Source organism: Lagenorhynchus albirostris, chromosome 20 (genome assembly GCF_949774975.1).
Source record: "Lagenorhynchus albirostris chromosome 20, mLagAlb1.1, whole genome shotgun sequence".
Classification (NCBI taxonomy): Eukaryota; Metazoa; Chordata; class Mammalia; order Artiodactyla; family Delphinidae; genus Lagenorhynchus; species Lagenorhynchus albirostris.
The window spans coordinates 40,085,873-40,226,508 of NC_083114.1; the positions used below are offsets into that span (position 1 = coordinate 40,085,873).

Genomic DNA, 140,636 nt, shown 5'->3' on the forward strand with positions numbered 1-140,636 from the left:
ATAAGCCTATAAAGTACAGTGACTCTGGAAAGCCCATCTGGAAATATTATCTCCTTCATATCTGCTGTAAATACAAGGGTACACCTACAGCCACAAGTGTGGAACACTGACAGCCACATAAGGAAACACAGCACAATAATACCCAGTATTGGGTCCCATGAAATGGGCTATCTTAAGAAGGGGCTAAAATATCCCAAACTTCAGTACAGGGCTATGGAGGGATCTTAGGTGAGGTCTGGATACAGTGTCTAACACAGCAAGTACACAGTTGATGGTTAATAAGTGCATGAATGAGTATGAGGGGTGCAATTTATCTGTTTTAAAGAGGAAGAAATTTCTTTGTATTTTTCTTAAAAATCCTTCTGTTTGTATAGTGTCTACCGACAATTAAAATGTATTTTACTATGTTCCTTTCACTACCCAAGGAATTTGATGGCATGTTTCTGTAGGTAAATGAGCATGAAAGAATCATTTCACGTCAGCTTCGTCCCGGGAAAGAACACAGGACGAGGAGTCAAGATTCGCAGGGTTTTATTCTCCGTGTTACTGTGACCAAGTTTCTTTATCTTTCAGGAAATAAGATCATTGAGGATACAATGCATCATTTGGGCTCTTAAGTCTTAAGATCCCATTTTATGGCTTTGAAAGGTGTACCACATTTATTTACCTCTTGCTCACTCTGCTGGATGATTGGCTTTCTGCTTTGCTCTTACAATGATTTTTTCTCTTTTTGTAGTTAAAAACTTTTTTTCTCTTTTTGTAGTTAAAAATCCCCAAGTTTATATTGAATTATAATTAGACTCAAGAGAAACCCTTTGACCCAGTGGTTCCCTTCCTTCAGAGGCACCTTGGAATCCCATGGGGGCTTGATGTTATAGGCTAAGGATATATTCAGGCTTTTACTGTGTTCAGTGTTCCTGTCCTGGAGGATGGCATTTGGCCACAGTTCCTTCAAATCCAAGTACTCAGAAGCCATGGTTCTTTGTGTTTTTAACCTGGGGACCATTGCCTTAAGCCATCATGGACACGTTAAGGAATGTATCAAAGCATTGGACTGGCTCAGGATATGGGCACCCCTACTTTCTCCTGACTTGATCGTTCAAATAAGTCTACTTGGAATTTGCCTTCAAGGTCCTGCTAAGTTCTAAGACTGTTGTGTGACAGCGTTGCTGTCCTACCCTTCTACGTTCATTGTTAGTTTACTTCAAAGTCTTCCTATAACTCTTGCGGTTTTTGTGACTCTTGTAACTGACACTCCTGAAAAAGGAGCCCACAGGAGTACTTATTATCTAGGACATTGTGGTCATGAAATCCATATTCACATTGATTTTATTGCAAAACTCAGATGGCTTAACAAGTCTACGTGTTAATTTGCTTAGTATTCAGACTTTTAAAATGTTTTAGCTTCCCAGATTCTCCCACTTCAAATCAGAAGTCCCTGCCCTCGTAATACTTGGTCTGTGGCACTTGTCTGCATCTCTGCAAACCTCAACCACCCCTGGTCTCCATAGCATGGCCCCCCCTGCAGTCAGTGACAGTCGATAGGGGTTTTACTTCACCTCTTAGCAAACAAAGAATGAGGCAATGTGAGATCATGATGTCAAAACTCTCCTTTTCCCTGAAGCTCCTTTATTAGAATGTTTGCGTTAAAAAGAAAAAAAAAACCTAATTAAAAAATGTTTATGTATCACGTGGAGCAGAGTTGCCTAAATGAGCAAAAATACTTAAAAATTCTAGCCTCTACTTTCATTGGTCAGAGGAATTCAGAGGCTGCCCTGGAGAAAAGTGTGAGGCCAGAAGGTTTATGTCCTGCATCCCCAGCCTCCCGTCAAGAAGGGAAGCCTGCCAGCTCTATACCGTCAGGCTGTCCTGTGTATCTTTGTCAATTGTCAATGAAATCATTATATTCAGGCTGTTTGTGGGTCAAACAGCTGGAATATCGGCAATTTCATAGGGTTTGACCTATTTTGCTTGTTGTTTAATTAATTAATTAGGCTGCGACCGGTCTTTGCAGCACGCGGGATGTTTAGTTGCGGGCATGTGGTATCTTTTAATTGCCGCACGTGGGATCTAGTTCCCTGACCAAGGATGGAACCCGGGCCCCCTGCATTGGGAGCGCGGAGTCTTAACCGCTGGACCACCAGGGAAGTCCTTGGTTCGACCTATTTTGAACAAAACCCTTGGTCAGTATTCTATTTCAAATGAGGATATAAGTTCTTTTGCTCATTGTTAAGGTAATTTGTGTCAATGAGCTGTTGTAGAAGGCTGCAGTTTAATTTTTATTTTTAGTGGGAAGAGAGTCTTACGGGAGAGAAGTGAAAAAAAACCTGGTGATTCCATTTTGGTGGTCCTTCTTTGCTACCGTACCAGTCATACAAATTACTGAGATTTCAAGTTGCTACCGCGCCTTGGGCGTGAACTGTGAAGGTTTGGTACTCTTTTACTCCCTCAAGAGGCTGTGTGAATATTGATTTCAGTTCAACCGGGGAGCCCTGATCAGGAAAAAGAATATTGAGTTCAGGCCTAAATCGCCTCTCTGGGCAGCAGGGGGAGCACTTGCCCTTCCTATCTCATCACGGCTAAAGCAAGCACTCCAGCGCATCTAGGGAAACCCGTTTGTGAGTCACCATTACCACCCTTCCTACTCGGTTCAATTGGCACTTTGCAAACAGCAGCATTACTTCTCGGTGAGCAACAGTTGGCCAGTCATCTCGAAAAGCATTTGGCAAGCTAGACAATTTTAAAAGTAAAAAGCAAAATATATCCTTTATCTTATTTTTATTTTTTTGCCATAAGCGTGGATGACCCACAGGAAAAGCAGATTCTTTTCCGTCTTTTAGATTATTACACCAGCCTAAACAATCCAGGTGTTCTTTAAATTAGCCGCTTTTGTGTTTGGTTGTGTGCCAAAGAGTCAAAGGCCCTCTCAGCTGTAGGAAAGTTTTAATAGTCTGTCCCTTTTCCTGGCAGAGATGTTGGCATAGATGGGCCAGACCTTTCCTGCTGTAATTTCAACTCATTTTCCCCTGCTGTAATACCTATAGATGGGGTTGGCACTTTTTTTTTTTTTTGCAAAGGCTAAATGGTAATTATTTTAGGATTTGTGGGCCAGAGAGACTCTGCTGTAACTACTCAGTTCTCTTGTAGCTGTTGCCCAAAGCTGCAGACAGCATGTAAGCGAGTGGGCGTGGCTGTGTTCTAATGAAACTTTATTTATAATTTGACCAACCTGTAGACATCTAAAATATTAAAAAGCCAGTTAATATCTTACTTACATATCTGTTATTTTATGTTTCTTATAAACTCAAACTCTTTTATAGTTAATAAGAAAATAGTCAAATCGGAATGTCTATCTTGTTCCATTCCTATTTGGAGTTGAAGCCTGGTCCCCCTTATGACATTCCTGACAAGCGTCATTGCCCTCTGCTTGCAAAGCTCAGGCTTTTCTGTTTGTAAGCAAAGTAGTGGCCCCAAAGAGCTGAGAGGATGATAGAAGTCCATGGAAGTTTTTAAGTAGATAACACAGCAGTTTAGAAACCAGTGCTGCTGGAATTGTGACCTTTTAATCTTTTCATTCATCACATTTAATCCATATGTTAAAAGAAAGATGCCACAGTATAAAGCAACAGGCACTGACTGGCCTGAAATATCCCAGGAAAATCTGGTTTAAGATTTTTCTGGGTGTTGATCCAAGAACATTTTTCTTTCTGCCTTTTGATCTGTTAAAAGATACACAAGCTACTTGGATGCCTTGAAGACATAGATGCCAGTATGGAAATACTTTCTGACAAGTTGTCTTGCAAAGGGAACCAGCACTTAGAGCATGGATAATTGTAGAGGCGGGAACTGGAACTTTTTTTTCTGCTGCCTGGCCTCAAACTCATTTTTGTACTTGTTCTGTAAATGGATTTTGTCTCTTACGAGCCTGAGTGGGTTTAGGGGAGATCGAGGTAACACAATTGCTGCCTGCAGCTTTAATTCCTCTCTGGTTCCTCCTAACTTCCCCTCCTCCACTCCGCTTCTTGATAAACACGCTCCTGTCCCTGCCCTCAAAGAAACATTTAGCTGGAGCTGACCACAGAGGACAGGAAATGAGAAGTGACCAAGAGAAGGAGAACCTCTGGAGGTGCTTTTATATGGAGATGACTTTATGTAAATCTGTAAATGTCAGAGGTTACTTGGAGGCACCGAAACAAAGCTGGTGCTGGGGAGAGCAGGAAGCAAATATCTGCGAGCCCCAAGCCTCCCCTGCTCTGGGACTCAAACAAGCACAGGGGTGCCTTCCAGACATCATTTGGATCCTTTAAGCGTAGCAGAGACCGCATAGAAAGTTTTATTTCTAAAGGGTTATGGGAGAAGGCTCTGAATTCTCCCCCTTACACATTCCTGGTGGGGGGGAAGTGAGGCAGATCTGATTCCAAGCACTACCAGGAAGATCCTGGAAGAGTGTATTTCTGTATCAAAGCCTTGAACTCCCAGCCCCAGACTCCACTGTTCGCCCACTTCAGGTGTCTGTGTGTCCCTCTCACCAGCTTCCCAGTGTCTGGGCCCCTAGAAGGGGCTCAGGCTGTGGTTTTAACCCTGTGCCTGCTGTACAAGTAGTTAGTGGACCTGAACTTGTCACAGCTGGGCTTTTTTCTTCCTTCTGCTTCCTGTGATGGGGGAGGGAACCGACTCTGGACACCTGCTATTTGAAGGCAGCACTAGTGTGGTCTGACACAGAACCTGGTCCTGGTCACTCTGACCTCTGGTTGGCCCAGGGACAGTGTGGCTGGAGTGGAAGAGAGGAGACTTGAGTGCTATCACATCCTCCCTTGGGCCATATTGGCCTCAGGGGCATCCACACGGGAGGTGGGGGCAGAGGCGGAAGATAGATGATGCCTTGTCTCCTGTAGAGAGGCCTCTTCCAGAACCTTCCAACCACCTAGCATTGTCGAGGGAAGAAGAAAGGACAGGGTAAGAAATGGAATCACTCATGTCCCTACAAAAAGGTCTCTTACCAGTGGTCCAGCCCCTTGTATATACAGGAAAGATGAAAGATGCTGTCTCCTTCCCCAGAGCTGCCCATCCATAGGTGCGTTACCTCTCCCAACTCTTAGCACTGTAGCAAATGTTGTTCATAAACTTTTAAGTGACTATTGTCTTTGTGTGTATGTTAGACCTTCCTTTGAGAACCAAAAGTTAAATAAATTTAGATTTTCCATGGCTTCCCCAAACACTTGGATTAATGTTTTCTTGGAAAGCCCTTATTTGGCCTGCCAGCTGATTATAATTTTTGGAGGACACTAATGACAACCCAGGCGTGACGTCTACAAAGCCCCACATTAAGGCAGCTTGCATCGCAAACCTGCCATTCAGGTCATGACTGCCACCCTCTGGAAAAACAGGCTGGGGCTTCATGGGGGAAGTCCATGTGGTAATGCCCGGATGCTTGGGAAGGGTGTGAGGCCAGCTGTAGGACTTGACTTGGTGGAACTGGGCAGAAGGGTCAGGGATGGCTTTATGAAGTTTTTGTTGAGTGTAAGAGAAAATTTCAAGAGGGTAGAAAGACCTTTACTGAAGAGACATGCCTTCTTTTTTGTCTCTCAGCTCAAATTAATTTCCTTATCATGACACCAGCAAAGGTAATAATTATCATGACTACCTACCATGATTATGGGTGCCAGGAATTGCAGTGGGGCAGAGACTGTTTCGTATTTTGTTTGTTTGTGGTACGCGGGCCTCTCACTGTTGTGGCCTCTCTCGTTGCGGAGCACAGGCTCCGGACGCACAGGCTCAGCGGCCATGGCTCATGGGCCCAGCCGCTCCGCGGCACGTGGGATCTTCCTGGACCGGGGCATGAACCCGTGTCCCCTGCATCGGCAGGCGGACTCTCAACCACTGCGCCACCAGGGAAGCCCTGTTTTGTATATTTTAATTTCCTTCTCTGAAGTTCTGACTTCGTGAACTTCCTTGTTTTGTCTTCCTCATAGTGACTGACTCCATAGTAGACATATACTAGGAACATCATCAATACTTCTTGATTGGTCCTTAATGCCAACTCATATGTGAATTTCTTGAAAACAGAGATAATATCAGTAACAATAATAAAAGCAACCAGGCCAAGCTGGGTTAGTGTAGTGTGGAATAGGGCATAATTTCACAGAGTTATTGTTGTTTTCCTTAAAACTTCAGACATTGTTTAGTTCTCTGAATAAAGAAATGGCCCTTGAAGATAATTTAGGAAGAATTGTTTAAGTGGATACTCATATGTAAGTAGTGGCATACTTTTCGTGCTGTGTTCACTAATGCAGTAGTCAATGTTGGACGGGGCATTTTGCATCCTCTCCAATGAGTCTGGTTAGTGGTGAACTTTTCAGGTCTTGTGCTAATGCAATGAGGCCAGGAATAATTCGGGACAAAGTGATTGATCTCCTTAGTTTCCAGACTTTATTCTGTTTTCCGCTCTTAACCAGAAGCAAGAAACACCTCCTTTCAAGGCCCCACTTAGTCAGTGCTCCCGCAAGCTTCGCCCGCTTTGTGAAAGACAGTGCTAATGGGGTTTAATGGTGTCATTTTTCCTGCTGTATTTTTCACCCAGTTCAATCTAAGTTAAATCTATTGAGACGGCTTATAGGTAAGACTTTCAGTCTAGGGGCTATATCGAATGGATTGTATACGTCTGTAATCTGGCATCTTAAGGTGTGGTCCATAAATCAGCAACCTCAGCATCATCTGGGAGCTTGTTAAACATGCAGAATCTTGGGCTTTCAACCCAGGCCCACTGGAAACCCAGAATCTGCATTTGTAACAAGATCCCCATGTTATATGTATGAACATTAAGGTTTGAGAAGCACTGATATATATATATTATATACATCATTGTTATATATGTATGTTTTATATATATATATGTTATATATGTATGTGTGTATATATATAACTTTGGATTAGATGTTGACCCCCAAACTACTGCTTCCTAGAGTGCTGGAAATGATAAATGGAAATCTTCACAATATGTTCTTGCAATGAGACTCTGGATAAAATATTTCCAACTGATGACTCTTGAACATATTCTGTGTAACTATGGCCCATCTTCTCTTCATCCTTCTTTTCTTGTTTTCAGAAAGTATGGGGAGAGATACTTTTGATCGAAAGTAGGAGGTGAATATAAGGTCAGACTAAGGGGTGAGGTCCTCTGGTTTTGGAACTTGCTAAGCTCCTCTCTGGTGTTGAGTGGTAGAGTTTTAGGCGAGTTAAGAGAACACCTCTGTGCACAGAGGATTGGATGCTTCAAGGTGTGGGTAATGGTCATAAAACTTTGTCCCTCCCTAGTCCTGGGTGTATATTGCTGACTCCTGTATATTACTTTAGTACCATGCCCATTCAGATTTCTCATCCCTGGACTCTCACCTTAGACAAAAACCATCAGCAGGAGTTCATCAAAACATGTTGCCTGTGTTTCGGTTTTACATAACTCTTTAGCAAGCATTTTTGACTTTGTGTGACACCGTAGAAAGAACACTGGGTATGAATGATGGTTCCATCATTTTTAGCTATATGACCAATTAATTCACTCCATTTGAGCCCCAGTTTCCTCAACTCTAAAATAAAGATAATAATACCTTGCTGGGTTGTGATAAGTGTAAAATGAGATTATGGGTGCAAAGCTCAGTCAAGAAGAGTTGTTATTGTTAAAACTTCTTTGAGTATATGTGTGTATGTAGGTTACATACGTGAGTGTTGTGTATGCATACTTTACCAATTAGTTGTTTTCATTAGATGACTCAGTTTTTTAGATGACTCCTAATTTAAATTTCAAAGAGAAGTTTTGGTGAGTAGGACAGTCCGTGTACTGGTATGACTAACACATACATACACACACACACAAATACAAACACACAAAGTTCTTTAGGAAAACTCCTAAGTATGGTTAGGTCATCAGATCATGAAGTATGTCAGAGGCATTTTCTTCTTTTCCTTTATGCCTGACCTCACTGCAAATATATTTTAGAAACCCTCTAATCCTCTTCAGAAATATGGTGACATGTAGCTGTTGTAATAGAATAAATGAGATGGGGAATGAGTCACACACGGGAATGATCTCAGGCATCTAGTAAGTCGGAGAACCAATGTTGTTACGGTACACAAATAACCAACAAAACACTTCAAGGTATATATGTGTCCGTCTATATCTATCTATCTGTCTATCTATTATCTATGAATCTATCTACCAAAAACCTTACAAGTATTTATTGATTAAAGACCATATGAGAGTATAGTATTTAATGTACAGTATTGTGAAAAAACATGCCTAGAATGAATGGACAATATTCAAGGGTCTTGATGACTTAAAGACTTAAACATTATAACTGCCTGATAATCATGATCATCTTAATCTGTATAGGCCTTATAGTTTCTTGGTGAAGGAGAACTTTGCTAACCTACACTGAAAACAGATCACCTTTCAGGGAAACTCTTGATCTGTTCGATACTTATTGTAAGCATAAGTATTTATAGAGAAGTTGTTAATGTCCCTGGAATGAGGAATGTAAACAGAGAGTCAAAAGGAATAGAAACCCTAAAGGTAAGAAGGAGAAGAATTTACTTGGGCATCCCAACATGCTCTAGTGAAGAGCAGGGGATACCCTCTTCTCTGGGTTGGACTTATACTGCTTGGTCCCCATTTGTGAAGAGACACAGAGGGGAGCTGTGAACATACATGAGCAATGGCTTTACTTACTCTCTGCCATCTCTGAGGAGGGAAGACCTTGGCTTTTTTCCTTGGAAGCTTTGGTGCTTCACCTATGGTTATTGGACCAGCACTTTTGCAGAGATCCATTTCAATGTTAAAATGACTAAAAATCTTGGTGGAAAGTTGAGTGGAATGCTAATGGACTAGCTTTAAATCAGCTATTGTCACTGAGCAAATAATAGACTCTTCTATTTTAAATATCAATACTTTGTTTTGCTTATCCACCACTGCATGAAAAACTATCCCAACACTTACTGGGGTAAGTGGCAACAGCCATTTTATCTGTTCATAATTCCGTGGGTCAGAATTTCAGACTTAGAATAATGGAATGGCTTATCTCTGCTCCATGATATCTGGGCCCTCAGCTGGGTTGGCTTGAATGGCTGGGAACTAGCCGGAAAGGCTTGATCTGAGTTATACGTCTGGAGCTTCAGTTATGGCTGTTCGTTTGGTTCCTCAGTTTTCCTTCATTTGTCCTCTCAGGAGGCTAGCTTAGACCTATTCACAGCTTGGTAGTCTCAGGGTAAATGGACTTCTTCCGTGGTAGCTGGCTTCCTAGAGGGAGCAGTCCAGTAGGGTAAGCTTGATGTGTAATCATTAGCAAACCTCTGCTTTGTCATGCTTGCTGACGTTCCATTGACCAAATCAAGTCACATGACCCAGGACAAAGTAAATATGGGAGAAACTATAGAAAGGCATGAGTCCTAGAGGGTATGGATTCATTGGGGCCACCAATATCTACTGAATACTCAGAAAATAATACCATTATTTAGTATCCATTTTCTAGGGTGAAAGACTAGATAGGTGTATATGTAACTATAGTACAAGATTGCTTATTGTCCATAAAAGGTAATTTTGGAATTCTGTTATTTTTTTCCCAGAGAAGTGGTATGGTATATCATATAACACAATATAAGCTTAAGAAAACTCCATGCTACAAGTAGTTTCTGTTAAATAATTTATTTAAGACTATCTGTAAAGAAATCAAAAAAATTCAAACTCTAATACCTATCTTGGGCTTACTTTTTTCTTGCAGTTATTGGCATTTTGACAGATAGGTTCCAGCATAAGAGCTAATACCTTAAATTATATTGGCTTTTCAATAATTTGTGCATTTGCTATGAATTTTAAAAATTATGTGATGTTTTCTTCAGTTCTGATGTTTCCATATGTCAGAGGTGCTATATTGTAGGAAGGAATGAGATTTGAGTCCTAGGAGGGTTTGGCTAACCTTTCTAGACTTTACCTCCTTCATCTCTTAAACAAGTGCATTCAATCAGTTGCTTGCTATGTTTTCTTCTAATGCTACTATTTTTTGATTTGAACTTATGCATGATGCCTAGTTAACTATTAGAGAAATATAAAATGTGCATTTGGGAAATACTAAAACAATCTGATATGTCATTAAGGAAAAATTTACTTAGGTGTTTCTGATATTAAATATTTTAGTCACTTGGCTTAGAGATGTTTTCTCTAAGGAGCCTCTTATTTGCATATGTTAATATTTTACTTTGCTGTGAAAAAATTCTAAGAGGTAAAAGAAATGAAGAGGCTAAAGTAACATGACAATTTTTTTGTCATAGAAACTCATTATAGGAGCTTAACGCTTTGGGAAAATATTTGACTAGGCACCTGAAAGATATCTCACTAAACTTAGGTGGAAGTAAGTTTGCAAAATTTCGTGAAATGTTTTTTAGTATTTATCTTTTTTTTTTTTTTTTGCGGTACGCGGGCCTCTCACTGTTGTGGCCTCTCCCGTTGCGGAGCACAGGCTCTGGACGCGCAGGCTCAGTGTCCATGGCTCACGGGCCCAGCCGCTCCGCGGCACGTGGGATCTTCCCGGACCGGGACACGAACCCATGTCCCCTGCATCGGCAGGCAGACTCTCAACCACTGCGCCACCAGGGAAGCCCCTATCTTTCTTTTAAGTTTTTATTCAGCTGTCCTTCCTGGATGCAGCTCTCTACAATTCTGTAAAATGAAACTCTGTTCACAAGCAGTTGGGAGTGACATGAAGGAGGTCTTATTTTTCCATTAGTTAATTCTTATGGGATTAATAAGAATTAATTAATTCTTATGGGAGTATTAAAAAATTAATAATATGGGGAACATGCAAACAAATACAAAAGCACTCACCTGAAGCTGCTAAAGCAGTAAGTTCTCAACGTTAGTTGTACGTTGTAATTACCTGGGAATCTTTAAAACATACGGATCCCTAGGTTCTAACCTTCAAAAACCTTGATTTAATTGATCTATAATGTAGCCTAGGCATCAGAATTTTTTAATCTCCCCAGATGATCCTGAGGTGCGGCCAAGTTTGAGAACCCCTGTGCTAAAGGAACTTTCTCGGATCCCTTTCGCTTACCTACCTTTTCCCACTGTAACTTGTAATTCAAGTCCTTGCTCTCCTCTCAGCTTTATGACCCTTCCACCTACATACAATTGCTACATTCCTTAATAATGAATTTTTATGAAGTTTAGTTTCCAACTTCACACATCATTAACAGGGTAGGTGTATAAGAGTATTAATGGAAAAATGAACTTTTAGTAAAGGCATGCATTTGACTGGATTGAAAAATATTAAATGGATCTATCCATTCAACCATGTTATTATGGTACTATTGGAAAATATGTTGACATAAATATTCCAAAATAATACTTGATACCTCTCTGCATTAGCGAAGTATTTCTTTAATTGGATTTGGGGTAATGGAATAGCTATTATTTACTTAAAGTGTTTCTGTAATGGAAACAATAGAATTTGTTACCAACTCCTTTATGTGGGTCGGGTGTGTGGGGGTCAAAACCAAATACAAATGAAAACTTCTTTAGTTGGCAACTCGCCTGAACCTACAGGCACTAATCAGGTTGTAGTGGGTATTTTGAAATATTTTTGGACTTATTTAGATGTGGGAGAGAGGTTATTCTATATAGCCTAGAGCCTAAACTCATGCAGTTGTCTCTTTATTCAGGAAAATGGTTTAATTTCTCTCTACTTGTCTGAAAAATGTATATGTTGAAATCTTAACCCCTAAAGGTGATGGTTGTAGGAGGTGAGGTCTTTGGGAGGGGCTTAGGTCACGGGGGTGGAGCCTTTATGAATGGGATTAATGCTCTTACAAAAGAGACCCCACAGAGTTCCCAAGCCCCTTGCATCATGCAAAGATACAGGCTATGTACCAGGAAGCAGGTCTTCACCAGAATGCAACTGTACTGGTGCCTTGGTCTTGGACATCCCAGCCTTCAGAACTGTGAGGAATAAATTTCTGTTGTTTTTATAAACCACTCAGTCTGTGGTATTCTATTGTAGCAGCCTGAACGGACTAAGACAAGAGCAATTCTTTATCAATAGGGTGACCAACCACTCCAGTTTGCCTGGGACTGAGGGGTTTCCTGTGCAAGCTGGGATGAGTTGATCACCTTAATTGGTACAGAGAAAATTAATACTTTAAGAATATTTTATTATAATTTTTTAACATCTTTATTGGTGTATAATTGCTTTACAATGGTGTGTCAGATTCTGCTTAGCTCCTTGAATGAAAAATTATTATGTTTTGATTTATGATTACCAATCCTATATAAATTATGATAGTAAATGGAAGGTTAGTGATTATTTTCTGGGTCTAGTATTATAACTTTCCCTTCAACTTGTTGTTTTTGAATATTCTTCAAAAGATTTTGCTAGTAGTGCTCAAATTTCACCTTGAGAAAATATGTATATTTTATGTCTAATTTCTAGATTTTAAGAAAGAGATAATAATGTCTAAAATAGCAGAATGAATTGATGCTAAAGTAGAGAAAAATATTAATTTTAAGATCTGCTTTGAGACTGAAGTACCCTGTTAACATAAAGATGTTCTCCTAGTAGAATGAAATAGAAAAAGAGAACTAATAACGTTCTAATATGTATCTCTTCTTGCCCCTCAAATCATCAAAAGTTTGCACAGAGAAGTACTGCACAAAGAAAACTCATTGAAGATGTTATAAATTGGTTATTTTTGAAATTCTTGGAAGTGATCACACAGTAAAGATAAATATATAATTTTACCCCAGAGAATTAATGTATTTCACTTAAACCAGTAATACATTTTTGCAATGATGTGATTAACATGGGTTCCTTTTGCCTAATTTCAGATTGTTAGGGGTTGGTTTTCTATTCTTTATGCACTGAGAATCAGAAACACTAATTATTCCCTTAAAGGGAAGGCTGATCCAGTTTTAACACATGGCCAGTTCAGAAAATATCAAAAGCAATCCTTTCCAAGAGAGTATTCAAACATAGAGGGAAAAAATATCTGAGGCATTGCCAATGTGTTAGATGACCATGGAACTAAATGACACCACTTTTAGGTTAACAACTGGAAATAGAGTCAAGAGTCCCATATCTAGACCCAGATGTGATAATCCAGTGACTGTTTGGGTCAATGCCTTTATTGTTCTGGGCCTCAGTTTATTAGTAAAGTGGGAGAGTTTGACTAGCCTGTGCCTATGGGCCATTAACTTGTTAATATCCTGTCATTCCATGTACAACATTCTGATGATGTCTTAGTGAATATGTGGATTTCTGTCTTCCTTTCCTCCAGCATTACTTCTCTGTACCAGCCTTGGAACAACGGCTTGCATGGCTACAATCTGAGAAAAAGACATCTTCTTCAGAGGACAGAGGTGCATAGTCTCTGTGTTTTAGTCCCTACTATACCTCAACATAATACGATGGATCCTAATGTTTGCAATTCAGATCTTAGATGACTTGCTCCCCCTCCTAGGGTCTTAGTATCTATCTGTAAGGAGGATCTTTCTTTTCCTGAATTTCGTTTTCTAGCTTTAACTTTCTTTTAGGCCCTGAAGGTTATTTATTTATTTATTTATCTATCTATCTATCTGTGAGATAGAATAGCTTTTGGTCATCTCGAATTCTCAGTGAGGCCTTTCTGGGTGTCCCTTTCTCTATCTCCACCCCGCCTTTCCTGCAGGCAGAAGTCTGGAGATCTGGAGAACTTTACGAACCACATCTTGTCCCTAGGTTGCATGGCTGCAGGTGACAATTCCGCCCAGTGTTTGGTTGCTGCAAACACATTCAAAGCATTAACTTCCCTCTGGCTCTTTTGTGGACCATGAATGCTCTGAGAATCCGTCAAGATGAGACCTTGAGGTCTTGTCTTGCCTTACGATATAAAATAAAAGACATGATTCAGCTCATGTGGAGTTTTACTGGCTACAAAACAGATGCAAAATAATGGGAATCTGACGATTGTATTAGGAAAGTAGAGCTTTAAGCTCATGAACTCATGCTCTGATTGAAAAAGTGCAGCCGTATATCAAGATCATTTTGGAACATCTGGTGAGATTGTTACAGAGAAAAAAAAAAGATTCTAAGTTTGATAACTCCAAGGGTACCTCTTAGAATTCACCCATTTGTGTCTGGGCAAGGACTTTCCATTGGGGGAGAATAGTTTTTACAATAGGCAGGAACTTTTATTGGCCTCACGCGTACTTTTAGATCTCATTCACTTGAGAAAGAATTATTCTTCCATTGATGCTCTCCTGTATGATGACCTTGATCTTTGGAGCTGCAGATGAAAAAAAAAAAGAGGAACAAACAGGTCACTGCCACGCTCTCCCCACCGTCTGAACTGTACTCCTTTTCAGTTCCCTGTTCTCAGTACCCAAAGGCTCTCTGTGCCTTCCAAAATGATCACTAAGCCATATGGTGGGCTCTGCTGGAGTGAAAAGGGATCTTACCAGGAAGATTTTTCCTCCTACCCTCCAGGAAATGACGGTGTCTGAACAGTGTCACCTTCTAGCAGTCAGGACCTTCATCCTAGGTGTTCCTGATACAGAATCTAGTCTCTGACCACAAGTGCTGGAGGGGGCCTTTCTGCTTATATGGGCTTTGAACACTTGCACTACAGATCCTATGAGCTTATAGAGCACTAAATGCCGTTCTGGGGACCTCACTTTAAGATCTAGAAAGCACACTTTGTTATAAAGCAGAAACTAACACACCATTGTAAAGCAATTATACCCCAATAAAGATGTTAAAAAAAAAAAAAGATCTAGAAAGCATGCTTCATGAAGGATGGGTGAGAAGCCAGGAATGTTTATCATGGTCTCAGTTTTCAAAGATGTGATTTATTTGAATAAGTGCTTTGTTGATACATCAATAAACCGATTCTAGACCAAAGGGAAGACTTGAAACCATTAATAGAGGTCCAGGGAGAACTTTGTTAAAGTCACACCTCTCCAATAGTAGATTGGACCACCCCCTCCAGTAATGGGTTCCCCACCCCTGGACATGGCCAAACAGAGGCTGAAGGACCATCTGTTGGGATCTTGCAGAGGGATGGCAATGAGACCAGCTGTTCTGTGATGGTTGCTTGGACTCTGAGTCCCTGAACCTCTGATGCCTTAGGACATTTTTATCATAAACAAATCAGAAAGTACCACCTGTCCCAAAATGTGGTTTCTTAGAACTTTTCTGTGAGATGTTCAAGGTAATCTGAGAAAATAGGGTTCCCAGGTCAAAGGTATTTGGGAACACGGGGTTAAACAAAGTAGAATTTTTGCTGTGGTTTCTTTCTCTTTCTTTTTCCTTTCCTTCCCTGCAGCAGTATTTGTTCCATCTTTAATAAGGAAATACAGCCTGATTTTTCACGAAGAGGATAATAGTACACAGTATTCCCAGCCGTATCAGGCCATGGAACACATCTTCTATAATACACAGTTAAAATCTCATGGGACACTAGTGTTCAACAGAATATAGTTTGGGGAATTATGTAAAATCGTTTCCTCTTAATTTTCTAGGGGTTTGGTCAACAGATCCCATAACTTGATAGAGATATAATAATATTAATGATCATTTTTATCTACTTTACTGCTTGCAAAGAGCTTTTATATATATCCTTTAGGACAATGTTGAGAGCTCACTTTGTTCTGTCTGATGTAATTTGTTAATTCAATATTCCTGGCAATTTGGGAAGAAAATGAAAATTGAATACAGAACATTCAGGAGTACACGAGGGGTTATGAGTACTGCAGAATGGATAAATGTGCTGATTTCTTTTAAAAAAGTAGATTCAAACAATGCAAGAATTTTTTTTACCTTTCACACTCGACTTAGATTCTTCCATTGTCCTATAAAGGTGATAAAGGCTCGTTTTAGTATTAGCAACAATCATAAAAACTTCTCAGGCTTCCCTGGTGGCGCAGTGGTTGAGAGTCTGCCTGCCGATGCAGGGGATGCGGGTTCGTGCACCGGTCCGGGAGGATCCCACGTGCCGCGGAGCGGCTGGGCCCATGAGCCATGGCCGCTGAGCCTGCGCGTCCAGAGCCTGTGCTCCGCAACGGGAGAGGCCACAACAGTGAGAGGCCCGCGTACTGAAAAAAAAAAAACAATCAGATGCTCCCCAGAGCAGGGAGACCACTGCCAGCCCCGGGTCCTATGGCCCCTCCCTGGCTTGTCACTCCATCACTGGCCTTCCTTCCTCCTTCAAAGACACCAAGCTCGTTCCCTCCCTTGATGTGCTGTTCCCTCTGTCTGGAATGCTCCTTCCCTCTGGTCTGTTTCTTCTCATTTTCCAGTCTCAGATCAAATGCCACCTCCTGGAAAGACCAGACCTGACCATGGTAAAGACTATTGCCCAGACCCTTATCAACAACCATACTTTCCTTTCTTCTCAGTGCTTACCGCTGTTTAAAATCCTCTTCCTGCTGTATTGGTTTATTCAGTCCCTCCTATTTACTGCCTGTCTCTTCCACTGCTCTGTGAACTCTGGGTGAGCCCGATCTTGCCTGTCTTCTCCATTGAGGCACCCCTGGTGCTGAGAACAAGAACAGGCCCAGAGTAAGTGCTTAATAAAGATTCATTGAGCAAACAAATGAATCCAAACGATCTTATTGCTCTCATTGGTTGAATTTTTAAGTAATGTAAATATGTCTTAAAATTAAAGATATACTAGTAAACCATTGCCCTTTTATATACTCTGTTCCGTTTATGTTTTTATTTGGAAAAGGAATCCTGTTGCTCTTTTAAAAGTTGCCTGTCCCACAGCATCCCCTTTGGTGTGTTTTAAGATAAAGGGAATAGAAGGCAGGACAGGGAGAAGAAGCGACCCTGCTGCCTCTCCTCCAGCTACACCAAGGATTCTAGAGGAAAAAGACCTTCTGGGCTGACCACAGGCACATACCTGGCCTGGAAGAAGCTTCTTCCCCACTTTATCCATCTCCAAACTCCAGAATCTCTCCACCATCTCCAAGGTGTTATCTGGCATTCTGTTGCAAGGAAAGGAAGACTCAGGTTCCAGGGGGACTTTAAATGCACATACCTGGGAGGCCTGGTACAGTGGAACAGGTGAGTGTCCGTCTAGGAAAAGCCATGGTATCAGCTCCCGCATGAATGGAGAGAGAATGTCAAAGCGCCGTTGGATGGATGGAGGTGAAGCCATCCACACCGAATCCAAGCTGGGACAGGGGAGAAGAGCTAGATTTGGGGGTGGGGGGTGGGGACAGGGAGAACCTGCTTCCACCACTGACCTGCAGGTGTTGACCAAGTTTCCTTAAAGCATCTACTCTCGGGTCCCCATCTACAGAATGGCCATAATTTAAACTGCCCTCCTTGGTTTAAAGAACACAGTAAGTAGTTGGCACGGACCAGCCGGAGAAAGAGGATCTCACCGCCCAGGGTCAGAAGTAGCACCGACGAATGGGGTCAGAAGGACCAAGACAGCTGATGGTTGGCAGGGCAAATTTTATTGCGCTACAGTTGCAGATTATATAGACTGGAAAAGGGAAGGTTGCCAGACGGTGGTTTACATCATGTAGAGACTGTCTCGGCTCAAGGTTAACTTCCCTGGGAGGAAACCCAGAGTCATCAAAAAGAACCTGCACGTGCAGGGGGGAGACAGCTTTGCTCGTCTCAGTTTCCATTCTTTCTGATCCCTGGGCCCTGTTGGTTTATCTCCCATGGAATGGAACAAGGAGGGGAACAAGTAGGGACGGTCTCTTCGAGCAGCGGCGGCGGCATGCCTGGCATGTCCACAGCCTGCTCTCAAGGCTGACCTCCTCCCACAAGTAGTAACTAGATGTCAGCTCCTCTCTTATCAAGCATTGGAAGCCCCACACTACTGCCATTGGCCACCTCGCTGGCCTTATGCGCCACAATGTGTAGGAAAAAGGCAAGAGCCAGGCGGTGTGTATTCTTGCTCCAGATGCCCAGAAAACTCAGTTTGCCCTTTTGTAAACTGGAGAAGGGGCCAGTGTGGCAGGCACGAGGAAATCTGGGGGGATGGTGGGTATGTGTGGTGATAATTCTGCAGGGTACACATTTGTCAACACTTACCAAACTGCATGCTTTAAATATGTGCAGTTTATTGTATGTCGATTATCCATCAATGAAGCTTTATTTTCATGGAAATAGTGATGCTTATGTATCCCTGTCTGGCACATTGAACAAGCCCAGATGTGGTCACAGATGAGGATATTTGAGAAGGAAGTACAAATACCCACATCAGCAGCTGGGCCCTCAGAGACACGAGACCCACGGGCTGGAGGTGCAGCTGGCAATGGGCGCTCTGGAGCCAGACCACCCGGTCTGTGGGCAGTCTCCTCTTCCATGAGTTGGGTAATCAAGGCCCTCTCACCCACCAGGCATGGCCACGGGGTCAGCCCTTGAAACGCACAGACGAGGAATGAATGGTGGCCTGAGGAAGAGGTCGGGGTTGAGTCTCTTTCAACATCAAGAGTGTTTTGCATTCAAGGACCTCAGAGTGGATCCCACCTTGATACACAAAACCACACAATATGGGCTTCTAGAAATAGTGAAGGAACTGGATGAAAAAAGAAGTCTCCTGAGAGGAATTCTGGTAACACCCCCTCCAGGACAAGGGAGCCAGACTTCTGGGTTTTAGCAGCTATAGGACTTCCCAGAGTAAACAGCAATTCCCACAGGGCGGATGTCCTGCATCTTCTTACCCGAGTGTAGGTCCTGGGTGTTTCCAGCTTGCTTCTGCTCAAGGCCCTCCCTTGAGCCTCTTGATAATCCATCCTGTGAGTGACTCCTTCTCAGAGCCACCCACATAAAACTAACCTCAAAAGGGAGCTCATGCAGGTGCCTATAAGAGACAAGAGGTTAAAACGTGCATCCAGGAGGAGAAAGGGGGCAGACCACCTAGGTGGGCCCACATCCCTTCCCCTCATGTCTCCCCACATTTCCCCATAGACAATAATCCTTTCGTCGCTCACCCCAAGACTCTCCATCACATTCCAGTCCCTATGGTTCCTCCTCTCATGTCAGCCCTCCTCGTTGAGGCGGTCTCCAAGCTGTCTCCGCAGGGAGTTGGCTTCCTGATGGAGGAAGGGGACAACTCAAAGTATCACAAAGGATCCTAATGCTCTCCTCTGAGAGAGTGCAATTCAACTTGTGCTTATTCTTAAGCTTTCGAAAGTTCGATTCTCTCTGATCCTCTCATTAACTGGCTTCTGTATTCAATGACTAACCTGAACATTCCACTTTACAGAGTGCTTTCAAGTCCATGACCTCCTTCCACCTTTGTACTCAGTATACCACTCCTCACTTAAAGAGGTGCAGGGATTTGGACTCAGAGCCGAGATGCAATAGACCTTGATTTAAACTCCGGAGCCCAAACACCCAATCCAGTGTTCTTGTTAGTATACCATATAGACTATGGTTTGATTCTTAGCCATGCGTAATAAGAAGGATAGAGCGCAGCTAGAGAGGAAACAAAGAATGTTTACTTCAAAATCTGCCAGCCTGGGATAGAATAGACTTAACTGGTGATTTGCTGATTTCACTAGTTTAGCTATTGATAGAGGAGGTAACTATCAGCTAATCTCGTCACACACCCAACATAGCTTAGGGGCTTGGGCTTAGGTGGATGTCAGACAGATTTGAATTGGGTCTCTTGTCTACCACTTACTAGAAAGCTTCTAGAAGCTTCTAGAATCCTCAAGTACTTCATCTGTAAGATGAAGTTCTAAAGCACTTAGCACAGAATTTGGCACACAATAAGCACTCAATTAATATTAACTATCACCATTTACATTGTTCTGGAATTAAGGTTTGCACAAAATATCTGTCTTCTTTATCGTGCAACTAATCTAGCAATGATGTGAGCACTTTACAGTGTTTCCTCCAGGCAACACTGAACAGTAGAAAGAGCTCCGGACCAGAAAAGGGAGAGTTGGGTTGTGTTTCCAGCTCAGCCCTCTCTGCAGGGTGGTCCTGCTGGCTTCTCCTGTTACTAAACGGAGAATTGGAATAAAAGATCTGTGCAGGCCCGTGTGCTCCGGCCTGGGAGAGGAAGCGGCTGTGGGCACCGCCTGGCTGTTGACCTTTCCTCATTACTGGGCTTGCCAACCTCCTTCACCCTCATTCCTGCCACTGGCAGAAAAATCCTCGTCTCCTATCACAGATTACTCATTCTCTACAAATCCCTTTTTGTTTGGAGAACAGATTCCTCAGCTGGTTGAGCCTCTCCCACACCCCTTGGCACCTGGAAACAGGCTTTGGCGAGTTTGATCCTGTTGGAGAACTTCACCTGCTCATGGTTCTACTTGAGGCAGATCAGCTCCTCCTTCAGGGACTCCACCTGGGCCTCCAGGTCAGACTTGCACAGGGTCAGCTCATCCAGGATCCTGCTCAGACTGTTCAGATCTGCCTCCACCAGCTGCCTCAAGGACACCTCTGTCTCATACCTGTGATACAGGAGCATCAGAGGCAGGCCTGGTTTAGTTTGTCAGACAACTGGGAGTCGGGGCTTGTGGTTTTTACAGCCATCTCGTTCATATAGGTTTTCAACGTGCTACCGAAGCTCCTGGAGGAAAAGGCACTGGTAAATGAAGAGCCAGTGGATTTAATGGGATAAAAGCACATAAACCGTGAGATTTCCAAAATTAAAACACTTCCTCCATTCTCCTGATTGGACTCTGTGCCTAGCGGAGCATCAGGGGAACATGACTTCTACACTGGATGGGATTCGGAGATGTCCTCTGGAAAGGAAAAGCAGGCAGAGTCTGACTCTGGAGAAGGGTTCTCTGAGCTCTGGTTAGCAATGGCTCTGTCGATCTTAGGGAAACCGTCTAGGGAAAACTTTGTCAATGTTTGTTGGTACAGAGGACAGGCTAAGGGGAAGGAGAGGAAAGAGGGAAGACAACAGCCCCCTTACCCATTCACTTGGTCCTAAAGTCATCTGAGGCCAGCTTGGCGTTGTCAGTCTGCACCACCAGCCTGGCGTTGTCAGACCGCTGCACAGGATCTAGAAGATCCAAAACATTCTAGAATAAGCTTGGTTATTTTTAGCCAATCCCTACTAATTCACTTACTTGGAAGGAACAGAATGAGAAATCACAGTGGATCTTATATAAGATTATTAAATGCTGTCCATGTGCAATAGTTGCTCAATAAATATTTAAGAAATCAAACTTGGGGGAAAAAAAGAACACTGACATATGCAAGAAAAGTGTCAATAGATACACAATTTTTCCTTTTCTTTCCTAATAAGCAATACTGAGAAGCTGATAATAATAATAACTAACATTTCTCTTTAAAAACCTACTGTATGTCTGGCATGGTAGCAGGAGCTGAAGATACAAAAATGAGTAAGCACTAGATCCTGCCCACAAAAAACTTCCAATTCAGTGGAGAAGATAAATATGTCAGCTAGCAATTGGAGGGGGCAGAGTCATGGATGGAGCCACGCCCTCCCATCCATCCTGGATGGGTTGGTCCTATGTTCTTCTAGGTGGCTTCCACTCTTTCTGATTTCAGCCAACTCTTCTATGCCCTCACTGGACACTGTGCACCATGAGAAGCCCAGAAGCCTCTAGGTCAAGACGATGAAAAGATAATTAGATACCCAGAAGAGGACAGCAACAAGAGGTCAGAGCAGTCAAAAGCCCAGGTAAGAGAGAGAGAAATTGGTCCAATTCCTACAAAAATTTCACTTTCTCAGCTTCCTTCTTGGGCTCAGTCTCTTCTCTCACCTCAGGATAATAGTTCCAGAGTCTTGGCAAATGCACGGAAGCATTCGGAGGCAGCTTTTTTTTTTTTGCGGTACGCGGGCCTCTCACTGTTGTGGCCTCTCCCGTTGCGGAGCACAGGCTCCGGACGCGCAGACTCGGCAGCCGTGGCTCATGGGCCCAGCCGCTCCGCGGCATATGGGATCCTCCCGGACCGGGGCATGAACCGGTGTCCCCTGCATCGGCAGGCGGACTCTCAACCACTGCGCCACCAGGGAAGCCCCGGAGGCGGCTTTTAATTACAGTTTATTTATGCAAAGTTCTGCTACCTCCACACAGACTAACACTATGCAGATACTCAGATCTAACAGTCCTGGAACCAGAATAAGACCAGCCCTCAAGAAAACAGAATGGAAAAGCAAGACTTTAACCCATGTGTTTCAATCACACCGAGAGCTTATATTGATTCTTAATCATATCTCGAATTCCCTCCCTACAACTTCCTGCTGGAGGTAGTGGGGTGCCCACCCCCTCACCTTCTGCTGGAGCTCCTCGATGGTCCGGAAGTGGGACTGGTAGTCGGGGCACACAAGGGGATCTTGTTGCTGGCTCTGCTCCCGGATGCGGCTCTCCAGCTCCGCGCTGTCCCGCTTCGGCTGCCGCACCTTCTCCAGGTAGCTGGACAGCCGGTCGTTCGGGAACCGCATGGTCTCCTTCTCGTTGCCATTGAAGGAGCCCTCACAGAAGCAGCCGCTGTTGCCCACGTTGACGGGGATGTTGCAGGACCCGGGCAGAGTGGAGCCGTGGCAGCTGGGGGGCACACAGGGCCGGGAGAAGCAACTGGAGCTGCAGCTCAGGCTGGGCAGGGAGCAGCTGTAAGGCATGGTGATGGAGGGAGTGAGGTGACCGGCTGAAGACAGAGTCCAAGTTGTCCAAGCCACAGAGCTGTGGGTCTTCTTCCTCCTGGGAGCATTTATAGCCCCTCTGCAGAGGGTGTGGATGTGGAAGACAGCCCTTTTTTCTTACTCATTGGGTTGTCAAAAGCCTTTCCCCTTGGCTTGTTACGTTTCCTCAGAAGAGTCCGTCATCTCACAAAAGACTTTAGTTGGGCTTCTTGCTAAGTCAGAACTCCTCTTCCATGCTGTGCATCAGTGAAGTAAGAGCTTTATGGTGTGGTTTCAAAGGGCTGGACTCGTGAAAGCCCTGGCCTTCATTTGTGGGGTGTGGTAGGTCCAGGAACGCTATGGCTTCTTCGCTTCCTGGCTTGACAGCCCTGATTCTTCTTGCTGATATGGAAAAGTATAGCCCTTGCCCATGTATCACTCCCTTGGTCAAATTCCAAATTCATGGTTCTCAGAAAGAGGAATAGATCCCCTCTAGGATCATTAAAATAGCCTGGTTCCCAGTGGCCCTGTTACCTGATATGACAGGCATCATCATATCCATAATAATGTCAATCAACGAAACAGCAGATAGTCACCAGGATCATGGTTTGTATAGGGCACCGTGAGGAATATGGAAGGTAGGATCAGGGCTGTGGTCAGAAGGAGCTCACACTTGTTGAGCACCTGTACAAGCCCAAGTTGGTACTAGACACTCTTCACAAACACGATCTTATTCACATCTCACCATGACCTTTCGAGGTACATGATAATATTCCCATTTTACAGACAGGCAAACAGAGGCATAGAGAGTAGGGGTTAATGTGTTGTGAATCCAGGATTTCAACACAGATCTCTGTTCTTTCCATCATACCATGCTGCTTAAATTAATGAACTAACTCCTTCCCTAACTTCTTCTGACAAGTCATCTCTCCCTCCTGTCTTAGCTTTCATTTCACTTTGAGCATAACATTGCATGACTTATATGCATATCTCTCTGTGTATTTGAGTTCCCAGAAGCAAAGACATGGTCTAGTTCATCTTTGAATCCTCTGCTCTAGGCACATGGTACACAGTAGGGACCCAATGGACATTTGTTGGGTGGATGAAGGAATGAGCATTGTATAATAATATAAGGCAAGAGATGATAAGGGAGAAGTTGAAAAAATGGGGAGAGAGAGCACAGCCAGAACTGGAAGTTCACAGGGATAGATTTGTGCCGGGACAGGGAGGCTTCTAAGAAGCAGAGAGGAGAAAAGCAGATACTGCAGGTGGAAGAATCATGTGCACACAGAACGGTGCAGGAAAGCCCAAGGCATGGTCAAGTACGACTAGGTAACTGGGAGGGGAGAGAGTGAAGGGAAGTGGTGGAAAATAGAGCTGGATGGGGAGGTTGTGACCATATGGCAGAGGTCTTCAATGACAAAGCTAAGGAGCTTAGACTTCCCTGGAGGGCAACATTTTAGCAAACATTTATCTGTTTTAGCAAAATGAAGATAAGGCTGGAAGCAGAGGAGCGGCAAGGTTATTGTAATAGTCTGGGTCCGCAGTAATAAAGAATTGAGTTTAGGTATCTGTAGGGGAAATGTAAAAGAAGAAACTGGTGTAAGAACCATTTTCAAAGAAACATTTTTTTTTTAATCAGCAATCTGAGAGAGGGTCAAGAATGAAACCAAAATTTGGCAAGCATAAGAATTCAGGAGAAAACTTTACCATTCACAGAAACACAGAGAGCAGGAGAAAGCACTGTTTTGCACATCAAGGATGAGTTAGCTCACTTCCTTTAACAAACATTTACTGAGTCCGTCCTATATGCCAGACACAGAGCTAGGCACTGGGGATGCAACAATGAGCAAGAGAGGCAAACCTACAACCTAGTGGAGAATGCACACCAGCCAGGTGGATGATACATCTGTCATGGGGGGAAGCCCCAGCTGCTGTAAGAACGTGCAGCCGGAGATCTAACCAGACTTAGCAGAGGTCAAGGAAGGCTTTCTTGAGGAATTGATGATGTTGCTGAGAGCTGAAACTAAGTGAAGAGGAAGGAGATTGTTCTGGGTAGAGTTGGGGCAAACATGAGGGCCAGAAGTGAGCGAGCACATTGCATTTGGCCATATTTCCCATTTTTCACAAACAGCTTAAACAGAAAATGATATTTTTGTGGCTCACTGGGGAAAAGTGACTGGGCTGCCTTGGCCAACTATTCTGAGGACTCAGAGCATCAGTACCATGACTCCCTCTAGCCCATTCACCTCAATAAGTTGGGAAGTTCTGCATTAGAGGAATTGGAAAAAGCTTAGTAAGGATGGTATGAGCCAGGGAGTGACAGATTATCATAGAGGAGAAGCAGACAACCTCAGCCAGCACCAGCATCCCTCCAAAGTGGTTCTTGCCCAGGGCCCAGCCCCACACATCAGACTGCCTGCAACTATTGCAGCTGGGTCTTACAGCCAGCTGCGCTGGTGACAAGCCCCCACACTAGTGTGCCTACAGCAATAGTGACCCAGCCACAGACACACACAGATTACACAGCCCTGGAGCACCTGCCTCTGGTAACCAACTGGGACCCCACTGCTGGGCCCCACAAAACACCTTCTACACAAAGCCACTCCTTCAAGACAGGGAGACATAGATGGTCTACCTCATGTGTAGAAACAAACACAGAGAGTTAAGTAAAATGAGGAGATAAAGAGTATGTTCCAAGTGAAAGAAAGGAATATGTCCCTTAGAAAAATAAACAAATGAAATGGCGATAATCAATCTTCCTGATAAGGAGTTCAAAGTAATGGCCATAAAGACATTCAGCAAACTCAGAAGAATGGAGGAACACGGTGATAACATCAACAAAGGGATCAAAAATATGAAAAAGAACCAATCAGAGCTGGAGAATACAATAACAGAAATGAAAAATACACTAGAGGGAACCCTAACCCTGTCAGTCCAGTTGTAAAGACTCCATGCTTCCACTGCAGGGGACAAGGGTTTAATCTCTGGTCAGGGAACTAAGATCCCACATGCCATGCAGTGCAACCAAAAAATAAATAAATAAAAAGAAAGAAAGAAAAGAAAAGAAAAAGAAAAAATCAATAAGGAAATATTGGCATTAAATGATACATAAGATCAGATAGACTTAATAGCTATATACAGGACTTTCCACCCCAAAATAGCAGATTCATATTCTTTTCAAGTGCACATGGAGCATTTTCCAGGATAGATTACATGTTAGGCAACAAAACCAGTCTCAGTAAATTTAAGGAGATTGAAATCATATCAAGCACCTTTTCTGACCATAATGATATGAGACTACAAATCAACTACAAGAGCAACACTGGAAAAAAACACAAATACATGGGGTCTAAACACCATGCTACTAAACAACCAATGTGTTATTGAAGAAATCATAAAGTACCTTGAGAAAAATGAAAATGGAAACACAACAATCCAAACTCTATGGGACACAGCAAATGCAGTTCTAAGAGGGAAGTGTATAGCAATACAGACCTGCCACAGGAAATAGGAAAAATCTCAAATAAACAACCTAACTTTATACCTAAAGGAACTAGAAAAAGAACAAAGTCCAGAGGTAGTAGAAGGAAGAGAATAATAAAGATCAGAGTGAAAATAAGTGAAATAGAGGCTAAAGAAACAATAGAAGATATCAGTGAAACTAAAAGCTGGTTCTTTGAAAAGATAAAGAATTCTATAAACCTTTAACCAAACACATAAAGAAAAAGGAGAGGGCCCAAAAAAATCAGAAATGAAAGAGGAAAAGTTACAACCAACACCAAACACCAAATTATCATAAGAGTTTACAATGAAAAATTATACACCAACAAATTGGGCAACCTAGAAGAAATGGATAAATTCCTACAAATGTAAAATCTCCTAAGACTGAATCAGGAAGAAAAAGAAAATCTGAATAGACCAATTACTAGTCATGAAATCGAATCAGAAAAAAAAAAAAAACACCCAACAAACAGAAGTCCAAGACCAAATGTCTTCACAGGTCAATTCTACCAAGCATTTAAAGAAACTTAGTACCTGCTTCTGCAACTATTCCAAAATATTGAAGAGGAAGGAATGCTTCTAAACTCATTCTACTAGGCCAGAATTACCCTGATACCAAAACCAGACAAAGGGACTACAAAAAAATTTAATCACAGGCCAATAACCTTGATGATCATAGATGCAAAAATCCTCAACAAAATATTAGCAGACCAAATTTAACAATACATTAAAATGACCACGCACCATAATTAAGTGGGATTTATCCCAGGGATGCAGGGATGTTTCAATATCCACAAATCAACCAATGTGTTACACCACATTAACAAAAGGGAGAATAAAAATCATATATCATCTCCATAGATGCAGAAATAACTTTTGACAAAATTCAACATCTATTTATGATACAAACTCTCAACAAAGCGGGCACAGAGGGAAAATATCTCAACAGAATAAAGTCCATATATGACAAACCCACAGTTAACCTCATACTCAATGGTGAAAAGCTGAAAACATTTCCCCTAAGATCAGAAAAAAGACAAGGATGCCTACTCTTGCCACTTTTATTCAACATATTATTGGAAGTCTTAGTCACAGCAATCAGACAAGACAAAAAGAAAAGAAAACAAATTCAACTTGGAAAGAAAGAAAGAAAACTGTCATGGTTTGCATTAGACATGATACTATATATAGAAAACCCTATAGATGACACCAAAAAAATTTAGAATAAATGAATTCAGTAAAGTTGCAGAATACAAAATTAATACACAGAGATCAGCTTGGTGCTTTGTGACTGCCTGGAGGTGTAGGATGGGGAGGGTGGGAGGGAGGGAGATGCAAGAGGGAGAAGATATGGGCACGTATGTGTATGTATAGCTGATTCACTTTGTTATAAAGCAGAAACTAACACACCATTGTAAAGCAGTTATACTTCAATAAAGATGTTTTTAAAAAATCTATAATGTTTCTATACACTAATAATGATCAATTGGAAAGAGAAATTAAGAAAACAATCCCATTTACAGTTACATCAAAAAAAATAAAATATGTAGCAATAAATCTAATCAAAGTGGTGAAAGACCTGCACTCTGAAAACTATAAGACATTGATGAAAGAAACTGAAGATGACACAAATAAATGGAAAGATATACTGTGTTCATAGACTAGAAGAATTAATATTATTAAAATGTCCATACTGAAAGTGAGGAGATGAAAAAAGATATTCCATGCAAATGGAAATCAAAAGAAAGCTGAAGTAGCAATTCTCATATCAGACAAAACAGACTTCACTCTTCACTCTTCACTTTGACTTCACTCAAAATAGACAAATCAACAGAATTAAAAATGAAAAAGAAGTAACAACTGACACTGCAGAAATACAAAGGATCATGAGAGATTACTACAAGCAACTATATGCCAATAAAATGGACAACCTGAAGGAAATGGACAAATTCAAGGAAAGCACAACCTTCCAAGACTGAACCAGGAAGAAATAGAAAATATAAACAGACCAATCACAAACACTGAAATTGAAACTGTGATTAAAAATCTTCCAAAAAACAAAAGCCCAGGACCAGATGGATTCACAGGCAAATTCTATCAAACATTTAGAGAAGAGCTAACACCTATCCTTCTCAAACTCTTCCAAAATATAGCAGAGAGAGGAACACTCCCAAACTCATTCAATGAGGCCACCATCACCCTGATACCAAAACCAAAGATGTCAGAAAAAAAGGAAACTAGAGGCCAATATCACTGATAAACATAGATGCAAAATTCCTCAACAAAATACTAGCAAACAGAATCCAACAGCACATTAAAAGGATCATACAGCATGATCAAGTGGGGTTTATCACAGGACTGAAAGGATTCTTCAATATATGCAAATCAATCAATATGATAAACCATATTAACAAATTGAAGGACAAAAACCATATGATAATCTCAATAAATGCAGAAAAAGCTTTGACAAAATTAAACACCCATTTATGATAAAAAAACTCTCCAGAAAGTAGACATAGAGGGAGCTTACCTCAACATAATAAAGGCCATATATGACAAACCCACAGCCAACATCATTCTCAATGGTGAAAAACTGCAGCCATTTCCTCTAAGATCAGGAACAAGACAAGGATGTCCACTCTCGCCACTATTATTCAACATAGTTTTGGAAGTTTTAGCCACAGCAATCAGAGAAGAAAAAGAAATAAAAGGAATCCAAATCAGAAAAGAAGAAGTAAAGCTGTCACTCTTTGCAGATGACATGATACTATACATAGAGAATCCTAAAGATGCTACAGAAAACTACTAGAGCTAATCAATCAATTTGGTAGAGCAGCAGGATCCAAAATTAATGCACAGAAATCTCTTGCAATCCTATACACTAATGATGAAAAATCTGAAAGAGAAATTAAGGAAACACTCCCATTTACCACTGCACCAAAAAGAATAAAATACCTAGGAATAAACCTACCTAAGGAGACAAAAGACCTGTATGCAGAAAACTATAAGACACTGATGAAAGAAATTAAAGATTATACAAACTGACGGAGAGATATACCATGTTCTTGGATTGGAGGAATCAACATTGTGAAAATGACCATACTACTCAAAGCAATCAACAGATTCAATGCAATCCTTATAAAACTACCAATGGAATTTTTCACAGAACTAGAACAAAAAAAATGCACAATTTGTATGGAAACACAAAAGACCCTAAATAGCCAAAGCAATCTTGAGAAAGAAAAACGGAGCTAGAGGAATCAGGCTTCTGGACTTCAGACTATACTACCAAGCTACAGTAATCAAGACAGTATGGTACTGGCACAAAAATAGAAATATAGATCAATGGAACAAGATAGAAAGCCCAGAGATAAACCCATGCACCTATGGTCACCATATTTTTGATAAAAGAGGTAAGAATATACACTGGAGAAAAGACAGTCTCTTCAATAAGTGGTGCTGGGAAAACTGGACAGCTACATGTAAAAGAATGGAATTAGAACACTCCCTAACACCATACACAAAAATAAACTCAAAATGGATTAAAGACCTAAATGTAAGGCCAGACACTATCAAACTCTTAGAGGAAAACATAGGCAGAACACTCTATGACATAAATCACAGCAAGATCCTTTTTGATCCACCTCCTAGAGAAATGGAAATAAAACCAAAAATAAACAAATGGGACCTAATGAAACTTAAAAGCTTTTGCACAGCAAAGGAAACCATAAACAAGATGAAAAGACAACCCTCAGAATGGGAGAAAATATTTGCAAATGAAGCAACTGACAAATGATTAATCTCCAAAATTTACAAGCAGCTCATGCAGCTCAATACCAAAACAACTCACAACCCAATCCAAAAATGGACAGAAGACCTAAATAGACATTTCTCCAAAGAAGATATACAGATTGTCAACAAATACATGAAAGGATGCTTAACATCACTAATTATTAGAGAAATGCAAATCAAAACTACAATGAGGTATCACCTCACACCAGTCAGAATGGCCATCCTCAAAAAGTTTACAAACAATAAATGCTGGAGAGGGTGTAGAGAAAAGGGAACCCTCTTGCACTGTTGGTGAGAATATAAGTTGATATAGCCACTATGGAGAACAGTACAGAGGTTCCTCAAAAAACTAAAAATATAACTACCATATGACCCAGCAATCCTGCTACTGGGTATATACCCTGAGAAAACCATAATTCAAAAAGAGTCATGTACCACAATGTTCATTGCAGTACTATTTACAATAGCCAGGACATGGAAACAAACTAAGTGTCCATCGACAGATGAATGGATAAAGAAGATGTGACACATATATACAATGGAATATTACTCAACCATAAAAGAGATGAAATTGAGTTATTTGTAGTGAGGTGGATGGACCTAGAGTCTGTCATACAGAGTGAAGTAAGTCAGAAAGAGAAAAACAAATACCATATGCTAACACATATATATGGAATCTGAAAAAAAAAATGTTCTGAAGAACCTAAGGGCAGGACAGGAATAAAGACGCAGACGTAGAAAATAGACTTGAGGACACAGGGAGGGGGAAGGGTAAGCTGGGACGAAGTGAGGGAGTGGCATGGACTTATATATACTACCAAATGTAAAATAGATAGCTAGTGGGAAGCAGCCGCATAGCACAGGGAGACCAGCTTGGTGCTTTGTGACCACCGAGAGGGGTAGGATAGGGAGGGTTGGAGGGAGACACAAGAGGGAGGAGATATGGGGATATATGTATTTGTATAGCTGATTCACTTTGGTATAAAGTAGAAACTAACACACTTTGTAAAGCAATTATACTCTAATAAAGATGTTAAAGAAACAAACAAACAAAAAACACTTCTATATGACTGCAACTCATAATTGACTGGAAAACCAAGTCCTAAAGAGATTTCCCAAAAATTAGCTGGAATCTGTGTGTAGAAGACAACTTTGAGGCATGTCATTGTATCATTCTGCTCCGATTTTTTAAATATTCTCCATACTTTATAGTGATATCTTATGTATAACTATAGAGAGAACATGGTTCAAATCCCATAATTGCTAATAACCAACTATGATTTCAAGCATGTTTCTAAGGCTCAGTTTACTCATCTGTAAAATGGATTTAATTTGCAGCATTGTTAGTAAGATTAATTAAGATAAGCTCCTAGTATTTTGCTTAACCCATAGTTGAGTTCAGTAGATGTGAGCTATATTAGTTTCCCATTCCTGCTGTCACAAATGACCTCAAATTTAGTGGCGTAAAACAAAAATGTATTATTGTAAATTTCTATAAGTCAGAAGTCTGACAGAGTTCTAAAATCAAGGATTTACTCTCACTGGGTTAAAATCAAGGTATGGAGTTGCATTTCTATGCACTAGCAATGAACAATCTGAAAAAGAAATTAGAAGGAAAATTATATTTACAACAGCATCAAAAGGAATAAAAAACTTAGGAATAAACATAACCAAGGAGGCAAAAGACTTGTACACTGAAAAACTGCAAAACATTGCCAGAAGAAACTAAGGAAGACGTATGTAAATGGAAAGACATCCCATGTTTACGGATTGGAAGATTTAATGTTGTTATGGTAACAATATTGCTCAAAGCAATCTACAGATTCAATGCAATCTCTATAAAAATCTCAGTGATGGGGGCTTCCCTGGTGGCACAGTGGTTGAGAGTCCGCCTGCTGATGCAGGGGACACGGGTTCGTGCCCCGGTCTGGGAAGATCCCACATGCTGCGGAGCGGCTGGGCCCGTGAGCCATGGCCGCTGAGCCTGCGCGTCCGGAGCCTGTGCTCCGCAACAGGAGAGGCCACAACAGTGAGAGGCCTGCGTACCGCAAAAAAAAAAAAAAGAAAAAAAAAAAAAAATCTCAGTGATGTTTTTCTGCAAAATGGCTCATAGACCTAAACATCAGAGCTAAAATGATAAAACTCTCAGAAGAAAACATAGGAGAAAATCTTTGTGACATTGGATTTGGCACTGATTTCTTGGTGATGACACCAAAAGCACAGATAACAAAAGGAAAAGAGTGAAAAGGCAACCCACAGAATGGGAGAATATTCTAAATCATATACCTAATAAGGGATTCATATCCAGAATTTATAAAGAACTCCTACAACTTAAAGAATAAAAACCAGAAAATGAGTATTGGGGAGAGATTGCAATCCTTGAACATTGCTTGTGGGAATGTTAAGTGGTTCAGCCACAGTGGAAAACAGTATGGAGGTTACTCAAAAAATTAAACACAGAATTACCGTATGATTCAGTAACTCCACATCTAGGTACATAAACACACACGCACGCACATAAACTGAAAGCAGGGATTTGAACAGAAGATGTATGTACACCCATGTTGACAGCAGCATGTCACAATAACCAAAAGGTGGAGACGACCCGAAATACCCATCAATGATGAATGAACAAACAAAATGCATTCTATACATACAATGGAATATTATTAAATCTTTAAAAGAACTAAATTCTGATACATGCTCCAACATGGATGAACCTGGAAAACGTTATACAATGAAAAAAGCCAGACCCTAAAGGACAAATAATATACAATTCCATTTCTTTATACAAGGTACCCAGAATAGTCAAATTCATATAGACAGAAAATAGAATAGAGGTCACCAGGGGCTCAGGGCAGCGGGGGTTGGGGAGTTATTGTTTAATGAGTCCAGTTTCCGTTTGAGATGATGAAAAAGTTCTAGAGATGGGTAGAGGCGATAGTTGCACCACAATATGAATATACTTCATGCTACTGAATTGTACACTAAAAATGGTAAATTTATGTTATATATATTTTACTCAAATTTTTAAAAATAGGGTGTTGGCAAGACTGTGCTCCTTTCTGGAAACTCTTCATTAGAGTTAAAGAAAGATACCCATTCTTTTTTTTTTTTTTTTTTTTTTTTTTTGCGGTACGCGGGCCTCTCACTGCTGTGGGCTCTCCCGCCACAGAGCACAGGCTCCGGACGCCCAGGCCCAGCGGCCATGGCTCACAGGCCCAGCCGCTCCGCGGCATGTGGGATCTTCCCGGACCGGGGCACGAACCCACGTCCCCTGCATCGGCAGGCGGACTCCCAACCACTGCGCCACCAGGGAAGCCCAAGATCCCCATTCTTGATGAACACTGATATCACTTTCAGCACTCTGAGATTTCCTGCAGCACCAGCCTGAGTGTTCACAGTGCCAGGGACTAGGCTTATAATAGCCCTACTTGGGGACTAGTTTCATCCCTTTTAAGAAATTATAAATAACTTGCAGCCAGGACCGTGTCTTTCATTATGTGCCTCTCCCCTCCCCACCATCCAGGATCTGCACAGAGCAGGTATCCAACAGACACTGGTTGGATTGAATAGAGGAAGGCGGAAGTATTAAAGGAAAAGTTGGTGGGTTCTCTGAGCCCCAGATGCGGGGAGGGGAAGTGAGCAGCTGTAGCCCAGGCTGATAACGATCCCCAGGAAGGGTATCAGAAGGAAGGAGGAAGTCCTGGACACAGTACGCAAGCCAGATGGGTCCTTTGCTGCACGGTCCTGAGGCTGCCTGAACGAGCAGTAACCCAGATAATACAGTGCTGGACCTAAAACTTCCTGCTGGGAAAAGGTGAGCTTTCCAGAGCCTCTTTCCAGCCCCCAGCTCATGCCTCCTCACTTTAGATTTGGATAAAATCAGCTCTAGGAGATGTCCTGGTCAAGAGGGGTGAGGAAGAAGATCCAGGAATGGCCAAAGGGAGATGGAGCAACCCAGCAGTTGCCCTACCCTCTCTCCTGCCAGCCTGCCTCACCTGTGGGGTCAGGATGCCAGGCCAGCCATCTGCCTGCCAGGCTCTCATATCCAAGAGTGAGGCTGTTATAGGGCTCTGCTTTCAAGTGTCCCTTTCATAAAGTGCTCAAGTGATGGTCATGGTGAGACAAATGAATACCAGTGAGAAAGGCATCTGCTTTGCCAAGGAAATCAAGTTTATTAGGAGGTTACAAGGGAAGGCTGCTGGCACGTGGGAGGGTTCTCTGGGCTAGCTAAGAAGAAACGGTCTCCAACGAAGGAAAGGGTAGGCAGGGAATTATCTGGAGTAGGTTGGGTGAGTTTCTTGACCACCTCCCTGGGGCAGCTCCAGCCATGCAATTGTGTTTTCTGGCCCATTTGGTGGAATGAACCAGGGCCAGGTCAAAGCTCTGGAACACTGGGCCCTGCCTCCTTCCTCCTCTGGCAACCACTGGACTCTAGCATGTATAGGAGTTGCAGGGCCCGCAGTGGGGGCGGGGGACACAGGGCGAGAAGCGGGCAGCAGGAGCGCAGGGGGTGCAGGCACTGGAGTCACAGGGCATGATGGTCTTACCACATGCATTGGTCGTGGCGCAGGGGTTGCAGGGCAGCCTGGAGAAAAAGAATGATATGGAAAGCGAATTGAGGGCGGCTTGTAATATACACCAGAAAGACCCCAAGTGTGGACTGCTCTCTGGGACTTGGCCTGACCTGTAACAGAGAAGGTCACAGGCTCACGTGCTGCAAAGCTCACCCTCAATGCTAACGGTCTCCCTGTCATATCATGTCCAAAGTGCTGGACAGAGGCTCAGAAACTCCAGTCTCAGCTCCCAGCAACGTCCATTCCTAGCTGGTGACCTTAGGTAAGTCACTTACCTTCTCCAGGCCCCAGTCCCTTCACCTATAGAATGAGGAGAATACTGATCCTGCCTGCCTGATGGTAACAGGGCAGATAAGGTAGCATGTGGAAATGTAACTTCTACACATTACGGTATTGTTAAGATGTAAGAAATATCACTGATCACATATCAGTGTCATCAGAGTAGAATGCAAAGAGTTGACTGTGCAATTTCAGTTTGTACATCACACAGTTCCTGCCACTTTATGTTTTAATGATAGCCACATTGTTTTCTGAGTTCCGTTTGAGCATGTCTGGTGTGAAGGCATAATTTCCTCTCCAGGGTATGCAATCTTTGCCTGGAGTCCAACTGAGAAGTACGCCTATATGTGCATAGCTTCGCCAAACACCGGCAGCTGAGTACTCACTTGCAGTCCTCGCTCTCCAGCAGCTCCCGGTACGTGTTGATCTCACACTCCAGCCGGGCCCGGACATCCAGCAGCACCCGGTACTCCTGGTTCTGCCGCTCCAGGTCCCTCCTGATCTCCGCCAGCTGGGACTCCACGTTGCTGATCAGGCACTGGACCTGGGCCAGCTGGGCGCTGTAGCGGGCCTCCACCTCCGTCAGGGTGTTCTCCAGAGAGTCTCTCTGTCGTGCGGAAGGTAAGGAAGGTCACAGAGCTGCTCCTGAAAGGGCTTCTCCACAGGATGCAAAGAAGTCACAAGCTCCAAGAGTTAAGGAGAGGATGGCCCAAAGGCCAGCCCGGTGCCTCTGACTCCCCGACCTCCCCTTCTCACCAGGAGTCTGAACGATACCCACCAGGTTGTGCTGGGTCTGCAGCTCCACCTCCAGAGCATGGACCGTGCGTCTCTGCTCAGTGATCTCCGCCTGGTAGGACTGCAGCTGCTCCAAGCTGGACACCACCTGCCCGTTCAGCTCCTCGGTCTGAAACACCAAAGGGGAGAAGGCAGGATCAGACCCTGTCTGAGGGGCCGAGGGGCCTGAGCGGCCACGTGCTGAGAGGCCCACCTGCCTGGTGAACCATTCCTGCACGTCCCTGCGGTTGCTCTCCACCAGGGCCTCGTAGTGAGACCTGGTCTCGTTGAGCACATTGTTCAGGTCCACGGTGGGGACGGCATCCACCTCCACATTAAGGCGGTCTCCAAGCTGTCTCCGCAGGGAGTTGGCTTCCTGTGGATGTAGAAAATGCAAGAGTGACTATCCTCAATAAAAAGTGGACCCAAAGGAATGGCACTGCTTGTCAAAGTCCTGTTTGTCTATTTCCTCGGAAAAGACTTTTAGTGGAGCGGCTATGACAACAGAAGGCAAAGTGGTCTGCGTTCCATGTGTTCAGCTCCTTCCCACCATGACTGTGTCATGGCACTTGGATTCAAAAAAATTCCCGGGCTTCCCTGGTGGCGCAGTGGTTGAGAGTCCGCCTGCTGATGCAGGGGACACGGGTTCGTGCCCCGGTCCGGGAAGATCCCACATGCTGCGCCCGTGAGCCATGGCCGCTGAGCCTGCGCATGCGGAGCCTGTGCTCCGCAACGGGAGAGGCCACAACAGTGAGAGGCCCGCGTACCGCAAAAAAAAAAAAAAATTCCCAAGGATTTGCTTGGGGGCCACTCAAGGATGGATGAATGCCCAACTTTCCCAGTTTGCAGACTGTCTGCAGATGACCTCATAAGAAAAAGAATTGGCTGTATAATTTCAGATTGTATATCACAGCGTTTTTGCCATCAGGTAAGATCTTGGCATGGCCCCTCCCAGGAGAGAGAAGGAACCCCAGATCATTCGTCATCAAGACTTTGAAAAAGTGGAGACTCCAGTTCACCAGGATTGATATTTTGGCTTTGAGGGGAAAGAGAAATGGCTTTGCATGGCATGATCAGAGCAATGCTGGGACTCCTCCCACAACTCAGTAACCAATCACAAGCCCATGGAGGTGCCCTAGGAAACTCAAGTGAGGTACCAGTTCTGAGTGAAAGACAGCTTATCTGGGAACATGGGTAGGTTTCACCTCTCAATGTTTTCTTTTATCCTGAAGTTTTGGTGTTTTTGAAGGAAATTTAAAAGATTCTTATTCCTGATTCTGCCACCCCAAATCACTAAAGCCACCCTCAGCCTGAAGCTGAGTCAGGTTTCTTCATTTCTCATTTCTGGTCTCACCTCCTCGTGGTTGCTCTTGAGGCAGAGCAGCTCCTCCTTCAAGGACTCCACCTGGACCTCCAGGTCGGACTTGCACAGGGTCAGCTCATCCAGGATCCTACGCAGGTCATTCATGTCCGACTCCACCAGCTGCCGCAAGCCCAGCTCCATCTCATACCTGCACAAGGACAGGGTCAGAGCAGTACCTGGTAGACCTTGAAGACTGACAAGAATGATCTTGGATAAACCCGTTCACCTCTTCTTCCCTCTTTCGGCAATGAGTAGACCCAAGAGGCAGAGGGTTCTGGAGGCTGAGTCAAGACCCAATATTGATTCAAAAATTGATTTGAGTCCTCATCCACTTTTGTGGCTTCTTTCTTGGTTCCCCCCAATCCTCTGCAGAATCCTTCGCAACTGATGGATTGAACTGCTGTTCGGTAAGCTATGGAAACCCCTTTTCTTTCACTAGAGATTGAACAAAAGAAGCGGACCCGTGTAAATTCTGAACAACTCACTTAGTCCTGAAGCCATCTGCGGCCAGCTTGGCATTGTCAATCTGCACTACCAGCCTAGTGTTCTCTGCCTTGGTGCAAAGGATCTGGGGAACGAGAGGTTGCTAAGTGAGGATTGAAAATAAATATGAAACCATCGACTTCTTTAAAAATGCTTAAAAAGCCATTTTGAAGATAAAAGGAGGAAGAAAGAATCACGATGGCATAGATGCAAGAAACACAGTTCTCTCCCACAGATTGAGAATACTAGCAAACTTGCCCTGCTTAGAGATGACAACAAGGCCCCTCACCTTCTGCTGGAGCTCCTCGATGGTCCGGAAGTGGGACTGGTAGTCGGGGCACACAAGGGGATCTTGTTGCTGGCTCTGCTCCCGGATGCGGCTCTCCAGCTCCGCGCTGTCCCGCTCCAGCTGGTGCACCTTCTCCAGGTAGCTGGCCAGCCGGCCGTTCAGGAACTGCATGGTCTCCTTCCCGTTGCCGTTGAAGGAGCCCTCACAGAAGCAGCCGCTGTTGCCCACGTTGACGGGGATGTTGCAGGACCCGGGCAGGGTGGAGCCGTGGCAGCTGGGGGGCACACAGGGCCGGGAGAAGCAACTGGAGCTGCAGCTCAGGCTGGGCAGGGAGCAGCTGTAAGGCATGGTGATGGAGGGAGTGAGGTGACCGGCTGAAGACAGAGTCCAAGTTCTCCAAGGAGCTTTGGAGTCTCCTGCGTCTGGGGAGCATTTATACCCCATCCCCAGAGGGTGTGGACACAGTATGTAATGTCTTTTTTCTTTTTACTTCTTCACTGCTTTTCAAATGTCCTTCCCTTCAATCTGTTATTGGTCTTCCTCAGAAGAGTCCCTTGTCCCATAAATGTTTTTACTTGGCTTCTTGTTAAGTCAGGACTCCTCTTCAGGCTAGGCACCCCTGAAATCAGAGTCCTGCGGTAGACCTTCAAAGAGACCACACGGTCTAGCCCAAGTATCTGCCCTTGTTAATTGGGAGTTAGTCCATCTAATGACATTCTTTTGTGTCACGTGATCTGGTAAAACCATAATCAGACTCATCTCCTGACACACGTGGCATTTCCAGGGAGGGACCAAGATTGAATCAAGGAACAAGTTGCATTAAGGGGCAGCAGTAGACTTTCCGTCTGCTTTGAGAGAAGAATCCTTCAATGATTTAGCACCCGAAGCCTTGAAGACTTGAGCTGGATAAGGATTGACTTGGGCCATGGCCAAGAAGGATGGACAGCTGTTTGTATAATGTTACCTGCCTATCACTTAAAAGGACTGTAATGGGAAAAGAATGTAAAAAAAGAGTGGCTATATGTGTATGTATAACATACATGTGTATGTATACGGATGAGAGTCACTTTGATATAGAGCAGAAACTAACACAACACTGTATATCAACTATACTCCAATAAAAACTAATTTTTCTAATAAATAAAAAGCTTTTAAAAGGACTGGAGAGGAATTTTAAAGATAGAGGCTTTGATAATTAGTTTGAGAACAAGGAAGATTCTGAAAGAAGAGATCATTTAGAAAGAAGGCTGAAAAAATGCAAGCTGAGAGATCCAGACAAATGCATTGAAACTATCTAAGGAAAGTATCAGGAGGCAGGTGTGAGAAAGGAGTAAGGCAGTGCTTGCCAAGCTTTTCCAATGAGGTAGCCATAGCATTAGAACAAAGTGAGCGGTAACTGGAAAAGTCAGGAGATAGCCCAAAGGAGCTTCCTCAAGCATGAAAACATCGTGTTGGCTTTAACATAAAATGTTTTAAAATTCCCGGTTAGACTTTCTAACCTTTCGCCCAATCCTCCAAGTATAATCGACACACCAGGAAGATGCCCCGTATCCTCTCCTAGGCTCCCACCATCAGCCTTACTGTGTTACATGCAATCTGGTTTAAGAACCAAAGGTTGAAAAATACCAAGGGGTGGGGTGGGGTGGTGGTCATGTCATTGAATCCAAGGACCTGAGCGCCCTGGAGAGAAAATGAGGAGACACGGCTTAGGCAGGGGATTTTGCAAGGCAAGCTTGGAGTCGTTTAGGGTTGATTTGGGAGGTGGAGGAAGGCAGCAGAAGGTCTGAGGAAGGGGTGACCAAAGTTCTGAACATACAGAAGTTGCATAATTATAGGCACCACCAGGTACCACCTGCACCCTGGGGAGCCGCACCCCAAACGCCGCTGCAGCTTTGGCTGCCTGCCATAGACAGTTTTATTGACAACTTATTGGAGTCCTTCTCCCCATTAAGCTTTCATGATAGTATTCACGTGGTGCTCTGTTTAAGTCTTGGATGAAAGGTCCTTCATCCACCCTCTCCAACACCATTATCACTGCTTATTATAACGCCATTCAAACCAAAAGCTCCAGGCTTATAATAAAATCAAAGTCTCTTTGTTTTCCTCCAAGGCAATTAAAGGGGGAGAAATAGGTGGGCAGGCATCACTGAGACTTCCCGGAGAAAGGACGCGAGGCTAGGAGCTCCTGTCTCACTCATCCGGGCTTGGGACAAATGGAAAAGACCCTGGGAATCAGACTGATGGGCATTCGCTCCTAGGGAACAGCACAGGTCTCCTGCTTCCCAGCTCTTGTCGGCCTGCTCCAAAGCACTGGCTTTCCAGCAAGTCGCGGTTTCCGCAGTCCTTCCTCCCCGCCCAGGGAGCACAGACTAAATACCAGCAACGTCCTCCAAGCTCTTCGGTCTTATCTACTGATTGGCCAGTGTAGCAACATGGAGGCTTTAAGCAAAGGAGAATGTTTAGGTTCTAAGTATGAGAAGATTCAAGGATTGGGTCGACAAAAAAGCAAAAAGAGACTTTGCATACAATGCAGAGAGAGCAGAGAAATGGGGAGAGATGGAAACAGGGAGAGGTGTGTTTAATAAGAGAGATAATACGAAGAAGAGGCAAGGAAGAAGCCTGGACGGGATCCTCAGGAGCTCGCCAGGCCGTGCTGATCAGACGAAGCTAGCCCACCTTCAAGTGAGGGAAGCTGCAGGTGGAAAGCTGAGACGTAGCCAGGACACACTGAATAGATGCACAGAAGAGCGGTTCCCCCTGCGGAGTGTTCTGCAGGATGCAAATGAAGACTCAGAAAAGATCTACAGACGTGGGACCACAGCTTCTGAGCCTCAGACAGAAATGGCATTGTTCCAAGATGTCCGGACCAGAGCATTACCTCCACAATCCAGTCTGAGATGTGTTCGTGGCTGAGAAATGCACTGCTGTCTACACCCAGGATGCAAAACGTTACAAAGAGGCACTGCTACCTGTTCCTGAATGATAAGAGTGTGGGGAGGAGAGAGGAAGAAAGGAACAGGGGTAGTCTGGCCAGCACGGCTTCAGGTCACGGCCAATCGGCAACCACACAGAAGACGCAGCAAAGAACAGGTTACACTTGTCACCTGCCGGCTTCTCTGGAGATAACCTTTTTTCCCTGCAGAAGGTGAATGGCCCAAGAATTCAGGGGCAAGACAGCAGATGAAATGGCTGGTAAGTAAACATAATGCTACCATCCCTTGTAAATCTAGCTTCTTTCTTGCAATGTTTTCAGACGATCAATAGGCTTGAGTCAATTTGCTTCTTGAATTAGTGGGGAAGATGGGACCATGGGGTTATAAGGTCTCCATGTCCCCGCACATATTAGGAGTAGACTTCATGCACTCTCTTATTTCTTAATTGAAATACTTGCAAATTTGATTCATTCAGAGAGAAACTGAGCAGACAAGGGACTATCAAATCCACTTTTTTATTTAGTTCAGTTTTTTCAGAATACATCTAATGAGCAACTTCTCCATGCTGGGCATGGGACAAAATTGAAACAGAAGAATCACAGTTCCCTTAGTAGATTATATGTTTATGAATAACTCAGGCTAACATGGGTCTCCAAAATATATGAGAAATAACAAGAAGATAAGGAAGTGAGATATTTAAAAGGTGTGAGATGGTTGTTTGGAAATATGTTTGTATTTAATGTAATTAGAAAACTGTATATATGACATTAAGGACAGCAATCATTTGTTGAATTTCTACCAAGCGCCTGGCATAGTTCCAGGACAGCAGGATGGGGGATGGGGGCGGGGGGGAGGGGATGCTGGTGGGGGAGAGGAAGATGACATGCTCTCAGTCTTGCTGAGCAGACAGCCTTGTGGACCAACTCTAACGCAAAGTAATATAATTGAGCCCTTCACCTCCCCTCTGAAGAAAAATAATTCCTTCCTTCCCCCCCTCCCACTTTTCCCACACCCATCCCTGCCCCAAACTCCAGTCAGGCCATTTCAACCCAGTTCATGATTCTCAGCCAGGGGGTGAGGGATGAGGCCATTTCAGATTATCTCCCTGTCCCCCAAAGGAGATTTATTCGTGATTCCACTCTCTAGGTGACTCAGAGGTAGGATTCAAACATCTGATCTCATTAGAGTCCTAATCCCTCTAAGAATCTTTTCTTCAACCAAACCTGGTAATGAGCTACTTTGATACTGGTTCTTGCTGCTTTGGAGTCCACAGGGTGGTGGCCCTGCAGCATCCCCGTAGGATCTGTGGTTGTCAAGGTGAGTTTCAAAGCAGGTGAAAGAGGCTTCCAGGATTGGGGTGTGGGGCGGCAGAAAGAAAAGAGGCAATGCTAAGTCAAGCCAGTGAAAGAGTTTCCTCTTTCTAGAAAAGGGAATGAGACTAGTGGAGAGAAACGGAGGTGACACGTGACCCTGCTGGTGAGTAGACACAGTCCTCCACCCTCAGGATCAGAGAGAGCTAATGGGGGTAGAGGGATCTTGGTGGAGGGCCTTGGAGCCAATGTGAATGACCAAGGCACATGTTTAGGATGTCCAAAAACCAGGAGTGGGAGAAGGGGTCAGGGAGATAAGGGAGATTTGGGTACAAAAACTAGGCTAAAGGGGGTGCCTCTGCTGAGGAAGGCCAGGAGATAACCAAAGGCCAGAAGCTCAGCCTGCTATGTGGTTGGGTGGGGAGGACATTGCAGGGTGGGAGGAAACACCAGAAAGATTATCCTCGAGGAGATTCCCGGGCCCTGCAAAATCCGTCTCAACTACCTCACGCCAGCCTTGGAGAGCGGGTCTGAACAGGAAGTGTTATCCAGCAAAGTCCTTAGCAATTTGGTGCAGGTAAAGGGCAACGGGCCGGGAATGAGAAGACTTGGGCTTGAGTGAGGCCAGCTGTAAGACTGGGGGGGCGGAGTTCATTTCACCTCCCTAACCTTGAACTTCTTCCGCTGCAAAATGGGGATTGTGAAGTCTGTTCTGTCTCTCTCAGGGTTTGGGGGTGAGGGGCTCAAACTGGATAACACACATGAAAGGGCTTTGTAAATGGTGAAATGATGAACACACGTAAGGGGTTCTAACTGTTTGTCTTCTTCTCTTCCTCAATGGACAAAGTGGTCATAGTAATGACAGAGGGTGGACTGGCCTTCTTTGGTGATTCCCCACCATTAAAATTGCCAGGGTCCATTGACATATATACACTACCAAATGTAAAATAGCTAGCTAGTGGGAAGCAGCCGCACAGCACAGGGAGATCAGCTCAGTGCTTTGTGACCACCTAGAGGGGTGGGATAGGGAGGGTGGGAGGGAGGCTCAACAGGGAGGGGATATGGGGATATACGTGTGCATATAGCTGATTCACTTTGTTGTACAGCAGAAACTAAGACAACATTGTAAAGCAATTATACTCCAATAAAGATGTTAAAAAAATAAAATATAATATTATTGAGATTTTTTTTTTTAATTGCCAGGGTCCTCATGCTATTTTCAGATACCATAGAACGTTCATTCTTTGCACCGCCCTTTATGGCATAAATTCTCAGACATGAAAGAATTCTCTGGCATAAACACTCTCTTATTTCATGCAAGGAAAAAGAATCAAAACGTTGGGGTGATGATGGTTCTGTCGTCCTACTGACACAGTCTGAGACTTGGCCTCTGTAAAGCACAGTGGTTGAAAGAACAGCTGCTAGAGGCAGACTACCTGGATCTGAACCCTGGCTTCCCCGTCTAGTAGCTGTGTGAACTGGGCACGTTACTTAACTTTTCTGAGCCTCGATTCCTCATCTGCAAAATGGAGATAACAATAACCTTGGCTTCATCAGATTGCTGTAAAGATGAAATGAGTATATGTATATAAACGTATCCCTAACTTAGATCACGCCTGGCTCATAGTCAGAGCCCGGTGAACGTGAGCGTCCGTGACAATGATGATGAAGCTACGTGGTGCTGATGGTGGCGATGATGACGGTGATGGTGATGGTGATGATGATGAACAGGATAGTTGTGGTGGCGGTGACGGCAGTGATGATGGTAATGATGGTACCTCCCCAAGCATAATCATCCCCTTTACTCAGCATTTCTTCCCAGGAACCCAAACCACTTCACACATACACGCACGCACACGCAAGCAATGTCTCATCAAAGCTAATGTTTTAATTATAGATGACGGTCAGGGCATTGGCTATGAACTTAAGAAACAATCATCTTGGGGCCCCACTGACTCATTTCATGTCACGAGAAGAATCCCTGCATCACCGAATGACTCATCTTCTCTCCCTCTCCTTACATGGGAAGAACATGGTGGTGCAAGAATAAATGGCTTTATTTTGTTAGACAGCTTTGAACTTGTTGGATGAAAGGAGCTGTTTAAGTACAAAGGAAGAGGTGACGGTGTTTGGGCCAGGTGCTAAATTAAGACTGATCAAGATTGCTCTTTCTTACTGGGACCTACTCTTGGGTAAGTACCGTAGGGACGCATCACCTGTACCCAGACACCTTTACGCTTGGGAAAAAGAGCAGAGGCACAGTGGAAGGGAAGGGAGGAAAGGGTAGGCAGCCTCTGACCTTCCAGAGCTTCCTATGATGGAAGAGCTTCCTCTTAAGCAAATCAGTCCTGTCTACACAGACGGTGGCCAACAGGTAGGATTCTGGGCTTGAGAGCAGTTGGAGGTACAGCAACCGAGGCCTGGCTTAAGCTCTCTCCACCCCTGGGACTTGGGACTGTTGTCACTCCCGCATCAGGACGGGCTGGACTCAACAACCATCAGCTGGACTTTGTAAATTTCTCAGCAGCTACTCTGATTCAGAGTAGCTACTCTGATCAGCTACTCTGATTCAGAGAGTTCACGGAATAGAGAAAGAAGACAAGAACGAGCTGCTGGAGTCAGCGTGTTAGCTCCACTTATAGTTTCACTGATTAATAAGACCTAGAAAGAAGGGAGTCATCGAATTTGGAGGCTAGAAGACCCCTACAACCATCTTATCCAGCTCCATCAGCTGCCTGAGCGACCTTCTCAACGTCCCCACCAGGTGGTTCTAAAGGCCCTCCTTGAATGCCTCCAGTGATGGGGAACTCACTGCTTGGTCAGCTCTAATGCTGGGTTCTGAAGACCTGCTCTTCTCATCCGTGGCTGCCTAAATATGGAGCTTCTCGTTCACGTGGCTGTTGGCTGCAAGTTCCAAGCTGGGCGGCTGCTGAAGGACTTGCCAGTGGAGCCTGTGGGGTAGCTTTGGGTGGGTGAGTTTGATTGACCTTTTCTAGACTGAGGGTGTCACCGGCTCAGCAATTTAACATGTTCAGCACTATCTCAATGGGATAAAGAGTTCCTCACCCATGAGATCAGGAGAGTGAGGCCCATCCCTTCTGCAGTGGGTCTGGCCAGTCGGGATCTTACTTCACAAATTAACCCCCCTTACACGGTGATTCTTCAACTTGAGTGTGCATGGAATCACCTGGAAGCCTCGATGAAACAGACTGAAGTCTGGGGTGGGGCCCAAGAATCTGCATTTCCAGCATGTTCCCAGGGGATGTTGGTACTACTGGATGGAGGACCACACTTTTAGAACAACCACCCTAAACCTTCTCATGTTTAATGTTTTGCCCCTTCAAAGCTTTCAAAGTATGGGCTTCGGATCTACTTCAGAGAAACTGGGGTTCAAGCGTTGATTCAGCAAACAGCTGAAAATAGTAACAGCCGCTCCCTCTCTGCAGGGTTTTTGTGGGACCCTGTGTCACCGTGTCTATAAAGCCCCGACACGGGGCCTTGCGATGGCTTCATCCAGATTAAAGGGGGACTTTATTTAGTCTGAACGAGTCTGTATTTTAAAAGCTCTGTGAATCTGGCTTAAATAGGCTTGGTCAGGTCCAGAGCTGGGTATCCCTCATCTGTGCCATCTTGCTGCAGTTCCACTTTTAACCGCGGTCCTCACTGGCTTTGCCATCTTCCAGAACCACTCTGGTGAGTGAGCCACAGCCCCTGCTTCTACAGGAACGGTTGCATCACGGTCTGGATGGAGAAACAGACCAGCAGGCACTGGACTCCTTATGCTGCAGAAGTAAAGTTTATTAGCAAAATAAAAGCGAGGTTACCCTCCCCATCTCAGAGATATCAGGAGGCAGCGGAAGAGAGAAAATGGAGCAGTCAGGACATCCTGGAGAGAGGAAGCACAAATCCAGGGGCCAGGGCTGAGCTACCGGGCTGGAAAGCCCGTCAACAGAGAAGCACTGCCTGGCTTCAGTCTCCCCCAGGCTGGCTGGGGAAGAAAGGCCTCCGATGGCAGGACTGGGGGTTGAAGCCAAGCGACTACAGACATCTCCCATTTTCTGGCATCTCTGGCTGAGGAGTAATTCAGCATCAAGGCGATGAGCAAGGCCCACAGGAGGCCCGAGAAGGCCTGAAAAGGCAGGGAGAGCAGTGGGTACAGGCTGCAGGGGCCGCACAGGTGCTGGAGGCTAGGGTCGCGCACATGGTGCAGGGGAGTCTGCAGAAGAAAAAAAGGTGCTTAAATATTGGCATGAGAAGTGTATGAAAATCCAAAATAAATAGGCACTTTAGAATTGGAAGAGAAAAGGGGGCTTAGACGGTAGAGGTCCCTCTAGGCCTAGAGAGGGGAGTGACTTGCCCAGAATTCACAGTGAGGCTGCGGCCAGAGCTCAGAGCGCCTGTGTGCAAAGCCGGTGGCCGGCCACTCTCTTCATTTAAACACAGCCCCTGGTCCTGTCCCTTATTTCTCACAGGGGTGTACTATCTGTCCTACCTTTGTCACAGCGTTACTGAGGAACTAAAATGAGAGAATAGATACCACCGCCCCATGCAATATTTTTAAAAGCTCCTGGAATATTCCAGAGAGAATTTAGCAAAACCTAAATGCACAGAGCCCTCAGTATTTTAGCCCCTGTGGGAGTGACTAGCACCTGGGAGCATAACATGGGCCACACAATGGACGGCATGAGCTGCAGAGGCCCTGCACACCCTCCTCCACGTCCAGGCAGCCCACCAGGCTTACTGGGTAGCAAGTTTGTCCCCAGAGGTGGGGTCTGCAATGCCTCGCCTCCTTTTGAGTCATTCCTAATAAGATGTCTCTGCTTTTACACACGATATTGACACAAACAACATCAGGCTACATACTTACAGTCCTCAGTCTCCAGAAGGTTCCAACATGTGGCGATCTCACCCTCCAGCCAGGCCTTGACGTCCAGTAGCACCTGGTACTCCTGGCTCTGCCGCTCCAGGTCAGTCCGGATCTCCGACAGCTGAGCCTCCACATCGCTGATGAGGCACTGCATCTGGGCCAGCTCAGTGCCGAAGCGGGCCCCGGATCCACACAGCCAGTTCTGCAGACCAAAGAAAGAGGGAAAGAGGTTAACAGTCATCGACCCTGTCCTCAGTCTCTTCAGAAAGACTATGACACCCCAAGCCATTGCCAGGCCCCAAGAACAATCCAGTCCTCAGCTGTGACAACTAGCAACGCTCTGTGACTCTTCCTCGTAGACCTTAGGAGACGTTTGCAGAACCTCCCTCGCCACATGAATGTTCTTGCGTCCCCATCTACGAGAGTGTTCTTGCAAAGGTGAGGAATCAGGTTAAAGCTGGGTCCCTGGTCTGTATCTAAGTGACGCATATACCGAACCTGGGAATTGCCCATGGGAAGCGGGAGCCCAGCTGAGTCTTCCATGCCCACAAAGGAACTCACCAGCATGAGCTGAGCCTGCAGCTCTACCTCCAGGGCCTCGTACGGGCACCGCATCTCCTCCAGCACCCCGCCCAGGTCCACAGCGGGCACCACGTCCAGCTCAGTCCGGAGCTGGTCCCCCAGCTGACACTTCAGAGCGTGGACTCCCTGTGGACATAGGAGGATGTCCCATACATGGGACCCCCACTGCCCTCTACTCAAAGCCTCACCTCACACTTCCCATCCCCTCCAGCGATTTCCCTGCCCTCCTCTGAGGATGAGGTGCTGCCTGCGTCAGCATAGCAGCTTCCAGAGCCTTTCAATGGGCGAGGTCCCACGGAAAGCCAGAGCTCCCCTTCAAGGCTTAACAGCGAGGCACGAGCTTCCATCCAAGCAGGAGGAAGAGCCTCACTGCTTCCTCCAAAGGAGCCTGAGTTCACCCCCAGGACGTCTCCACGTGTCACACAAAGGGCCCCGCACCTGCTCGTGGTTCTTCTTGAGGCAGAGCAGCTCCTCCTTCAGGGACTCCAGCTGGGCCCCCAGGTCGGCCTTGGCGAGTGTGAGGTCGTCCAGCGCCCTGTGCAGCCCACAGACGTCGGCCCCCTCCCCAGCTGGCAGAGCAAGTGCTCCGTCTGGTACCTTCACCAGGGCAGGCACAGGAGTTGGGGTTAGAGAGCAGAGGGGCCCCAGGACACAACCTACAGCATGCCTTGCTGGCCTTCCCTCTGCCCTCCAGTTGTGAGTTGGCGTTTCCTGTGTCGTGCACTCACAGAAACAGCAGGGTGATCCCCACTCGTTCAATACTAAGCACCTAAGACAACCAGGCAGAGTGACTGGTACCGAGGATACCAGGATGGACTGTGGTCAACGCTGCCCTCGTGGGCAGATGGCCAAAGGGGAGGCTACAGAGCAGCCAGGTGTGCCCACTGTAAACCGTCCTCTTCCACACCCCCAGCTGAGATGGACCCTGGATTCTCTCCCAGATTAGAAGCCAAACTGGCAGAATGAGAGAAAGGAAACGGCTTCCTTAACTCTGGAGGAGTGAGGCGTCCACAGTGCCCAGAAAAGAGACAATAAAATGTAATGTCCTGGGCTTCCCTGGTGGCGCAGTGGTTGAGAGTCCACCTGCCGATGCAGGGGACACGGGTTCGTGCCCCGGTCCGGGAAGATCCCACGTGCCGCGGAGCGGCTGGGCCCGTGAGCCATGGCCGCTGAGCCTGCGCATCCGGGGGCCTGTGCTCCGCAACGGGAGAGGCCACAACAGTGACAGGCCCGCGTACCGCAAAAAACAACAACAAGAACAACAAATATATATATATATATAATGTCCTTCCCTGCTCCTACATTGGACCTTCTAGGGAGTATAAACCCTTTGACCTTCACATGCCTCCACTGTAGGCTGCGGACTACGATTTCTGTCATGAATAATTAGTGCTCACAAATTGGTCGAGCTGCAGTGTGGAAACACATCCTCTACCAAGGCAGCGGAGTTTCGCATGAAATGACCTCGGGGTAGGAAATGCGGGGCCAAGTTCTGGTTCTACCGCTCGACGCCGTGCAACTTCTGGCAAGTGCCATTAGGGCTCTGAGCCTCTGCGCCCTCACGAAGGAGATGCCATCACTGCCCTGCCCACTTCACCCGGTTCTTCTTACATAGAATCAAGTGGAGGATGCGTTCCAAATCAGATTGTAAATTATAAAAGTTAAACAACTGCAGGTCGCCAGGGGTGTTTTCTCAAGACCTTGGGCTTAATGCCCTCTGTTTACTCCTGCTGTAACTGTGGGTTTGGGATCTTGGTCGATTATATCTCCTATACCAAGTGCCTCACGAGAGAGAAGTCCAGGTAGACATCTGGCCCCTCCCCCAAGTGTGGTACCCCAACCCACTTGGTCCTATTGTCATCAGCAGTCAGCTTGGCATTGTCTATTTGCACGACCAGCTTGCTGTTCTCAGATTTGACGCATAGTATCTGGGAAAAGAAAGTGCACTCAGGGATTTGCTCGTTCCCAGAGCCATCTATGGCCTCAGTCAAAGGAAGCACCATTGGCTGGGTTCAAACTACAACATCCTCTTGGACAACACGAACTCCCAAACATGTGAGCTATGCTGGTGTGGTACAGGAGGGGCACATGCAAGAGGATGCGTGGCAAAAGGTGAAGGTATAGACCCAAAAGAAGCAAGAGATGGAAGGTAGTTGCAAACTGAACATATAGCAAAGACTTAATTTTATTTTGCTAGATATGATGCTTAACCTGGTATAAACAAGATGTGGAATCTAAGCCACAGAACAATGGGCTGGTTATTACACTTGCAGATAAGGTGGGATCCATTCTTAATAAGTCCCTTTCACTCGTTGGTCAACCTCCTCAAAGGTCTTCCCTGAATCTAGCCATAGCTCCATGGCCCTTAGTCTTTTTTTTTTTTTTTTTTTTTTGCAGTACGCGGGCCTCTCACTGTTGTGATCTCTCCCGTTGCGGAGCACAGGCTCCAGATGCGCAGGCTCAGCGTCCATGGCTCACGGGCCCAGCCGCTTCATGGCATGTGGGATCCTCCCGGACCGGGGCACGAACCTGCGTCCCCTGCATCGGCAGGTGGACTCTCAACAACTGCGCCACCAGGGAAACCCAATTTAATTTTGTTTTTTGCCTTAGTCTTTTTTTTTTTTTAAACATCTTTTTTGGAGTCATGGCCCTTATTCTGATATTCTTTGTCTTTCTGTCTCCAAAACTAAGATGAAGTCTCTTAAGAAGTATTGCATTATAACCAAAGGGGACAGCAGATATACATAAGAAACCAATATTACTGAATGGATATATACTGGCTCATAAAGGACATTAGAACATACTCCCCGGACCCCTTTTGCTGCACCAGAACTTAGGTTGCACTGTTTTTTGCAACTACAATTTAGGAATTGTAAGCACTGAAACTCAGAAAGCGTAAACTCAGAATCCTGGGGAATCAAATCCTACATCTCATCCCTTTCACATTCACATTCACCTTCACTCAAGAGATTCTCTTCCCACAAGTTTGGGGTTAGCAGATACAAACTATTATATATAGACTGGATAAACAAAACATGGTCCTACCGTATAGCACAGGAAACTGTATTCAGTATCCTGGGATAAACCATAATGGAAAAGAATATAAAAAAGAATTTGCATACATATGTATAAGTGATTCACTTTGCTGTTCGGCAGAAATTAACGCAACACTGTAAGTCAACTATACTTCAATTAAAAATAATTTTATCTGTGGCTGATTCCACTGCCAATCCAGCCCCTGAACATTTAGTGCAGGGTCAGTCATCTTTTTCTGTACAGGGCTGGATAGTAAATCTTTCAGGCTTTGCAGACCATGAATCTCTGTCATGACTACTCGACTCTGCCGTTGTAGGACAAAAGCGGTCACAGACAATACGTCAGTGAGTGAGCGTGGCTGTGTACCAATACAACTTTAGTTACAAAGTCAAGCAGGAGGCTGAATTTGGCCTAGGGACTGTTGCTCGCCAACCTCTGATCGAGAGCATCGCAAACCTCACTTTCTGCTGCAGCTCCTCGATAGTGCAGAAGTGGCTCTGATAGTCCAGACACGCGGTGGCCTCATGGCATTCGCTTGACTCTTGGATCTGGGTCTCCAGCTCCACGTTGTCCCGCTCCAGGTGGCGCACTTTCTCCAGGTAGCTGGCCGGCCGGTCATTCGGGAACTGCATGGTCTCCTTCTCATGGCTGTTAAGGGAGCCTTCACCATAGGTCCTGCAGATTCCGATGTTGCCAGGAATGTGGCAGGTCCCCAGCAAGGGGCAGGTGGCATTGCAGCTGTGGGCAGACAGAGGCTGGGTCAGCCCAGAGGGGTTGTTCCCACTGGGATTCAGTTGGCGTGTGCTAGAGTGGCTGAGAGACATAGGGGGGCATTGTTGACCTCTGCCCCAGGCTAGTCTCTAATGTCAATGAAGGAGACACAGATGTTTCTTGCTCCAGGAGTGTTGGTGCAGCCCAGGCAGTGGGATGAGCTGATGTAGGAGGAAGTTATGGTGAGCTGAGGATGCACAGGACGTTCAGAGCCGCCGGGAAGGCCAAGCCACTGAGTCTGACAACCCTCTTCCCTCCCGGCCCTTTTAAACCCCATCCCAGGTGGGTGTGTGGTCTCCATGCTTTGACCTCCCTGCTTGATTCTCTACCTCCTGTTGCACCATCTTCCTGCTACTCAGCTGTTGAGTTTACCATTAGGAGTTCCTTATCTCATTAAAGGAATGTTGAAGAATCTGAGGTGCCTCTTGGCTCTCTGATATCAGGTTGGCTGTGGGTGGGAAGTCAGAAGCTTTTTATTATTTTAAAAGAACAGAAGTCCTTTCAGCCATCAGATGTTTGTGCTTTGACTGGGGTTGGCCTCCTTTTTGATGTGTCCACACAGAAGGCATGACTATTCCTGTTGGTCGTTGGAGGAGCAAGAGAGACAAACTTCTATGACTACAGTGGCATTGACCTGGGTGAAAACTCAACCAGCCTTCCCTACCCAGGGAAGAAATTGATTCTTAGTAGATGTTATGGACTTCTTGATTAACAAGAAGTTCTGTATTTCTTCTTTCTTCAGTTGTTTGCCTTTTGGTCTCATTTTAAGGGGCAAAAAGACTATGAAGTCCATTCATTCAACACATCTCCTGGCACATCCTATATGCCAGGCTCATACCTGACACACAGTTGGTTACGTTCCTGTCCATCAGGAAGCACAATAACTTGGGTAGCCATGGGTGTCTTAAATAGTGTCTAAGAAACTCATCAGTATGAGGGTGACTCTGAAGACCATGCCTGATCCAGACCAAAACCAGTGAGCTCAAGAAGCCAATAACAAAACTGAACAATAATCTTTTGGAATATCATAGAAGAACTTGACCATGAAACTCAAAAGATTTGTATTATCAGAGTCACTGCAACCCCTCTTCCTGCCTTACTTCCTCGATTCTAAAGTCTGTTATGATAGGAGCACCTATCATGTGTGTTAGGAGCACCTATCATGTGTGTTAGGAGCACCTATCATGTGTGTTAGGGGACTTATCAACCATATTGTCTATATCCTTCCTACACCGTATAAAGTGGGTATTCTTATCTTAATTTTACAAAAATAAATAAGGTTTTGAGGACCAGAGATGTGAAGTCATTTTTCTTGGCTCAAGCCAATTATAAAGTGTCAAAGCCGTTCTCAGTATCTGTTTCCTTCCACTCCAAAGCCTATTCTTATTCAACTTGACTTCCACCAAATCCCCTACCCTAGCCCCCAACAGGAGAACAACTGTGTCACTGCCAGAATTAAGAAGAATTAAAAGGCTCAGAAACTGGGCAAGAAGTTGAAATTAAGAGATAAACAAGGGGCTTCTCTGGTGGCGCAGTGGTTGAGAGTCCGCCTGCCAAAGCAGGGGACACGGGTTCATGCCCCGGTCTGGGAAGATCCCACATGCCGCGGAGCGGCTGGGCCCATGAGCCATGGCCACTGAGCCTACGCGTCCAGAGCCTGTGCTCCGCAACGGGAGAGGCCACAACAGTGAGAGGCCTGCGTACCGCAAAAAAAAAAAAAAAAAAAAAAAAAAAAAAAAAAATACAGTACTGGCCAGATGAAACACATTTCAGGCTGGATGTTGTCCTCAGGCTGCCTGTCCTGTCTCTGGGCTATTTGGCCTCCATCCAATGTTCAGTGTGTTGTTGCTGGGTTTTTTGGGTTTTTTTGCGGTACGCGGGCCTCTCACTGTTGTGGCCTCTCCCGTTGTGGAGCACAGGCTCCGGACGCGCAGGCTCAGCGGCCATGGCTCACGGGCCCAGCCGCTCCGCGGCATGTGGGATCTTCCCGGACCAGGGCACGAACCCGTGTCCCCTGCACCGGCAGGCAGACTCTCAACCACTGCGCCACCAGGGAAGCCCCTGTATTTTTTTAAATTTGTTGAAAAGGTTTAAAAATCAGGAGAACTTAAAACATTTGTTTTGAAAGAACCTAAACATTTAAAAGAAATGCAGCTTCCCAGCTTCCCTTGAATAATGAGAAGATCCAGCAGTACTGAATCTTCATCATATGTGGTAGAAATGGCCCTGAGGAGGCAGCACCACCTTCATTGGACAAGCCATAGCTCCCTGGTTATCCACTGTCCCACAGTAACACCCATGTCACTCACGTATGTTCATGGCCTAGTTCTTGAAAAATATTTGACTTTGCAACCCTTGCCCTGGAGGGCAAGATTCTAAATGGCAGAGAAGCAAGGCTGAATGTCTACCTACAATCATCAGCCCACCAGGTACCCAAGGCCCAGAGGTATCCTGCATCCAGGCAGCCACCAAGCCCTGCCAATTCTGCCTGTACCACGGCTGGGGGCGGATACCTCCACTGCCCAAATTCAGACCCTCCCCATTGTTTATTACCTAGACCACATCCAAGGCCTCCTGAATGGCTCCCGTGCCCAGCCCTTCCTCCCTCTCTCTACTCAGCCCTTCCTGTTGCCATCTGTGCCATCTTCCTGAAGAGCAGCTTTGAGCTCTCATTGACTTGGTCAAGAAACGTTTACTGAGCATCTACTATGCACCAGATGCAGGGGATAAAAATACTTTTTCTCTGAGTTCCAGTTGTTTACCATCTAGCGAGGAGCTAGGCAGTTAAGCAAATTCTATCATTTCCTCCTCAAAAAAAAGTTAAGGCCTCCCAACTGCCTATAAAATAAAGCCCTCCCTCCCCAGCATGGCCTTTGTGGTTCACCGTTGAATGGGGCCCAGCTGATCTTTCCTGTCCTCCTTTCCACCACAGCTCAACACATGAAGCTACATAATCCTTCCAAGTGCCCCAAACATCCACCCTTCCCCAGTATGATCTCCAGTGGCATGTCTGTCTCCCCGGAGATGGAAAAGGCTTGAGAACAGATGCTTTGTCATCATCTGTCTCAGTATCCCCTGGCACACGCTGAGCACTTAGAAGGAGTCTGCCAACTTGGAATGGAGCAGAATGGTCCCAATGGGCCAGGTGTGGGATGGCAGCATGAAGACCTGCCTGACGTCTTTGGATCATCCCGCTTCCTAATCCCTTATTAATCATGACAGGGCTGTACCTTATGGGTAGATCCAGTTGCTTCCTATAACCTCCTCCAAACCTCTCACACCCCAGGTACTTGCAGTCCTCGCTCTCCAGCAGCCCCCGGTACGTGTTGATCTCAAACTCCAGCCGGGCCTGGACATCCAGCAGCACCCGGTACGCCTGGCTCTGCCGCTCCAGGTCACAGTGGATGTCGGCCAGCTGGACCTCCAAGTTGGTGATCAGGCATTGCATCTGGGCCCGCTGGGAGCTGTAGCGGGCCTCCGTCTCTGCCAGGGTAGATTCCAGAGAGTCTCTCTAAGGCAAAAGGAAAGACAAAATAGCTGTGAGGAGAGGACCTATTTTCCATGACCTTAGAAAGAACCGAGAAACGGCCACTGCGGAAGACAGTGTGGAGGTTTCTCAAAAAACTAAAACTAGAAATACCATATGACTCAGCAATTCCACTCCTGAGTATATATATGAAGAAAACAAAAACATCCAGAAGGATATATGCACCCCAGTGTTTATAGCAGCATTATTTACAATAGCCAAGACATGGAAGCTACCTAAGCGTCCATCAACAGATGAGTGTATAAAAAAGATGTGGAGTTTATGTACACAATGGAATATTACTCAGCTATAAAAGAGAATGAAAAAAAAAGAGAATGAAATAATGCCATTTGCAGCAACATGGATGGACTTGGAGGGCATTATGCTAAGTGATATAAGTCAGAGAAAGACAAATACCGTATGATATCACTTATATGTGGATTCTAAAAATACAACAAACTAGTGAATAAAACAAAAAAGAAGCAGACTCACAGATATAGAGAGCAAACTAGTGGTTACCAGTGGGGAGAGGGAAAAGGTGAGGGGCGATATAAGGGTAGGGGAAAAAAGGGTTATTAGAGAATTATGTGAAATCACGCATGTGAAACTTCTGAAAATTGTAAAGCGCTATAGAATTTAAAGACTCTTCCATTCAATTTTTGAAAAAAAGAAAGAAAGAAAGAGCCGAGAAGAGCCAAGTCTCTCCTTGGGTTTGGGAATGACCCCTCCCTACCTGAGTCACTGAGGAAACTGAAGCCCAGAAAGGTCAAGTGACTTGTTCAAGGTTAAACAGCTGGGAAGTGACAGGCCAGGGTTTGAACCTACGTTCACGTGACGCTAAATCCCTTATTCCTTCTTCAACCTTACTCAGGCTTCAGGCCTTGGACCTGAGGTTCTCCAGGCTCCCCCGCTACAAGCATCACTGAGATCAGTGGTCTTCAACCCTGGCTGCACTTTAGAGTCATGTGGGAGACGCTAAAAAAACACCCATGCCCAGGCCCCACCTCCAGAGACTGCTATAATTCATCTGGGGAAGAACCTGGGCATGGAGAGTTTTAAATCTGCACAGGTGGGGTTGAGAAGCATGGGTTTGGAAGGGCAGGCTAAGCAGAGGACAAGCCTTCTTGGGAAGTGTTTGACAGGGGCCACCTAACCCACATCAGATTTGAAACATGGCCCTTTTATCTCTGAGCTGGGTCTTGGGAGAAACCTCCCTGCAGGAGAGGTCAGCTGGGCAAGCAGTTGTGGTGGTTAAATCTGGACCTCCTCCCCCTCGCCGTCCCCCTCCTCCCGCCTCTTCCTCTTCCCCCTCCTCCTTCCTGGACGCCTGCCCCTACATTCGGTGCTGCCTGAGCTCCAGAGCTGGGAGACAGGCGCCCACAGGCGCATTCACCAGGCTGTGTTGGGCCTGCAGCTCGATCTCCAGCGTGTTGACCGTTCGTCTCAGATCATTGATGTCTGACTGGTAGCTCTGAAGCTGCTCAGAGCTTGTGGCTACCTGCTGGTTAAGTGCTGCCATCTGCAATGGGGGAGACAGGAGAAGGCTGGGGGTGCCTCTCAGGGATCCTGGGGAGGCCAGCCCCCTGCGAGAGGCCCGCCTGCCTGGTGAACCATTCCTCCATGTCCCTGTGATTAGTTCTCCACCACATCTGACAGTTCTGACACCACATCTGTTCCAGAACCCTGTTCAGGTCCGCGGGGGTTGCGGCGTCCACGTCAACGTTAAGGCGGTCCCCAAGCTGGCATCGGAGGGCATCGACTTCCTGAAAAGGCACAAGAACACCAGGCAAGTGTGAAGTCGTGAGATCCTAGATCACCTCCCCAAGGAGATGTGAGAAGATGGAGCAAAGGATGCTAAAGATCTCTGCCTTAGAGGGGCCCTGTGAGGACTGCAGCCACTCTGCAGCATCCCGAGGGTCTTTCAGCTCCACCTGGACACCCCGTGATGGGAGAGGCTTCCTACAGCTTTGGCAGAAGCCAGGAGCAACATCGGGGTTTGTTTGGTCCATTTGGACTAAAATGGGACAACTGTGCCCTGTCTCCCCGGCCCCCCTCCCAGCCTGCGTTCGTCCGGGAAGGAGCACTGCAGGAGCCTGGCTTTACTTGGTTCAAGGCCCAAGTGAGAGCAGGCGCCTCCCAGGCTCCGCTGCCACTGCTGCCAAGAAGAGAAAGTTGCTGCTGAGGCTGCCGATACCAGCGATAACTCCTCATTAGTGGCCTCCTGGGGCAGTTCCCAGTTCTCTGATCCAGATGGGGTGAGTCAGGTGCCTTCGGGCGCTCATTGAGTATGTGGTAACATTGTTACTTTACACTTCAGCCTAAGGAAACCCAGCCAGGATTCAGAGGCACTTGTGCTTTCAAATCCCAAGTTGAGAGGTTGAGTGTCAACCCAGGGATTGAGGTAAAAAACACCAGCGCTCAGGTGGGCTTTACAGCATACAGGTGCCCAGGGTGGAGGGGTTCCCCTCCAAGGACCTACAGGAGATGAGGAAAAATCAGAAAGCAGAGGGTCGACCTGTGGCTTTTGGATTAAGTGTATTATATGCAAACAGAAGAGAGGAAGGGGAACAAGGATGGGGAGAGAAGAAAAGAAGAAAACCACTGCAGTTCACCTCTCCCTTAGACGTGATGGGGGCCACCCCCCGCAGTCCAGCCTAGCAGAGACGGACGGGCCATTCCATGTTGGTTCTAGAAAACAGCCCCCTCCAGCCCTAGTGGGCCACTCTACCCCTGTTATGCAGCTCTCATGAGAAAAACAAGTCACCACAAGCCCTTGGCAGTCACACCAGTCCAGGAAATACAGAAGGGAAGGTCGTTAGCATTTCCAAGCACCAACCAAAGGACAGGTGTTTAAGACCTGTGACTTCATTGAATTCTCACAGCAGCCTTGTTGATAGAGTTAGCCCCATTTTACAGATGAGAACATAAAGGAAACGTTACAGAAGGGTTCAATAAATTGGGCAAAGTCACGTGTACAATCTGTGGCCGGCCTGGGAATTTCAGCCCATGACTACCCAACCCCAAATCCCACGTTCTTCTCACTGGGCCCCCCAGGACCACCTCAGCTGGACTTCAGGCCTCACCTCCTCGTGGTTCTTCTTGAGACACATCAGCTCCTCCTTCAGGGACTCCACCTGCATCTCCAGGTCGGCCTTGCACAGGGTCAGCTCATCCAGCACCCTGCACAGGCTACTGGTGTCGGCCTCCACCAGCTGCCACATGGCCAGCCCCATCTTGTACCTGTGTCAGGACAGGGTCAGCGACTGAGGGGTGAAACTGAGTGCCAACCCCAGGGAAGACCTTGAGCCACTGGCGCTTTTCCTACTGTCTATGAAACTGACAGAAAGCTGCCCCCAGACATGTGCCGGGAGACAGGGCGCCTCCGTCCCCTGGCCGAACTCACTTGGTCCTGAAGACATCGGCAGCCACCCTGGCATGGTCGACGTGCACGATCATCCTGGCATTCTCTGCCTCGGTGTACAGAACCTGGGGGCCACAGCACACAGAGGGGGTCAGTCCAGGACAAGAAGAAGGAAAAAGAACCCAAGTGAGGAGAACCAGTAGTCCTGCAGCCATCCCTGCCGAAGCCTCTGGAACTCTGAGGGATATTCAGTGAACTGCAAGTCCTCAGAAAACGTGAGGTTTATTTTTCAAGCACCTGGGTCTTCATAAATCTGAATGCCCCATTTTGAATGCAACGAGCAACGTGGGAGGAAAAACTCTGTTAGACATGACAGTTAGAAGGGTCCTTAACGAGCACTCAAGTTTACCGGAAACTCACCACGTACCAAGGGCTGGGCTAAGCACTTTACCTGTATTAACCCATGGAAACGTTTTTTACATAAGGACCCTTATTATCCCCATTTTCCAGATGAGGAAACTGAGGCCCAGGGAAGGGACCTCCTAGAGTCACGCAATGAATCCATGACAGAACTGAGACTAGATCCCAGGCCTCTTTCCACGTGAAGGGCTCCGGCTGAGCACTCGAATTAGGAAATAATCCTGCGCCCTAGGGAAGTTTCTTTTCCCTGAACGTAGCTTAAGAAACGAGTGAGATTCAGATCTGGAAGGCCAGCTCTTTGGGTCTCCTTCCCAGGGAGTCTGTTCACCGCTTGCCCTCACCTTCCGCTGGAGCTCCTCGATGGTCTTGAAATAAGACTGCTAGTCAGGACCCAAGGCAGGCGCTCGAGACCGGGAGGCGTCTCGAGTGCGGCTCTCCAGCTGTGCGTTGTCTCGTTCCAGCTGGCGCACCCTCTCCAGGTAGCTGGCCAGGTGGTTGTTCAGGAACAGCATGGTCTCCTTCTCATCGCCATTGAAGGAACCCTCAAAGTATCGGCTGTAGGAACCCGTGGAGCCGGAGCTTCTGCTGGTCGGGCGGCAGCTGCCGGGCTGGCAGGAGCTGGCTAGTGCGCTTTTGAGAGGCACGTGGCTGGCCGGTAGGGGGTGGGCGCACAGACAGAGGGCACGCACATCCCGGGCTGGCAGACGTGACCCAGGCACAGCTCCAGCCGGCAGCTCATGCTGCTGGAGCAGACGGAGGGTGACTGGGGGCAGCTCTTGACGGAGGCTGGGGAGCAGTTAGACGTCATGTCGGAGAGGCTGCAGCTGCGTGAAGTGTCCGTGTCTGCCAACCCCATTCTGCTCGGGCCTTTCTATGTACCCTTGGAGTCAGGGGACTTATGCTAGAAGATCACCAGTCCCAGAGGAAGCTGCTCATTCATTCGTAATTTGGTTTCCAAGAAGGAGTTCCTTTCCTCATGAAAGAGGCCAAGCTTGTCATTTGGCTAAGGCAGGACTCTGGGCTCCCGTCATTGATGACCGGGCGAGCGCCTCAGGATACATCTTCAAAGGACCAGCTCCAGGCCCGGGCCCTCATTTCTAGGGTGGGGCTGCCAGGCCTGGCTCTGTGCTGCCAGTGGCATTGCCCCCTGCGGCCCCACCTGCTCTGTCCCTGAGAGAGGCCACAGTTCTGTGGGGCAGCGACCCCTCCTTTTAAGGAGATCATTCCCTGTGGGAAGAGGAGGCCCGGCCCCTTACGGAGGAAATGTGTGGGTGACGGAAGCTGCACCGATACTGGCAGTGGGGTGAATCCAGGGAGGAAAGAAAAAGAGCCTCTGAGTCTCATGAATGTGCATCATCTTCCTCCCAGGGGAAGGAAATAATATTAGGGAGGAGAGAACAAACTCAGCACAGCCTAAGAATCAGGGGCCTCCTTTCAACTGGATGCTACTGAGAAAGAGAGAGGTAAGGACCCCAGTCTTGGGAAAGGAAGTCAATGCCATGAATATCTCTGTGAGCAGATGCTCTATCTCGACCATCTCTGGATCCTCCCCTTCGTTTCTCACTGCTCCACGTACAGAGAGTTCGATTATTGTTGTTGAACAAGCTGGAACTGGCTCTGACCTCGCTTTCTGCAATGGGGGGGCTCACTCTGGGACCCCAGAGACAGGAGCAGAGTGAATCAGCTCCCTTGAGAAGTGACACTGCAGCTCTGGGATGAGCAAAGCCAGGAGACCAGGAGCAAGTGTCTCTGATTCTAGAAGCCACTGGGCACTTCTTAAGAAAGCAGCAGGTGAGACCAGTGGTTTTTAATCCTGCCTGTAATACTTGTGGGCTCACACACTTCGTGTTTACTATGGGTGTGTTATATAGCCACTTTTTATTTACACATCTTCTCAATATAATATTGAAGTATAAGTACTTTTCTTCTTTTTCATATATTTCTAGAAGAGTTGGTGAAGGGGCATGGAAGGAAAAATGCCGCCCAGTCCTATTCCCTGAAATGTGTTGCTTAAGAAAAGTCAAAATAGAGATGCTACCTTCTAACTAGCTGTGTGACCTTGGGAAAGTCACTCTACCTCTCTGGGCTTCAGTTCCCTCCTGCAAATTGAAAGCGTTAGATTAAATCTTCTCTCAGTTTGATTTCCTGCAATAACCATAAATTCCAGTTCTTTTGTCTGTATTAACTGTTTAGAGAGGACAGAAGGACGGGTGATGCAAACACCAACCACATGGAGTGAGACTCATCAGACCAGCCTTCAGAATCAGCACCAGCACTTTTTGAACGTGTACAAGTACCAGGTACTGTGCTGGATGCTTGGCATTAAATTGCCCATTTAATCCTTACCCTAAAAATATATAATTACACCTTGGAGATATTGCAGGTTCAGTTCCAGACTGTGGCAATCAAGCAAATATTGCACTAAAGCGAGTCACACAAATTTTTAGGTTTCCCAGTACATATAAAAGTTATGTCTACACTGTGCTGTAGTCTACTAAGTATTCAGTAGCATTATGTCTTTTAAAAATGTACAGAATTTAAAATGTTCATTGCAGCTCTATTTACAATAGCCAGGACATGGAAGCAACCTAAGTGTCCATCAACAGATGAATGGATAAAGAAGATGTGGCACATATATACAATGGAATATTACTCAGCCATAAAAAGGGATGAAACTGAGTTATTTGTAGTGAGGTGGATGGACCTAGAGACTGTCATACAGAGTCAGAAAGAGAAAAACAAATATGGTATGCTAACACATATATATGGAATCTAAAAAAAAAAAGAAAAAAATGGTCAGAAGAACCTAGGGGCAAGACGGGAATAAAGATGCAGACCTACTAGAGAATGGACTTGAGGATACGGTGAGGGGGAAGGGTAAGCTGGGGCAAAGTGAGAGAGTGGCATGGACATATATACAGTACCAAACGTAAAATAGCTAGCTAGTGGGAAGCAGCCGCATAGCACAGGGAGATCAACTCGGAGCTTTGTGACCACCTAGAGGGGTGGGATAGGGAGGGTGGGAGGGAGGGAGACGCAAGAGGGAAGAGATATGGGAACATATGTATATGTATAACTGATTCACTTTGTTATACAGCAGAAACTAACACACCATTGTAAAGCAATTATACTCCAATGAAGATGTTAAAAAAATAAGTAAATAAAATTTTTTTAAACATGTACAGAATTTAATTAAAAAATACTTTCTTGCTAAAAAATGCTAATCATCATCTGAGACTTCAGAAAGTCGTAGCAGTAACATCAAAGATCACTGATCACAGATCACCGTCACGAATATAATAATCATGAGAACGTTTGTGAGAATTACCAAAATGTGACACAGAGATACGCAGTGAGCAAATGCTATTGGAAAAATGGCGTCAATAGACTTGTTCAATGTAGGGTTGCCACAAACCTTCAATTTGTAAAACACGCGGTGTCTGTGAAGCACAATAAAGAAAAGCACGAGAAAATGAGGTCTGCCTACACTCATTATTGTAATAACGTGTAGTGGTGGTTCTCACAGCGTGGCCTCCTGACCAACAGCGTCAACATCACTCAGGAACACGTTAGAAAAGCGGTTTCTCAGGTCCATCCCAGACCAGCTGAATCAGGGACTCTGAGGGTGGGACCTAGCCATCCGTGTTTAACAAGTCCTCCAGGTGGGTTTGAGAACCACTGGGTGATAGGAGCATATATATCTTTTTTCTAAGTGTAATTTCCATTTCATTGTTTTTTCAGAGGACAGGATCTCTTCAGCCTTTAAGGAATTAGCTCTGCGGGTCTAAATCAGAAGGAAGCCAGAAATGAAAGTGGGGCAAGGAAAAGGTGGATGCCCATCCTCAGAGCAATCCTGGCGTCCTGCTGGAATGGAGCTAATGATAGTTACCAGTTTTCAGATGCTAAGCGTGTGCTCGGCAAAGCACCAGGGACCTTACAGCATGGCAAGTGTCCTGTTCTCTATTTCACTGATGAGGAAACTGAGACTCCCAAAGGGACTACCGCCTGTTAAAGCTCCCATAAGCAGTAAACGCTGGGGCTAGGATTTGAACCCAGCTCAGGCTGACCACATGCGGAGCCCATGTTCATTACACTAAGGCCACGACCCCCTTTAGCTGGCCTCCTTCCACCACTGAGGTAGGACAGGAGAGAGGCAGTGAGTGGACATCCTTCCTGTCCCATCCCAAGGCTTCCCTCAGACAAGGGTCAATCCCACCCCTGGCACCTGACACACTGCCTGGCCCAGGGAGGCACTTAGTAAAAGTTTGCTGAGTGAACTGAATGATCCTGAGAGAGACCATCATCTTCTTTAGGACCAAGGGGTTCCAAGAAGATGGGAGCTGAGGTGGTGCCGGGCACCAGGAGTGAGGGTGCTGGGAGAAACCAAAACTCCAGGCCTTCCTTTACGGGGGGTGGGAAAGGGGAGGATTCTAAAACTGAATCAAGGTGAACTCTACTGGGTGCTCTTAAGGGTTGGGGGTCTCAGGACTACCTGGTCAGCATCTTTCACCATCTGTTCTCCACCTGGAGCACTGTCACACTCTCTTGACGTCGCTGAAGCTCCTTAGCTGTGCTCTTGGCATCTCATGACGAGCATATGGCCATCTAGGGACAACCTGTCTTCCTTTCTATCTCAGAGTTTTCCCTTCATCCTTCTCCATTTCCCATTGGGATTGGTGGGGCTTTTGTCATTTGCCTGGTCTGTCGAGGAGGGACATTCTGGGCACAAGTGAGTCTTTGGTCCGAGATGCTGGGAGCTCCCACTTCCATGCGGAAATGCCTTGGGACCCAAAGGCACCATGCACCTCATCAGAGGTCAAGAGCACATGAGAACATGATGGGTCTCTTAAGAACAAGACTGTCTGGACTGTGGGTGGAAGTCACAGTGGCGGGCTCACTCTCCCATCTCCTCCTTTGGATGGGCTGTGGGTTTTAAGGGGGTTTGCTGAACTGGAAGGGCTGTGTGAAGAGGTTGAAGATATCACGCTTCTAAAAGCATGGGACTTTTATGGAGTCCCCTGGGTGTGGGATTCCGTACTGTTTCTCTTACAAGGACCACAGGCATGAGGCTAATGAAGTGGCCTAAAATGCTTCACATTATACCGATCTCAGCATTCATCATCCTCTCCTGGGGCCCCAGAGCGACCATATATACTAAGAGGGTAGTAGTAGGGGTCTGGTCACCTGTCACCTGTCACAACACTGGAATCTTGGAGAACGGTCTTAATCAGGAAAGCTGAGCTAAATGCTACACTGTAGACCTCTAACCACCCCAACTAGGGGCACAGGGACCCTGTCATCCTCAGGGTCATACATGGTCCAACCTCCCCCATTCATCTGCCCAAGAGTCACCCCTCCTCACCCAGCAGAGACGCAAACCAACAATATCAGAACAGAGCTGGTTAGGCATGGAGAACCAGAGCAAACGCTCTTTATTGTTCCTCCAACAGGAGCCTTCTGCTGCATTTCAGACCCCACCAAAACAGCACCCAGAAGGAAAACCTGGCCCAGGAGGCAGCCTGAGAACAGAGACCCTGACCTCCATTGAAATGATGAGCAGCTGAGGGCTTCAGGGTTGGCCAGCCTTAGTGACAGGCTTTGAGAAAGGTGAAGGTGTGGAAGCCTTCTCAGGGCCAGGCCTAGGCCTGGGCTCTGCACAAAGACAGGGGATTGGGCTTTAGGATTACGGTTGATTTGAGGCCAAGTCCGAGCCCTGGAGATAATGGCCTTGGCTTACTGGACTAGCCACTCTCAGAACCGGCCCCGCAGGCAGGGCACACAAATGGGGCGGGGGCTACAGGTGGTGCGGGCTGCACCAGGCCCACAGGAAGCCACAGGAAGACAGGGGACGCATGACTTGGAGGGCGAGTGCTCAGGGGCACACGGGTTACAGGGGAGCCTAGGAGAAAAAAAAGGCCAGAAGACTATAATTTTCCAGTTGCTGTTTTCAATAACCCGGAGCACCTTAAAAATCCCCCTCGTCCTGGAGTTCGGGGTTTGGGGGCATGGGCCACCCGTTCTCCTTGCTGGGCCCTGCAATAAGCCTTTCTCTGCTCCAGACGCCAATGCGTTGGTTTGTTTCGCCTCCCTGTGCGTCGGGCACACGCACTTGAGTTCAGTGACGGTTGTCAAAGAAAGAAGTAATTATGATATATCATGTCGTTCGGCTGTGAAAAATACAATGAAGTCATAATGATGAAAACTCTAAATATTGATTTAACTAAACGTGAAATACATATGAATAATCAATTACATTCAAGAATTAATTTAATAAATTTTTTTTGTTAATGAATGAAGAAGAAAAGAAAAAATACGCTAGTCCTGCCCCCTCATTTTACCAACGGGGAAACACAGGCCCAGAGGGAAAAGGGACTTGCCAGGGTTGCACGATAAATGTATAACAAGACCTGAACTAAAACCCAAGGCTCCTGATTCCAAATGCTGGGCTCTTCCCAGGCACCATGCTGTATCCCCAGAACTTTGTAGATCGTATTCAGAAGATGAGAGAGCGTGCAGGGATCCTCACTCGGAGTCCTCGCTCTCCAGCAGCCCCCGGTGTGTGTTGATCTCACACTCCAGCCAGGCCCGGACATCCAGCAGCACCCGGTACTCGTGGCTCTGCCGCTCCAGGTCACAGCGGATCTCCACCAGCTGGGCCTCCACGTTGGTGATCAGGCGCTGCATCTGGGCCAGCTGGGCGCTGTAGCGGGCCTCCATCTCTGCCAGGGTGGGTTCTAAAGCATCTCTCTGGGAGGGCAAGGACTGTATAGGGAGGAAAAAGGTTAGATGTCAGAGGAGGAGCGAGGAGGTCACGCCTGATCCATCTGAGTCTCAGTGAGGCCTCAGAATCCAGGAACGGGAGCTCAGAGAGTCACTCTGAGCGTGGATGAACCACAGCCAGATAGCTCATCTGAGATGAGCCAATTAGCCCCTGTAGCCTCCTGATCTATGAAGAGGAGCTCCCCTATTAATGAAATCTCTGAGTCACTGATAATTGTCCAGAATGAATCTGCTCACACGAATACAGGAGCTGCTGCTACCAGGACATGCTGGTGCTACAGGTCTCCTGTCCTTTACCCCTGGGACATTGGTGAATGGGGGCTGGGCCCTTATTCCCTCTTCTCTGCACAGAAAATCCCTGACACTCAAGAACTTGACCTTCTGGAACCTGCCATGTGGTCAGCAATAGAGGCTGGACTGCTAAGCTTGGTCCAGCAGCAGCCCCAAGCCAGCATCGGGCTCACCATGCTGTGCTGGGCCTGCAGCTGGATCTCCAGGGCATTGACCATGCATTTGAGCTCAGTGATCTCTGCCCAGCAGGACTGCAGCTGCTCCAAGCTGGACACCATCTGCTGGTTCAGCTCCTCGGTCTGAAACATACACACACAGGGACACTGGGGACTCAGCTTGAGAGATCGACAGAGGCCACTTAGGATCATGGGCCAGGTCCAGATCACCCAGTCTACCCCATTCATTTCACCCTTGGGGAAACTGTTGCTTTCAGGACAGCAACCTGCCCAAGGTGCACAGGGAGGTCAAAACAGAGCTGGGACCCAAACTCAGGCTTCCTGACTCACAGCCTCAAGGTCACTCTTGTGACCCATTCTATGTCTCTGTCACACTGACTGTTTCAATGTACCCACCTGGCTGTTGAACCAGTCGTCAGCATCCCAGTGGTTCTTCTCCACCAGGGCCTCGCACTGGCACCTCATCTCATCCAGAGCACAGTTCAGGTCCACAGGGGGCAGCGTCCACCTCGGCATTGAGTCTATCACCAAGCTGGCAGCACCGCGAATTCACTTCCTGTGGCACAGACCAGGGTCAGCACTAACTTTCCCAGAGGACTGACTCACTCATCCCCCTCCCCCATGCTCACGTGACCCCATGTTTACCTGCCCCCCATGCCCACCCCCTCATGGTTCTTCTTGAGGCTAAGCAGCTCCTCCTTTAGGGACTCCATCTGGGCCTCCAGGTCAGCCTTGCACAGGGTCAGATCAACCAGGATCCTACACAGGCCATTCATGTCTGACTCCACCAGCTGCCGTATGGACACCTCCATCTCGTACCTGGCAGGCGCATAACAGGGCGCCTAAAGCTGCTTTTCCTTTTTATATCTAAGTCAGATCCCACCCCAGACTGGCCTGGTGCTGTGTGTCCTGCCTTGTGCCTCAGGGACTCGATAACCAAAAGTCTGAGCACCACCCATGTCCAGCTCTACCAGCCCCCAACCAATGAGCGAGTGGGACAACTCACTTGGTCCTAAGTCATCTGCAGCCAGCTTGGCGTTGTCCATCTGCACCACCAGCCTGGCATTCTCTGCCTTGGTGCACAGGGTCAGGGGAAATAAAGAAGTGACTTCAGTGAGAGAAAGGGCATTCTTCTGGCAGGAGCTCCCCAAAGCTGGTGCAGGCTGCCTCTGAAGGAAGAGGGTCACCCATCCCTGGGCTCTTGGCACTGAGACTCCGTGGAGCCTTACGGGCATGCTGTAGGGATCAGAGCAGGTGACCCCTAAGGTCCCTACCAATGCAGAGCATCTCTCACCTGGGTTAGAGAGAGAGAAATGCTGCAGGAAAGGCCTGGCACGGCGGTTTCCTCCTGTCTTCCTATCTCCCAGGACTACAGGGGGTTCACGGCAGGTTATTACCAAGAGCATACTCTGTCATTCCCTGGACACAAATGGTCCCTCTCAGGAGTCAGCTAGGACTTTCTGGGAATGCGGGCTGGGCAAGAAGGAAACTTCTGACAGGCTCTCCCTTCCCTGAGTTAGTTATAGGAGACCTGGTCTGCACCAAACACATCAACCCTGATCCCCTCCCCTTAAAAAAAAAAAAAAAAAAAAAAATTAAAACTCAGAGAGGTGGCTTGTGGTACTGAAGTTCTCACGACCGGTTAATTCATAGAGCCTGTATTCAAGCTCTGGCTCCGCTAACGGCCCCCTGGGTCACCTTGAATAACCAGCCCGAGCCTCAGTGTTCTTATCTGTAAAATGGCCTCATGATACCTCCCTCATAAGATTATTGAGAGGAGCAAATAGGCCACCCATGTGACCAGGCTTTGTGACCTCTGAAGTGTCCCGTGGGAGCAGGGTTGCCAGGCCAGTGCTGCTAGCACCAGGCTCCTACTCTGAACCCCTCACCTTCTGCTGGAGCTCCTCGATGGTCCGGAAGCGGGACTGGTAGTCGGGGCACACAAGGGGATCTTGTTGCTGGCTCCGCTCCCGGATGCGGCTCTCCAGCTCCGCGCTGTCCCGCTTCGGCTGCCGCACCTTCTCCAGGTAGCTGGCCAGCCGGTCGTTCGGGAACCGCATGGTCTCCTTCCCGTTGCCGGTAAGGATGCCCTCCCGGACCCAGCCCCCTCCCCCTCCATGCTGTAGCTGCTGGCAAAGCCTCCGGAGGGGAGACAGCTGGCAGCCCTGCAGCCGCTCCTGCCCAGCCCAGCTGAGCGGGCAGAGAGACTCCAGGCCCCCCCGGGACGGGCCGGGGAGCTTGCAGGAGCTGCTGGAGTACATCGTGGACACGCGAACCGAGTCCCCACCGGCCCCTCCCGGGACCTTGAGAGGCCCCGACAAGAAGCTGGCCTTGAGGCATTTGGAAGCCATGGCTTCGGCGGCACAAGGGATCAATCTCCGAGACCAGATGCCCCCAGTGCAGAGAGGCAGCTCCTCACCCCGAGTTTATATCTCTGCCCCGGTGGGTGTTGGCCTTTACAAAGTGTTTTCTCCTCATCAAAGTTAATACCACTTTCTATCAGAGCCCCTCATTAACCTGTTACTTAGCTTCCCGTGAACATCTCCCGGCCTCGTAAAAACGGAGCCCCGTTGGACCGGTGGCTACGTCGAGACTCATCTGCGCCCCCCTGTGTCTCCGGGAGGACCAAGTCCCCATCTGTGCTTCAAAGGGGCCTGTGGTCAGCACCCAGCCCTCAGCCGCCTGGCTAAGAAGTGTGGGAGTCCAGCCACCATCTTTTTTTTTTTTTTAAATCAAGGGTGATATTATTATTATTATTATTATTATTATTATTTATGGCTGTGTTGGGTCTTCGTTTCTGTGCGAGGGCTTTCTCTAGTTGTGGCAAGCGGGGGCCACTCTTCATCGCGGTGCACGGGCTTCTCACTATCGCAGCCTCTCTTGTTGCGGAGCACAGGCTCCAGACGCGCAGGCTCAGTAGCTGTGGCTCACGGGCCCAGTTGCTCCGCGGCATGTGGGATCCTCCCAGACCAGGGCGCAAACCCGTGTCCCCTGCATTGGCAGGCAGACTCCCAACCACTGTGCCACCAGGGAAGCCCCCAGCCACCGTCTTGACTTTCTCCAGCATAGTCTCCTTTGATGAGCCCAAGGGAGTAGAGGAGGCCTCGGGCTGGCTCCTGGGAGATCGACGAGCAAGCCTGGTTGTTGCAGGAAGCTGGGGGCCTCGCACCTAGGGAGACACAGAAGACTCTAGAATGGCCAGGGAAATAGGGCCATGGTGACCAACTATCCCGGTTTCCCCATATTCTGGTTTCAGTGATAAAGCCCCATATACCGGGGAACCCCTCAGTCCTGGGCAAAATGGGACAGCTGGTCACCCCAGATACAGCAGAGCCTCGAGGGACACATCCCCGCTCCCTTTCTTGCCAGGAAATCTCCTCTAATGAAACTTCAAAGCTTTTGCACAGCAAAGGAAACCATAAAGAAGACGCAAAGACAACCCTCAGAATAGGAGAAAATATTTGCCAACGAAGCAACTGACAAAGGATTAATCTCCAAAATATACAGGCAGCTCGTGCAGCTCAATATCAAAAAAACTAACAACCCAATCCAAAATGGGCAGAAGACCTAAAGAGACATTTCTCCAAAGAAGATATACAGATGGCCAACAAACACATGAAAGGATGCTCAACATCACTATTCATTAGAGAAATGCAAATCAAAACTACAGGAGGTACCACCCCACACCGGTCAGAATGGCCATTATCAAAATATCTAGAAACAATAAATGTTGGAGAGGGTGTGGAGAAAAGGGAACCCTCTTGCACTGTTGGTGGGAATGTAAGTTGATACAGCCACTGTGGAGAACAGTATGGAGGTTCCTTTAAAAACTAAAAATAGAGCTACCATATGACCCAGCAATCCCACTACTGGGCATATACCCTGAGAAAACCATAATTCAAAAAGAGTCATGTACCACAATGCTCATTGCCGCTCTATTTACAATAGCCAGGACATGGAAGCAACCTAAGTGTCCATCGACAGATGAATGGATAAAGAAGATGTGGCACATATATACAATGGAATATTACTCAGCCACAAAAAGAAACGAAATTGAGTTATTTGTAGTGAGGTGGATGGACCTAGAGTCTGTCATACAGAGTAAAGTAAATTAGAAAGAGAAAAACAAATACCATATGCTGACATATATATATGGAATCTAAGAAAATAAAAATGGTTCTGATGAACCCACAGGCAGGACAGGAATAAAGACAGAGACGTAGAGAATGGACTTGAGGACACGGGGGGGAAGGGTAAGCTGGGTCGAAGAGAGAGAGTGACATTGACATATATACACTACCAAATGTGAAATGGTTAGCTAGTGGGAAGCAGCTGTATAGCACAGGGAGATCAGCTCAGTGCTTTGCGACCACCTAGAGGGGTGGGATAGGGATGGTGGGAGGGAGATGCAAGAGGGAGGGGATACGGGGATATACGTGTGCATATAGCTGATTCACTTTGTTATACAACAGAAACTAACACAAGATTGTAAAGCAATTATACTCCAATAAAGATGTTAAAAAAAAAAAAGAGCAGGGGTTCCTTAACCAACACAGATGCTCTGAACAACTGGATAAAAAGGTAGAGAAAGCTGCATAAATAAAGCACCTACCACACACAGGCTGTTTGAATGCATGTGCTGAGACTGTGAATGCACTCGGCAAGCTGTAGAACGCACATAAACAGGGAACACACCGCGTGGTTCGAGGAGCTGACAGCCTGATTGTCAGGTCACAAGCCTGCACCACCGTCTGCTGTTTCCACGCAGGAGCCAGGCAGCTGGAACAGTGGCCAGAACAGAGGCTCAGCCCACTGCCCAGCCCCTGCCTATTTCTATGGAGGGGCACCCTGGGGTGTGGTGCGCTCTGCGCATGCCCGGCCTCCCACCTCTCTTCTGAACCTCTGCCAGAGCCGGAGCTGCAGACCTCAGACCCCAGAGCAGGAGTGCGGAGCACAGAGAGCGGCAGGGCAGGGCTGAGACCACGTGGACTGGCCCTGCTGCCCGGCCTCTTGCCCCAAAGCCAAGCAGGTCTGAGGTTGAGCCCTTTGGGCTCAGCTCTGAGGGTGCTGCTGGAGGGCAGTATTGGCCCCACCAGCGTCCTGCTGTGTAACCAAGCAAAGAGCTTGGGCCCGCCTGCTGGGCTTTCCCATTCCCCACTCTCCGCCCTGGGACTCTTCATTTAATACCAGCGCTCATAGCTACCACTTCCGGGCACTGTGCACGCATTGGAGCCTCCCCCACCCCCATTTTACAGATGCACCAGCTGGACCAGAGAGGTCACGTGATGTGGTTAGGGTGCACAGCCAGGCTCAGCACCAGCTGCTCCAGCCCGCCCGAGCGCTTCTTCCCCTGAGGTCCAAGATGTGTTTGCTGCACCTCTGGCTTGTCAAGCAGGTTGAAGATTCATGTTTAGCACCAACTACCTGGTGACATAGACAGAACCAGGTCTTTCCCATGGGTCTTGGACTCAAGTAAGAGCCCAGAGGTAGAGAAAAGAGGGAAGGGGGTCGGGGAGAGACAGAGACAGAGAATCTGTGCGCTGGGAAGAGTGCCCAAGTTAGAGTCAGAAGAGCTGAGCAATGGCCTCATCCTCATCACTCACCGCTGTGTGGCCTGGGGCAAGTCACTGCCCTCTCTGGGCCTATATTCTCAACTGAAGAATGAGGTAGGGGGACAAAGGAGGCATGGGGCCCTCAGACTTCTCACAGGCCATGCTTCTCTGATCAGAGGGGCGTCCAGGCTGAGCCATGCCCAGATGAGCATGGCTCAGCCAGTGGAATCTGAGGCACTCTGAACTCTGCTCCACAGTGAGGTCTGGCTGTCCCCTCCCCCTTCCCCACTTCACTGTCCCTGCCGCCCTTCACTTCAGCCCTGTGTCCAGTGTTAGGGATGTGGGTTCACCCAACCTTCCCACCTGCATCTCCCAGCTCACACAACTCCCCTCCCTGGAGTGGTTGGCCCAGGCTGGCTGCTTGGAGTTTGCCTCTCTGGGTGGCATCCCCTCTCCTAAACTGTCCCCAGTGTCAGGCCTGGAGGTGGCCAGCGAGGTGACAGGAGCTAGACAAGGGAGGAGACACTGAAGGGAAGAGAGAACCACCAGACCAGGCAGGGCTACCGAGGAGGACGGCTTGGGAGCCTTTGCCTCTCCTGGGGCCGCCCCAGGTGGTCCCCATGGGCAGAGTCAAGCCTGTAGGCTATTGGCCAGCAGCCATCGGATTAGGTCAGCGTCTGTTCTCATGGTCCAGGCCCTAGGGTATCCCTGTTATGAAATAGTTTGAATCATTCTGTCACATCTTACCACTCAGAACCAGAGGAGACAGACCTGAAACCAAAATCCACACCTTCGCAGCAAGCCCAGATCAAACACCCCCAGTAACTAACCACAGAAGATCGACAGAGGCAAGTTTGCTTTACCAAGAGAACACACTTTATTGGGTAAATTTCCAGGGAAACCTAGTTTTACAAAGCATAGAAGCAGTAAAGGTCAGAAATACAGTCCAAGAAGTATTTTAGGTAGAAAAATCTGTTGAGCAGGGAGTGCCTCTAGGGAAGGGAGGGGGGATCTTTTAGAGCCGGGACCCAGAGGGGTGTCCTCCTTCCTGTGGGCCAGGGCCTGCCCCTTGGGCTGGGCAGCTGGTTACAGCGGCTGCACTTGCTTCCTGCTGGAAATGACTTTCCCATCTCTGATCTCCTCCGTGATGGTGCAGATCTGCGTGCTGATCTGGGGAGCCGGGGCGCAGGGCACACTTGGGATGTAAGGAACTATAACGGCAGGCTTGCATTCCGTGGCACAAGGGCGGGCAGGCAGCTTGAGGAAATGAGATCATACAAGGGTGTTTGGCATTGGCCATTGGACTGACATTTGCGTTAAACGTAAACAGGGGTCAAGTGAGACAGGTGGGTGACAATGACAAAGGGCTCAGACAGTGCCTCTGAAATCCCCAAGGGCTGCAGGGATGAAGACCAGAAACTCCCAGCCAAAAACAATGGTTGGAGAAGTACCATGAATGGGGCTGACTTGTCCCCCTGCAAAAGCCCAAAGCCCAGGGCTGGAAGGAATCTCTCTGAAGGTGCTTTGATTAATCCCCCTTCATCTGTGCAATAACCACCCTAGGACTGATGCCCTCCACCGCGGCACTGAGGGTTGGGTCCAAGTGAGCCCTTTCCACAAGCCGGGACCTCCGGAACCCACTCACCTGCACTCTTTCTCCCTCCAGCAGGCAGCGGTAGGTGGCGATCTCCGACTCCAGGCGGGCCTTGACGTCCAGGAGGACCTTGTACTCCTGACTCTGCCGCCCCAGGTCACAGCGGATCTCAGACAACTGAGCCTCCACGTTGCCGATCAGGCACTGCATCTGAGCCAGCTGGGAGCTGTAGCAGCCCTCGGTCTCCACCCGGGTGGATTCCAGGGAATTCCGCTGCAGTGGGAAAGAGGAAGCACTCCCAATGTGAGGGAATCCCACCCAGAGACCCACAGCCCTGCGTATCTGGGTACCACTTGCGATCACACCCCGTGATAACCGAGGCTGGTGGATCAGGGTACCTGCCACGAGCTTGGCCAGCCACTCAGGCAGGGGCCACTCACCATGTTGTGCTGGGCCTGCAGCTCGATTTCCAGGGCATTGACGGTGCGTCCCAGCTCAATGATCTCTTTCTGGCAGCACTGCAGCTGCTCCGAGCCGGACACCACTTGCTGGTTCAGCTTGTCAGTCTGAAAAGCATGAGAGGACCCAGAGCATGGTCAGAGCAAGTGAAGCTACTGTCAAGGGTGACCCCTCCCCAGGAGCTTGTCCTGGGCTGGCCCAAACCCACCTGGGTGTTGAACCAGGCCTCCAAGTCTCTGCGGTTATTTTCCACCAGGGTCTCATACTGGCATCTGATCTCATCCAGGATCTTGTTGAGATCCACTGGCGGGGCAGCATCCACCTCCACATTCAGCCTGTCCCCAAGTTGGCATCGAAGTTTGTTGATTTCCTGCAGAAAGGAGGCAAGATGGCATAAGGCTGTGAAAAGGATGCTGGATGAGGGTTCGACTGACCTGGGTAAAAACCCTCCTCCTTCAGTTGCCAGCTGTGTGACATTAAGCAGGATACTTAACCTCTCTGAGCTTCAGCCTCCGCGTGCACCTCTACCTGCCTCCTCAGAGGATTTGGGAGAGTAAAGTGAGACAATGCAAACACCAGGCAAATAGAATCATTATCAGGCACTACCTTCCAAATGGAGATTTAGTGTCATGGGCAGGAGTCTGGGATCTGTGTGACATTAGGCAAGTGACTTAACCTCTCTGTGCCTCAGTTTTCTCATCTGTAAAATGGAGCTTGTAATAGTATATGACTCCTGGGATTATCGTGAGAATGGCATGAAGTGAGAATGAAATGCAAAGTGCTTCGTATAGTTCCTGGCACACAGTGGGCCATCAGTAAATGTCAGCTGGGGTTACTGTGGAGGTGGTTGTCATAGTTTTACACCCAAGGGTCAGCAGTGGCTCCCTGCTGGATGGAAAACATCGAGGGGGTGCGTGGCATCAACCTCACCTCCTCGTGGTTCTTCTTGAGACACATCAGCTCCTCCTTCAGGGACTCCACCTGCATCTCCAGGTCGGCCTTGCACAGAGCCAGTTCGTCCAGCGTACAGCACAGTCCCTTGGTGTCAGCCTCCACCAGCTGCCGCATGCCCAGCTCCGTCTCGTACCTGCACGCAGAGAGCCCTGCTGAGTCTACAGCAAAGCAGCCATGCACAGGCAGGGCCCACTGCCCTGCTGACCAGCTGCAGTGGCTGATTTGGGGTCAGCAGCACTGCGGTCCTTTCCCTTCACCCGAAAGGGATCCAGGAGCGATGTCACATTTCCCACGTACGGCTCCATCTGGCCTCACTCCCACTCACCAGCTCTCAGAGGCGGGGGACAGAGGCAAGGGAGCAGCACAGAAACATTCCTAGATCAGGCCACTCACTTGGTTCGGAAGTCGTCAGCAGCCAGCTTGGCATTGTCAATTTGCAGGAACATCCTGGCATTGTCAGCCTTGCTCAGCAGGATCTGGGGAACAGGGGGTGTCCCATGAGCTGGGGAAGGCCCAGCAGTGCGGGGACAGGTGGGGAGGGGACAGCCCAACTTTCGGATGCCATGCTTCTAAGTACCACCAGCACCTTTGGCATTTCCAGCCCTGAACATCCTGAGCCCAGGTGTAGAAGGAGCATCATTCCTGGGAGGGGCATCAAAGGGATGTCAGTGGCCCTCAGTCCTGACATCCGCAGCCCCAAAGTGGCCCAGTGGGTGAGTGGAGAGAACCAGGCCGACCTGGATTCAGGTTCTGCATCCAACAGCAACAGGCTATGGGATCTCGGGCAAGTTGCTGCACCTCCCTAAGATTCAACTTCCGCATCTGTTAGCTGGGTCCAGTAATATCCATCTCTTTAAGATGAGGGATAAACAAGCGAAAGGATAGGAAGCTGTCAGGCACAGCGCTTGTGTCCAGTAGGGGCTCGGTGCATGTGACTGCCCTATCTATAGCTAAGACAGCGGAGGGAGGGGAGGAATGGCTGGATTGGAGGGGAGGTTACAAGCAGCAGAGAGGTCTGGGTCCCCCAAGAAACCAAGACCCTAGAGAGAAAAGCTGGCCCTGATAGGAGAGAGAATCCCCTAAGAGCTACAGTCCCATCTGTAGTGGGACGAGACAGACCCCTCCCAGGGTTTGGGCTGCTGGGCTGGAGAAGGGCCAGGTCCCAGTTACCTTCTGCTGGAGCTCCTCAATGGTCTTGAAGAAGCACTGGTAGTCTGGTCTGATGTACGGCGTCTGGGACTTGTACCACTCCCGGATGCGGCTCTCCAGCTCCGCGTTGTCCCGCTCCAGCTGGCGCACCTTCTCCAGGTAGCTGGCCAGCCGGCCGTTCAGGAGATGCATGGTCTCCTTCTCGTTGCCGTTGAAGGAGCCCTCGCAGAACCAACCCCCGCTCCCAGTAAAGTCGGAGCAGGGGAACCCAGAGGACGGGCAGGAACGAGGCAAGCAACTCCCAAGGCCGGAGAGGCCCAGCCTGACGGAGGAGGCTGACCCCCCAACACCAGGAAGGCAAGAGACTCTGCAGGATCCCACAGGGCGGACACAGGACACCTGAGAGACACCACCTGTGGTGCCACAGAGGCCTTTGATGGATCCAGAGGAGAAGATCGGAGAGCAGAGCTGGGTGGCCATGGCGCTAGCAGAGGAGGTTGCAGCTTAGCAAGGAGCTCAGGTTCTGACTCTCATGGCCTCTCTGGGGCATTTATATACACTTTCCGTGGGGTGTTGCCATGTTACTCTTGGGAAAGCCTGTTCCCATTCCAGGAAGTTAGTCTCATTAAAATGTGATTTTTTGCTACCCATCCAAATTCCTTGCCTTATAAAAAAAAAAAAAATTAGTTTGCTAAGTCAGGACTCTAAGCTGTTGTCATTTCCTAGCAGAATACGAATTTTATTGCCTCCTCAAAGTTCTTGCACCAGATCCCATGAATCAGAAGTGGCCTCACAAATGACATGTGGTACCTGCCCTGTCTGCACGCTTTTCCCGAGGAGCCAGGTATTTGTCACCGCTGTCCACTACCCCAACCCCCCTCGTAGCTGCTCACCTCTGCCTGGGCCCCTGGGATGGTGAGAAGGGAGCAAAGGGAACTAAAATTCATGGAGCAGTCATCATGTGCCAGGCTTGTAGTTATTTCATTCACACCTCACAACAGTCCTGAGAGGTGCTCAATATTATTTCCCTTTCACCAGTGTGGAGAGTGAAGCTGAGAATGGTAGAAAGAAAAAGAAAGAAAGAAACAAAGAAAGAAACAAAGAAAGAAAGAAACAAAGAAAGAAAGAGGGAGGGAGGGAGGGAGAGAGGGAGGAAGGAAGGAAGGAAGGAAGGAAGGAAGGAAGGAAGGAAAGAAGGAAGCAAGGAAGAGAGAGAGAAAGAAAGAAGGGAGGGGGGCAGGTAGAAAAAGAAAGAAAGAGGGAGGGAAAGCTTGCTTGAGATGAACAGGCAGTGAGTACAGATCTTGGATCTGAAACCAGGACTCTCAGACCCCAAATCCCATGCCCTTGTCCCACTGCTTCTGCCATACAACCAAGGTCAAGTGCAGGCACCCAGAATTTCGAGACAGAATTTCGAGAACCTAGGAGACCTAGGTTCAAACCCTGGCTCTGTGATGAGGTACCCTGTGATGCTGAGCACATCACTCCCTCCCAGGCATCCTCAGGGTCCTCACTGGGACAGGACAGATCATCAGCCTGCCCCGCCTGCTTCACACAGATGCGAGGAGAGTCAAACCAGGCCAGAAGTAAAAGTGTTTTAAAACCCATCGGGTGCCGTAGAAAACTTGGTTGGGCTAAGAGGACTTAGCCTTTGATGATGGTTTACGGCTGTGGCTGGCAAAGGGTCGTGGCTGCTTTGGAGGGAAGTTTCCTTTGTGACCCCCAATTTCCTGAACCTAAGGGGGTAAAACCAGGACCCTGGACACCCCACGGGTGCCTAAACAGGTTACAGAAACAGTCAATGCAGCAGACCCTTTGGACAGGGAAGGGAGGAACAGATGACACACTGCCAGAGAGTTAAGCAAGCCAGGAGGAGAGCCTGAGAATTAAGGACCAAAGGTAAATTCCGTCTTCCACCCTCAAAGTGGGATTTCCCAAGGCTTGAGCAACCTGCTCACTCTTCGCCCACACAGACACACACAGCAAGGCTGGCATTTACAGAAGCATTTATGTGCTTCTGAAGTTGTAATTTACCAACCTCTTAAAACGCATTATAGGGCTTCCCCGCTGGCGCAGTGGTTGAGAATCCGCCTGCCAATGCAGCGGACACGGGTTCGAGCCCTGGTCCGGGAAGATCCCACATGCTGCAGAGCAACTAAGCTCGTGTGCCACAACTACCGAGCCCGTGCTCTAGAGCCCATGAGCCACAACTACTGAGCCCACGTGCCGCAACTACTGAAGCCCGCGTGCCTAGAGCCCATGCTCCACAATGAGAGAAGCCACTGCAATGAGAAGCCGGCGCACCGCAATGAAGAGTAGCCCCGGCTCGCCGCAACTAGAGAAAAGCCCGTGCGCAGCAACAAAGACCCAACACAGCCAAAAATAAATAAATAAATAAAATTAAAAAACACACACACACACACATTATAAGCTTCTCTCTGAAATTACTCAGGAGGGTTGGCTGTGGTGCACACACCTTGCCCAGTTCAGTGGACACCTCAACAGGAGGCCCGAGAGCCACCTGATGGGCTCCCCGGGGTGCACAAGCCATGCGGCCCCTCTTAGGAGGGACAGCCGGGGCATCAGGCCTCCAGAGCTCCACTACCTCAGCAATGGTTCCTTATGGCTGCCCATCCGCCCTGCTTTCCCTGCAGGCCTAGGATGGGGCTGTCTTGAGGCTTCTCAACCTCGGCCCTGTGGACATCGCAGACTATGTCATTCCCTGCGCGGCGGCTCCCTGTGCATCGTGAAGTGTCAGCAGCATCTCTGAACTTTACCGCCAGATGCCAGTAGCAACCTCCTGCCCCAGGCGTGACAACCAAAAATGTCTCCAGAAGCTGCCACGTGTCCCCTGGGTGGCAAAACTGCCCCCAGTTGAGACCCACTGGGCCATCAGGACAGGGAGATCTCCTGTAAGCGCCTCCTTTGTTTTCTAGGACAACTAGTGCAGAGTCTGGCTGTCACTGTAGGGCCCGTTCAGGCAAGTCCTTAATGCACCCATGATCCAACTCACTTCCTTTGTGACACAGCGTGCTCGCCCTGAGGGTACCACCTCCTAGGCCCCTGACACGGCTTTTCTCTCTTTGGGGTCTCTGGCTGCTGGAATCTGAAGTTAACGTTCTCATTTTCTTTTTTTCTTTTTTTTTTAATCCCTCCGCTGTGCAATCTGTATCTGAAGCTGATTCTAAGTTTCTCTCAGGGCAATTGAGTGAGCAGCTCTCTGCTGCTTCGGCTGTGTCCTGTCACTCAGTACGTACCTCCAGAGGGCCACTGTGGGCCAGAGTCCAGACAGGTGTCTCCAAGTCTGTGAAGAGAGGCACGTACCTCTTCTGGAGCGAGTGACAAGCTGGCCAGAGAAGGTCTTTCGGTCGCCCTTGGTCCCCTGCCTTTCTCCGTGGTGTAGACTGCAAGGCCACCTGGAGGGAAGTGTGGTAGGGGGGCCTCATGGAAGGAATTCCTCTGCTCTCTTTCACCTCAGAAGCCTGGACCACCACGGGATGAACTGAGGCCCGAGAGGAACAAACGCTCTTCCTGTATCAGAGGAGAGAACCCAGGTTTCATAGGGCTGCTCACCTCCCGAGGCAGCTCAGCCCACCCCCACCCATGGTAGCCCTGGAGAAAATCCACCTGCTCAGCGTTAAGTACGTCAGGGGTACCCAGGCATCAGGTTTTATTTCAAAATAGGGTCCTATTCTGAGACCATCCTTTCTAACATGAATCAAAAATACACTGGGCTAAGAGTCAGGGGACCTGGACTCCAGGCCGACCTCTGCCTCACTCTGTTTGAGCCTCAACTACTCTGGGCCCCAGAGCCCCATTCTGAACAGGAAGGGCCTGGACAGGGTGAGCTCAAGGCCCTTGCATCTCAGACATAGGATTTAAGGCCCAAATGTTTCCCATGGAGCCGGCCAGGAGTCACCTGGACGTGTCTGTGACTCACCCACCATCAGCCACTGTCCCTTCTCTGTCACTGACCACAGGACAAAGTGGAGTTATGGAGGTTCAGCCTGTGACACGGTTGGGTTTTCTCTTCTTTGCGGTCCCCATGGAACTCAGTCTCCCTTTGCCTCTAGGTCTACTGTATGGCTGTTAGCATAACGCCATCTTGGGCCCTTCCCGTTCCTCCTGTCCTTCTGCTGACCCTACCCAGGACTGTACTGGGCAGTAAATCACTTCTCTATCATCAAGGACTTTGTAGTTAATAGATATTGTCTAATAATCATTAGGACCGGGTGGCCTCTGTGATCTGTTAGTCCCCAAACAATGATGAAAACCTTCCATGACATATTCCCGGCATCCATGAGACTAGTTACCCATTCATAAATCTTGACTCAGGAATGCACGTTCCGTCTCCAAGCTCCTATCCCCATACCCTAAGTTAACTATAAAGTTGTCCCAATGGCGCCTCGGTGGTGCGGAGTACAGCTGCAGGTGCTTCCAGATCGCTGTCAGCCCCATCCCACCCTGTGAGTAATAAACTGATCCCACGGATTAGGTGGAGCTGTCCGCCTCGCTTTTGGTCTCAAGATGCCTTCTCGGTTCGGTGGGCACTTATCCTTCCCGCTATCCTCTGACATCCTCCAACACCTGCACACCAGGAAAACGCAACCTCTCGGCTTCCTCCTAGCCTCCCTCCATAGGCAGAGGCCACATGAGTCCACCTCCCAAGGCTGGTCCCTAGAAGGGTCCATTTGGAGGTGCAGTGTCACCAGGACATTAGTCAGTCATCCCAGCATGTCCAGGCTGAAATGATATCTCTGGCCAACTGAGCCAACTAAGACTTGGCTTTGCAGAAGAAGGGCTTAGAAAGTATCGGGCAGGGCAGCAGGGGCCCTGGGCCTGGACTCAGCCAGACCTTGCTTGGTTCGAGCTCCTTAATTCCTTCAAGTCTCCTTTTTCCCAAAAGTTGAGTGGAGCTTATAATGCCATATTCACAGGATTGTGACAACTAAGTTGAAACGTGCTTGATAAACAGGAACTCACTTCACAGATTTAAGAGATCAAAACTCTTCTTAATGGAGTTCCCTGGTGGTTAGGATGCCAGGTTTTCACTGCTGTGGCCCGGGTTCAATCCCTGGTTGGGAAACTGAGACCCCATGAGTCGCATGGCGCAGACAAAAAAAAAATCTTCTTACAGCCCATGTAGTCTGAGCCCCAGCTGAATGCTATCTCCAGGGCACAGACTGCTCACCCAGGTTTCATGGGGTGCTGATGTGGAGGCCTAACCCAGCCGTGCAAGGAAAGACAGCTGCTCAAAGAGGTTGTAGCTGGGACTGTGTCCAGAACTGCAGGGGCCCTAGACTGTATCCAGGACTCTCTGGCCTCTGACCTTTACTGTAGAGGCTCCTAAAAGCTCCCTGACCCCACCTATTGCAGACACAGGTGCCAGCTTGGGGGCTACAGAGCTGACAGGATGCTCTCTGACCACCATGACCTCAGCTTGGGGGGCAGGGGGAAGAGGGAGGATGCTGCTGCAGGAACAGAAAACACTCTTGCTTTCCCCAAGGTCACCTTGGAAAGCCACCAAGTTCAAAGTCAACGGCTGGGTTCGTGACTCCTTCTTTGGTAAAAATAGGTCTCCACCCTCAAATGAGCTTCCATTTGAAAGCCAAGGTTCTCCATGGGCAAAGACCCAAGAAGTCAAGCCTGAGTCTTCTCTACCCAGCTCTGAGCTGTCTCCCTTCGATGTCGAAGGCTTCAGGTACTGCCTGTCACGTGTGCGCAGGGAGCCCTGCTCCTCTGATCTGTGGTCAGAGTGTACCAGCACCCACAGTGCCCCAGTGGCACAGGCAGAAGCAGACAGTGGACCATGCGGCAGCCAGATCACCTACGACTGGGCAGCAAGGGTAACAAGACCATTCAAAAAGCCCAATAGGGGATTCCCCTGGTGGCGCAGTGGCTGGGAGTCCGCCTGCCAATGCAGGGGACGCGGGTTCGTGCCCTGGTCTGGGAAGATCCCACATGCCACGGAGCGGCTGGGCCCGTGAGATCTAAGAAGTGCTGACCCCATCTGTGTCTTAAACTTTTTAGACTCCTACCCACAACCCACCCAGAACAAGGGAGACTCACACTTGATCTCATTCCCCTCAACACTCGTGCTTTTTCCTTGTAACAAAGAATTTGTTCAAGCAACAAATCACTCAGGATTCCCGGCCCCTCCCTGAACAGCAGGGTTACTACATACTCCGTGTCAAACAACCACATCAAAACTCCTACCAGATCTCCTGCCAGCTGATGCTAGATTTTAGTACAGACAGGCAGGAACAGGTCCACAAAGTTGAAGGAAGCATTATGGCAGGGGAAAAAAAATCTTCAATTATGACATTTCCAGCCACCGATTTAACGTGTCCAAAGAATCAGAGAAAGGTCTTGCTTATTTGGTTTTGATGGTGGAAAACTCAGGGCGGTCTGCAAACCTGCTGAGGGTAGGGTTGCCAGATTTAGCAAATAAACATACATGCAACATTTGGGACATGTGTATACTAAAAGCTTATTCATGTGTATTTGCAACTCCAATTTAACTAGGCGTCCTGCATCTTCTCTGGTAATCCTCACTAAGGAGCATCACTGTTTGAGAACTTTGGCCAAACAAGACACAGCTGTTCCTTCCCTCCTTCCCCTGTGACTTGTCACCATGACTGGCTGGTCTCAGGAACAGGTATAATGGGCTTCCCTTGGGAAATCGCGACTTTCCATCCTTCGTCCCCTGATCTCAGTGGCTGCCGTTTTTTGCCCACACAGGCCCGGTGAGCAGTAATCAGAATAGTGCTAAGGTGTCCTTTCTGTCTCCTGGACACCTCAGTGACGTTCCACCCCGACGGTAGCTGCCTTCAGCGGGGTGACTCAGTCCTTCCTCGGCAAGATTTGGCAAGTCCCTCTCGCCTCCGTTTCCTGGTCCCCCGGCCTGTGCCCCCAGATTGCGCCTGCCCCCTGCTGTCGCCAGGCCTCACCAGCCTCAGGGCAGTCTGAGTGCACACACTAATTGACCGTGGAGGTCTTCCCCACTCCCTGGCTGCCCCTCTACAGGGCCCAGAGCCAGTGCTAGGGGCCTCAGGAGAGCAGCAAGGTGACCACGGCCCTTGGCTTCTCCCAAGACTCTAGGGCTCTGCCAGGTTCCTGAGCACCCAGTTTCTCAATGTGCTGCTCCGTCGATGGTCCTGAATCCCCACTGGGCCAGGACCTGACTCTAATTAGGTCTCGAAACTCCCCCTTTACCAGGCCCAGAATCACCCTGGAACCCTCATCTCCCCCCAAATATAAAGGTACTTTCTCTCGCCCTGGGGTATGGTTTTGGCAATTGTCCAGGGCTGCAGGATTCTGCCCCAAACTGTTCTTGCCATTGGGGTGGCCCAGAGAGCTGCCCTGAGCCCAGTCTTAAGCCGTACCTCTCCAGTTCTCTCACACCAGGCTCCACCTTCTGCGTCCTAGGGCCACTTCTGTCTCGCCTACAGGCCAGCTCTTCCCGCACAGCTGCACTGGCTGACCGCTCCTGTCTGTCTGGAAGAGTCCAGGACCTCCTGCTCTGGTCCACTCGGTTGCTAACTCCCCCCCCACCCAGCTTTTATGGAGAATTCCAGAGCTGTCACTGCTCTCCCTGATGTCCTTAGAGAACCTTTGGTTTGTGGGAGACGCACAGACCCGCTGGGAGAAGAAGCTGGTGCCTCAGTCTCCCGGGTCCCCTTGATTCAGGTACCACTTAACTGGACCACAGAACAAGTTCCCCAAACACCCTGTTTGATTGGATTCCATCGTCTGCATTTACAGGGGCTGGTGTTGCAGTCGACCTCACTCTCTTCCTGCTAACGACATTGTGTCTGCAAAACAGACTATGGGCTCCAGGCAGTAATTAACCAGGATTTATACTGGGGGTTCTACTTTCAAACTCATCTGAGTAGAGTTGGATGAAAGAAGCCACAGAGTTATTATGGCTGTTCATCAAAATGGGCCAGAAAGAGTGAATACCAGCTCCTTGCCAACTCGCCCAAATCCCCACCCCCTCCAACAGGTGCCCGCCCACCTGCTCCCTCCCAAGCGCTGCAGGAGAGTGGAGAGGCTGATGTGCTCAGCCCTTTGAGAGCCCCCCAGGACAAGCTGCTCAGAAGGATGTGGCCTGCATACCCTGCTCCTCTCCAGCCCCCAAGAGCTCCAGGAACACCATCTAACAGGGGGCAGGTCCCAGTCACCCCGAGATACACTGTCCCAGGCCAGGAGGGAAGAAGGGCACAGCCACTGACGTGGGGAAGCTGGGACAGTGTGTGGACCACAGCCCTCCTGTGACATCTCTTCCTCTCTTCCCTCAAGCGAAATTCCCCTTACTAGGAAGCCCCAGGCACCCTCATCATACCCAGGGTCTTCTGTGGACCCTCGAGGCTGCTCCCCAAAACAGAGGGACAACAGGCACCCGAGGGGTCTCGGGGCTGCAGCCCCGCCCTTAGCCATGGCCTGCTGCCCAGCCACCCCACTCAAGGCTGGGGACTGGACAGGGTCTCATATCGGGACCAGGTTTAGTACCCTGTCCCTCCACTCCCTGTCACAGCAAGTAGCTAAAGTGCCACTGACATGATTTCCGGAGTGAGCCCGCCCCCTACAGGGCCCAGGCAGGACACACAGCCCCATCAGGGAAAGCAGAGGTGCACTGGTCCATCCACCCAGGGCGGAGCCTTTGGGAGAGGGAAGCACCTCGTGCCGGGTGTGAGGAAGAGGCTGACTGTGCTGCCAGGAGTCACACAGCAATCAGCCACCTTCGTGCAGCACTGCCGGGAGGAGGCACATCCCTCCCAAGCCCTGAGGCACTGGGGTGCTATGGGCACATTCCACGGTGACGACTTTGTCCCCTAAGCGTTGGGGCTTAAGTGAGAGCCCGCTTTTGCCACAGATTCCAGAGCTGAAACTTTGGCTTTGACCGAGGGCCAGCCACAGTCTTGGAAAGTGCGTTGGAATATGGGTCCCGGCTCTCCTGCCGGGCAGGTCTCTCAACCAGTCTGAGCCTCAATCTTCAGATGTGTAAAATGGGTGCAACAGTGCCAACTCGGGGTTGTTGTAAAGATGAAATGAAATAAAGAATAAAAAAGAGCCCTAGGGCTTCCCTGGTGGCGCAGTGGTTGAGAGTCCGCCTGCCGATGCAGGGAACGTGGGTTCGTGCCCCAGTCCGGAAGGATCCCACATGCCACGGAGCGGCTGGGCCCGTGAGCCATGGCCGCTGAGCCTGCGCGTCCGGAGCCTGTGCTCCGCAACAGGAGAGGCCACAACAGTGACAGGCCCACGTCCAGGAAAAAAAAAAGAAAAAAAAAAAAAGAGCCCTAGACAAATGCTGAACACGTTACTTTCCCCTTTATTAGCAAACCCTCTATTTTGGCATTTTTGCATTAACTGGCAACCATTGACATAGAGGTTAGTCAGCCTCCATGGACAGGGCTGTTTCTCACAGCCCTGGGAAGCAGGGGTGTTGAGCCTGGGGGAGGGGTGGGGCACGTGGGCACCTGGCCAACCCCAGGGAGGGGCAGTATTGACCAAGCAGGACTGATAAAGCCGCCCTCCCTTGAATGGTCGCCCCATGCAGATGACTGAGGGGATGAAAAGAGTCCTGGATAGAAAGAGCAGATTGCCCTCCCCTCCCCCAAGCCTCTCCCACATCTCAGACCAGAGCCCTGAGGTCACCACCCCTGTCCAGCTCAGGAAGTCTCCCGGATTAGCTTTGAGAGAAACACCCACCCCCACCCCCCACCCCAGGGTCCCCTCCAGGCCTCCTCGGGATTCCTGATAGGGCCACAGAGATCCTCGGGTGGAGCTCAGCGTCTCGGGTATCCTCCCCGGGGTCTGGGTGGAAGGGTCCCAGGCCAGAGCCCCTACCAGGCCCGGGGTGCAGCTCATTTCACTGCTCCACATGGGCAACTCACCCCACACACCACCAAGCCCCCCGGCACTGGCTCAGAAAAGGAGGGGCCTGCTCCCTACACAGCCTTGGCCTGGGTCTCGGGAAGAGGGGCAGCTCCAAGCCCAGAAAGGCCCGGGAGGGCCGTGCACCAGCCCCGGGGCTCAGCTCTCAGGAACTCCTCCAGCCCAGTCCCCTCCCTCGCGTCTGCAGGACAGTGTGCTTGTCCACCTCTTTCATTACCCAGAGTTTGTCTTCCTTGTCAGCTCTCATTGCTCCATCCAACACATTTGCTGAGCTCCTTTAACAGCCTAGTTAGGAAGATGGTGAGGAGGACAAAACGATCCCTGCCCTGAAGGAAAAAGGACAACAAAGCTTAATTTACTGAGCACTTAATACGAGCCTGGACTGTTCTAAGCATTTGACTTTCATAACTTCCGAGGGCGGTGGTACTTAGCAGGTAGGAAAGTGAGCCCACAGGGTTCAGTGGTTTGGCCAGTGTTACAGATGGAATCAGTGGCAGAGATGGGACACACGCCAGGATAGCGCGGCTCCAGAGCCTGTGGCCATCGCGCCCTGCCCTCCGATAATGGCCATGACGGCCATCAGTACAGGGGGCCTTGAGGACAGACCGGGGAGGGTGGGAGTGGTAGGGAAAGAGCAGAGATCTGTGGCAGAATGTGAACCCTGAACTGAGCTTTGAAGATGGCAGTAAGTTATCGTTGCGGGTGTCACCTCCTGCCGCCCGCCAGTCCGTGAACTCGCTAAAGAGAGAGGCTGAGTTTTGGCACAATTCTTTCTCTCCAGGATCCAATATAATGTCTGATGCACGGTGCGCTCAATTAACAGCTGCTGATGAAATAGATTAACAAAAAAAGGAACCGGGTTTGGGAGTGGAGGTCATGTCCTCTTTCTCTTTGATCTCTGAGCTCCTAGCACAGCTCTGGGCATGTGGATGACAACTGAGCCGCACCTCGTTCCTCAGTGGGGGTGGGATCTGGGATGAGTGGACGGTGACACCTTTCCCCTGGCTAAGCACGCTGGGCGGGTCACTTCTGAGTGACCACTGTGGACTAAACCAACTGCCCAGTGCCCAGGCAGGCTTGGGGTGGAGAAGGATGAAGGAGGGCAGCGACGATGCGGACAGGGAGGCGGGAGGGGGAGGGGAAATGAGGAAGGGGCAGGGAATGGGCAAGAGTGGCAGAACCCCCCTACCCTCTGGCCTACCACCCCGTGACAAAACTCAGATGGCATCCGAGGGGCACTCCCCCAGTTCATTCACTGGTGTCTCCCCTCAATAAGCACTGGCCGAGCCCCAGCAGTCGGCTGGACACAGCCCGGCTCCCTCGGCACACGCGGTCTACGGTCAATACCCGGGCAGGAGGGCGCAGATGTGCCAACACCTGAGTGCACCCCATTCTCTCCGGGTGCTGCAGAGGAGGGGGTGTCCATCTCAGTCGGAGTGTTGAATAAAAATCTGGTGGTCTCCAATAAAACAAAGAGAACAGGAGAGGAAGCTAGAGGAAGCTCAGATCGAACGGAGGTCACTCATTGAACAAGGGCCGGAGGGGTCCAGCCATGTGGCTGGCTCACTGAGAACAGTTTGGAGTGGCAGGACCTCTGGGTGGGCGGGGAGAAGCCAGTGTAGAATTAGGGCCAGAGAGAGGCCGGAAGTAGCCAGACCCCCGTGGCCTCTTGGCTGGCGAGGAGGCTGGACTTTCCTCAGTGGCCTGTGGGGAGCTTCTGCAGCATCTCTAAGCCGGGAGGGCTTTCCGTTTCCAGCAATGGCCCTGGCTGGCATGTGAAGCACGGATAAAGGGGAAGCTCCAACTGGAGGCAGGGAGGCCAGGGAGGCCACGGAGGCCGTGGCAACCTGCCCAGCAAGTTAAGACATTGAGGACATGGGCATCCACGGATGGACTTGTGAGGGGGGTGAAGGAGAGACAGAACCAAGAGGAACCAAGGCTCCTGGGTCCTCTGGGATGGAGGACCAGGAAGGCCCACATCTGGGAGAAGGAGGGATGCTCCTTCAGATGAGTGGATCTGAGGAGGTGATGGCCGGCTCATTTGGGCATGTGAGACTGGAACAGAGGAGAGCGACCTCGACGGAGAGTCATCAGGACATACTGGTAATTGTGACCATGGATATGTCCCAGATGGCCCAAGGAGGGGCGGGGGGAAGAAGCAAAAGAGAAGACTGCCTACGTCAGAATCCAGGGGACCCGTCCCTGTGAGGAGTAAGCAGAGCCGGAGGAGTATGCACGTGTAAGCTGGGATGTCCAGAGAAGCAGGGGGAACAGGGGTCCAGAGGGGAGGCGGGGAGGAGGGTCACCATCAGCCCAGGCTGAGGTCACTCCTTGAGTCGTGCGTCTGGTCACTGAGTGGCTTGGAATGGCAGGACCTTGGGGCAAGCAGAGGGGTGGGGGGACTGAAGGTGAGGGTGCCCAAAGGAAGCTGTCTCCGCAGAAAGCAGAAAGGCAGTAGCTGGGGCTGGAGTAATTGTCCTAGGCCTCTTTCTCCCCACACCAGCCCTGCACGAGCCCCTTGCATTCTGCCGCAAGCCCTCTGTACCTCTTTCCCGCATGTCCATGTTTGCAGGGCGCCATCACCCATGAGCCACCTGTGGCCCTGTGTTTGTCATTATCGACCCCGTGGCTGACGGTCGGCCCGGGTGCCTTGTGTCCCTCCCATCTGGGAGCTCTCTGGGCCGGACCTCATCAGGGTGGGCCGTTCAGGCCGACCTCACCCACCCACCTCCCCCCACCGCCCCCAGTCAGGGGGTACCACCCTCAAAAACCAAGCCAGAATCAAAAATACATTTGCAAGAAAGTGGGAAACTTTATTGAATTAGCTTTTCTTTTTAGTAGAGAAGCTGAGGAATCAGAGGAGGCAGGTCAGGGGGAAGAGGAAGCAGACCCAGAGAGAAGGGCGGGGAGTGGCTGCCCTTGGGAGGGTGCGGGCCGAGAGCGGAGTGGCCGAGCCTCGGGTCCTGCAGCCCCTCCTTTGCTCCTGCAGGGAACCGTCAGCTCTCTCCTCTGGGCACTGAAGACAGAGCGAGGGGCTGCCCGGAAGATTTAAGGCCTAGTTTTTTCTGAAATGCGGCGAGTGGAGGTGGTGCTGCTAGTAGAGATGGTTCCTGGGCAATGGAAGAGGCAAAAGAACTTCAGGCTGGAGAAGACCCAGCTCAGGCCAGCTCAGGCCCCCCAGGAGGGCCCCAAACCCCTAGTCAGTCTGGTGGCGTGGTGTGTAGTTGATGGGGACTCTGTGTTATTGTCTGGGGGACCCCCTCCGTGACAGCCCCGTCTGTGGGGCTGTGGGGACAGAGCCACCTATTTTGAAAGGAAAACAGAGGAGCAGGTGACCGCTTCTGCTCCAGTACCATTCCCCGCTCCCTACACTGGGGAACCCAGCACTGCCGCCCAGCCCGCCCACAGGGCCAGAAGCAGGAGCCGCATCACCTCTCCCACTAGGTTATTTCCTTACCTCCTGCGGGGAAGCCGGGAAGCCTGGGAGAAGGGAGAAAGGAGAGAGGCAGCCATGAGCGGAAGGCAACTGAGGACAGCCGCCTACCTGTCCTCAGATGGAGTCTCTCAGATCATCACTTTGAGCCCCTGAGTTGGGCTCTTTTCCCAGCTGTGCCCCCAGCCCACAGAGCAGCAGCGTCAGGTGACTCCCAGGCCTGTGCTGTCTGTCTGGGAAGCCTCAGGAGGAGATATTGTTAGGCACTTGCTGGGTGTTTTGTCCTCCCTGTGCTGCACTCGACCCCTTACCCCTCCCTTGATCCCACAAGGATGGCCTGATCCCTGCAGGTAGTCTGAAGGCAGTTAAATCTCTATTTTAACAGCTCTGCTGGGCTGCCCTGAATCCAAGCTAATACTTTTCCAATATGAGATATCTTCTCCATAGTCCCTAGTCCTGCCAGTCTAACCTGGAGGCCCGAATTAAAAAGTTAACGGAAATGCCCCTACAGTCTGATGCCAGGAGACAAGAAGGAAGCGCTGGTCCTGGATCCTGGTCCAGGCTGTTGAAGCTCAGACAGGTGTCCTTTCCTCCCAGACACAAGGGCCTGACAGCCCAGGGTCCTGCAGTCAATTTCCCACATGACCTACTTGGCGTCCTGGCCCTCCAGCAGGCTGCGGTAGGTGGCGATCTCCTGCTCCAGCCGCGCCTTGATGTCCAGCAGCATCTTGTACTCCTGGCTCTGGCACTCCATCTCACTGCGCAGCTCGCTCAGCTGGGCCTCGATGCTGCTGATGAAGCCCTGGATCTGCTGCAGCTGCAGGGCGTAGCGGCACTCGGTCTCCGACACCGTGCTCTCCAGCCCGGCTTTCTGGTGGGGCAGCAGAGGAGAAGGTCAGAGGGGAGCCGGGCCAGGGGGAGGGGCCTAGAGGGGGCAGCCGCTGGGCAGGGGCAGCAGGTGTACCATGCTGAGCTGGGACTGCAGCTCAATCTCCAGACCCTGGAGCGTATGCCTGAGCTCCGTGATCTCCGTCTTACTGGTCTGGATACTGGCAGTGCTGGAAGACACCTCCTTGGCCAGCTCTTCACTCTGGAATTCAAGCAGGACCAAGGTGATGGAAGAGCCCAGCTGGAGGGCCCGAGCACCCCCTGGCTCAGCGAGGTTAGAGGGCCAGGTACCTTGCTGTTGAACCATTCCTCGGCATCCCGGCGGTTCTTCTCCGCCATGGCCTCGTACTGCTCCCTCATCTCCGCCAGCACGCGGCTTAGATCAATGCCTGGGGTGGCGTCCATCTCCACATTGACCTGGCCGATCACCTGGTTTCTGAGCTCCTTCATCTCCTGTAGGGATGGAAAAGGAAGACGCATGAAGTTCCTCAGCCTGGCCCTCCTCGGCTCTGAATGCTACTGGAATGTTCTGGAAAGTGCTTCCAGGTCCCACAGTGGAGGGCTGAGCCTGGCTGCAGCAGAGGGCTCCCCGTCATCCCTGAAGGTGATTCAGCCATGGCAAGCACAGCCCACCTCTCACCTCCTCGTGGTTCTTCTTCAGGTAGGCCAGCTCCTCATTCAGGCTCTCGATCTGCATCTCCAGGTCGGTCTTCATCAGGGTCAGCTCGTCCAGCACCCTGCGGAGGCCGTTGATGTCTGCCTCCACGCTCTGGCGCAGGGCCAGCTCGTTCTCATACCTAAAGGATTTTTAAATTGAAAAAACAACATAGAGGGCTTCCCTGGTGGCGCAGTGGTTGAGAGTCCTCCTGCCGATGCAGGGGACACGGGTTCGTGCCCCTGTCCGGGAAGATCCCACATGCCGCGGAGCGGCTGGGCCCGTGAGCCATAGCCGCTTAGCCTGCACGTCCGGAGCCTGTGCTCCGCAACGGGAGACGCCACAGCAGTGAGAGGCCCATGTACCGCGAAAAAAAAAAAAACAAAAAACATAGAAATGGTAATAGGAGTTTGGGTTTTTGAGCACAAGTCACTCATTCTCCTTACTTAGCCCTGCAATAAACCTTTCTCTGCTCCAATAAAAAAAGGAAGGAAGGAAGGCAGGGAGGGAGGGAGGAAGGAAGGAAGGAAGGAAGAAATGGTATTAGACACTCCACTACCCCTGCACTGGACTCTGCTACTTCCGCAAGACCTTCACTCCTGGGATACTCTGGTTACTTGGTTCAGAGGAGCATTTGTCTAAAACTATAACTGCTGGGAAAGGGGAATGAGGGAAATAAACTCACTTGAGCCTGAAGTCGTCGGCAGCCAGCCTGGAGTTGTCGATCTCCAGAATGATCCGGTTGTTGTCGATGGTGGCCGCCAAGATCTGCAAAACACAGAAGGTAACCAACCGCTGGAGGGTCCACAAGCTTGGGGAGCAGGACTGAGAAAACACTGATGGGTGGCCATCAGACTCTGCCTCTTCTCTGCCCCTGCGAGCTGGGACAGGACACTTCTCCCTGGGCCTCGGTTCCTCTTCTGTAAAGTGAGAGACAGGACGACGGGTCCCCTTGGTTTGTTCTGTCACTCCATCATTCTATGTCTGGTCATGGTGGGAAAGATCAGGATGTACATTTCAGGGGAACGACCCCACCAAGAACATCTGTGGTTAGTCACGTCTCTGCAGCGTCAGCCTGGCAACCTCTCGTGGCTGCTGTCTTGAGGGCCTTTCTTCTCCTTAAGATCAGGACAGAATCAGCCTGGCCCCCCACAGTTCATAATAACATCACCGGAGCTGGCCTCCCCTCTGAGCAGGGTGGAATTCCAACAAGTATCCCCATCCATTTGAATTTCTCTTCTAAACTTTTGTTAGACATTTAAACAAAAGCATTTAAAATCCACTCCACATAGCTGGGACTCAGCCCAGGCAGATGGATTTCTGTTCCAACAAGCTGGCATCACAACATGATGGACAGGCCTTAACGGAGAGAATCTCAGCTTAGCACTGCCTAAGCCTCTGCCTGCATCTCCCCTACCTGGCCGCTGCCAATTGAGAATGCCGGTTTAAAGGAGGCCCCTAGAAGATAGTGTTCCCAAACCAATGAATGAACATGCATTCCTTTCTCTGTTGGTTTTAGCCATTCTTAGTGGCTTTGAAAACTTCCAAATAACCCAGCACAGCTTCCAAATGACCCAGTGGGTTAGGATTATAGAGATCAAGTCACTAATAACATAACTGGAAAGCAGTAAAAAATGTTGGCATGAGTAAGAACAATAAAAATGAATAATGGGAGAGAACGCGTAGCCTGAGAAAACCCATCAGGAAGAGAGATGCAGTAAAAGACTAGATTTTCCCCCAAAGAAAGGGTAAGAATTCTGCCCACGCTGCATCTTCTGGTCCCTGGGGACCCTGCTTTTCCTGGCCATTGCGTCTCTGCCCTGCTCAGAGGAACCCTCCTCGACCTGCAAGGACTCACCTTGTCCCGGAGGTCCTCGATGGTCTTGAAGTAGGAGCTGTAGTCCCGCTCCGGGCTGGTTGGGCTCTTCTTCAGATGCCAGTCGCGGATCTTCACCTCCAGGTCAGCGTTGGCCTCCTCCAGGGTGCGCACCTTCTCCAGGTAGGAGGCCAGGCGGCTGTTGAGGTTCTGCATGGTGATCTTCTCGTTGCCAGAGAGGAGGCCGCCATCGCCACCACTGAGGCTGCCGCCAAGGCCACCACCATATCCTCCACCGAAGTCACCAAAGCCACCACCAAAACACCCACCAAAGCTGCCACCTCCAAGGCCACCTCCAAAGCCTCCACCCAAACCACTACCAGCCCCTCCACCAAAGCCGCAGCTTATGCCACCCCCAAAGCCCCCAGCTGATCCCCCAGAGCAAAACCGGGTTAAGCCGCTAGAGATACTGCGACCTCCTCCCAGCTTGCAGGAACCACCCCCATAGCTAGCGGAGGAATTCTGCAGGAAACAGCTCATGGTGAGATTGAGATGGGCAGAGAGCGCTGGTGCGGTAGGATCTTGGCTTGGCCTGGCCGAGGACTGTGGCTCTTCCCCAGAGCGGATGCCTTTTATACACCTTCCAGGGGGTTGGACGGTTGCCCCATCTTCTCTCCTCCCTTCCCCACCCTCTGACTGGTGCCAACTGCACGTCTGTTTCCCACAAGCTCATTACCTCTGTTCTCCAGGGTGGGTTGTGCCATGGGGGGAGGGGGCATTTTTTTTTTCTTAATCCTTAACAAAAGTGATGATTCAGAGGGAACAGTGTTCTGCTTGAGACTACCCTTTGAAAACTGAATTCTGTCTCACCTCTCCGCTTAGGGAACTCACTCCCATCGGCCCCACCCAATGTTAGAACCGGGACTGAGCTGCACCGGTCTGCCAGGGAGCCTCTGCAGAGGAAGGGTGGCTGCAAAGTTGTCACTTCAGCCCTCTGCCTCCCTTCTTCCTGTTTCTAAAAGGTCTGACTGGAATGTTCTGCGTCTTTCTCAGCATTTCATCTACTCCAGCGCTCCCAGCAACAACGACGAACTTTGCTTGGTCCTGTAGAATCAGCAACTTGAAGGCTTTTAGGCTGAGAAAAAAATGGCTCCAAGACCACCAGGTAAAGTCATGGGGGCGAGAGACCTTAGGGACCGTCCAACACAGTTCCCTCAGCTGGGGAAACTGAGGCATAGAAAGAGCAAGTGACCCTGCACATTATAATAGCTAACACCCTGAGATCCCTCACCATATGCAGGCACTGGGCTAAGAAATCTATATTGACTGCCTCATTTAATCTTTGCAACAGCCCAGTAAGGTGAGTACTCCTATTATCCCCATTTTACACAGGAGGAAACTGAGCCTCAAGGGCAGAGTCAGGACTGAAACCCAAGTCCGGTCCTGTCTACACTAGGCTCAATTTTTTTAGGCATTTTTTCCTACAGTAAAATGGACAAACCATAAGCAACCAGCTTAATGCATTTTTACCCACGTATGAAAATTTAAGCATGTGTTTACTTGTGTAACCACCACCCAGAACATTTCTAGCACCCCATAAAGCTCATTGCACCTTTTCCCAGTCAATCGCCCCCCATACACCCCGTGCCCCTAACATACCCATAATTCCAACTCTGTCACCATAGATCAATTCGGATGTTCTCAGCCACGGGCTATTTTGCTCCCCAAGGGACGTTTGATAGTGTCCGGAGACATTCTGGTTGTCACAACTGGGGGATGCTACTGGGATCTGGAGGATAGACACCAGAGATGCGGCTAAATAGCCTACTGTGCACAGGACAGCCCCTGCCCCAGAGAATTCTCCAGCCCAGAAGGTCAGTAGTGTCGAGGTCAAAAAGCCCTAGGTCAGCCTGGCCCATGGGTTTAATTACTCCATTATAGCAGCCACAGAGCCATAGCCACGTCCAGAAAGGAAGTCTTGTAATACTGAGCAGGGATCTTTCTAGCCCCCCAACCACGTGACACCTGCCTCAGCTTGTGCGTGTTTGAACAAGAGGCCACACAGAGGATGTGACCCAGAGCCTGGGGCCGGGGTCTCTGCCGAGGAGCCTGGGATGTGACTGAAACTCAGGGTCTGCTTAGGAAGCCAGCGGAGGAGGCCTCACCACTCAGGCTGAAAGAAAAAGGAAACGGGCCTTGAGCTGGCCTCTCAGAAGCCGGGGAGAGAAGGAGAGGTTCCAGGGCTGAGAGTGCAGGACACTGGACTCGGGCTCAAAGCCTCCGCTCACCAAGGGGGCCAAGGTTGCCGTGAATGGCCTCCTGGGAGCTGCCCGCCCACAGCAGCCTGAGGGGCTGGGTGGGACAGGCCAGGAGCTGGAGTGAGATGACACAGGCTTGAGGTTGTCCTGGAAGCCCCTTCGCCGATTCAGCAAGACCAGAAACGAGGGCTCGGGGTCAGGGCTTTCTTGGCCTCTGTTTTCTGTGGGTAGGGAAGTGGGCCTGCGTCTCCCCAGTGGGTGTCAGTGCCAGGGAGAGAGCCAGGCCGGGCTGCGGTGCTCTAAGACCACGGGGAGGCCAGGGACTCAGGCTGACCCCTGACCGTGCCCTGCCCTCCTGCCCAAACTGATGGCTCAGCTCTCTCTCTCTGAAAACGTGTGATTCAGCCCAAAGCAGGAGCCCTCCAAGAAGGTAATTAATGGAACCTGCCAGACCTGGAATGGCAATCCTCCTGGGGCTGAAGAGCAAGTTCAGCCAACGCCTCTTAGAGGAACAATAACCCCAGATCCTCCAAAGCCCCGCGGTGGCCAGGACGTGCCTCCCTCACAGGGTCAGGGCACGGCCCCTCTGCACCCGTCCCGAGCAGGGTATTGATGCCTTGGCACGGGAATGCCTTCCTCTGACCCAAAGTGAACCCCAGGGCCCATGGGGCGGGGGGACACATGCCAGTGCTACTGAAGGGAGCTAGGTAGAGACCCATTCTGGGGACCCCATTTCTCCTCTCCCAGCCCTCGTCCAAATGGGGCAGGACGGAGTGCTGGGGCTGAGGCACTGCCCACACGTCTAAAGCTTCCTTCTTTGCGTCCTGGCAAAATCACCTCTGCTATAAAGTTTCCAGGGAAGGGGAGGGAAAGCCCCGTTATGAGTGGCCCCTGCAGAGGAAGCTGAGCTTAACAGGTTGTCACACAACAACAGGAGAGGGGTTTTATTCGCCCCATCTTATAGATGAGGCAGCTGAGGTTCAGGGAAGAGAAGTCACTCGTCCAAGGTCGCCATAAACTGGCATCTGGCTCTCTCTACCCCACCAGTTGGTGTCTTGGAGGCTTGCTGCAAACTCGGTGTCTGACCTCTGAGGGTTCCATTCTGTATGTGTTAAAAGATAATAAAATAAAAAAAAAAAAAAAAAAGATAATAAAATACCACTAGCTAACATTTGTGAATACTGTGTGAGACACTCTACATGCATGTAGAGCGGTCCTTGAAACAACTCTGCTATTGTTATTGTATCCTTTTTCCAGATGAGGAAACGAAGGCCCAGAGAGGTTAACTACATCGCCCAAACTTAAGTATGTCAGAGCCAAGATTCAAACCTCTGGCTCTAGGGTCTGCGCCCTTGACTACTGCCGGTCAATCCCTTTCAGGCCAGTGTTGGCGCTGTCCCATCCAGAGGGCCTTCTCTCTTGCCCTCTCCATTCTCAGGCCTCCTGTCACCCAAGACCCAGCTGGTGGATGGGCCTGCATCCCACAGTGGTTAGGCCTGTGCAGCTGTTGGTCTGATGGTGATGTGAGCTCCAAAGCTCGGGGGCTTGTAAGGGTACTTACTCAACGCAAAATGTCAAAGCCTAAATTGTCCTAGGAAATTCCCCATCCAACTCCTTCATTTCTGAGACCCAGAATGCCAAGGCCCGGGGCAGCGGGAAGGGAAGAGTTTCGCATGGATCTCTAGCTCTACAACTGATTCACTGTACATGTGGTGTACCTATGGGGGTACCTATGGGGGTACCTATGGTGATTCATCGTGGGCCTTACGTTGAAATGGCTTCTAAGTTTCCTTCAGCAATGCCCTCTGAGGCTCTAGTTCTCAAAAATTTATCCAGAGTCACCAGATTGTTCATCTGCAAAGTTGAGGCCTAGACCTCATCCCCCAGCTCCTAGCCCAGCATTCCTTGCTTGAATCTTGGATCAGGCTCCTCCCTCCTTCCCTCTCTCCCTGGACAACGGGGGGCCTGGAGCCCAGGCTGGCTGACCACCTCCCAAAGGGTCCTAAGGCTCCCTCACAGGGGAGGGGTCTCTTGTGAAGGGCAGACCCACCCCAGACGGTGGACCCGGGCCCTCTGTCAGCCCTCCACCCTCAGAGACACCTGCTTGACACAGCAATCCCCAGGAGCCTTCTCCAGCCTAGCCTCAAGGCCTCAGGGCTTCACGTTTCTACATAATCAGCTTTCTAAAATCCCTTTTATACCACCAGGGTTCCCCAGAAACCCAACGACGCCAGCAAAGGCTTTGAATTAGGTGGACCTGTTTCAACCCTACTTCTGCCACAGACTGGCTGTGTGACCTTGGGAAAGTTACTCAACCTTTCAGTGCCTCGGTGACTGCAACTGAAAAATAAGCATTAGAGGAGTTAGTATTTGAGAAGCACCTGACCCACAGGAGCTCCCGGCAGGCGGAAGGTTACTCTTCCCTCCCTGTTACAAGTGAGGAAATGCGAGCTTCTCATTGTTAGATGACCCGGCGGAGAATTCTTCTGGGCCTCCTCCATCCAGTGCCAGCCCATTGCTTTGCCTCCCTCTCTGGTTTCTGCAGCCAGCACGGCACCCACAGCAACCAGACATGTGACAGTCGGTGGCATTCCTGTCTTATTTCCCCCACTCAGTCTTACATTTCCTGAAGATAAGGGCTTTGTCCTCCAAATACTGCTCCTGGCACAGGGGAGCTCTGGCTAACCGTCCAAGAAGCTGTTTCAGAGACACGCTGTCTGCTGGCTTTAGGTGAGAAGGAATATCTAGCAGGAATGGTATCAAGTGGGGTCACCCCAGCTGCAAATCTCATGGGAAAAGCTGCCACCTCCTTATTTCCCCTCGTGTCGCCAGCTGCCCACGGAGGGACAGGTGACCCCCAGGTGGGCACGTACCCAAGACATGAGCGAATGTCCAGAGCCATGTCTAAGGCAAGAAAGAGCAAAAGAGAAGAAAGTTCATGCATTCGTGCGACAGCTATTTATTGAGCTACCCCTCTGAGGACCCAGCAGTGCAGGGAGCAGACACAGCCCCTGCTGTCACAGGCCAGGCTTCCTTCTGAGGTCCCAGGACGCAGAGCAGCCCATAGACAACCTCGAGATCAGCTCGTCCAGTCAGACACCTCCATTTAAAGATGTGGAAACTGAGACCCGGAGGAGAACAGGGACCAAAGTCCTCAGGGAGAGAGGGGTGGGCATGCCCCACGCCTGCTCTGGGAAAGCCAGCCTGAACACAGCACACACCCCGGGGCCCTAATCCCTAGTCCCAAAGCTGCCCTCTCTGTGGGGAGGAGAGAGGCCTGCTGCCTGCTTCCCGGATTGGCTGGAAACCCAGCCCCACCTCCATCCAGGGGCAGGAAGTGGGCTGTCTCTGCCCCCCGAAGATGATTTAAGGGCTTAGCCAGGCATGAGCTATCCCTAGGTGTGGGCTTCTCACTCCACGGTCAGACAGGGGACGGGACTTGGCAAGTTCCAAGGGCTTCTCTGCTAGCCTGTCCCTGAATCCCAGCAGAGCAGGAATGGGAACTCAGGGGAGATAGAAGCAGCCTCCCCTTCCCACCCCCACAGGGTCTGGCCCGGAGAGGAGGCTCACTGGATGAGGGCTGAGCCCATGCCACCCTGCACCTTTGCAGACGCGGTTATTTTTGCAAGAAAAGAAGACTCTTCGGTGGCCGTTTAGGCGGCCTGAGACCTCCCAACAGAGGCCCGGAAGCCGGCGAGGCACGAGCAGCAGCCTGGCCACAGTGGGGTCGGAGAGTTCCCAGAAGGAGCCTGGCTGAGCCCAGGACGTTGGGGACGTGGAACCTGGTGCTCTGGGCTTGAACCACAGCGTGAGAGACCAAGGTGGCATGTGACGACAATCTTTCTGACTGTAATGGCTGTGTGACACTTGAACAGGCTGCCCCTAGAGGTTAAGAAACGGGGTTCAGACCATCACACCCTCTAAGGAACGGGTTGTCAGCTTCTGTCACCCTTATGGCATCCAGGGAAAAAGCAAAGCTCTGGAATCAGAGAGACCGTCCCAAACCCAGTTTCACTGTTTCCTAGTTTATGGCTTCATTCAAGTGACTGAGCTTCCCTGGCCCTCGGTTTCCTCTTCTGACAACTGCCTCTGAAGTCTGACCCCACAGCTTCAAAAGCTGTCTGGAGAATAAATGAGATGCCATCCATTGAATGCCCTGCCCAGAGCCTGGCAGTGTACAGACACTTAATAAATTCTGTTTCCTTCCTCCGGCCCCAGGGAAATCGGGCCTCAAAGTGTGCACTCAAGAGACACATTCTAGATTAAATCTCCCCCAGAAAGAACAGATGCCACCTTCTCTCCAGCCACGGCTGCTGGGTGAGGAGTTGTACCCAGCGAGACCTACGGGCTCCCTCTGAGAGGGCCTGGCCCTCCTCCCAAATGATCTGATTCTAAGGAGAACAGCGGCACGTCCTACCTGCTCTTCCCAGCAGAACAAAGAAACCGGTTCTCCCTCTCCCCACAATCCTTACCCGAGCCCAGCCCAGCCATGGCACCCAGAGTTCTCCACTTCCTCATTCCCTGCCCTCTATCAGGAGCTAAGAATCCTAAAGGAAACAGCCCCAAACCAGAAGCGACAAATCAGGTGTGCGTGGATACCGCTGCTCTAATGAGCCCTCAGGTGGAGGCTGGTGACTGGAGAGCAGGAGCAGGATTTAGACAGAGAAGGGCAAATAGGGGTTGGTACTGCTTTGGACTTAAGCTTGGAGAAATCAGGGAGGACTTCCTGGAGCTGGTGTTTTTCCCTCTGGGCACTTTCAGTGCTTTGGGGGGGATGACAGCTTCGGGGGGATGGGGGCCAGCTTTGCAGGGGGGCAGAGAGGAGAACTGGCTCAGCCGCTCTGGAGGTCAGGTGTGCCTGGCTGGAAAAGAGGGGAGGTTCAGGGTACATATGGTGAAGGCCAGAAGCAAGGAGGAAGGTCCTGTCAATGAGCTGTGAAGAACCAGGGCCTGGGGTCCCAGAACAAGCCCTGGTCTTGGAGTCATACAGGTGTGGGACCCAGCCCCAGCCCTGCTGCTTACTACCCATCCACGAGGCCTCTGGGCAAGTCATCAGCCTGACCTCCTCATCTGTAAGCTTCTCTAAGTTCCTTCATCTCTAAGATGGAATAATAAATCCTGACCACCGGCAGTTGGTTAAATGAGACCCATAGGCGGGTGTGCCTAGCACAGTGCCAACCACAGAGTGGTGAACCAGAGCCATCGATTCAGTCAACCATCCAGTAAGTGATTAGTCCGTGTGTCCAGCCCTGTGCTAAGTACAACACACTGCTCTAAGGAACCCCGCCTCCTGCTTCTGTGATCACTAAAGAGGGTAAGCAAGACAGCAAGTCATCTGAGCCACCTGATTTGTCCCGGGCACCCCAGGGAACCCAAAGAGCGACCACGCAGGGACGAGTTCAAAGCCAGGGGGAGATGGCAGCGTGTGGGCCCTGGGCTTCCTCAGAGGCCACCAACAAGAAAAACTGGACATACTCCCAGGAGATATTTGCAAAAGGAAAAGCAATTCTTTATTGCATGGACATGGTGCAAACCATGAGCTTGTTACACAATACGGCTGCTTCTCGCACCTCCCTGCTGTAAGGGGTGGGAAAGCTGAAGCGGGGTCTGGGAAAGCATGTGAAGCACCCAACTAGGAGATGAGGGGCCCCTTGAGCTGGACCCTCTGAAGGCAGTGCCTGGAGTTTGCTTTTCGTTTATTTTTTTTCTTTATTATTATTATTTTTTTTTTTTTTGGCTGTGTTGGGTCTTCATTGCTACACGAGGGCTTTCTCTAGTTGCGGCGAGTTGGGGGCTGCTCTTGGTTGCAGTGCGAGGGCTTCTGATTGCGGTGGCTTCTCTTGTCGCGGAGCACAGGTTCTAGGCACGCGGGCTTCGGTAGTTGTGGCTCGTGGGCTCTAGAGCACAGGCTCAGTAGTTGTGGCTCGCGGGCTTAGTTGCTTCACGGCATGTGGGATCTTCCTGGACCAGGGCTCGAACCCGTGTCCCCTGCACTGGCAGGTGGATTGTTAACCACTGTGCCACCAGGGAAGCCCGAGTTTGCTTTTCTGGTCCCTCCAGCCAGCTGTCCACTCAGCCTGGGGAGTGTGGGGATGACGGGGGTGTCTCTCCTGTGCTGGGCACTTAGATGTCTCTCTTTCGAGAAGAAACCACCTTCCCATCCGCTGACTCCTCAACATTGATGAGGACTTTGCCGCCGCCACCACCTCCCAGGGAGGCTGTAGGAAGAAGAGGCAAGCTTTGGAGTGGGAGACTCTCCCTGTCCTCCCTCCCAAGGCGCCAGGACCTTGGCTGAGCTCTGGAAGAACTGCACAGCACCCCTGATCATGGCCATTGGCCAATCCTCCCAGAGCTGCCAGGAGGACTGGTGCTAAATCACTCATCAAAGAGATTGGCGGCGGCAGCGGCAGGTGTGCTGTGCAGTGAGCAAGAATGTCAGGGCTTTTAAGCTGTACATAAACAGAAATTAATCACGGGCATCTCACCATAAGTGCATGAAGGTGGGGGGGGGGGAGGCGGGGGAGGGGGAGCCGGGGGTGGGGGCTATACCCTGGACAAAGCTTACTCGTCCTGGAAGGTTCTCAGTAAATCTTCAATCCCAACCCTACCTGGGGCTGATAGAGGGGTCCCAATGGGGAAGAGGTACCTACTGGAATGGGCATGTCCCCACCCTACTGGGATGCTTGGCCTCTTTCACCTTCCTCCCCATTCCAAGAAGAACTGTGGCTTCAATAGCTTCCCTCTCCCCTCAACTCAGGAAGAGTTAAGTCTCTTGGACTTCTCTGGCGGTTCAGTGGTTAAGTCTCCACACTTCCACTGCAGGGGGCACGGGTTCAATCCCTGGTCGGGGAACTAAGATCCCGCATGCCGCCCAGTGTGGCCAGAGAAAAGAAAAGAAGAGTGAAGCCTCTTACCTTCTCTGGTACCAATGCCAGCCATCCTGAAAGAGAGGGGGCAGCAGATGTAAGCAACAGACAAAAACTCAGGTCTGCCTACAGGAGGCCCCGGGAGACAGCTAAGCCGTCCTCTCCAGCCCTCACACCACCCTCACTCCCACATCTGACTTCTCTAAAGCCTGGGACATCCTGAGAGCCACCCCCAAGCACACAGATTCTGATCTATGATAACACTCCATCTATTTCATGCTGGAAATGGAACCAGCATTAAATCCAAGACCACGAGCCCAACTGCTATCATTTACAGAAGGTACACAGGTCCAGAGAGGTGACAGGACCTGCCCAAGGTAGCGGCCAAAGACTAGAGCGCAGAGTCCAGAACCTCTTACTCCTTGTTCTGTTCTCTTTTCACTGTAGACGCTGCACTTAAGATGACTCTCCCCACTCAACCACAACCGGCCCCTCCCTCGCTGCCCCCTGCACCCGAGCCCCTGCCTGGCGTCCTGGCCCTCCAGCAGGCTGCGGTAGGTGGCGATCTCCTGCTCCAGCCGCGCCTTGATGTCCAGCAGCATCTTGTACTCCTGGCTCTGGCACTCCATCTCACTGCGGAGCTCGCTCAGCCGGGCCTCGATGCTGCTGATGAAGCCCTGGATCTGCTGCAGCTGCAGGGCGTAGCGGCACTCGGTCTCCGCCAGCGTGCTCTCCAGCCCGGCTTTCTGGTGGGGCAGCAGACCGACAGACATCACATCAGGCTAGACAGGAAGCCGCCGAGGGCCTGAGGAGAGAGGCTGAATGGATGGCAAGGAACAGCCCCAAAGGGAGCTCGGGAACGCCAAGGCTTACACAGCCACGGAGGGTGGGAGAGGCTGGGGTGGGTGGGGTGGGAGCCAGACCTTGCTGAGCTGGGACTGCAGCTCCATCTCCAGCCCCTGCACCGTGCGTCTCAGGTCTACGATCTCCGTCTTGCTGGTCTGGATCATCTCTGTGTTGGAGGCCACCTCCTTATTCAGCTCCTCTGTCTGTAGGTCACGCACAAGACAAGTGAGCTCCACGGGCCTCCCAGGAGCTCAGGGAGCTGGAGCGGGGCTGGCAGGTCAGGCCCACCTTGCTGAAGAACCAGGCCTCGGCATCCCGGCGGTTCTTCTCCGCCATGGCCTCGTACTGCTCCCTCATCTCCGCCAGCACGCGGGTCAGGTCCACGCCCGGTGCTGCGTCCATCTCCACGTTGACCTGGCCGGCCAGCTGGTTGCTGAACTCCTTCATCTCCTGCAGGGTGGGTGGGCCCCATTCAGAGACAGAGGGCGGAAGCCAGAGCTGAGTCTGGGGTCCCACGTGCCAATCCCGGCTCCATCCCTAACTCACCACGTGACGTTGGCTCTGCCCCATACCCATCCCGGGCCCCTGTTTCCCACAGCACGTGAAGATTTTTGATCGCACGAGCCCCTCAGCACTAAGGGTCCCTCCTCCTCTCTAGGTCCTGCCGAGGGAGGACCTCAAGACAGTAGGGCCTTTGTGTCAGTTCCTGAAGCAGATCAGGACAGCAGTGCCCACTGGCCACCTGGCCTGGCTGTGGATCAGAGGAGAAAAGGGGTCTGGGTCGACAGTGCCCCTTCCTCTCCACGGAGACCCCTGTGTTGGGGGGCGTGCATATCTGAACCACGAAGCCCTTCCCCCAACTATGAGGAGGCCCCAGAGGCCCCACTCTGCCTCCCATCAGCCCCAGCCACTGCCTGGCTCTCACCTCCTCGTGGTTCTTCCGGAGGTAGGCCAGCTCCTCGTTCAGGCTCTCAGTCTGCAGCTCCAGGTCGGCTCTGGCCAGGGTCAGCTCGTCCAGCACCCTGCGGAGGCCGTTGATGTCGGCCTCCATGCTCTGGCGCAGGGCCAGCTCGTTCTCATACCTGGAAAGGAAGAGGGAACCCAAGTGAGGAAGGGTGAGGGGTGTGGGCCACTGGAGTTGGGAGAGGGGGCAGAGGGAACATACTTGAGTCTGAAGTCATCCGCGGCCAGCCTGGAGTTGTCAATCTCCAGGCTAACCCGGGAGTTGTCGATGGTGGCCGCCAGGATCTGCAAGATACAGGGAGCTGGTGTCTAGAGGACCCCTCCCTCTTCCCTGCTGCTCTCCCTGCCCTGCGCCCCAGGCGGGACCCCTCACTAAACATCTCCCCTCTGACACCAGCAACGGAAGCCTGTAGGGCCCCGGGGCAGAGTCCAGGCCACCACTTGGTCTGTCCCAAGCCGCCCTCCTCGTCTCCAGAACATGAAAGACCAAGGAACCAGGGTTGAGGAGAACCCCCTGTGGAAAGTGCCTGGCCTGGAGAGGGTGCCCTCTTGGCGGTACTCCACCAGCCTCCCCTGTAGACAGCTCACGGTCGCCGGCCTCCTGCACACCTTAACACAGCCATGCATCTACAGAACATTCCAGTCGGCGGGACACTGGAGGGCAGCTGCGGAAACTGGTGCAGGTGAGTGAAGGGTGAGTGAGTGGCTGGGAGAGCCCATGCCCAGTTCCAGGTCTCCGAAGGCCCAACAGTGCTTTTGCCGCCCAAGACATTCGAAGGGTGAGGCGGGCAGTCCTGGTGTTCTGGACTCCTAGAACCGGAGGTTCATCTCTACACCTCCGTTCTTGCAAAAAACCCAAAGGAATGCTCTAGGCAGAGCCCTGCAGGGTGTGAACACTGCTCTCACCTCGGCCCCTACTGGTCGAGACCCGCGTGCCAGGATCCCCAGCACCGCCAGGTTGAGCAGATGTTGGCGGGCATCCACACCTGGAACGCATTCCCCACGCTCCAAGTTTGCCGAGGTTACACATCATTACCTGGGAAGGCAAGGATTTCCCCCAGGCGGCTGGCACCAGCCACCTGCTCCCCTCTCCCTGACGCCCGAGGACTCACCTTGTCTCGGAGTTCTTCGATGGTCTTGAAGTAGGGGCTGTAGTCATGCTCCGGGCTGGTTGGGCTCTGCTTCTGGTACCAGTCGCGGATCTTCACCTCCAGGTCAGCGTTGGCCTCCTCCAGGGCGCGCACCTTCTCCAGGTAGGAGGCCAGGCGGTCGTTGAGGTTCTGCATGGTGAGCTTCTCGTTGCCAGAGAGGAGACCGCCACCGCCGAAGTCACCAAAGCCACCACCAAAGCCTCCACCCAAACCACTACCAGCCGCTCCACTGAAGCCGCCCCCATAGCCCCCTGCTGACCCCGAGGAGAAAAACCTGGCAGAAGAAGCTGAGATACTGCGGCTCCCACCTCCCCCATAGAGACTCCCCCCACCAAAGCCTCCTCCCCCAGCCATGAGGGAACCCCCCCAGGTCGAGCCACCCCCAAAGGTGGAGGAAGAAGTCTGCAGAAATGTGGTGCTCATGGCCAGGCAGCAGCCCTGAGCTCTCAGCAGCACAAGCAAAGCTGGCAGGAGGCGTGAGCTGGGCTGAAACCCGAGGTCTGCACCTGTCACCCCCAGCCCCAGGCTCCTTATATACCCCTCCCAGGGTGTTGTGGGGCCATGTCTCCTCCCCCAAAGGGAAGCCAACTCCTTCTGCCTTCCTGACAAACACAGCCACCTGCACACCTCCACGTGGCTGGTTTGGGGTTTTTCTTTTCTTTCTATTTTTTTTTTTTTTTAATGCAACAAAAGAGATGATTCAGAATGAATGGTGTTTTGCCCCGGGCCATGGTTTTAACACTTGGATTACAGGTTCATCTCTACTCTCCAGGAGAAAACCCGAAAGGAGCAAACTCGCATCACGTCTGCCAGGCCTCCGCCTGCACTCTTAGAGGCTCAGGCCAACTCCACTCTCCGCTGGACTTCTCTGCTGCCCGCAGGTGGCCGGCTCCCTGCTCTCAGTTCGAGAATCCACTTTTCATCGCTGCCCTGTGCGGTCCCTCTCACAGACCCCATGTGCGAGCCTGCGGGCTCTGGGGATTGGCAGGCAGAGGTACACAGAGGAATGCAGGGCCCACAAGGATAGGCTGAGGACGGGAGAGGGATCCTGAGTCAAGTTCCAGCGGAGGTGACCAGAGGGGCCAGCATCTGTCACTTCCCTGATGCTCCAACCCTCCACCCCTCTCCTCCTCTCCTCCCCCCCTCTCCTCCTCTCCTCCCCCCCTCTCCTCCCCCCCTCTCCTCCTCTCCTCCCCCCCTCTCCTCCTCTCCTCCACCCTCTCCTCCTCTCCTCCCCCACCCCCAGTCCCCCTCCTTCTTCTCCAGCTCCCCCACACCGGCCCTCAGCCCCATGGCACTGGCATTCTCACAAAAGCCAGCGGGCTCAGGGCTGACAAGGGGCTGATTGATAATCCCACCGCCTGCCAACTACATGTCACTGAACCTTTGCTTGCTCCTGGGACAAGTTGGGGCAAACCTCTGCAGATAAGACGGGAGCAAGTTCCAGAAAGCCCCTGCTTTCTCCAGGGAGAGGCAAGTCGCTGCACAGCGGCGCTAGATTAACTCTGTTTGTCCCGTCAAGCACCACGAAGCTGAGGAGGGATCCGATCCAGAAAGCTGTATGTGCCTGAGCACCGTGAGGAGGTGGGGGGATAGAGAGGCCCGCAGGGCGGGCTGGAAGACACCTCGGAGATCTTGAAGGTCGAGGCACCGCTTCAGAGAGCAGGATGCTGAGGCCAGAGAGGGGAGTCCAACACTCAGGAGAGCCCTTTTCTCCGCCGCCAGCTCAGGGGCCCGTGTTCCGGTACCTGATACCTGTGGGCAGTGCCACCGGAGGCGTGGCCTGGCCCTCTGGCTTTGGCTGCGGGGTTTGGAGAGAGCCAGGGGTGGGGAAGTGAGCAAGACCAGGCTGGAGGGTCAGGAGGAGGATTCCTGGACCACAGCTGCAGCACCATGAAGCTGACGGAGCTCCGGATTCCCTGGGACCTGGCTTCAAGCCTGGCTCTACCCATCACTGCTTGGAAAACCTCGGACACGGTACCATTCAAGTCTCAGTTTCCTTCTTGCAACGGGCACTCTCAGCTCCCACTTACGGGGAAGCCCTGAGGCCCAAGAGCCCCCATCCTGCCTCCTCCTTGCTCCCCGTCTTCTGAGGCACCGGATAGAGGGGTGCATGTCCAATACTTAGGACTCCCAAGTACCATCACCTGCGGGGACATTTTTTTTGTCCTTGGGCATCAGATCTGCCCTGTGAGTGACCGTCACACCCTGCCATATTCTTCCATAACCAGCACCTACTGGGCAATGCAGGTCATTGTTTTTATTGCTTTAATAACAGTAAATTCTTCCACCGCATCCTTCACAGTTTACAGTGCACTTCTGCATCCACGCCTCCTCTATTCCTCACAGCTAAGAAGATGATCCCTGCCCCTATTTCAGAAGGAATGAAATTGCAGCTCAGAGAGGGAAGTGATTTGTATAAGGTGGCACAGCTAGTAAGAGGGCATCGCCGGGACTCACTGGGTCCTCTGACCGCCCCCCCCCCACACACTCAAACAGGAGACAGGAAAAGAAGGTGTTCCCTTCCCCAGACTCCAGATTCCTGCACCTGAGCTGGGGTAGTGGAGTATTCCTGGTACGTGGGGGTGGGCTTCTCCTCGCCCAGTATCACAGTGAGCCAGCCTCCGAGTGCTGGGCCCAGACAGTGAGGTATTGTCTTGTGGATGGGAGGATACTGTCTTTTCCTCTGAAAGAAAAATAATCAAACTCAGATCAGCCATAGCTCCTTAAAGCCTCTGCAGACATTACGGCCTCAGCAATTACCCCGGGAAAAATTATGTGGCATCACCCCGGGGTGAGGGAGGGCTGGACCCCAGCCAGCCTCTCTCTGCACCCTGACTCCCCTCCAGCAGCCCCTCAAGGGGGCTTTCCCTACGCTCTCAGGCCCAGGCCAGGCAGCAGCTGCCCCAGTCACAAATCCCTGGTTTCGGTCCAAACAGTTCCTATGAGCTCAAGGTCTGGGTGGCCGGAACCTACTCACTAGCACCAGAAGGTGATGGCTGGGCAAGGGTGGAGGTCAAGCTCCATTTGGCTCCAGCCCAGACTGCAGACCTGGGCCCTGCCCCAGGCAGCCCGCCCGGGATGCTGTGTCAGTTTCTGTCCTTTGCCCACTGCAGGCAGACAGGCCATCCCGGAGCCGGCCTTCCCTCCTAGGGATGGGACGACGCAGCCCAGTGGGAAGAGCCTGAGCTGGACTCCACCGCCGGGTGCAACTCAACATCTCCGAGCCAGGTTCCTGACTTAAAATTGGGCCATTTTCCCACTTACATGAGATACTAAGAAGAGTCAAAATCATAGAGACAGAAAGTGTAATGGTGGTTGCCGGGGGTGGGGAGAGAGAATGAGGAGTTATGGTTTACTGGGGATAAAGTTTCCGTTTTACAAGATAGAAAGAGTTATGAGGATGGAGGGTGACGCTTGCACGACACGCTTGCACAACAAGGTGAGTGCACGGAACTGCCACAGAGCTGCGCACCGAGAAATGTGTGAGATGGTCATGTTTATGTTATATGTATTTTACCACAATAAAAAAATTAAAAAAAAAAAACACGGACCCCATTAACACTGGCCCCAGCTACAGGGCCACAGTGAGCATTCAGTGTCACAGGGGGAGTGGGGACCTCCACAGATGTTAGAATCTCCTCTGCTCCCCAGGGAGATGCCAGGGTCAGAGAGAGGGCATGCCCTGGGGCCTGGAGAATTCCTCATTTCTCATTTATTAGTTACATGGCGTTGAGTAATCAAGCCTCCTCTCTCCAAGCCTCAGTCTACCAATTGGAAAAATGGAAATAACTCTGACCCAGTCTGACTCACGGGGATGGAGCAAGATGACGGACCGGAAATGCTTGCAAACTGAAGTGGTCAAGATGACCAGCAGGGCTGCCCCCCCAAATCCCCTCCCCCTTCCTCTCGCTCCCTTTCCTCTATCCCAGCTGCTTCTGTCAACACAGTACCCCTAGTTTCAGCTCCCAGACTGAGATAGAAAAGTGTCCACACACACACACACATGCACGCACGCACGCACGCGCACGCGCACGCACCTGCACACAAAGGAAAGCTTTATTCCTGACACCCAGACCTGAGACCCAGTCACCAGCCCCACCTGTATGGGGCCCAGACCCCGCCTCACAGCCACATTCCAGGGGCCTCTGGGGCACAGGGGAGGGTTTCAGCTGTGACAACAGAGGCTTTCACGAACAGGGGACAAATATCTGGGCACTCCCAGCCTGGGACTGGCCTCTAGCTCCAAGGCCTCCTAAGTCAAGTGGGAGAGTGAGTCTGTAGGTGCTGACGGCCAGAGCGGAATAACTGGGGACGTGGCAGAAGGGGCTCCTGGCCCAGGGCTGCGGCAGGGGAAGCGGGAAGAGCTGGGCTCGGGGGTCACCAGCCTGTGATTTGGAGTAAGCTAATGAGCCTACCAAGCTTCATGGAAAATGGCGGAAAAAGCACCCCCTTCAGGATGAACACCAGGTACGGCGGCGTCCTGAGCCTCCTTCGCGCAGTGCTGAGCACAGGTGGCAGAGCGTCCATCTGTCCCCCTAGACCTTCCGCCTCACTCAGCCCCCTCCCTCACAGGGTCGGCCACTGTCACAGATCCACGGGGCCTGAACAGACCCACTCAGCCTGAACCTCTCTGCTGGGGGAAGTGGGACATGTTTACCTTTAATTGGTCTCCGTTCTTGGCCGCTAAGCTGTAAACCACAGGGACAGGACCATACCAACCCCAGGGCAGAGTTGTACCAGGAAGCTGAGACTTGCATTCCTTTGGGGGCCTGGGACGGGCCCCAGGCAAGCCAGTTTGGGGGTCTCTGTGGGAGGTCTGGGTCACAGCTGGGTCCTATTCCAGGCTCTGAGCCCAGGTATGGGCTGGTGGGCGTAAGGGGCTTACGCAGGGCTGCCAGGGGATGGATGGAGGTGTCAGTGCATGCGCACACACACCCCAACGAGGGCGCCCTCTCCAGCCCTGTTCTGAGCTGGTGCCCGCCCCCTGACCCCAAAGCCCCAGTTTCTCCTTAAGTTAGGTGGAAAAACCTGTCAGGAGGAACTGCCTCAGGGGATCCCAGTCCTAGGCCTTCACACAGAGCAAGACTGGAATGTACTGAGGAAACAGCACAAGCAGTGTCATCCTAGGAGACGGGGTGCAGGGGTGGCACTGTGGGTTAAGAATCAGGAAATGTAATTCTGGTCCTAGGTCTGCCATGTAGTTGCTATGTGGCCTTGGTCAAGTTACTTAACCTCTCTGAGCCTGCTTCCTACTCTATAGGATACAACTCATACTACCTTTCAGGGTTGTTTGATTAAATAGCACTTAGTAGGTGCTCAGTAAACATTAATTAGATACACAAACACACACCAACACTTGGGGTGAGTTCAGTGGAAAGAAAACTAAATCTGGACGCAAAAACCAGTTTCAAATCCCACCTTTGCCATGTGTTAGAACAGTTATATATACAACAACCCACCTCGTCTCTCTGAGCCTTAGTTTATCCCTCTGTAAAATGGGAGCAATGCTTATTAAACATCCTTGTTTTAGGGAACAGGTGAGATACATGAAGACCTCTGCAAAGGAATTACTGTAACAGCTGGAGTTTGTGAGCGCCCTCCCTCCCCTTTCCTGGGAAAGCGTGGACTCTGGTCCAAATGAAACCTAAACAATAAAACCTAAACAGTGCCAAGGCCTGGCCCCCCCACCATGGGCTGAAATAACAAACTCAATGTCCTTCCTCCCTTGGGCCATAAAGTTTTATTGGAAGATCAGGGGGAGAGCCAGGGATAAGGGTCCCTCCCCTCCCATGCCCCTACCCAGGGGAATCCCTCTGCAGCAGGGTAGGAAGGCCAGGAGGTTGCCAGACTCAGAGGACCTTCGGGGTGGACAGGTCGTTGTAGTAGGCGTCCTGGCCCTCCAGCAGGTTTCGGTAGGTGGCGATCTCCTGCTCCAGCCGGGACTTGATGTCCATTAGGTGCTGGTACTCCTGGTTCTGCCGCTCGGTGTCGGCACGCACATCACTCAGCTGGGCTTCGACACCACTGATCAGCGCCTGGATCTGCGCCAGTTGGGCTCCGAAGCGAGCCTCCGTTTCGGCCAGCGTGCCGTCCAGGGCAGCTTTCTGAGGGCAGGGAGAGGGAAGGAGACTCAGCAGAGCCTGGTGCCCAGCGATGGCATGGGCCCAGCCACCATCCAGGCTGCCCGAGGCCACAAGGACACGAGTGTGCCTCCCACAGGGCAGAGGGCACATACCATGCTGATCTGAGACTGCAGCTCGATCTCCAGACCCTGGAGGGTACGCCGCAGGTCGGTGACCTCCGTCTTGCTGCTCTGCAGCTGCTCCGTGTGGCCAGCGACCTCCCTGTTCAGCTCCTCGGTCTGCAGTGAGAGGAGGCAGAGGGAGTAAGCGCTGAGGCAGACCCTTGCCTGGGAGCATTAAGCCCGCTCTCCTTGCCACCTCCCCAAGGGGCACCTGCCTCCACGTCCATACCTGGCTGGTGAACCAGGCCTCAGCATCCTTCCGGTTCTTCTCAGCCATGATCTCATATTGGCTTCTCATGTCGCTCAGGATCTTGGCTAGGTCGATGCCCGGAGCGGAGTCCACCTCCACACTGACCTGACCACCCACCTGGCCCTTCAGGACACTGATTTCCTAGAAAGATACAGCAGAGATGGGCATGTCAGGGCCCAGAGCCTGCTGGGCCTGAGCCAGGTCACGCCCCCATCCCCCAGGCCATAGGGGTCTGGTTTTCAGGTGCAGACCTAGGAGCCAGCACTGGGGTACAGATGGGGTCACCACCGTTCCCTGCTGGAACGCTTGGGAGCCACATGACACACTCAGGGCCAGGTCAAGGGTGCAGCAGATGTGGCCACGGTCAGAGGATACAGGATAAAGAAAAGTGTCCGCAGCTCTGGGAAGCTGGGCGGGGGTGGATGGGAAGCCCAGCTTGAAACCCACCTCCTCGTGGTTCTTCTTCAGGTAGGCCAGCTCCTCCTTGAGGTTCTCGATCTGCATCTCCAGGTCGGTCCTGGCCAGGGTCAGCTCGTCCAGCAACCTGCGGAGGCCGTTGATGTCGGCCTCCACGCTCACGCGCAGGGCGTGCTCCGTCTCGAACCTTTCGGAGGAAATAGTTGCAGTCAGGCCAGCATTTCCTCTGCACCTCTGAAGACTTCCCCACCTCCCCTGGGTTCAGGGGCCCATGGGGGATGGGGTGTGCTTCAGACCAGCCGGGGTGGGTGAGAGCAGAGTCCATTCCCCCCACGGCACTGAGCCCCATAAGGGCCTGAGATCGCCCCCCGCCCCTGCCCGGGCTTCTGCAGCCCCCAAGGCGCAGACACTCACTTGGTTCGAAAGTCATCTGCAGCCAAACGAGCGTTGTCGATCTGCAGGACCATCCTGGAATTCTCAACGGTGGCACCAAGAATCTGGAAGGCGGAAGGCAGGAGGTTAGCACCAGTTCGTACGTGGGCACCGTCCACCCACTTTCTTCCCAGAGGAGAGAGGAGAGCAAAGGAGTGTGCGTGCCTGTGTGCCTCCACCGCCTGGAGACCAAAGCCTCAGCCACCCCAGGCTGCCCATCAGCCTGCTCTCTGGGAGGCCTTGGAATGGGTCCAGGCCCAGGAGCTGGAGCGGGAGAAACTACCGCCAGGGAGGCTGAGCCAGGGGGGAAACGGGAAGGGCAGGAAGGTAAGCCTGGGGGGAAAAGTCTCCACAACCTGCACCCAGGGAAACTCTAAATGCTCGTAGGGAGGCAACTTCTAGTGATCCGCAAACCAGATGCAGGGAGCACAGGGGTGGGCTGTGGTCTGACTTGTGGTCTGACCCCCACTCAAAGCACCTTCTGCCTTCGGGGAAGGGAAAGCACTCTGTCGAGCATCTATTATGTGCCGACACTTTGTGCCTCCTCTTTGAGGCGAAGTGTATTCCCTTGTGTGGGTCACAGTTTATAAAGTTTGAAAGCACTACGCTCGTTGTTTACATCTCTAGCTCTCCCTCATCTACGGGTCTGGTCTAGGCCCCTGGCACCCAGCAGCACTCCAGGCACAGGGTGGGCCCTGGCCTACGCTGTGGGGACTGTGCGTTTGGAGACCCAACGTGTGAGGCTGTTAAGTGTCCCACTGGCTTCTGAAACATTTCTTCGGGACCGAGATCCCAGCTCTGAGCCGTTCCCTGTGGGCAGAGACCAAGCCCCACCCTGAAGGACCCTGAGGGCCTCCCAGCAAGAGGCTGTAGCTGGGACTTGGGGTCTCCACCCACACGGCATGGGGCCTCTCCACAGAGGTCTTCACAAGCTCAGCATTCGTCTCTCCTTTACCCAGTCCGGGGGCCACAGCATATGTCCCTCCTTGCCCAGGGGCCAGAGTTAGCCTCTCCCATTCTTCCTAGAGCTCCTCTAAGTCCCCAGTGGCTCCCTGGGTGGGGGAGGGGCTTCAGCCTCTGCGTGATGGAAACCAGACCCGCCCGGCGGGAGACAAGGAATGCAGAGGGCCTCACACCGGGGGCAGCAGAAGGCAGGTCTGGCCCAGCGAGAACCAGATTCCTCCCCCGCCAAACTCTTGCATTTCCCTGTTGCACAGCGACTCAGGTTCAGACCTCAGGGCAGCCCACGGCGCGCCCCATCTCTTCCCCCTCCTTCCTCCCCCCTTTCCCAGGCCTAGCCGACCGGCGCGCCTTGTTCCTCCCGCCCTCCAGTCCCCCCACATTAACCCGCTCCCCCCCACCAGGCCTCCACTTCCTGCCCCGTGGTCCTGCCCCTCCTCACCGGCCGGCTTCCCTCCGCCCCACCCTGCGGGCCCTCCCCCATCCTAACCCTCGCTCCCGCCCCGGCCGGGAGGTGGCTCTGGCGCCCGCCGCCCCCGCCTCGGGCCTCACCCGGCCCGCGGGGCTGGGTATACGCGACAGGTGCACTTCCCGCGGCCGGGCCGCCTCCCACCTGGTCCCGCAGGGCCCCGATGGTCTTGAAGTAGTGGCTGTAGTCGCGGGCGGGCCCGGGCCCCTGCTTCTGGTACCAGTCGCGGATCTTCACCTCCAAGTCGCCGTTGGCCTCCTCCAGGGCGCGCACCTTCTCCAGGTAGGAGGCCAGGCGGTCGTTGAGGTTCTGCATGGTGAGCTTCTCGTTGCCCGCCAGCAGCCCGTCGGAGCCGGCCAGGGCGCCCGCATAGCCGCCGCCGTAGCCCCCGGAGGAGGACGAGGACACGAAGCGGGCGGAGGACACCGACACGCCGCGGCCACCCGAGCCCCCGTGGATGCTGGGCGCGCGGAAGGCGCCTCCCACCCCGAAGCGCATGGAGCCGCTGCCCAGACCCCCGAAGGAAGAGGTGGCCGACGACTGGCGATAGCTGTAGGAAGTCATGGCGAAGGAGGACGCGGGCGACACCGGTCGGAGTGGCTGCAGTCGGCAAGAGGAGTGGCGAGGCCCTCACCTGGCGCCTTTTATGCCCGGGGTTGGGCGGGGGAGGGGGGACGGTGTCGGGCGGATTTCTGAGGGCCCAGGAATTTGCAGGCTCCTGAGTGCAAATACGGGCGCTCTCCCCATTGGTCAGTTCCTGGCGGCTCTGCTTCCGACTCTCCCCTCCCTGGGACCGGAGGCTCCTGCCCTCCGGAGAGCTGCCCCACACCAGCCCACCCCGATGCCCAGCCACTCGCCCCGCTGTCACACTCGTTCGGATCTTCACCCCCATCACACGCACACGTAGACATCCCCGCAATTCACGCTGGCCCTCCCCCATTAAGATCACCCAGAGTTTGACACCCCCCAGGAATTACAGTTTTTCTGAGAGTACACGCCGAGACGTCAGCCCCCCACCCCGTGATCCCTCACTCAGAGTCCCCCCATCACATTCTGAGCCCCTTCCTTGTGATCAAAATTAACCCCCCCAAAGTACATTCACCTGATTCCTACGCCCCCCTGGGAATTACAGTCTCTCAGAACCTGCCCCTTGGGAATCACCCACACCCTGACCCCCCCCTCAGTCCCCCACATGAGGTGCTCTGAGCTGCAACTTCCCAGGCCTCCTGAGACAAAGCCGCCCCACCCTGCTGTGGCCATACAAAGCCCCAAGGTGACAATGGGCTCCTGGGAACAGCTGCTGGGAGGGGTTCTGCAGCGGGACTGTAAAAGGCACCTTCAGAATCCCAAGCTCAAGCCGGAGATCGACCTGGGAGCCGAACCCCCGACTCAGTACTCTCACCAACCATCCACCCATGCCCACCCCCAACCAGGACAACCCTCTACCCTCCAACCCCAAAAGCATGCATTCGACGCAGACTTACTGAAGTGATGCTGTAGTGAAGCATCTGAGCCTAAGGGAGGTGAGTAACTCGCCCATTTTGCGGTACGCGGGCCTCTCACTGTTGTGGCCTCTCCCATTGCGGAGCACAGGCTCCAGACGCGCAGGCTCAGCAGCCATGGCTCACGGACCCAGCCGCTCCGCGGCATGTGGGATCCTCCCGGACCGGGGCACGAACCCACGTCCCCTGCATCGGCAGGTGGACTCTCAACCACTGCGCCACCAGGGAAACCCGCCCATGAGACTTTTAGCACCTGCCGCCCAGAGACAGGATGGAATCCCTACCCCCTTGTGAGCATCTCCAAGGAGGGTGTAGGCTGAATCCTCCTGTGCCTAACAGTCCTGTCCTAGTACATGGATGAACGACTGGATTGCTAGGGAGGGCGCCCACACGCAAGGTGGAGAGTTTCGATAACAGAGGAAGGGGTCCCTCCGCTCCATACACAGCCCCCAGCCCCGTTCTTCATCCAGATCAGTAACTCCACCCACCTTTATGATCGCCTTGGAGGCCCCCCTGCCAGACACTGCAGGGCCCTGAAGCAGCCTCACCCCAGTTCCTGTCCGCAGGGACCTCACACCTCCTCAGAACTGTCCCCGCAGTTCCTTTGCACCCTTATGTCAGAGCAGCCACCCAATCTCGGGACAGAGGCCCGGTGCCCTTTTGACAGGGTGGTAGGGAGACGGGTCAGTTACTCTCAGTTTCCTGTGAAATCTTAGGCCTCCTCTCTGCATATTATCACCTGGGTCACCTGTGGCTAAATGAAGACTTGTCCCCAGCCGCTGAAACCTGTCCCCAATAAACTGTCTTCTGGCCACCAATTGATCCAGGAACAGGGGCACCAAACCCCCCCTACACACACACACACACACACACACACACACACACACACACCCCCATAACCCACCAGGAGCAGCCCCAAGCCACTAGGAAAGCCAGCCTGAGGCTGTTCAAACTAGTGAATCAGACCTGCAAGTGGGTCCCGGGGCTCCGAGGGGGAAGGAGATTCAAGGCTGGCCCTGAAATCAGGGTGTGGCTGGGCTTTCACAAAGGTTGTAGCTGCCAGGGCTGATCTGACGTGAGTCACTATTTGGCCTGAAGGAGGAGGCCTGCTCCTGGTAGGGGAAGGGGGAGACGGGCCAGATGGTTGCTAGCACACCAAGCCCCAGCTGGAACCTCTGCTTCTGTGGCCTGATAGGAGAGTTTGGGAAGGGACTTTGCATTAGGAAACAAAGAATAGGACCAGCGGTTCTCCTCCAGATTAACGGGTTGGGTTGTGAGTTCACTAAACTTCAGAAGAGCTTAGAGTCCCAGCCCCCTACCCCAAAGCCATAAGAACAACTGACTGCAGGGAAGTACCATTTACAAAGCCTTTTCAGATCTCATTGGATTCCCAAAGCGGCCCAGTGCAAAAGGTATTCTTATGCCCATTTTACAGATGAGGAAACAGAAGCTTCGAGAGGGACAGCCAGGAGTGTCAGATTCTGGCTTCCAGCCTCTTAACCCTCATCCCCATGGCCTGGGGTCCTGAGTGCAACAGAGGCTGCACTCCCCCTTCCAAGGAAGTCCCAGCTCCAAAATGACTCCTCTGAGTCTCTTCCCCCCAAATCCTAGGCTAACCCCAAAGACAGTCCCCTGCTCCCACTCTCTGGCCAGAACAATGCCTAGCACCTTCCACCGTGAGTTGTGTGGCTTTTAAACACTTCTCTGGCTCATCTGCCCCCACCACCCCACCCCCAGAGACGGAACTGAGGAATCAAGCTGCGGTAAACAGGTAAACAGACCGCCCACGAGCAGAGTCCTTGATCTGCCCCTGGCTGAGTGAGGGCAAGAACCTGTAGAACCTGATCGGAGTAGCTCCTTTCCCAAGTCCTGATCTCCAGCCTGGTGACCCACAGTCTGCAGAGGAGGGGCACACAGGGTCAGGAGTGATGAAAAGGGAATGTTTGAGCATGAAAGGATCCCAGAGAGGAAAGTGCCCAGCCTTCCCCTGACTTGTTGCTGCAGAGCCGCAGCCCCACGACATCCTTGTGGGAAAGGAGGGCCGCTGTCAGATAGGATCAGAAACACTGCTGTCCCCACTGCCTTTTGGAAATTCACAATGCATGGTACTAAAGGCTGTGAGAACCTCAGTCCTTCATCTGTAAAAGAGGGATAATAATCATAATAACAATCTAGTTCCTGGAGTTGTTTCAGTGGTTAGATAGGTGCTAATTAGATAGATAGTAATGTACTATTTAATAACAATGTAACACAATAAATACTTATCATTTGATTGTATATAATGTATTATATACATGTAAGTATTATATTAAGTATTATTATTTAACTTCATTTAATCAGCAGTTCCAAAATATACGGGACCATGGCGTCTTTTGTCAGGTAATGCCTATTAATAATCCATATATCACAAGAAAAGTTGATCCAGTCCAAGGAAGCTCAGAGAGGTAAAGTGACTCTCCTGAGGTCACATGGCTAACTTGTGTCCAAGTCCTGAGGCCAACGGTTCTCTCTGCATCTCCACCTGGACCCACCCTAGAAGCTTCTTACACTAGAGCAAATGCAGATTGCAGTTCCCAGAGGGGAGGGATTCAAGGTAGGGGAGTTTTCATCATCCCTGAGGAAATGAAATAGTGGTTGGGGACCACTGGAAAGAAGTGAGAGTCCTAGTCCCTGGGTAGAACGAAATGGTGTGACTATGACAACAAGGGCGACGATGATATGACAAAGGTGAAAATGATGACAGCCAGCATCTACTGGGCCAGCCTCTAGGTTAAACACTTTGTATACATTATCTCAACTAATCCTGTGACTTAAAGTATTATCATCCCCATTTTATAGACCAAAAAACTGAGGCTCAAAATGGTTACTAACTTGACCAAAGTCACACAAGTAAATAGTGGACCCAGGATTCAAGCCCAGATCTTTAACTCCCGAAAGCTGTAGTCCCAACCACTAACGCTGTCCCTCCTCTCATGAGTTGGGGGTTAAGGTGATTTCTTCCACTGGTCTGGAGAAAGGGTCATCAAGTTGGGAAAGGCATAGTGTCATCTGCCAAGGTCCCAACTTGTCCTCCCTGCTTGGATACACAAGTATCTGTTTGGTCAGTCAGTGGGTCATACAAACAAGATTCAAAGTTCAGCCTTGAAGAGGAGATGGGCTCATGTATGTAAACAGAAGTGATAAGCTAGAGGACAGAAAGGAAAAGGATGCAAGACTTCATGAACTTGCCTGTCATGTAAATTGGTAACCCTTCCCTAAGCAACATCCCCTTCCTAAGGACCATCAGCACAAGATGCTCAGCTATCAGTACTTTCTCACTCGCTCCTCCATTCAGCAAAAGTGTATCAAGTCCTGTCCCCTATTTGCCAGGCAAGATGCTAGATGCTGGGATACAGAAGTAAATACAAGCCTTTCCTGCCTCTAAGAAGCTGACAGTCTGGCAGGGGATTATAGAGACATTTCGTTTTGATTAAATGTGGTAGACTGAATACCCACATTCATTTTTGCACCTTCCTAAAACCCTGTTAAGCTGACAGTAAAGGACTATTTTAAAAGAATAAAAGAAGAGACAACAGAAGATGATAAATGGCCACAAAAAATTTTAAAGCTCGAAAATGGTAACTAAAAGCAGACGAGGAAGCTGAGACCTAGGGCTCGGGAGCATAGGGAAGGGACAGAGGAGGGGAGGGCAGGAAACTCACAGAAGCACGAAGATTCTCAACACAAAACCCAGAAGCGCGGGAATTGGGGCACCAGGGACCCTGAAAGGAGAAGTAGAAGATGGGACTGTGAACAGGGCTAGCTAGAAGTTTCTATAAACAGCACCAAGTTAACTGGAAAGAATAGATGTACACGGATATGTATAACTGAATCACTCTGCTGTACACCTGAAACTAACACAACATTGTTAATCAACTATGCTCCAATATAAAATTAAAATTAAAAAATAAAGTAGGAGTTGGGAAATTATGACCCATGGGCAAAAAAAAACCCCCAAAACCCAGCACCAATTTCCCCTCCCAGCCCAACCAAGGGCAACAAGGAGAAGATGGGAGATTCGCTCTTCCCCATTAGACTGGAAAATTACAAAGTTTGATAACGTCAAGTGCTGGGGAAGATGTGGGCAGATGAACTCCCACAGGCACATTAGTGGGAGGCAAGTTGCAGTCCCCACTTTGCAGGGCGATTTGTCTGTGTCTTTCTTTAAAAAATTCCACACACCCTGCAAGCCCCAGTTCCACTCTTCTGCATTTACCCCAAAGAAACCTTGTTCATATATTCAGGGAGGCATATAAAAAGATACTCTCTGAAGCATCATTTGTAATAAAGGAAAGACGGAAACAATAACAGGTAGGGAGACAGTTGAGTGAACTATGTAACATTCACATAGCGGGAGAAGAATTAAACAGAATGAGTCGTGTCAATATTTAGTCACGTGAAGAATCTTAAAGAACAAGTTGCTGGGTAAAATAAAAGCAGCGGGAGAGCAATACATATAATTAATGCTGACATACACTTAAAAGATGATATTTCTTCAAGTGCATATGAATATGCACGTAAGCACATAAATAAGGAAGGAAACACACCAGACTGATGACAGAGATTTCCTTGGAGAGAAGCTGATTGAAAGATAGTAGTCAGGGGAACCCAGGCTTGTCTCTGCTATTCTAATTTTTTTTTTTTTTTTTGCGGTACGCAGGCCCCTCACTGTTGTGGCCTCTCCTGTTGCGGAGCACAGGCTTCGGACGCACAGGCTCAGCAGCTGTGGCTCACGGGCCCAGCCGCTCCGCGACATGTGGGATCTTCCCGGACCGGGGCACGAACCCGTGTCCCCTGCATCGGCAGGCGGACTCTCAACCACTGCGCCACCAGAGAAGTCCTGCTATTCTAATTTTTACAACAAGAATGTATTTACGTATTACTAGTTAATTAAAAATGATGAATTGCTAATTAAAAATAATTTCTTAGGAAACACTATATGATGGACATTTAGAACTGGCCATATTTAATCCAGTAAATCCCTCTTCCCCTCCCTGTACCCACAACACAGACCTCTGTGTCCCCACTCATACACTCTGACATTCTAGTCTTGGGTTAGGAAAGGAGAGAGGAAGTTTTGGAAAGAGGAGCAGTAGATGTGGGGAGAAAAGAGCCCCCCGCAAAAGGTTTCTAGGCTCCTGCCCCTACCCCTGGGTCCTTTGCTCTGATTTCCCTCTTTATGAAGCAAGAAGGTGAGAAGGGAAAAGAAGAGAAGGCGACAGAACTTTTCTTTTCTTTTTTCTTTTTTTTTTTTGGCCACACCACGTGGCATGCAGCATCTTAGTTCCCCGACCAGGGATCGAACCCACGCCCCCTGCAGTGGACACGGAGTCTTATCCACTGGACCACCAGGAAGTCCCATGACAGAACATTTCAAGAGGGACTTGGAAAGAGTCTGGGTGCAGGAGGGCTCCTTCAGCTCGGATGACTTGGAGCCGGAGGTGGGGGTGGGGGGCGAGGTCCCTTCTGTTCTGGTTCCCCAAGGATCGGAAGCCTTAGGAATATCCGGTGTCATCCTCTGGCAGGGACCTGGGGGTTCTCACGACGGGCAGCCAGCCTCCCCAGGTAGTGCACGTGGACAGGTGGGCTGGAGCTGGAGTGACCCCGGCCTGAGCCTGCAACCAGCAGCCACCTTGAGAGCACATGGGAGACATTTGTGAGGGAGTTTCTAGGGGTGCTGGAGGGAGTAGCCACTTATGGGCCACCATTCTGAAGCTGTTGAGTCAGGCTTTCCTGGTGGCACAGTGGTTAAGAATCGGCCTGCTAATGCAGGGGACACGGGTTCGAGCCCCGGTCTGGGAAGATCCCACATGCCGCGGAGCAACTAAGCCCGTGCGCCACAACTACTGAGCCTGCACTCTAGAGCCCGCGAGCCACAACTACTGAGCCCACGTGCCGCATCTACTGAAGCCCATGTGCTCTAGAGCCCATGCTCTGCAACAAAAGAAGCCACTGCCATGAGAAGCCCACGCGCTGCAACAAAGAGTAGCCCTTGCTCTCCGCAACTAGAGAAAGCCCGCGCTCAGCAACGAAGACCCAACACAGCCAAAAAAAATCATAAATGAAAAATAAAAATAAATTTATTTAAAATATATATATATATATATATATATATATAAAACTATTGAACCAGTAGGCATATGGACCTCATACAAATCAGTATAATCGGGTGTGTGGGTGCTGGGAATTCCCACGCAGCAGCGGGCAGGCGGGGAGGGGGGCAAAGGGAGGGAGCCCTCATTTCTGCCTGGGAGCAAGATGTTTCACAGAGGCACCACACTTGAGCAAGAGGCTGAAAGACCTGTTGGTGTTTATCAGGCAGAAGGTCCTGGGAGAGTGGGATCGCTGGGGCCAGCTCGGGAGCCATTGGACATTCGGTTCAGTTGGGGGCATGTGGGGGAGGGGCGAAGCCAGGGGAGAAATCACAGGGGCTGTAACTCTCGGCCAAAGGGTTGATTCATCCTGAAGACAGTGGAAAGTCATTGCAACCAGGGATGTGATGTGGTCAATTTCATAGTTTAGAAATTGCCGTGGGTTCCACGTGTTGAATGGGTTGGTAGGATGAGCGAGGCATGGCCAGGGGTGGGGAGACCAGGTGAGGTCTGTTGAGATAGAACCCGTTGGGGCTAAAGAGGGCCTGGACTTAGTCCCAGGATTGATGATGCAGAGTGAAGGATGGAGACAAGAAACGGCTGGCCGTGCTGTGGAGCAGTTTGCTCAGGCCGGGTGGGTGGTGTCACGGGGACCGAGGCTCTGCGTCAGCTCAAGTGACCCAGTGCGGCTGTCACTTCCCACGAGTGGGAACCCAGGGAAGGTGGGACACAGCAGGCTGACCCAGGATGACCCCAGGTGTTCCTCTTAGAGTCCCCGGGGAGGAAAAACCAGCCTGACAGGAAAGGGACCAAGCATGGGGGAGGGGAGGGAGCGCTGAGTCCTGGGGAACTGCCCCAGGTCCAGACCAGTGGGGGAGGGAGAGGGTCAGCCTCCCCCAAAGTGCCACATTCCACGCCCCGGGGAGACAGGACTCGCCTCTCCCTGCCCCGCCCCTCCCACAGAGCTGAGTGTACGTGACCAGGTTCAGCTCCTCTCCATACAGGCAGGGCCCTGGCCGGCCACTTAGCCAGGGGTACCTCTCTCTGCCTCTGCCCTGATTCTGGGCTACTTGGGCCACATTCAGATTCCTGCGCCAAACCTTGGCCCGTACCACGTGAGCTGGGGCATGGGGAGGGCCAGACACAGGACAGAGAGAAAGAAAAATGTCCCGTGTCTGCCCTGATTTCCTAGAGCCCACTGTGGTCCCCTGAGTGGACTTCTGCTAACTTCCCTCCCACCAGCATCCTCAAGGGAACCGGCGCTTCCTCCCTCAGGGGCAGAGGCTCTAGCATGTGGGATCCTTTCCAGTTCAAAACTGATCTGATCCTGTGAACCCCACGGAGCCCTTGCTGACCTCCCCACAGCAGGGTTCCTGTCCGGGAACTGAAACTGTCTTCCTCAAAATCAGGTGTGGCTCCTAGACTCAAGCTATCTCAGCATTTTCACCAAACACCTGTTGTGCACCAGAGGCTGACCCTAGGCCGTGAGGGCCACATCCCTGCCCTCCCGGAGGGAAGCAGGCCCTTCCGCTGGCCTGGAGCATCCTCCCTTCTCACCTGCCTCCTTTACCTGGATGCCAGTAACTCAAGTCCCTCTTTCAGCGCTCAGCTTGGGCATCACCTCCTCTGGGACGTCTGCCTGATCCACTCAGGCTGGGCCAGTTTTTCCCAGCCTCCCCGGCCCCAGCCCCCGGATTCGCCCCATCAAAAGCCCTGGCTCTGTCTCCCCAGCTAGACAGAGCTTCCCCTCTGCGTCTAGCCCCAGGCCAACACCTGCACTAGTAAATGCTTAATAATTATTTGCTGGAAAAGATGAAAAAAAAGGGAGAAGACCTTTTTCGTTTTCATTCGACCAATAATTACGGCTCACCCTCTCTGTGCCAGTCACCTTCTAGACTCTGGGCTTCTAGAACAAAACAGTCAGAATCTCCCTGCCCTCCTGAGCTTTCATGCTGGGCTTCTGCCAGCTTTCACACTGACAGACAGTGTGATTCTAGGAGTGAGGGGCACCCGGGGAGAAGCAAAGAGGGGAAGGAGTGAAGGGCGTTGGGGGGCATGGAAGAGAGGCCCCTGAGGAGGTGGCACGTGGACAGAGACCTGAGAGAGGCAAAGGAGCCTCCAGACCCCTGGGGACCGGGCTGAGGGCACAGCAGAGGCAGACTCCCTGAGGAAGAATGCCCGGAGCTGAGAGGCGTGTGCCAGGGGTGGTGTGCAGGAGGGGAGTCCTGGAGGAGGCCAGGCACACAGGCCAGCAGTCTTACTAGGGAGCGGGGCTTTATTCTGAGAGTAAAGGGACCTTGATCGGAGGAGCCCTGGCATCCCTGTGGCCGCTTTCCAGATCACAGACCAGGAGCTAAGGGAGGAAGCTGGAGATCTGATAAGAGACTCTGACAAAAGTCCAGGCAGGAGAAGCTGGGGGCTGGATTCAAGGAGATGTGAGAGGTTGGTGAGAAGTGGCCTGACGCGGGGTGTATCCTGACGCAGAGGCTACGGGTGGAGCTGATGGAGTCACGAGGAGCACGAGGGAAGGAGAGGAATCTAGGATGGCTCCTAGCTTGGCGCCGGAGCCTGGCATCTGCACTGCAGTCAGAGGACTGGTCTGGACCCATGGCTTATCCGATTCCGCCCCCCACCCCGAGAAGGTCAGTGGTTCCCCCCGCCTCAGGGTCATCCCTGGATCTGCTTTGGATGAAATCCAGAACTAGGTTCTAATTGGGTTCTACTCACCAAGCACTCCCTGTGCCCACGTCTGCCAGCGCTGATGCCCACTGAGGGAGGGGGAAAGACAAAGGCTGTGTCCACACAGGCCCTGCCCACACGGAGCCCACAGTCAGGGCCAGGAGTTGGGAGGTGACTTCTGACCAGAACCTGCGTTTTTCAAAATCTCAACAGAGCAACAGTGAACATGTATCACCTCTATAATCTGGGACGGAAGGTGTTTACATGTTTTCAATTCTGACTTGCCCTAGGCGTCAGTGGCCTCAGTAGGGCAAGTGCAGCCCAGCAGACTGGGGGAGGGGTGATCAGGTTGGCCAAGCTCCGGGAAAAAGAGCTACTTCCCCAGGGAGGAGGGCAGATGGAAGGGTGTGTGTTGGGGGGCGGGTACATTCTTGAGGGCAGCTGGAATTCAGAGCCCTCTGGAGACAGAATGCTGAGCCTTGACCCTCCTGGCCCTTCCTGGCTCCTCTCAGCTCTTCCTGGCCTCTCCTGGCTCCAGCCGGCTGCAGGATAAACATTCATTAAGTAGAAACCGCAAAGAATCCCAGAACAAGGCGGGCTGCCGGAAGCGGGGAACAAAGGAGGGCTCCAGGTCTGGGGTGTGCTGGGGGAGAAGCCCTTTGCCCAGAGAAGGAACGACTGAGGCCCCGTCCTCTGCCAGGGGCCTTGTATCCAACGGGCATTTTGGTCAGCCAACAGTCGATTGGGAAGGAAAATGCGCCCCGCCCCAGACAAACACACACACACACCATTAATGGAGGACAAAACCTCATTGGCTCCCTTGGGTACTTCACTGCTACTCCAGACAGGACCTATGCGATGCCAGCCCCAGCCCTCACCAAGCCCAGGCCTGAGGCCTTCCAGGCGCCACCAGGGGAGCTCGGGGATCAGCTCTGGAGCCGCAGGGCCAGGAAGCCCTCCAGCCCCCCCCCCCCACCCGGCCTGAGCCCCAGCCCTGTCCAGTGGAATGTGCTGGGGTTGAGGGGCGGGGCGGGGACTTCCTTTGCAGGCCTGGTCTGGGATTAGGGCAGGAGCCTGAGGAGACCAGAACATGCAGCGAAGACATCAATCCTAGCTCAGTAAACACACAGAGAGGTCCCCGGCAGGCGGAAACCCACCCAGCACCTTCAGGCAGAGATCTGTATCCGGGCTTCCAGAAGGAAGGGTTTGAGCCGGGGAGGGGGAGGGGAGGCTCCGGGAACCCGGAATTTGCCATTCCTGCCAGGCCCACTTTACCTTGTCCTCACCGGCATCTTGACCACTAAGAAATACGGTAAACCTCCGCTGCACGCCAAGCAAGAGGACTCAGATGAAACTCCTACACCTGTAGGACAGGAGGGCAGAGACCTCCTCACCCTGAGGTTTTCAAGTCTGGCCTGACCACACACACTCACACACACACACTCACACTCATACATACACACTCACTCTCACACAGGTGTGCACACACTCACACACCTGTACATATGCACGTGCACACGCTCTCACACTCTCCACACTCAATTGTGTGCTCACACATACACTCACACACTTACACTCACATGCTCGCTGTCACATGCATACACGCTCATTCACTCACACACGTGCACACACTCTCCACACTCATATAGTCACGCACTCACATGCTCACACACACACACACACACACACACTTACACACTCACACTCCTCCATCCAAAGCAGCTCTGCTCTCACTGGTTTCGCACAGCCAGCTTCCTGTAAGGTAGTGCTTGAGCAGAGGATTGTTCCTCTTCTAAAGCTCAACGACTGGCGCTTTCAACCAACTCCATCAGTTTGTAGGTCAGGAGACAGAGACAGGAGAGAGACTTGGCCTCCCTGAGGTCACACAGCTGGTTTCCCGCAGCCGAACTGAGACCAGCAGGCAGGCGCCCTGGAACCAAGCTGTCTGCCCCCAGGGGAAGAGCTGAGCTCACAGACGAGAAAGGGGTAAACACTGCAGGCTCCTGACAAGAGCAGGTGACAGGCCAGGGGCAGAGGAGGGACACCTACAGAGGACTGCGGGAGCTCAGGGAAGCAAAGCTGCCCTGTGAGGCCTGGGGTGAGCAGGGAGGCACCCCTGGAGGAGGCAGAGTGAGCAGAGCCCAGGGTGAGCAGAGTGAGGACACCAAGGTGGCAGATGGGCGGAAAGTTCCAGAAAGGGTGCTGTAAAAACAGCCCAAATGACACGGGTTCAAGCCCTAGTCTGGGAGGATCCCACGTGCCGCGGAGCAACTAGGCCCGTGAGCCACAACTACTGAGCCTGTGCGTCTGGAGCCTGTGCTCCGCAACAGGAGAGGCCACGATAGTGAGAGGCCCACGCACCTCAATGAAGAGTGGCCCCCGCTTGCCATAACTAGAGAAAGCCCTTGCACAGAAACGAAGACACAACACAGCAAAAATAAAAAAATAAATAAACTCCTACCCCCAACATCTTAAAAAAAAAACAGCCCAAATGTATTGAGTCCTTACTACATGCCTGGCTCTGTTCAAGTATGTAGCAAACACTGACTTGTTTAAATCATAAAAGCTCCCCTGTGCTGTAGATACTGTTGCAAACAGCAATATCCCCATTTTACCAACTAGGAAACTGAGGGCCCACGCAGGGATGGTGGATATATCACATCCAATCCTCCTATTGGTGTCACAAGCTATCAGCTATTGAAGGCTCTCCCTGTGCCGGGCACTGTTCATTACATATGATTTTTATTTATCTCGCACAAACCCTCTCAGGTTGGTGCTGTTAGCCCCATTTCAGAGATGAGGAAACTGAGGTTCTGAGACGTTAAGTAACTGGCCTTGGATGACATGGCCTTAAAATAAATAGTGGATCCATGAATCAAACCCAGGCCACATTTTATAGGGGAGGAAACTGAAGCTCAGGGCGGTGAAGCAATTGGACCAGGCTAATGAGTAGCCTTTCACTACAGAATTTGTGGGAACAACCAAGGGGAAATATTGGCAAGCTATATCATGAACCTACGGCCAATAGCCTTAAGACATTTAGAGTTCCTACAAATAACCAAGTAAGAGATCAACAACCCGGGAGGAAAAAAGAGCCAAGCATGTGAGCAAAGAGTTTCCAGAATGCATATATATATATAATATATCTCAGGATATGCAGATTGCATTTAGATATATGAAAATGTTCAACCTCACTCACAATAAGATAAATGCAAATTTAGACTATCATAATTTCTCATTTTTTACATGTCAGATTGGTAAAGATGAAAAGGTAACTTACTATTTGTTGGGCATATGGGGAACTGAAAAATCCACTCATTGTTGATAGCAGGAAAATCAGTATAAAATCTATGAACAGTGATTTCCAACTTCCATCAAAATTTTAAATATTGATTTAAAATTTTGACCCATCAACTTCTCTTACAGGTATTTATCTTTTGGGTGTATTTTTGCAAGCATGCAAAATGACATGATGTACTAGGATGTTCATTGCAGTGTTATTTATAATAGCAAAAGGTGGAAACATCTAAATATCCATTATATGATACCTCTATACAATACAATACTGTGCAACCATCAAAAAGAATGAGGCAGCTCTATATGGGACTGATAGGACAGATTTTCCAAATACTTAGATGAAAAATAAGATTGCAGAGCAAAGAATATCATTTGCTACCCTTTGTATGTGTGCTTCAGGGAAGAACTTGAACACACATATATTTGTATATGCACAGGATAGCTCTAGAAAAACACACAAGAAAGTGATGGCAAGGAATGCTTTCTGGGAGGGGAGCTAGGAGATTGGATTCAAAGGATGCAGGAAGACTAACATTTTGTTGTCTATCCTTCCTACTTTTTTTTTTTTTTTGCGGTACACTGGCCTCTCACTGTTGTGGCCTCTCCCGTTGCGGAGCATAGGCTCCGGACGCGCAGGCTCAGCGGCCATGGCTCACGGGCCCAGCCGCTCCACGGCATGTGGGATCTTCCCGGACCGGGACACGAACTCGTGTTCCCTGCATCGGCAGGCGGACTCTCAACCACTGCGCCACCAGGGAAGCCCTATCCTTCCTACTTTTAAATTTTGTACTATATTGTGCATGTAGTACCTCTTCCAAAAACTACATATAAAATACATTTGTGAAAAAAAAACAAACTTGGGCTTTCAGACCTGCCAAGAAATTTGGATGGCCTGGGACCCCCAAGCCTGGGCCCAGTAGGGCCTCAAGACTTCAGCCCCTCTGGATCTCGGTGGCTGCAGGTGGCCTCCCTGACCTGCGTCCAGAGCCATGCCCAGAAAGCATCATTCACTGCCTCACTCATTTGTCTGCCACGCATGTGCTCTGAGCCAGGCCCTGCACCAGGTGCAGAATACAGTGAGAGATGAAAGAGACCCAGGCCCAGCCCCTGGCCAGCTCCCTGTATAGTGGGCAAGGAGGAGGCGGAGCAAAGGAAGATACGTACAAATAACTACGGGGCAGAGCTAAGCAGTTTAGTGCAGCAGTTAAGATTAATGAGTGACTGTGTAGTAGGCCAGTAGGCCAGACAAGCTGGCCTTTGAAACGAGCCACACCTCAGTTTATGAACTACTCATTAGCCTGGTCCAGTTGTTTCACTGCCCCGAACTTCCGTTTCCTCCCCTATAAAATGTGGCCTGGGTTTGATTCATGGATCCACTATTTATTTTAAGGCCATGTCATCCAAGGCCAGTTACTTAACATCTCACAACCCCAGTTTCCTCATCTCTGAAATGGGGTTAACAGCACCAACCTGAGAGGGTTTGTGCGAGATAAATAAAAATCATATGTAACGAACAGTGCCTGGCACAGGGAGAGCCTTCAACAGCCGATAGCTTGTAACACCAATAGGAGGATAGGATGTGACATGTCCACCATCCCTGCGTGGACGGCCGCTCGGCAGGTGCTGGTTTTTGTCAGTGAATGCAGGGCATTCGGCAGCTGGGAGCAGTTCAGTGTGGCTGTGGAGTAAAGTTGGAGGCGTGGAGGCTGGGGAAGGCCATGGAGGGGAGCAAAGTCCAGACCCACACTTCTGCGGGGGAGAGAGTGGTACTGATTCTAAAGCCGTCAGCTGCGGGGGTCACATGGGTGGGAGGGGAGCAGGATAAATGGAGAACAGTCACTGAGGGACAATCACAAAGGCCAAACTGGCCATGACTGGCCCCTCAATAAAGCAGGAGAATGAAAGCTAAACAGCGATGCTAACCGGTACCCACAGGGCACGCCCCAGCCCCACCATCCCTCTGGGGCAATGTTTGCCTCCTCTTCTCAGAGGCCACCTATTTGGATTTGGAAATGGAGCAGGCACTGGCCTTTCAGCTTTTCCAGGCCTATCCCCCAAAACCACACCTCCCTGCAACCAGACATCAGGTGCCGGCAGGAGCTGCTTATGTCCTCACGCTCCTGCCTCTGCTCCACCATCCCCTCCACCTGCAGTGTCCTTGCCCTCAGCCATCAGAGCTCGAACCCTACCCCTTCTCCAGTGCCCGATGTGATAGGCAGATAGTGACCCTCCAGAGATGTACAAATCCTAATCTCCGGGACCCGTGACTATGTATCTCACATGGCAAAAAGGGAGTCTACGAATGTGATTAAGTTAAAGACGTTGAGATGGAGACATTATCCTGGATCATCTAAATGGGCTCAGTGCAATCACAAGGGTCCTTATAAGAGGGAAGCAAGATGGTTAAAATCAGAGACAGGAGATGTGACCACAGAAACAGAGTTTGGAGCAACGCACATTGAAGAAGGAAGGGGCCACAAGCCGAGGAACGCAGGTGGCCTCTAAAAGCTGGAAAAGGCAAGGAAACAGATTCTCCCCTAAAACCTCCAGAAGGAACACGGTTCTGCTGACACCTTGATTTTAGCCCATAAGACCCATTTCAGACTTCGGACCGTTAGAATTATAAGATACTAATATTGTGTTGTTTTAAGACACTAAGTTTGAGGTAACTTTTTTGAGCAGAAATAGGAAACCAATACACCACTTCCTCCTTCAAGCCTCTGCGACCCTGGCACCCTGTCCACCCCAACTCCTTCCCTCCTCTAGCCCATCTGGTGCTTTATCTGACCCTCTCCTTCGGCTATCCTCTCCCCACCTGGTGAGAGTTAGTTGGCTCTTATCTCCTCTACTAGACGGTGAGCTCCTTGAGGGCAAGGTCTGGCTATTTGGGTTTGTGTCCCCACCACCCTGATAATTCTTCTGCATCCTTCCAGATGTATTCTCCACCCTTCTTGGCCCTACTCCGTGCCCCGACAGCTAATCTCTGGCTGCCCCCGTTGGATCAGCCAATGGGGGACAGCTGCAGGAGATGGACAGGAGGGAAGAAAGACGCTGGGCCTATACTTCCCCCCCCCAGGGCAGCTGCTTCTGCAGAGCAGCCCTCCTGGCCTCAGCCCCCACCAGCTCCCATCACACTGCTCCCTCCTCCACTGTCCCTTCAGCTCCCATGCTCCCCGCCCCACCCCACCCCCACCCCGTTGCTACCCCATCCCTGCTCCTGTCCAGACCTCCAAAAATAGTTCTTTCTCTAAAGTCCTTTCAGCTGACCCCGAGAGTCATTGTATCCTGTGGGCACCCTGACACATGCAGGTGTGGCAGTCAGCTGCAATGGGCCTGCTGCCCATGTAGACACCGCCTCTGTCTGTTCTGTCTTAGATGGTGACTCTACCAGGGCTGGGAGAGGCCCACGGAGCATTCTTCTCCACCCCCAGCCATGCAGGCAGGGAGAAAAGCCTTAGCAAGGGGGGAGAGCAGGAGGGAGTGGGCAGCAGGTGGGGCAAAGCAGCCTGGCCCTCACCCCCATCAGGTTCTCTGGACCCCACTGCCCACACCTTGACAGATCCCAGCCACATCCCTGCTCCTGGGGCACGTGGGCAGGGCAGGAGCTGGTGGGGTGGGGCTGGCGCGGTGCCTGGTGCCACCAGGCCTGGCCAGCTGCCATACTCCTTCCCCTTCACTCCCCAGGGTCTGGGCTGCTAAGTGACTCACCCCACATCCCTCACACCCTGCCCTGTCCCTGACCCCCCCAGCCCTGGCCCCTGTCAGCCCCATCTCCACACTGGTTCCAACAGCCTGAGCAATGCTGCCCCACGCTCTACACCCCCAGAATCCAGGGAAGCTCGCCCCTGCCTCACGGAGAAACAGCAGGCCTCGGACGTCCCAGCCCAGACCTGGCGCTCCCCCATTTCCAACACTAGCTACCCTAGACCAGGCGCCCGGACGTAACGCGTTACATCCATTCTGTACAACTTTCCAAGGGAGATCACCACCACCCATTTTACAGATGACACTGAGGCACAGAGTCCAAAGCCCTCTGCCTCCAGCCACGGCAGCTTTCCCGTTTACCCTGAGCCAAACTCAGGGAAGTCAACAGTAAGGAGGAAAGGGCGCTGGTGTCGAGTCCAAAGCACTGGATGGAGTCTGGGCTCTGAGAGAAGAGGGAATTGCAAGGCGGATCAGAGGCTGGCATCTGGGCCACGGAAGGAGGCGGTGGTGTCCGCCCCCGAGCCAGCCACGGCTTCAGAAAGAGCAAGACGCGGGCCACCGGGCTGACTTTACGAGCTCCCCGGCCGCGTGCAGCTCCCTTTTGTCCTCAGCGTGCTGAGCTCATTACGCCTGTGCAGCGGGCGCCCAGGACCAGGCCAACTCGGTGCCACAGCGCCCCCTGGAGGCCTCATGGGGACTCGCCGCCCTGCCACGGGAGGCGGCCCTCCCCTTTCTGCATCTCTGACTGTGCTCAATTCTGAGAAGAGAGAAAGGGTCAGAGAGGTCTGTCTGGGCAAGGGCAGGCCCTACACTCTAGTCTACTCCTTGGCCTCCCTATGGAGAGCAAACGGGCCCTGAGCTGAGAGTGGTACAAAAGAGCGAGCCCCAGAAGGGCTGGAAGTCCAAAGGCCCAGATTCTAGCTGTGGGACCCTGGGCATGTGTCTTTCCCTCTCTGGGCAACAGAGGAGTGGAAACGTGCCTCCCCTCCCAATTCTAAATTTGTAGTTTGTCTGACATTTAGTTGCCTCCAGCGCAAAATGGCCACAAGGGGCCGCTGCAGCCACAGCTGTGAAAGAAGCTGGAGCGCATAGAAACTGGCCACACCTTCCCAGCCGAACTACCTGGCCGCGCCACGCCCCGCCACGACCTCGAGGGCAGTCAGCCCAGCCTCCCTCCTCCCAGTACCATCCCTGCTGGAATCATAATGTAACCCAAATGTTTACAACCTTCCCAGAATAGGACAGTCCCCTCAATTCATAGTTCTGTTGGGGGTGGAGTTTAGTGGGACCGTTAGGAGATGCAGCTACAGAAAGCTGGGCAAGCTAGGAGCATATATCCAGTGAGACCTAGAAACACCCCTAAATCCCTTGCAAGGGGCTAAGACAAGATGCCAAAAGGAAATCCAGTCATCCATGGAATCCCGTGTACGTGGGCTCAAATCCAGGAGGGTAGGGAGTCCCCAACTAGCTGGTGGTCCTTAGACAAGTCAATGACCCTCTCTGAACTTTGATTTCTTCCCAAAACCACCTGGTAGGAGGAAACCCTCTGGAGGTGGGGTCAGTATTTGAACTGGGGGACCCACCCCCAAGTTCCCCCCATCCCCAGCAGTTGCCCTGCACAGATAGGAAATGTGGGCATGGGCAAGGGGCTCATAGCAGCCTCAGAGCAACCCTTGAGATCACTCTAGAGATGTGACATTAGAAGATTCCTCAGCCTAACCCTCCTACACTGCTGTAGGGAATGTAAATTGGTGCAGCCACTAGGTAGAACTGTATGGAGGTTCCTCAAAAAACTAAAACTAGAGTTGTCATATGATCCAGCAATTCCACTCCTGGGCATATATCCAGACAAAACTCTAATTTGAAAAGATACACACATCCCTATGTTCATAACAGCACTGTTATGCTGCCACTGTTCTTTCATCAGTTACACTTCAACATGTGTTCAACAAGCATAGACCTCAGCCCCTCCACAGAGGAGAAGGGGTTGGTTTAGAAGTCAGCACAGCTTGGGTTCTCACCTATCTGAACCCCTGTCATCGGAGAATTGATGGGAAGTCTTCTCTGCCACTTTGGAGCCATGCCAAACCTGGTCACTTATATGTTAAGTGACCTTGGGCGAGTTGGTGAACCTCTGAGACTCAGGATCTAGAGAGAGCAAGACCTTCCTCAAATCGTGGTTGTGAGAATTCATGAAACAGCATATCTAACCTGCCTGGGACAGTGCTGGGACCTAGCTGAAACTCGACCAATGGGCGTCATTTACTTTGTTTTCTTTTTATTAGTAGTGGTAGTTGTAATATGGTTCTTGTAGCGCACGTTGCAAGAGAGAAGGTCCCCAGCTCAGGGGCTTAATGTACGTGATGGTGAAAACAACGCGTGATGAACTGACACAGACATCCGTTGGGACAAGGACAAGCCTCTGCCTTGATAGTTGCTGGGAGGAGAGATATGCTGGGAGGTGGTGGTGGAGGCAAGGAATCCTTCCACCACTCCCCACGCTCCACTTCTACACACTGAGGTAGGGCCACCACTCTGTTTTCCCTTGTCCCATGTGCCCTGGGGCTGGAGTTTCTCAGAAACTCTGAGATGACCTGTGTCCATCTTCAGTGGGGGCCCCTTCTAGAAGTTCTCTGACCAGCTGAGGAAGGTGGGTTGGGGGACCCCACTCACCCCATCAGCATCCTTCAGAGAGCACCAGCTCTTCAGCAAATTGTTGAGGGAATTCTGGGTACTGTTACTTCCTCTTGGAAACACACAAAGCACTTTAAGAAAACAAAGGCTTTAAAAAGTCCTGCAAATACAGAAAACTGTTTGACTTGTTTACTTCCATGTTTCCCACTGGATTTGATCTCAAGAGTTTTGGTTGGGGGGTTGTGTTTTATATTTATTGGCACCCCCGGGAAAATACATTGGAAAATTGAGAGCCTCAAAGAATCTAGGAAGGGGCTTCTGTTAGGAACTATTATAGAGAGGATGCTTTGAGCAAGCCCACCCCAACACACATACATACTTTTTGCACCTCAAACAATACTGTTTGCAGTGGATTTTGAATTTTGTTTCCTTTGTATTTATCTGAGGTATCTGCCAGGCTGACAGAAGTTCCCTTGGAAAATCCCAGCATGTCATGTTGAAGAGAACAGAGAGAAGGGACTTGGTTTGGTTCATGTTTGGGCCTGAGAGAAAGAAGATGGTGTGGCCCTGAGGTTGAGGGGGGAGCAACAAGACAGATGGATATAAGACCCCAGGGGCAGAGAAAATTCAGAGGGATTATGAGTGATGGATTTCCCTGGCTCAGGAAGTCCGTGGAGACCACCCACCCCAGTGCCCGCATCCCTTCAGTGTCAATCCATTTGTTCCACACACTGAAGATCTCTAGTGGGGAAACTGAGGTCCAGAGACAAGAAATAGCTGAGACAGGGACTCATTGTTCCTTTGTGGCTACTTGCTTCCTAAGAAGAGAATTTCCAAAGCTTTTCTGCTCGTGAGAGGTGTTCATCTCTGTATCCAGTAGGTGCCCAGGGATTATTTTAGACAGCATGAGATGATGAGGGTGGGCTTGAGAGCCAGACCAACCCAGATCCTTAGTCAGCTGAGTTATGTCGTCTGTCTGAGCCTCAGTTTCCCATCTGTGAAGTTGGGTGGTTGTGGGCGATCAAGCAGATGACTTACGTAAAGGCCTGCCACGGGGCCAGCATAAAAGGGGTGCAACTGCAATCGTGATGAGGACATGCAGATGGGGTGGAGGCGGAGGACAAAAACGACAAGGAGACTTATAGTTACCAATGGAGCATAACTCTGGAGAGGGGAAGGGACCCAACTCAAGCACAGTTGTAAGCTGGGGGGCAGGGTCCTCACCAGTGATAAGTGTCATGGGCACACACACACAGGGAGCTATTGAAGCCAAAGCTGTGGATACAACTCAACCATGGTGTTTACTCAGAGAAAGCAGGTGCTGGGAGTTTGATAAATGATGCTTCCCAACTCTAGTGCAGTTTCCGACCAGATTGGAGACCATGTGTCTTCTTGCCAGACTCATTCTCTACTAGGAGGATTGCATCCGGACCAAAGATGGTCGCACTTCTTGGCCAATAGGGCTTTGTCCCCCACACAGGGCTGGGAAAAGGTGAGTGTAGAGAGGGCACGGGCTTACCTGGGGCCCTCGGGATCCAGTTCAGTCTCCTCCCCTTCACCGAACAAGCCCTCCCCTTGTCCCACCCCCGGCCCCCACCAACGCACCCTGCCCTCTCACCAGCCCCAGGAAGCGGGTTCCAGTTCCTCCATTAGGCCACACTCAGTGTCACCTCCAGACCTTGACAGTTGCCCCTGCTCAGAACACTGGCCTTCCTGCAATACACACACGCACATAAACACCACACCTCCATCAATTTTCACCAGGATGAATCCAACCGGTCCTTCAGGTCTCGGCCCAGCCCTGGCTCCATGGAATGTTCCCTGATTCCCAAGACTGGGTTAGGACTCCTGCTGTGTGCCCCAGAGCCCCCGGGCTTCCCAGAGTGGAGCTCAGCACCCTAGGTTGTGCCGCTGTTACTCTTTGTTCTCCCCCCGTAAGACTCCGGGGCAGAGCCCGTGTCTGCCTGGGTCCCTGTCGTAGCCCCGGTAACCAGCAGCGTGCACAGAGCAGGCCCTGGATAAGTGCGTGTTGTGAATGAAGGCGTCAATGACTTGGTAAAGGTAGACAGGGGCTCCACTGGGGACGCCCCAAAAGCAGGAGGCTCGGAGAAGCCAGCTTCCTCCCCACCCCTACCCCACCTTTGGATCTCAAACTTGACTCTTTCTTACAGGTTTGGTGTTTTCTTGATTCACTTTCCTGAGGTTTCCCTCTCCCTTGACGAAAGTACTTCTGATAACGGCCCACGTGTCTCAGTCATGCTGAGGGGAGCAGATGAGACGGATCACAGTTGGCTGGGTCGGGCCTGAGTTAAGGTGAGAATGGCAAGTGCCTGGGACTGAGGGTGCTGGTGGCAGCAAAGATGGATCGAGAGTCTCCAGGACTAGAGACTCCCCAAAGTTCAGGAAGATCAAAGCCATCTGAAGATGTATGAGTGTCAGAACCAGACAGTGTTGGGGCAGAGGAGTTCTTAGGGACCATCTGGTCCAAAACCCTCATCCTTCCTCAGCGTCATTCATTCATTCATTCCTTCAACAAGCTCAGATAAAGTGCCTTCATGGGGGAAACTGAGGCCAGACATCACAGAGTTTGCCTAATTCTTTGCACAATTGTCTCAAAACAGCTCTTCTCTGCTCTTCAGAAGCCCATCTCTGACCTTAGAAAGTGCTAGAATAAACCATAATGGAAAAGAATATGAAAAAGAATATATATATGTATCACTGCATCACTTTGCTCTACAGCAGAAATTAACATTATATATCAACTATACTTCAATAAAATAAGTTTTTTTAAAAAGTGCTAGAAAGTGTTAGAGACCACATAGACAGTATAGGATGGCAGTATCTGGAGCCAGGACAACCTTGGTGTGTGTGACTTGGGCAACTTCCTTCCTTCTCTGAGCCCTGGTTTCCTCATCTATAAATGGAAACAACAATAGCTAACTCTCACAGGCGTTGTGAGAAATAATGACATGTTACAGAACATCCCTGTCCCACACCTGTCATAGGGAGCGTCCCCTGCCGCCATGGTCAGGTCAGGGGGCCTGTGTGCTTTCCCAGCCCCTGTTCCCTCCCATCACCGACTGCACACACAGCACATCGTCTGGCAACGACCAGGCTGCTTATCTGCCTCCAGCACTAGACCGCCAGCCCCATGGGGAAACAGACCTCACCTGTTTTGTTCACAGTTTTATTGATTTCCAACCCCTGACCCAGAAAAGGCACCAATAAATATTCGTCGAATGAATCAACAGATGAATGAATGATCTGAAGAAGCAATTAAAATAGAGACTCCAGCTAGAGATGTTCATAGAAGCACAGTCCCCACACCCACCTTTCCTCACCATCTTTTAACCTCACACCGTACTGTCGCTGCTGGGTTTTATTTGTTGCTGATGCTGGTGGCTTGTCCCCTTGAACTTTATTTTCGGTTTCACAGGAACCCGCTCCGATAGTCCCAGTGGTTCTCAGTCTAGTAAGAGTTACAGAGAAGGGAGCTGATTATCTTCCTGTTTGGGCCTGAGACAGAGAGAGAGCCTCAGGGCCCCGAGGCCAAGAGGGCCAGCAGCAGCCTCGACATGTAGCAGAGACTCGAAGGGGAGGGAAACGCAGGGAGATCAAGGCACTCGGGGCTTATGAGTGTTGGAGTAACAGATGCTGGAGCCAAGAGGATTCTTGGAGACCATCCAGCTGTTACCCTCATTCCTCCACTATCGGCTCAGTTACCCACACCTCCCATTGGCCAGCACTGAGCCAGGGCCTTAGGCGGGGAATCTGAGGTCCTGGGAAAGAATCCGCGTGTGGGAAGTCACCCATCTTCTTCTTTTTTTTTTTTAAATAAATTTATTTATTTAATTTTGGCTGAGATGGGTCTTTGTTGCTGTGTGTGGACGTTCTCTAGTTGCAGAGAGCGGGGGACTTCTCCAAGCTGCCAAACCACAGCATCAGTTGAAATCATAATCTTGCCAATTCTCTCATGTAAAATTTAGACCATCGACCAGGCAAGGGGGCACCCACAGAACTGGAAGAGAAATATATGAGTCAGTTTAATCGACTTATAGGACCCCCAAGCTCCAAATTATCCTCACACTCCCCCCTACCATCCTTTATCGTCTCCAGAATTATAAGTCAGACCCCCAAGGGAAGAGGTCCATTATAAAGCGAAAGCTGAGAGAAAAAGGCTTACTCGCCAAGAGAATGTCAAGATGTTACTAATCTGTATCAGCAGAAATGTGAATACTGGGTTTGGGAATGGACCCTAATTTTTGATCAGGCTAAATTCATCCATATAGAGGCACTAACCAGAGATTCACAATTCAGCTGCTAGCTGGACTGTCTAGGAGTGGGTCTAAAATATTCGTTCAGTTGGGTGGCAGAAACTGAACTCGGTAGTGGCCTATACAAAATAAACTTGAGTTTCCATAAAATCCTTGCTGCAAAGAAGGAAGGAATAATAATAAGGGAAGAGGAATAAAGAAGAAGAAATGCAACCAGCCAGGGAAACAGAAATGTCGGGGTGGGGTTATCATGTAGAACCCATTCAACCAATTCCTAACTATGAGAGCCCAGAAGACACTGTCTAGACTCTGACAATTAAGAAATACCTAGACAAGAGGGAACACAGTGTAGCAGTTGTTTGGGAAGTGATCAGAGTCATCAACCCTGAATTTTTTCTGCTACCAGGAAAACATGGTAGCAGTTGTTCTTTGGGGTTGTGGATGGGAGATGCTACATTTGAATTCGCGTCCCTGATTTCTATAGAAATGGGGTCCCAGGTGGCAGAGGACAAGTAGGGACCCTTCAGTTCTGGAGGGCTGGAATAGTAAGCAGAATGACAAGACCTGTAGGTATCTATATGATGATTAGTTCATCATGGATCTCTATGACCAAAAGATGAGGGCAGACCACCAAAATCCTACTTCAGTGAGCATTCAGTTTAAAGTAACAGAAACAATCTCACTTTCTTAACAGAAAGGAATTTAATACAGAGCGTTGGCTGCTTACAAAATCATTAGAAGGCTGGAGGAGCAGACCCTAGATTGAGCCTCTAGGAAGGGCTCCCAGATTAACACCACAGAACCACCCCCCAAAGGAACTCCTGGTCTGCCACAATAAGTGGCCCTAGGACCATACAGTAACTGGTAGATCTATTCCAACAAAAAACACTTCCTTCCTCCAGATCTCTTTCCGCTCAACTCACGTCCCACAGAAGTGCATCTGATTGGAAAAACCCAAATTACACCTAGATGTAACTGTAAGGGAATTTAGGAAAAGTAGGGTTAAAGATTATCTGCCTCTAGAGAATAGGAAAGTTCACTAGAAGGATGTGGGAGCTGATATGAGCAAGTCAGTCTGTCATATCTGCCATAGTTTCCTACCCCACCTCCCAAAAAGAAAACTTTAGGCCAGGAAGAGGCCTGTCTTAAGCCTTGTGATAGAGAAGGACAGACTCTTATCCAGTTCCAAGACCAGAATCAGCTCCTAGACCCGGAGGACTTTGCATAAAGGGAAGTCCAGGTACCCCTGAGGAAGGGCTCTGCAATAACATCACAAGCAAGAACCGTACATCTACCTCCTAACCTTCCACATAGGAGCCTGTGGGCATTTACAAGAGTAGCTGTGTGCTGGGGGAAGGAAAATATCCAGACCTTTGGAGATTATGGGACTCTGGCTCCAAACTAACGCTAATCTCTGAACATGCAGAACAACACTGTGGTTCACCAGTTAGACTGAAACCTTATGTGGGGGTAGGTTATATCTGTCATTCCGATCACCATTCTTTCCCAGGTAAATCCAAAAACTACATTTCCCAGCTTCCTTTGTCACTAAGATAAGCCAGGTGATTTAGGTTCTACCAATCAGGTGCACCATGTAAGACTTAGAAGGGACGTATGTGAAGTATGGGCTCCACTTGGGGCGTCTAGTTTGCTGGCATGGATGGCAGAGACGGTGTTGTCCTGAAGCCCAGGCTGGGGAGGCTGTTGATTCAGAAGGCTGCATCCTGACCTGAAAACTTCCTAGTCTCGGCAGCGGCAACAGCTCCCTTGGCAGACCCATTCTGCTGTGTCATTTGGGGAGATGTTAGAAATTCAGCCTAGGTCCTATTTCTCTAACCCTCCTAATGATTCTTTGATTTATCTAGAGCAGCTATAAATCCCTTACTTGTTAACATAGCCAGAGTAGCTTCTGTTCGTTGCAGCTGAGAATCTGACCACTACAGAGGATCATACGGCAAATGGAGTTTTGACCTAAGTCTGCCTCTCCTGAGCCCAATAGTACCCTGGACCCAGCCTGTGTTTTTTTTTTCCCAGTCTCTGAAATGGAATAGAAGAAGACAGTAAATGGCTCCCTGATCCATGGAGTAAGGATTATTGTGGTGAGAAGCATCAACAACACTACATCTCTAAGGGAATGAGAGAGATTAGTGCCATATGAAAGGTCTGATAAATTCAGGGTTGATGACTCTGATCACTTCCCAATGAACTTGTCGTTTTCTCTGTGCAGAATATGGGCAGATGTTAAGGAAGGATTACTTTACAACTTATTACATGTCTATTCTAATAGCAATCATTGATCCACATTGGACCACAATAATCCTAGGCACCTGACGTGGAAACCTCTTTTTTCTCTATCCCAATAAGCAAAGAATACCAGAATGTGTTTGCTTTCACCTACAGAGAAAGCAGTACATCTTTTCCAGCATTTGCAGAGAATCAGACTTGGGGTTTATGCAAACAGAAGCCATTGTCCAAATCACACTAATTAATTGCTCCAGGAAGACACCACTGCTGTCACTGCTGGCCACAGACATTGCAGCTCGAACCATTGATGTTGGGCACTGCAAATCCCTGCAGAACCACCGCTACTGTAGCCTTAATAAACTCCCTGTCTCTGCCCCAGCCCTGTTCCTGCCATATTAGATGCCACTCAATGCTTCCTTCACATACAAATCGAAGTCTTTTGTAGGAGCATCTGATTGACAGAGCTATGCCACATGGCCATACCCTAGCAGCAAGGGAAGTTGGGAAAACCAGTTCTCGGGGAGTCTCAGACTCAAGATGGAGCATTCCCCAAATAGAGATAGAGAGAAGATAGGCGAGGAAGAGAGCTGGTAGCAGGAAGAGAACCAGAGAAGATTGTCACCAGTTGCACACTAAGGGCAAAGCACTAGAGAAAGGATCACAAACTCTCGCTGCTCAGGCATCTTGCTAGAGCCATCTTGGACCCAGAGACACCATACAGCTTCCATCTCTATAAATCCCAGGATCTTGAGTTTTCCTGAGCTTCCATGTTTGCTTAATGTCCTAAGTTTACCCTTACATAATCCCTCCCCCAATGATTCAGAGAGTCTGTGGCAAATTATATTTTCCAAAGATCAATATATCTCATTCCACATGCTGTCCTTCAATGTGACATTGCCACTCCTCCATCTTGAGATGGGGTCTCTGTTTTCTATTTCTGCCAAGCAAATTACTGCCAATGTAGCAGCTTCAAAGAGGACCCATTTCTTAGCTTGCAGTTCTGCAAGTGTGACCGGATTCTCTTTGCAGGGTATCACAAGGCTGAAACCAAGGCGTTGGCCAGGTCGAGTTCTCACCTGGAGACTCTGGGAGAAAATCTACTTCCAAACTCTTTCTCGTCCTTGGAAAAACTCAGTTCTTTGCAGCTGAAGGGCTGAGGTCCCCGTTTCCTTGGTGGCTCTCAGCCCTTAGAGGCCAGCCACAT

At 50.4% G+C, this 140,636-nt stretch overlaps 8 protein-coding genes across 8 annotated transcripts; all 8 read right to left on the minus strand.

Moving 5' to 3' along the window:
• Nucleotides 1–14,218: 14,218 nt before the first annotated feature.
• On the minus strand, nucleotides 14,219–38,005 carry LOC132511915 (keratin, type I microfibrillar 48 kDa, component 8C-1-like). The gene is given in 12 exon segments (XM_060135730.1): nucleotides 14,219–14,304; nucleotides 17,858–17,973; nucleotides 20,306–20,446; nucleotides 20,558–20,565; nucleotides 22,246–22,619; nucleotides 34,332–34,480; nucleotides 35,135–35,355; nucleotides 35,527–35,652; nucleotides 35,737–35,898; nucleotides 36,877–37,033; nucleotides 37,371–37,453; nucleotides 37,658–38,005. Coding segments are annotated over 12 exon segments (1,971 nt in total).
• A 5,770-nt stretch (nucleotides 38,006–43,775) lies between these two features.
• Nucleotides 43,776–51,690, minus strand: LOC132511057 (keratin, type I cuticular Ha8-like). Its single transcript, XM_060133805.1, is given in 9 exon segments — nucleotides 43,776–44,432; nucleotides 44,464–44,851; nucleotides 45,725–46,116; nucleotides 46,764–46,969; nucleotides 47,329–47,475; nucleotides 47,788–47,931; nucleotides 47,934–47,946; nucleotides 49,195–49,277; nucleotides 50,847–51,690. Coding segments are annotated over 7 exon segments (1,083 nt in total). The 5' UTR covers nucleotides 51,210–51,690; the 3' UTR covers nucleotides 43,776–44,432; nucleotides 44,464–44,851; nucleotides 45,725–45,989.
• Nucleotides 51,239–59,202, minus strand: LOC132511916 (keratin, type I cuticular Ha2-like). The gene is given in 8 exon segments (XM_060135731.1): nucleotides 51,239–51,317; nucleotides 54,387–54,667; nucleotides 56,076–56,201; nucleotides 56,281–56,445; nucleotides 57,766–57,922; nucleotides 58,086–58,168; nucleotides 58,805–59,048; nucleotides 59,108–59,202. Coding segments are annotated over 8 exon segments (1,230 nt in total).
• A 5,012-nt stretch (nucleotides 59,203–64,214) lies between these two features.
• On the minus strand, nucleotides 64,215–68,061 carry KRT35 (keratin 35). The gene is given in 10 exon segments (XM_060133183.1): nucleotides 64,215–64,362; nucleotides 64,990–65,210; nucleotides 65,708–65,833; nucleotides 66,107–66,209; nucleotides 66,211–66,266; nucleotides 66,373–66,529; nucleotides 66,713–66,818; nucleotides 67,593–67,824; nucleotides 67,827–67,931; nucleotides 67,933–68,061. Coding segments are annotated over 10 exon segments (1,383 nt in total).
• A 4,054-nt stretch (nucleotides 68,062–72,115) lies between these two features.
• KRT36 (keratin 36) lies at nucleotides 72,116–75,928 on the minus strand. The gene is made up of 7 exons (XM_060133182.1): nucleotides 75,440–75,928; nucleotides 74,663–74,745; nucleotides 74,246–74,402; nucleotides 73,524–73,685; nucleotides 73,297–73,422; nucleotides 72,908–73,129; nucleotides 72,116–72,519 (listed from the first exon to the last, which is right to left on the minus strand). The coding sequence occupies exons 1-7, from the start codon at nucleotides 75,896–75,898 to the stop codon at nucleotides 72,349–72,351; spliced, it is 1,380 nt and encodes a 459-aa protein (XP_059989165.1). The 5' UTR covers nucleotides 75,899–75,928; the 3' UTR covers nucleotides 72,116–72,348.
• Nucleotides 75,929–88,103: 12,175 nt separating this feature from the next.
• Nucleotides 88,104–92,693, minus strand: LOC132510673 (keratin, type I cytoskeletal 13-like). Its single transcript, XM_060132848.1, has 8 exons — nucleotides 92,150–92,693; nucleotides 90,977–91,059; nucleotides 90,277–90,433; nucleotides 89,928–90,089; nucleotides 89,713–89,838; nucleotides 89,399–89,619; nucleotides 88,773–88,795; nucleotides 88,104–88,425 (listed from the first exon to the last, which is right to left on the minus strand). Exons 1-8 carry the CDS (start codon nucleotides 92,645–92,647, stop codon nucleotides 88,364–88,366), a joined length of 1,332 nt encoding a protein of 443 aa, XP_059988831.1. The 5' UTR covers nucleotides 92,648–92,693; the 3' UTR covers nucleotides 88,104–88,363.
• A 7,795-nt stretch (nucleotides 92,694–100,488) lies between these two features.
• Nucleotides 100,489–104,614, minus strand: LOC132510657 (keratin, type I cytoskeletal 15). The gene is made up of 8 exons (XM_060132807.1): nucleotides 104,153–104,614; nucleotides 103,243–103,325; nucleotides 103,003–103,159; nucleotides 102,366–102,527; nucleotides 102,155–102,280; nucleotides 101,757–101,977; nucleotides 101,280–101,305; nucleotides 100,489–100,583 (listed from the first exon to the last, which is right to left on the minus strand). The coding sequence occupies exons 1-8, from the start codon at nucleotides 104,612–104,614 to the stop codon at nucleotides 100,489–100,491; spliced, it is 1,332 nt and encodes a 443-aa protein (XP_059988790.1).
• A 5,303-nt stretch (nucleotides 104,615–109,917) lies between these two features.
• LOC132511516 (keratin, type I cytoskeletal 19) lies at nucleotides 109,918–113,545 on the minus strand. Its single transcript, XM_060134732.1, has 6 exons — nucleotides 113,111–113,545; nucleotides 111,520–111,602; nucleotides 111,136–111,292; nucleotides 110,668–110,829; nucleotides 110,430–110,555; nucleotides 109,918–110,298 (listed from the first exon to the last, which is right to left on the minus strand). Exons 1-6 carry the CDS (start codon nucleotides 113,528–113,530, stop codon nucleotides 110,044–110,046), a joined length of 1,203 nt encoding a protein of 400 aa, XP_059990715.1. The 5' UTR covers nucleotides 113,531–113,545; the 3' UTR covers nucleotides 109,918–110,043.
• Nucleotides 113,546–140,636: the final 27,091 nt, after the last annotated feature.

Bases quoted from the DNA above. Each gene is read 5' to 3' on its own strand.
- LOC132511516 (XM_060134732.1), bottom strand. From the start codon at position 113,530: ATGACTTCCTACAGCTATCGCCAGTCGTCGGCCACCTCTTCCTTCGGG. The intron at 110,556-110,667 runs GTATGGACGTGG...CTCTCACTGCAG, and splicing joins AGGCCTGGTTCACCAGCCAG to ACCGAGGAGCTGAACAGGGA. The intron at 110,299-110,429 runs GTATGTGCCCTC...CCCTGCCCTCAG, and splicing joins TGCAGTCTCAGATCAGCATG to AAAGCTGCCCTGGACGGCAC.
- KRT36 (XM_060133182.1), bottom strand. From the start codon at position 75,898: ATGGCCACCCAGCTCTGCTCTCCGATCTTCTCCTCTGGATCCATCAAA. The intron at 74,746-75,439 runs GTAACTGGGACC...CCTGTTCCCCAG, and splicing joins TTGAGGAGCTCCAGCAGAAG to ATCCTGCTGAGCAAGGCTGA. The intron at 73,686-74,245 runs GTGAGGTTGATG...TCCTTTCTGCAG, and splicing joins TCAAGAAGAACCACGAGGAG to GAAATCAACAAACTTCGATG.
- LOC132510673 (XM_060132848.1), bottom strand. From the start codon at position 92,647: ATGAGCTGTTTCCTGCAGAATTCCTCCGCTAGCTATGGGGGTGGTTCC. The intron at 89,620-89,712 runs GTACACCTGCTG...CTGCCCCACCAG, and splicing joins TGCAGTCCCAGCTCAGCATG to AAAGCCGGGCTGGAGAGCAC. The intron at 88,426-88,772 runs GTAAGGAAATAA...TCCATTGCCCAG, and splicing joins TCCCGGCTTCCCCGCAGGAG to GAACCATCTCTACTAGCAGC.
- LOC132510657 (XM_060132807.1), bottom strand. From the start codon at position 104,614: ATGAGCACCACATTTCTGCAGACTTCTTCCTCCACCTTTGGGGGTGGC. The intron at 103,326-104,152 runs GTGAGTCCTCGG...TGTATCTTGCAG, and splicing joins TCGAAGAACTCCGAGACAAG to ATCCTGGCGGCCACCATCGA. The intron at 100,584-101,279 runs GTAAGAGGCTTC...TTCTTCCTACAG, and splicing joins TGGCATTGGTACCAGAGAAG to CCTCCCTGGGAGGTGGTGGC.